The 106,883-nt window shown below is 40.3% G+C and overlaps 8 protein-coding genes across 9 annotated transcripts in view; 3 read left to right on the top strand and 5 right to left on the bottom strand.

Annotated features, from left to right (window-relative positions):
* Positions 1-3,734, bottom strand: part of slbp (stem-loop binding protein) — a 9,299-nt gene extending 5,565 nt beyond the window's left edge. Inside the window, exons 1-7 of the mRNA XM_053323412.1 lie at positions 3,505-3,734; positions 2,392-2,523; positions 1,832-1,945; positions 1,251-1,322; positions 960-1,082; positions 631-786; positions 414-522 (exon numbers count right to left, since the gene is read on the bottom strand). Of these exons, the coding sequence (XP_053179387.1) occupies positions 414-522; positions 631-786; positions 960-1,082; positions 1,251-1,322; positions 1,832-1,945; positions 2,392-2,523; positions 3,505-3,563 (765 nt within the window). The 5' untranslated portion in view covers positions 3,564-3,734. The remainder of the gene's footprint in view (positions 1-413; positions 523-630; positions 787-959; positions 1,083-1,250; positions 1,323-1,831; positions 1,946-2,391; positions 2,524-3,504) is intronic.
* Positions 3,735-10,126: 6,392 nt separating this feature from the next.
* On the top strand, positions 10,127-21,771 carry LOC128363486 (uncharacterized). Its single transcript, XM_053324489.1, has 8 exons — positions 10,127-10,145; positions 13,945-14,195; positions 15,192-15,383; positions 16,327-17,618; positions 19,002-19,303; positions 19,508-19,594; positions 19,889-20,083; positions 21,758-21,771. The coding sequence occupies exons 1-8, from the start codon at positions 10,127-10,129 to the stop codon at positions 21,769-21,771; spliced, it is 2,352 nt and encodes a 783-aa protein (XP_053180464.1).
* A 910-nt stretch (positions 21,772-22,681) lies between these two features.
* ccdc142 (coiled-coil domain containing 142) lies at positions 22,682-29,842 on the top strand. The gene is made up of 8 exons (XM_053324248.1): positions 22,682-22,829; positions 22,961-23,113; positions 24,600-24,714; positions 26,636-26,813; positions 27,638-27,748; positions 28,564-28,664; positions 29,327-29,495; positions 29,712-29,842. The coding sequence occupies exons 1-8, from the start codon at positions 22,755-22,757 to the stop codon at positions 29,818-29,820; spliced, it is 1,011 nt and encodes a 336-aa protein (XP_053180223.1). The 5' UTR covers positions 22,682-22,754; the 3' UTR covers positions 29,821-29,842.
* A 1,421-nt stretch (positions 29,843-31,263) lies between these two features.
* On the top strand, positions 31,264-41,668 carry tmem129 (transmembrane protein 129, E3 ubiquitin protein ligase). Of its 2 annotated transcripts, none has more exons than XM_053323772.1 (7): positions 31,264-31,526; positions 38,059-38,117; positions 38,797-39,054; positions 39,460-39,620; positions 40,039-40,198; positions 40,307-40,379; positions 40,484-41,668. In XM_053323772.1, exons 1-7 carry the CDS (start codon positions 31,322-31,324, stop codon positions 40,666-40,668), a joined length of 1,101 nt encoding a protein of 366 aa, XP_053179747.1. In that variant the 5' UTR covers positions 31,264-31,321; the 3' UTR covers positions 40,669-41,668. The 2 variants fall into 2 exon arrangements, with proteins under 2 accessions (XP_053179747.1, XP_053179748.1); XM_053323773.1 differs by lacking the exon at positions 31,264-31,526 and adding an exon at positions 31,568-31,625.
* A 756-nt stretch (positions 41,669-42,424) lies between these two features.
* atoh8 (atonal bHLH transcription factor 8) lies at positions 42,425-60,886 on the bottom strand. Its single transcript, XM_053323902.1, has 4 exons — positions 59,179-60,886; positions 58,028-58,183; positions 56,876-57,067; positions 42,425-43,478 (listed from the first exon to the last, which is right to left on the bottom strand). The coding sequence occupies exons 1-4, from the start codon at positions 59,812-59,814 to the stop codon at positions 43,452-43,454; spliced, it is 1,011 nt and encodes a 336-aa protein (XP_053179877.1). The 5' UTR covers positions 59,815-60,886; the 3' UTR covers positions 42,425-43,451.
* A 3,636-nt stretch (positions 60,887-64,522) lies between these two features.
* On the bottom strand, positions 64,523-79,840 carry rnf103 (ring finger protein 103). Its single transcript, XM_053324214.1, has 7 exons — positions 79,185-79,840; positions 78,632-78,780; positions 70,518-70,633; positions 68,524-68,946; positions 68,180-68,312; positions 67,425-67,511; positions 64,523-66,594 (listed from the first exon to the last, which is right to left on the bottom strand). The coding sequence occupies exons 1-7, from the start codon at positions 79,408-79,410 to the stop codon at positions 65,611-65,613; spliced, it is 2,118 nt and encodes a 705-aa protein (XP_053180189.1). The 5' UTR covers positions 79,411-79,840; the 3' UTR covers positions 64,523-65,610.
* A 3,584-nt stretch (positions 79,841-83,424) lies between these two features.
* abhd18 (abhydrolase domain containing 18) lies at positions 83,425-98,834 on the bottom strand. The gene is made up of 15 exons (XM_053323841.1): positions 98,732-98,834; positions 97,289-97,306; positions 96,780-96,890; positions 96,018-96,102; positions 95,833-95,933; positions 94,013-94,088; positions 92,288-92,372; positions 91,785-91,812; positions 89,696-89,834; positions 89,425-89,514; positions 89,088-89,186; positions 87,221-87,456; positions 86,221-86,354; positions 85,801-85,963; positions 83,425-85,382 (listed from the first exon to the last, which is right to left on the bottom strand). The coding sequence occupies exons 3-15, from the start codon at positions 96,869-96,871 to the stop codon at positions 85,325-85,327; spliced, it is 1,386 nt and encodes a 461-aa protein (XP_053179816.1). The 5' UTR covers positions 96,872-96,890; positions 97,289-97,306; positions 98,732-98,834; the 3' UTR covers positions 83,425-85,324.
* A 610-nt stretch (positions 98,835-99,444) lies between these two features.
* On the bottom strand, positions 99,445-105,558 carry igbp1 (immunoglobulin (CD79A) binding protein 1). Its single transcript, XM_053324488.1, has 3 exons — positions 105,100-105,558; positions 102,831-103,163; positions 99,445-99,991 (listed from the first exon to the last, which is right to left on the bottom strand). Exons 1-3 carry the CDS (start codon positions 105,556-105,558, stop codon positions 99,719-99,721), a joined length of 1,065 nt encoding a protein of 354 aa, XP_053180463.1. The 3' UTR covers positions 99,445-99,718.
* Between the last annotated feature and the right edge of the window lie 1,325 nt (positions 105,559-106,883).

Below are 106,883 nucleotides of genomic sequence, written 5' to 3'. Positions count from 1 at the left end.
GTTTTGTTACATCAAACCACACAAATTTGCAAATATCTTAATCTGTCTTAATACACATTTTCATTGGAACCAGTCAACTTTTATTTTTTGTGGCTAAGTGATTATTTGGTTATAAAAATTGTTGCAGTTAATCTTCTGTTGATTGAGGAATGAATGAATTTATGGATTTACTGTTGCAGCTTTCCACTTGTTTCATATTCAGCTGACCGCTGTGCACTGACAAAACACACACTAGCAAATCATTTGAATGAAGTCGTTCTTATTTTTTGAGACTTGAAAATGTGGAAAACTTAACGGAAATAGATTTAGCGAAGTTTGAATGGGATTCAGATTAAATCAAATGCTGCTGAACGTCAGCTGTGTGTTTCCCTTCCATCCGCATGAGCATGTGTGCGTTTGAGCTTTAAACTCACCTCCAGTGAAATGTTGCGTGTGGTGAGAGACACTGTGGCATTCTGAGAGTCTGACAAGGTTGGGAAGTCCAGCTCAATGTCCATCACATCATCGAGACCCAGCTCATCACTACAGGAACAACACATGAACATGACCAACAGCTGACAGAGACAGTACATAAATGTGTACAGGATGTGATCTTTATGAGCTTCAGCTAGTTGTATACTGTTTGCTTACATGTCATCCAGGACTTTGTCTTGGCCCTCCTCTCTTGGGGGGTCCCAGGCATGCAGTTTGACCTTCCACAGTTTGATCTGCTGGTCCCATGAGCGCCGACTGTACTTCCTGAACTTATTGGGAGTCTTTGGATGAACACCCGGCTGACGCATGTGTCTGGAAAGAACAAACAATGGAAACAGAAGGCTTCATGTTACTTCTTTGCTGAACATGTGGATGCAGATCTGTGAGCAGTTATTTCCTGCTGGGATGGTTTGTACTGTACTTGTAATAAATGCAGAGCTGTATTGAATGAGGATGTGTGTGTGTGTGTGTTTGTATAAACCTACTTAGGAACTTCCTTGGTGTATCGATCATAGGCCAGTGTATTTTTGCCATAGTTGATCTGTTTCTGTCGCCGTAACAACACAGCCTCATCAGTCTCCATGTTTTCTCCCTCTCTGGAGTCACAGCTGCAGCAGACACACACAATTATAAATGCTCTGCAATAATGGATGGTTCAGGAAATTGTTGAAGAGTTTACAATGGTGTATGATAAACGATAAATGACAGACAGCATGTATTACTGCATTCACAGGACTGTGTTTTATCAACAAAGAATATGAGAGAATGAGACATACCTCTCAGAAGAGCCAGAGGAGATCTTTCTCTCTCTCTGGGTGACCTCTGCACCCAGTATCCTCCTCCTGTAACTGAACACAGTGCACACACAGGCCCTCAATAAAGAGTGTGTTCTCAGTGGACCCAGCAGGGTTTCCACTGGATTCCCCAAGTCAAATTTAAAGACCACTGATATTAAGTATGAAACAATGACCAGTACGGATGGTATGGCCTACAATTATTTATTGTATCACATTTTCAGAACTTCCAAGCTGTGTATAACATAAATCCCCTATGATATTATCAACTGAATTAACTGGACTTCAATATGTGGCAGAAAAGGGACAGATGGATGAGCTACACGTCTGATTCAACTGTTTACTACAAGTAATGACACTATCCAAACAATCCCACTTTTAGTTTACAGATGTATGACATCTGCCAAAAGCCAACAGCCTGCAAAGCACATCCAAAATCATTTCTAACATGACTTCTGTAAGAATAGTAAATGGCCTGGTAACTTCTATGGCCTTAATTTAAGACCTGCGTCGACACCCTGATCAGAGATAAAGCCACTGAAATATGTGCAAAGTGTGGTTACCGCTGCATGTCTCTGTGTACATCTCTCCTCATCTCAGCATCCTCCACCTGGCTGCCCCAGTCACCCTGTCTGCCACACCGAGACACCGGCCCTCTGCTCTCTGGAGTGGTGAAACTAGAGAGAAAACACAAAGGGTACATAACAGCATAAACACAGTGAGGGGAAATGTTAGGTGTTGTTGCCACATAGTCAGAATATACATTCTTTCTTTTCCAAACAGTATATATTAGATGATTATCAATTCTTAGTCCGGCTCCTTCTAAAATGCCTTTACTTTAGAGTATTGTGTGTAGGTTTATGTCAGTTAAAAGTTTACATTGAAGCATAAGGGAGATTTAACACTATTTTGTGAGTTTGATGTGACAGAAAGAAATGACCCAACTGTCATGCTTCAGTGAGTGATGATGAACTGGGTTCTGCAGTGTTTTTCACAGCCAAAGCCAATGAGACACTCTGGCAATCTAAGCGAAACATAGCGAATGCAGCACTATGCAGGAAACAGACTTTTCATTTGCACATAAACATATGATTGAAATTCAGTTGTAGGTGTATACTCTTACCTGGCATGTCTGCTGTCAGAGTGTTTGTCTCTGCTGTCAGTGTTCGCCCCATCACCTCCATCTCTACTGGACCGCAGGCTTCCATCAATCCCTCTTTTCCTGCAATGGGACCATCGAGAAGGGCCTTCGCTCCTACACAGGAAACACACAATTACAGAGTATGTTCAGTTTCATTGTAATACCTGACAGTGTGTCAAACAAAGCAAAGCAACACACACCCAAACTGCAGAACTATCATGCAGACTAGCTGCCCCTTGTTGTTTTGAGGTGTAACTAAAGTTACAATAACAGATCAGCACAGACAAACAGAGCCCTAAATAGTTATCCAAACAATCTGAGAGCTCAGTGACAAGATGGCAGCACTCCTCATTTCCTTCCTCAGAGTAGAACAAAGACTTAAAATATTTTAATTCATTATAATAAAGTTCACATCTTTATTATGAACCATTACTGAAGTTGTATTAGTTTAAATAGTTATTTTGTTCGTTCAACAGAATAGAAAGCACTTGTTTAATGCTCCCGCCATTTACTTCACACTTCCGATTGTTCTGAACGCCGGCCCCGGGCAGGGTCGCCGCCGGTCGTTTACCAACACCACCGTGTATATCACTTGGGTTGTATCCCGCGTAAGTAGGGTTAGGGTCCCAGTGACTTTACTACTGATGTTTCCTGCAGTCCCTCTGTACACGCGGTTAAACAAGCTTTTAACTATCTGCACACACGATCAATGTGACTGATCACTGGTACGGTTTACCGCCTCTTTGTCTGCCATTCACATACCAACGCAGTAGTAGCGCTATGTATCCCAACATTCACTTATATACAAAACAACTAGTTACTACGACATTAAAGAGGCTGAAGCTTGTCAGATTAGCGCAGGAGAGAAGATAATGTTAACATTCCACAACAGTTTTTGACTTGGTAAGAGTATTCAGTGGAGCATGAACAGATGTAACCATTCATTCATGAAGTTACTAACAAACATGTTGTGTTCTGCTAGTAACATATCAACCAAACAATGCATCGAACAAGAATGTCAGCTAACAGTGCCTTCTATACACTGCAGCTTTATATTAACGCTAGATCAGTTAAAGTATAACATTTAAAACATACCTGTTTGCATTCTCGCTGCTGTGAGCATCACGTCGTCTGCTTCTGATCCAGTTCGACATTTTCTTGATAATTGCTGAGTTAAACTACGTTAGTGCTATCTGAGAATCAGCTAGGAGACTTTAAGCGAGTCTAGTAGCAGCTAACCGCCAACACTTCTTCTGGTGTGTTTCCTTCAGATTAACAATGACAGACACCCGCCAATAAGACGCGCGGCCTCACATCTGCAGGTAGCGCGCTACAAGCAGGAAGTGACGTAGAATGCAGGGGAAACTGTCACTGCCCGATTTGCTTCTTCTTCCGTGGTTCGTCTTCTTTTATTAGTTTTTATTGGCGCCTCCTACTGGACTGGAGTGTGGAAGATGTTTAGAACTATACATTTAAAAAAATAAATACACGAAGAAAAACAACCTATAGCCCATTTCTTATACACGAGTCCTTTAAATGTTTCATTAAAACCCTCAACCCTTTATGATGTAGCCTACACCCATAACAGATTCCCTAAAGTCAATTCTAGCTGTTCTTTTCCTCAGCAGGATCACCTCCCGTCGTTCCTCCCTGTATTTATTACACTCCAGCAATATATTGAACTGTTTCCGGTTGTGTACATTGTGAACAAAAACCTGTTGGATATTTCCCTATTTTCCTGAATGTTTGATTGAGTCCTGTGTGTCCTATCCTGAGTCGTGTTATGATCATTTCTTCACTCCTGTTCTTGCCCCGTATTTCACTATTTCGGACTTGTGATTGTATACTGTAAAGGTGTATGGAGTTAGATTTGTTTCATAATGTTGTGTGTGTGCAGATCGACAATCTGTGTGTAAATGTGTAATCTGTAAATATAAACACCTTCCACAAATACAAAAAAAAGATTTGTATACTCACAAAAATATTTTGCAAATATAAAACGGATCTGCAAATACACAAACAAATTCCACAAATATAAAAAATGCATTAAATTAATTTTGTGAACTCAGTTTTTATTTGTGAATCGAAAAAACATTTGTGGATCTCAGTTCTACGCTTGTGGATTTGCTTTTTACACACACGGAGTTTTGAAACAAACTTTCCGCCCGTCCGAACGAAAATCCACTCGTATCACTCGGCTATTTTCGGATAGCAAGTGATCGCCTACTGGTGACGTCATTTCCGCATATCAAAGTAAGAGCACGCAGTCTTTCTATGAGCTTTTTAAAATGTTTATCAGCGATAAGTGACGTGCATTCATGGTTTCATGTTAATGTCATACAGTGATTATTAGTGTGTTTATTTGTTCTATGTATATTATCTAGCACACACTTCATATACATTTCTGTTACTATTTACAGATTACACATTTACACACAGATTGTCGATCTGCACACACACAACATTATGAAACAAATCTAACTCCATAGAACCCAGAGGAAGGAAATAGTCACACATTTGTTATATATTCTGTATATTTGATGAGATATTTCCAGTAAAATTGAATACTTGTAAGTGCTGAGATAGCCTACTATCTGTTGCTATTGTTACATTATGTTGACTGTTATCTTCCACCCACTGTATCAATACTATCCCCATCATCTCTACTGTATATATATTTATATATACACTGTGAGATGATCCGATGTCCTCTTTTTGATGGCTATTCATATTTTGGGATGAAAACTGCTTTTTCTTGTGCGTCCTGTTTTTGGGTCTTTTGATCCATCTGTAAATCTACTGATTGATATAGTTTTGTACTACTGTCCATGCCGGTACTTTTTTGAGATTGTTTTTGTTTTTTTCCAGTAATTGGGGTATTTTTGCTGGAGTGTTGAATTTCCAGGGAGGTATGACTGACATTGGAACTATTTTACTAATGTTTAATCCAGATAACCTTAGTTCTGGCGCTTTTTCTTTGCCTATCCACCTAAAACTTCTGACTTTAATTTTCCTGTGTTCCCAGCACTCCATCCTGGCTTTTGCTGGATAAACTGATCCAATATGCCAACATGATCTTGCTTCTACTAATTTCCAGTGGCATTTCATCCACTTGTACCTGCAGTGCAGATAATGGGGTTGTCTTAAATGCTCCAGTACATGTGTAAATTGCGTTTGTTTGCTCTTTGTCCAATTTCTTTCAATTTGATTCTGATGCAGACATATCCATAATCCAAAACTGATCTGGCCCTATAAATGCTTAACAGAGATTTTGTACTTGCTCCCCAGTCTTGGCCTGTTATACATCTTAACAAAGTATTTACCTTTTTACATTTATTTCTTATTTTTCTGGTATAAGTGAGCTTTTCATCAAATATAACTCACAGAAATCTGACCTCTCTGACCTGCTCCAGTACCTGCCCATATAACTTCTATAAAAATTGCTTATGCCGCCTTGCAAAGCATATGACCTGAGATTTTGCCACTGACAGTTTAAATCCCCACTAAGTGTCAATTCCTCCACTTTCCCTATTGCCCTTTGCATTTAAAAAAAAAAAAAAATCTAAATTCCTTCCTCTTACTCCCCCCATCATCAGCATAATGTTCCACTAATTCAAATATATCATTAATCATTATGCAAAATAATGCTGGGCTGAACAGTCTCCCTTTTAGAGTTGCATTTAACAGCAGAGTGCTCTAAACCTTAACCAACCCTTGCCTGTATTTGTCACCTAATACCTACAAACAACACATCTAACCTGAGATGTAGCCCTTTCTTCCATAGCATGTCTTATCCCTTTTCTGTGTAAAAAAAAATAAATAAAAAAACAGTGACCAAAAAGTGTAATTTACATCAGTCTTTGTAAATGAAAGTTAGTTGGGTAGAAACTGAAGGACTTTTAAGGATACACTTCTTTGATTTTGTTAGTAATAAAGAACTTATGTGCTAATAGCCAGACACGTTTCCAAAAGAAGACCAATTAATATGTTGTTCCAAATCAAAGAGAGAAGTTATGCTTGTACATTAGATTCCAATCTAGGGGAGTGACCCCGCTACCTAGATACCAGCAGCCATTAAAACACAGGGAAGAAGAAGGAGGAGGAGGAGGAGGAGGAGGAGGCTGTGACTCTAATTCCCATAACAACCGGGAACGCTTTCTCCTGATTGGCTGCTGTTCCATCCTGTGTTTTCAGGCCATGCTAGCTCATCAAACGATGCTATTTTTAACACACTTCCTCTGCTAGCAGTGGATTAACTAGTGCATCTTAGTAGACTGACAGAGCAGTAATGGTGTTGTTATGTTCTGGCGGTCTTCCCAGTGAAGGAATGTGATCAACATGAAGAACAGACACGGATAAAGAAGCTACAGCTATGAATGATTAGCTGTTGCTGTTCGCTGATTTCGGCTCTGCCTCTTCATTCTACAATTAACACTAGTTAGGTTCATAGCAGCAGCATTAGCCTTGTTTGGATGCAACCTTTCTAATGGTGAGTAAGAATAATGACACAATTATGTTAATTTAGACAGACTTAAAGAGTAAATGATCTAGTTAAAGAGAAACAGTTTTCAGTCACAGAGATGAGAGCTCATGTTCTCACACTGATGCAATAAGTAATCACATACTTTAATTCAGCATTATAACTATGTAGAGATACACTATTTACTACAGTACTACACATAAGAGTCATGAGAAAAAAACTAAAAAAAAGGAAGGCCTCAAGTGATTGTTGTATTTAATATTTTATTGTAATTACTAATACAAACTTTCATTTAGCATTTTACTGTTAGCTCATGTGAAGTTAATTTGAACTAAAGTTGGGTAGTTTAATCTATGACAACACATCACATTCTATAAATTCACTTTATGTTTTGAATATGAAATCTGAATTTGCATTGTAACGATAGCTGTGAGGTAAAAGTTGGGACATTTCTCTCTGAAAGTGAAATAAAAGTATGAAGCAGCATAAAAAGGAAATACTGAAGTGAAGAATAAATAGCTCCAAGTTTTTTTTAAGTGCATCTCTAGAAATGAGCCAAACAACGAATACTGTTCACTGTCAACTGGCTGTCATTCGTTTAAATACCATATGAATAAAATGAAAGAATAGTTCCATTGTGGCAGTTCCCTTCCAGCAGCATAGTATACTAATGACGTCTGTCTGTAATCACAGCTGAGCTGCTTTCTCTGCGATGGATCATAACAACTCAGATATACTAAAAGATTGTGGTGGAAAGCCTGGTCTGACAGGAGGTGATGTACACACACACACACACACACACACACACACTCTATAACAATAGCTGTGAGGTGAAAGTGTTGTACACTTGTTGTACACATGTCTTAAGTCTCAGCAGTCTATAAATCCAGTGGTAAGTGCTGTGTTTTATATTGGGTATAATTCCATTTTGATGACTTTAAAAATGATCAATCATAGAAACTTGTTGGGTGCATACTAGCATTTGGCTTTGGCTCATGAGCATCATCCTTTTTTAATACATTGTTTACAGTTTTCAGTTTCCCCATGACAAAAATATTGAAAGACATTTAAAACACCACAGGGAAAATAAAACACAAAGTAGAAGCTGATGTGCAAAGCTGGATGGAGTGGTAGCACTCAAACATAGCCCAGTCATTGTGCTGAATGTCTGTGGAATAACACACTTCTTAATAGAGGTTTCTGGGGTGACTGATGCATGACTAGCACTGTATATACTGTTTACTCCTGGTCATTCCTCTCATTCTCTTCCATTTAATATTTCAGATTTAAACCTGGAGTTGCTCCTCTCACTTAGAATATATTTTACATTTTTCCTCTATTATAATATTATTTAAGCTGATGAACATGAACATGTTGATCCAGTGATGATGTGACAGTGTCATGTTTGATGAGCATTTTCTTTGTCTCTTTCTTTCAGACTGGGAGAATTCTGAGTCAGAAAAGGAGCAGGTTAGTTTGTTTATTATCCATATATTCTACAAAAGTCTGAAAGGGAGCAGGAAACATCAAGGTCACAGATGTGGTATCAGCTTGCTGTGATTGGTCACTTCATACATCAGCATTATGTTTTAGCACTGTTCACCTGTTGGCTCTAAATAAGTATTTTAATTTAAATCTTTACAGATTTCATTCAGAGATGAGTGAGAATTCTTTTCTGTAATCTGGGAGCATTGATAGATTCCATCGGTTGCCAACTTTAATTAAGGACAAGTCAAATCCTTCCTGCTTTAATCCAGAGACCAAACAACAGCTACTAGTACTACACAGAGACCAAACAACAGCTACTAGTACTACACAGAGACCAAACAACAGCTACTAGTACTACACAGAGACCAAACAACAGCTACTAGTACTACACAGAGACCAAACAACAGCTACTAGTACTACACAGAGACCAAACAACAGCTACTAGTACTACACAGAGACCAAACAACAGCTACTAGTACTACACAGAGACCAAACAACAGCTACTAGTACTACACAGAGACCAAACAACAGCTACTAGTACTACACAGAGACCAAACAACAGCTACTAGTACTACACAGAGACCAAACAACAGCTACTAGTACTACACACAGTTCCTGAACACAATCATCCGTCTTGTTTTTCATGTCCCTAAAAAACACTTCATCAATTGTTAGGACTACTGGTGCTTGTGTTGTGATATTTCTTCATGTTCTTCATTCACACACACACACACACACACACACACACACACACACACACACACACACACACACACACACACACCTTGAGTCTGAACAGGTTTTGTGTTTGTTATATCTATATATCAAAGAAACAGTCCTAGCATTTTTTATTTGATCACACATTATTTGAATTCACAATTCAAATTGGTGTTCACAGCCTCCAATCAATGATGTTTCACTTGTTTTATAGTGATAATTCATCCACTCCAACAATTGTGGTTCAAAAGAGAAGAAACATACAATAAAAAAGACTAATATTAATATTACAGATATGTTGTCAATAGAGATGACTGAAGGACAACATATGTAAGAAGTTTTCCCTCTTTGTCTTTCAGTGGAGGTGTAGTTCCTGCAATGTGACAGAGGATCTGACTACTAATGGTAGGTTGTTTAATACAGTGGTGCAGCAAGCTGCTGGAGGCAAACATAAAAACATAAAAACATACTCTCTTATCAGTATCTCTGCTGCTGCTGCTTTTACAAGCCATTTTTAAGTTGCAGTCAACAAACTTAGATTTTCTTTATGTACACCATACACTCTGGTTCCAATGGAGACTATATTCAATTCAGTGCTGGAATAACAACACATTACTTTGGTGTAAGTGTCCAAACTATTCCATAAACAGTCATTTCTTTTAGGGTGACTATTTAACATCAGTCCAGGGACAGCAGATGTAAAATAGCCTTTTGGCTAATTCTGGCATGTTTACATTTTGTTAAAATGTGCATTGTCCTTGATTTCTAAACCTTTAAATAAAATAAAAATGTGTCTGCAGGTTTTTATTCCAAACAAACAGCAGCACACCAAAGGTCTGTACTACGAAGCTGGATTTTGTCTTATCGAGGTAACTTCAGGGTTAACCCTGGGTTTTCCGTACTACGAAGCTGGTTCACTTCTTACCGTGGTAAATCACCATGGTAACTTATGCTGAATGGCTAACCTGCTCCGGAGCAGGTTATGTTCTGGATAAGAGTTTTTAGGGACATGCAATCCTTTAGATGTCCCCGATGACATTCTATACGAAAGGTACAAAATGATTTTCAAGCAACATTAAGTTAGTTTAATATTCAACATTCATTTGTCTTTCAAAATACAAACCTATTATGCGCTTCAGCCATTTGAGTGAATGATGTCAAACCAACTGTATGACATTCAGACTAATATACCTCATGTGCAACCAGGCTTATTTTTCAAATATATCTTTTCGTCAGTTTTTTACATATACAATAAATAAATAACCTCCAGTTTCAGAACTTGTGTCAGGAAACCTGACAAAAAGTCTCAATAAGAACATCTTGAGAGTAATCGCTGCAAAAGTGCAGAAAAGCAGAATTTTATTCATATTTTTTAATTTTAAAAATTGACCAAAATATATATTTTAAAAAAAATCCTTGTGGCACATGAGGTATATTAGTCTATATGTTATACAGTTGGTTTGACATCATTCACTGAAATGGCTGAAGCGCATAATAGGTTTGTATTTTGAATGTCAAATGAATGTTGAATATTAAACTAACTTAATGTCGGCAATTTTCTGCCAGCATTCCTTCCTGGCTTTTGCTGCAGCAACAGTGTTGCTTTTGGCCTGGATGATGTGTTTGAATTCTTCATATTTTTGAAGAAGAATTGTCTGCTCCTCCATGGTAAAGGCTGCTCTGCAGGGTTTCTCCATGTTTGTGATTGGTCAGACGCTGCAAACACCTCCCCTTTATGTGAGCGCGCAGAGATCCAGATTAAAAAACCCTGGGTTAAATTACCGAGTTGATAACCAGCTAGTACCGCTTATCAGGATTGCGAATGTCTGGGTAAGTCAACCCAGGTAACGGAGAGATATCCCGGGTATGTTAAACCTCTGAACTAAAAACATGATTTTAGTTCAGAGGTCTCCAAGCTCAGGGACTCCTTGGTACCCTACAGGGAAATATCGATATCTCAGGACCAGGTCAATATTTTATTTAAGAAAACTAACAAAAGGAAAGCTTTTGGCCCTAACGCCATTTGTGGTCGCACTCTGCACCACTGTGCTGACCGACTTAGTGTGATTTTTACCAAGCTTTTTCAAATGTGTGTTGACAGCTGTCAGCTGCCCACTGTGTGGAAATCTTCTATTTTAATCCCTATTCCCAAGACTAAGAATCCTAGTGATTTGAATGATTTTAGACCGGTAGCCCTCACTTCCCTCGTAATGAAAAATAGAATAAAGAGGAGGTGCTCTCCCTAGTGGAGGGCAAACTTGACCCGCTTCAGTTTGCCTACCACATAAACAAGGGAGTAGAAGATGCTAAACTTTTTATTTTAGACAAAGCTTTGAAACACTTGGAAAAACCCAAGGCTCATGTCAGACTTTTTTATTTGTTGATTTCTCTTCAGCTTTCAATAAGCTGCAACCTCACATCCTGATCGAGAGGCTGGCTTCTTATTTTAACTTACCCCACCAGCTCCTATCTCTGTCCTTAAACTTTTTAACAAATAGACCACAACAGGTTTTAGTTAATGGTGACAGATCAAACATACTGGTCTCAAATACAGGCTCTCCGCAGGGTTGTGTTCTTTCACCATTGCTTTTTATTCTGTACACCGACAGCTGTAGGTCTTGTAAAGATAGTAGCTTCCTTGTAAAGTTCTCAGATGACACTGCTCTTTTATCACTCCTCCAGGGAGTGGAATCGGACCATGGCTGCACTCTGTCTGATTTTATTAAATGGTGTGATGACAGTTTCCTTGATTTAAATGTCTCTAAAACCAAGGAACTCTTGATCGACTTTAGAAAAAACAAGACCGCTCCTATGGCTAGTGTTATTCATGGTGAAGATGTTGATATAGTGGATACTTACAAATGTCTGGGCACTATATTTGACTCCAGTCTCAGATTTGATATAAATGCTGAGGCTATTGTTAAAAAGGGTCAGCAAAGAACCCACTTATTGCGGAAGTTAAACCCTTTTAATGTGTCTAAACCTATCTTGTGTACTGTATACCTGTCATACATCGAGAACCTGTTAACTTTCTCTTTTGTCTGTTGGTTTGGCGCTTTGTCTGTAAAAGACAAAAATTCTCTTGGCAGTGTGGTCAAAGTCTGCTCAAAAATTACTGGAGTAAAGTTGATTGATCTAAACTCTCTCTGGAAGCGTCGGGTCCTCCAGAAAGCAGTAAGTATCATCAACAGTGAGCACGCTCTTTCTAATGAATTCACATTAATGACGTCAGGGCGGCGTTACCTGCCCCCTCACAGAAAGACAAACCGCTATTCCAGTTCATTCCTTCCTTCTGCCATTCAGCTGCCTAATGCAGAATAAGTTTTTTTTTCTTTTCCCGGGGCCGGGCACAGTCCTTTGTATTTTTTGTTTATGTGATAAAAGCCCTGGAACTTCATTTTGCACTTGCACTTTATTCAGCTGTTTCTTACTCAGCTGTATTTAATATCGTATTGTGTAGTATTGTATTTTATTTCCCCTCTGGTCATTTGTCACTCGCTCTGATGATGTTGTGTGGGAGCGAATGTTGTTGTTTACTGTCTGTCTATGTGAGGTTGGACCTGTAGAAACCGAATTGCCCCTCGGGGATAAATAAAGCTGAATCTGAATGAATCCAGCTTCGTAGTACAGGCCTCAGGTTTGACTCATTTTATCAACTGATCTCAGTCTTCAGACCATTGATTGGTCATATCGTGTTTTCTTGATTGGTTGGAACAAAAACCTGCAGGTACACAGCTCTTTATGAAATAGTAGCACTTCTTGATTGTTAAATGTTGTCTACACAAACAGTAACTCTGTCTAAATAAAATATAACCTAAATCTCCAAACACATGATTTAAATGGGCAAAAATCAGTACACTAGAGTTTGGAGCAGCTATTTAACTTTCAGTCCTCAGTGCCACAGAGACACATTTCAGTTCAGATATCCATATAAATGTACATTATTTTTATTGTTTTCACAACATAATAAATAAATACTATTACATATTGAACAAACATGTCAACCCCCTCCCACCCCACCATCCAAATTATTCCAATTCTTGGTTGGGGATCAAATTAGTTATAGTACATTTCAGTCCATTGTATAAGAAAAAATTAAAAAAAAACACTTCTGCCATTTTGAGTACCACAGAGAGCCATTGTTTACACATCTCCAGGCTCTTCCATCACATGTGACAAGACTGTTCTTAAAACATAGCAAACAAAGGGGTCCCAGATATGATGAAGATGATGTTGTTGATGTTTTAATGTGTAGGTCATTTTCTCTAAGGGGAGAGTGGTAGATAGCACAGACAGCCACCTGTTTACTCTTGGTCTTCTGGTGTTATTAGTCTTTGCAATTAATATGCTTAAATCTACAAACATTCCTTGATATTCTTTAGTCTTCAAATTATCTGGATACAACCCTAATATAAACAGCTGTGGGATTAAGGGTACTTGAATCTGTAAAATGCTTTGAATACATTGTTTCACTTCTTGCCAGAATTGTTGTATTTCTGTAGTTGTATTGCAGTAATTTCAGTCGGGTGTTAGTAGTTCTCGATTGTGCTTTAGTACATGCCTCTTCCCACATCCTCCCTCCATGCCCACAGCCGTCCTACACATGTTTCTGTACATCCATCTGCCAGGCATTTATACTTTTTGCTTTATTTTTAAATGCTGAAAAGGTCCATTGACAGGCTAAAGTCATGACATTCCCTTCTCTGTTTATCTTAATATCCTAAGCTATTTAACCTGTAAACCCTCCTAAATGAAGAACTGACCTGCTGACTTGCAGTTGTCTCTTGCAGCATCTCCAGTGTAATAACAAACCACCATACCTTCCTGATGTTGGATGTGTTTCTTTTCAGGTTCCCGCTCACAGAGTTCCATCTCCCGTTCCCTGCAGCGAGCAGAGATTTTATTCAGGAGCACTTTTAATCCCAGTCTTAAGTGGCTGTTCCATGGCCGCAGTCAGGATGAGGAAGAAGAAGGAAACTTTGTTGTTGCTCACAACCTTGTGTCCCGATCCTCTGCACGCCTCCTGCGTCTGCAACAAGCTCTTCTGGCTGTAGCACCACAGTGGCAGCCGGTCAGCAGGGCACAGATGGGGTCTCCTCAGGTGGGCTTCAGGGACTGCAGGGAAGCAATTCAATTAAGAAAACCACACAAGTGAAAGAAAATGCTAAAAAAGAAGGCCATTATTATCATGAGGAGGCATGCTAACACCATGATTACCTGGAGCCTTTAGTACTAGCTATGAAGTGGTAACCCTTCTGTTGTGTTTAATGTTCAAGCTAAGTATTGCAGTTGTTCTATAGAGGAGATAACTAGGATTTTTCTTTTTTCAATATTTCTGCAGTATTTCTATCAACATTATGTAACATGCTGTAGTGAAAAATACAGAACAGTAGATGATAGGGCTGTGCAATTAATGGGAAAAAAAATCGAAACCGACATTTAGAAAGTCTAATCGACTTAATCTTGCTCATGTCAATTAATGGTGGTGTTCACTGTTGCCATGACAGCAAAGGTTGCATATCTTTAAAGGGATTTGAAAACTTGTCTCCAGTAATGATTTGAACCCAAATCATGATCTTTACATAGTTGTAATCAAGTAAACTAGACATTAACCACAGCGTCACATCTTAAAACATGTTTATTTTCACTCCCTAAAGATCCTCATGTGTGAGGGCAGCAGTGGAAAATACTAAACTAAAGAAACTGTGAAAATACATCATTGTTCATCAAGAGTGGAGATAATCCTTCATTAATCCTAATCAAGGTTAAAAGGTCAATTAATGGTGATTTAGATTTTTGCCATAATCGCCCAGCCCTACTTGATGATTAGATGTAGCTGACCTGACACAACTTACAAACTAAGACTACAGAGAACAGTGTTACTCTAAGTATTGTAATAGATTAGAACTGACAGGAATTGCTGTATTGACGTGGATTGGACAGATGTGACAGTGTGGTGAGATGGATGTGTCAGTATGTGTTTGTAAAGAAAGTCATTAGAGAAGGAACAGTGTCATAATGTTAGCTGTTTTGACCACTAGGGGAAGATGCTCTGACTGGGTCCATACCTTCCTCTTCTCTCTTCTGTCTGCATCAGGTATGTGTTAAAGGCTTTCCAGCAGAGGGCGGTGTTCTCCTCCTGTCCTCCTCCTCCTTCCTGCAGGGCTACCACAGAGCTCTGTGTAGACTCCTGGAGGAGCACTCTCTCCTGCTCTTCATTCATGAGTACACCAGGAGGGCTCGCATAACAGCAGCCTACATATCCAGAGTGAGCCAGCTGCTCAACCAGGTGAGGTGGAGCTGCAGGAATGTCTCAAATGTTTCAAAAGTTTTGTGAGCTTTATCATTTATTCAGATTACTGTGTGAAATGTGAAACTCCTTGCAGCTTTTCATTTGCTCACCAGCCTCACCTGATACTAAGGTACTAACTGGGTCTGCTGTTTGGTGCTAGGCAGGTAGTATGCAGTGGGTTTATCACATCTTTTCTGATGGAGTCTGCCTGTGGAAGTTGATAAGAATGGCTTAAACTCAGCCACACAGTGTGTGGTGATAAGAACTGAAACAATCAACCAAAAGATGGTAAAAACAACTCCACCAGTTTGGCAGTTCACCAGGCATTAATAAAACATTTGTCTCCCTTTGACATTACATAGTAATTTGTTTCAGTATTAATAGTCCAAGGAACCAGATTTACAAACATATTTCTTTTCAAACATGTGAAACTAATGGTATGATATTGTAACTGTTTGGTAACAGCACTGAAGTTCAGGTATCATATCATATGGCAGCTTTATTTATATAGCACATTTCATACACAATGGCAACTCAATGTGCATAAAACAAGCATTTAACAGTAAGAATTGGAAATAAAAAAAACATAAAAACATGCAATTTGAGAAATAAAAATAACACCCAATAATAGTAAACACATGGAAACATTAAAACATACAATTAACCCCCTTCACACACTAATAATAAAAACAAAGTACAGAAAAATAGAAAGAGAGAGAAATAAAATGCTAGAATAGAGCATTAAATGTAAGATTGCGGCATAAAATAATGATTTGCTTTAAAATCATTAAAAGGACATAGAGTGCAAATGAAAGATTAAAATTTGAAGTGCTTTGAAAGAGCTCAATCATAAGCACAGGAGAAGAGAAATGTTTTTAACCTGGATTTAACCACTAATAACCCTGGTGCTTACTCACAGACATTCTCCTCTTCTTCTTAGAACATGTCCAGCTTCTCTTCATTCAGGGTGGGCTTTGGCTCACTGTGTCAGGAGCTGCGGGTGCATCTCAATCACTGGTCTTGCCTGTCTTCCAAAGTGCAGTCTGACCCCTATCTGAGACCTGCTCTGGTCCAGCAGACCAAGCTGCTGCTAGAAATCAGACAGACTCTGGACTTATTGAGCCTGCAGGCGCTGGTTGTGATGGAACATTATGTGCATATAGTTCTGTCTGCTATAGCCCAGACTGAACTAGACAGTGTACCAAGAGAAGTGCTGGAGGATATTTTAGCTGGTACAGACCTGTATAGCCAGGCAGTGGAGGAGCAGAGAGCACAGACCAGCACCACCCAGCTGAGGACTATGGTATTACAACATGCACATTCTTCACCACTGGATTGTAGTCTTACCAGCAGCAGAGGGTATCACCCCACTGCCTTCTCAGTCAAAGAGCTGATGAAGTTTTTAGCAGTGCATCATGCAGATATGGCAGCTAAGTATCTACACCGCTGGGCCTCTGAGCAGAGCTATCACATCTGTAAAGTCCACGCGTTCTCTGATAAGCCCATCAGTCAGGTGTCCAGGCTGAGCTGTGGGACCTTCACACTGAGATCTAAGTGGACCTGGGAGCAGCTTCAGCATTCCTCTCCTCTATCCTCTATTACTCCTCTCTCCCCTCTGCAGTCATCTGCTCATCACAATTACCATAAAACTCCTCCTGTGTACAACCCTGACCAGCATCCTTCGTTAGCCAAGTCCACCCTTGTCCTACAAAGACCAGAGTTCCCTCATAACGACCAAACCAGAAGTAACTTTCCCAACCAGTGCCAAATATGCGTATACCAGACCAATGTGGATGCTTTGAACTCTCATCTTAAAAACTCAAATCTAGAAAAACAGACCAGTTTAGAAATCTGTAATCTATTACAGACTGCGACACCCCCTTCAGCCTCCCTCCATCACCTCTCATCCCTGCCTTGGTTTTGCCAACAGGACCAGTCCTCTGTAGAGCTACTTTTTCAGGTGCTTGTTTCCTCCAATGACCTACTAGCTCCACTGGTATCATATACACCAACACCAGAAGCATCCGTCGAACAAATGCTCCCACATACAAAACCAACAGATGTGCCATCGCAAAATGGAAAGACTGACCCGCTGATTTCCAATTCTCCAATCACTGATTCAGTGGAGTTAAATGGACTGAGAACAGAACTGATTGAGGGTCAACATTTGGAGGGAAGTCAGCAGGCAGGGGCTGAGCTGGAAACAACAACCAGGCCTGAAGCCACTGCCAGGTAATGTTGTGTTGAAGGTAGAGCCTATGTTGTTAGAATAGCTTGTCAGATTGTCTAACCACGCTGGAGATCGACTTGATCACAGAATTCGACTCGTTTGTAACTTGAGAAAACACAAATTACGTCCAACTCAAGCAATGACCGGCCAGCTTTATGGAGATCTATGGAGGACCATTTATGCTTTCAAGGAGAGAATGTCTGAAAGTGTGTTCTGTGATCCTCACTTAAAGAATGTATTGTTTATCACACCCCAAATTATACTTTCCATGTCCCATTAGCCCAGATGGCCAGCACTGACTGTCCACACAGCCCAAATGTTATGACCACGCAGACTATATGCTCAACAAACTCATGAGAACATGTGTGCTTACAGACACACAGCATAGTACAGACTGAACACTGTCTGTTTTTTGGACTTTATCTGCTCCTAAAGATGTTAGCCTTGCCTTTGACAAGGACTTACCCAAATAACTTTGAGTAACTTTGTGCTACTTTGCGCTCTGTTTTAACCAGTGCAGTGCAAAGTCTTAACAGGTCTGTCTCTAGCACATCTTAAGGCCAGTAGTAGAATTAACAAAGATGAGCTGTACAGTTGGGTGAACACTGTGAAAATGGCATAAATGGTATAAAATGCTAGTATGAACAGCACAAAACCTAATATTTCTCTTCACTGAACAAGCCATAAAGAGAGAGCAGCTGTGGTCAAATGAGCTAGAGAGTGAATAAAGAGAGGGAGCTGTGGTAGTGAGAAAACCAGTAAACCAGTAAATGATCATTAAAATGCACATCCACACTCCCTGATATCTGTGCACAAACCTGTGGTAGCGTGGTGTACCTACCAGTCTGATTTGGTCTGAATACGACCTAAGAGCTTTGAATAAATAAGCATAAATAAACTAGCAAGGGGCTTGAGTGCCAGTGCCTGTTTTCTAACACAGTGCCATTTTTTCCTGAACATTTTATAATGCCAAAAAAGCCAAAACTTCAGTAACATTGGATGAGTTAACATTTCTGGCATTATAGTAGGGTCAGATAAACACATTCTCTGCATGTTTTTCAGTTAGCATGAAGAGATTAAAAAAATCATAAAATACAGTATATACAGAAGTTTGACAAAAAACATTGAACTCAAGGTCCACTCACTAGATTTATTCTGGAGCTTTCATAGAGAGCTTTTATGTATACTGTGCTCTTTACTTTAAAGAGACCCAATATTTTGCCCTATGAACAAGCACTTGACAACAGCAGCAAGGAAAAACTCCAAGCAGAGAGAGAGACACAGTAACAACACTCATAATACTAATATAATAACTAGTGATGATAATAAAGGCCTAGAGCAGTCTAGGCCTTGTGTGATGATTGCAGACTGTGTGTGCCCTTCAGCTCAGGCTTTGGGAAGGATGGAGACCCAAAGAAAGAGGAGAGTGTGGGAGCAGAGGGGACAACAGTGGAGCCAGACTGTGTTCGTCAGTCTCGTTCGGTCCAGTGGTTAGACATGGATCAGTCGCTGGTGTTTGATGATCTGTTTGGACAGTACCGCACCCTGCTGTGGAGTCTGTGCAGCAAAGCCCTGTGGCTGCAGCTGCATGTGCCACCGGCAGGAAACAATGCAGGAAGCATCAATCTCCATGACAACCACAGGAGGTTCCAGATCCTGAACATGATCAGTCAAGCTTCAAAGATGGGTAAGATGATCTTGTCCAGATAGTAATGATAAAATGATGTTGATACTATTCTTCATGTTGTTACTGTAACAAATGTAGAAGGATTGGTTGAATATCTATTTATTTCTTGTGATTAAAAGACAGAGATGTTTTGTTTCAGAGCTTTAAGGAGAGAAGTAACTACTGTGCTGTCTACATGATATCTGTGGGTTTGTTTTGTTGTAGATCTGATTCCAAATGAGTGCAGAACCATGCTGGAGGACTTCAGTCTGTGTTTTTTAGTCAACACAGCACATGCTCATTGGGACTATGGTTAGTACACACACACACACACACACACACACACACACACACACACACCTCACACTGCTTTGTGCAGCATTTTTATATGATGTTATTTTAGATTGGACAAGTGTTTATCACCAGATGCTCAGTATTATAAAACTTAATCAGAAAAAACTGATAATCAGAACATTGCACTGCACGTGTTGCATGTGTTATGCATAAATAAACTTTGATGAACCATTTTCACAAAATCTGTATATAGTGACTCTTTGTTGCATGATTTATTACGCTGTCTTTCTCTCCTTCTGTGTCTTTCTTCAGTAATGTGCAGAAGTTTAGGTTCAGCTCTGAAAGATAAGTGTCTCACAGATGTAAATCACAGTATCAGGTGTCTGACACTGTCATCTAAGCAAGATGGAAGTATGATGATGTCAGAGACCATGGAGCACCTCCTGCAGCTGTCCCCTCCTTTCCTGTCCTCCCTGTGCTGCCATCAGTCAAACAGCAGGGCTTCAGGTAAACAAGCAGAAACGTGTACAGGCCAAATACAAACGTACATTACATGCACAGCACAACTTACATCAACAACACACCACATACACAGTAATGATGCAAGCCATAATGTGAATATGGCTTGCCTCAATACTCAATACGTGCTTGTGTGATTGGAAAGCCATCCTTGTCTTTAACAAACTAAACAGTGGCTTTGTTTTGGTTGATAATAGTCAACTGACTTCTATTTTGATTGACTCTGAATAATCACAGTTCTTTCACTGAACACATGTTAGATCCCACTTTACCAGTCAGTACCAGTAAGTGATCAGTACCATACACTGACTAGGTGATATTATTAATGTATAATCAGGCAGGGTATAGTCAGTATCCCATGAATGTAGTGGAGTATAAAATACAAAGTCACATTAAAAAGGGAAATACTGAAGTGAAATACAAGTAACTTATAACTTTCCTCAAGTACATTACTTGAGTTAATGTTCCTAATTACTTTCCATCACTACCATTTTTCTGGAAATGTGCATTCAGTGTTAAAGTTGTTCCAAAGTGACAGAACTCATTGTGTTAAGAACGCATTTCTGCACAGCTGGCTAACTCACCACACTATTATTATTACAGGGTGCTGACTTCCATTCCAGCCTTGGAGCACATTATATATTGTAGGACGCTACACATAAGCAACCCTTACAAACCTTACAAACTACAGACTGACTGTATCTTATATTAGTTCCCTGCATTTGCATTATAGCCAGTATTTCAGTCAGCCATGCAGTTACTGGCATGGCTGGCAGAAACAAGAGCAACTATGATCTAAATGAAGGAATGATAGATGTACAGTACATGAGGAGTTAGGAAAAAACAAGGAGCAGATGAATGGAATACAAACTGATCTGGAGCAAGATCAAGGAATTATACCTCACCTTAATAAAGGTCACACGTTCCCTTTATTAAAGGTATACTATGCAGGATTGTCCTTAAAAATAATATATAGACTCATACAAAGGTATTCTTAGTTCTCTAGTTTGCTGTGAAGGAGATGCTTCTGGGCAGTGGGTGTGTAGCCAATCACAGCGCACAAGAGTTCGGGCCTTGTAGTGCAGAGAACATTACATTACTGTCTGTGTCTGTCCTCTGCTCTGCTCTCTGTCTCTGTGTAGAAAGAGCTGCAGGTCTGTGTTTCTGTTTAACTGAAAGCAGCTGTGTGAGCTACACACACACACACACACACACACACACACACACACACACACACACACACACACACACACACACACACACACACAGAGCAGAGAGACCTCAGCAGACAGGATGAAGCTCTGCATTCACACTAAATCAGCACCTTTCCGCGGGGTTATGCAGAGGTGTGAATGTGTTTATCAGTGCTTTTAGAATGTAGGCGCCATGAAACAATCAAAAAACAAAAAATAACAAATTGAAGTAAAGCAAGGATGTCTTGATCAACCCACAGGCTCCAGATCATGATTCATTTAAACATTTCAGCTACATGTTTGGTACTGGAATGACAGATGTCAAAAGGCTGAAGGCACAGTGATGTTTGTGAGACAAAAAATGTATAAACGCACTGATCAGTAGTTTCAGTTAGCCTGATTACAATATATATCAGTAGTAATGAACGTTGTGAGCAGAGTGTGTGTTTTGTGTCTGTGTCCTGCACAGATATCAGTAAGTAAATGTTAGTCACACAGGAATATGAATAACCATGTTTCTTTTTATAAACAACATTTGAATGGTTATGAACAGAAATTAAACATTTAGAAAATATAAATAATAAAGATAATATATATGTAATATTCACATCAATATTAACATTTCACAATACTGCACAGTGAGACATGAAGTAAAGTTAAGTTGCCTTAAAACACTAAACATAGCAGTATTTAAACAATGAGGTCAAAGAGAAATACTTATCTTACTTCCTCCAGTTCATCCTGGATGGGTGTGACTGTTGCTGGTAGTATTAGCCCTGTAGTGCTAACTGAGTACATTCCCCAGCTAAGTAGTATCAAACAAAGAGACCAAATGTCTCTACTGCTCAGAGCCACACTGATTCTTAGTTGAGGAAGGACCCTGAACATCTCCCTGGCTTATTATTGGTCCAGTTAATCACAGTACATTTTCATACTAACAGCAAGACGACATCTATTCCAAAACAATGGGATCCCAACTAACTCCCAATAGAAGTAATCTCAGAACACACCCCTACCACCCCCCCTCCCTCCCCAAACCCCCTCATCTCCTGGTGCAGATCATGAAAAAGTAGTGGGGTACATCAAACTGAGCAAAAACATCACTGATAGAAAGACAATTCAAATCATCTCCACTTATGCATCCATGAGTTAAGTTATTACAATCATCTAACTAAATGTAACTAAATGTAGATGTATATGTTAACAATTAGCTTGATTCAAGCCAATTAATCAGCCACAACATCATATTGAAACATTAAAAAAAATGAAATATCTTGTTTACCCACAAAGTATTATTCGTTTTTTAGCCAAGCAGAAACACTACAGCTTGAAGCTAATCAAAGCCTGTCTCTTTCTCTTCTCCTCTCTCCTCAGGTTGTTTTAGTCTCTTCCCCTCTAGACTCACTCTCCAGAGGCACACGGTTAGCTTAGCGCTTGGCACAGTGCAGCTGTCTACAGCCTGGGTCATGTCAAAGGCCTACCAGTTCCTTTCCTCATGGAGCCTCAACAAGTTCCTACTCATCACACAAGGAGACCTGAAAGTAGGTTACTCATGTGCAGTGGAATATTCACACCAGTCACAAGACTAGTTCAGCCTAATACATTTTTACCTTAGTCTGGACATTAAACCAACATCAGATGAATAAAGTGTGTTTTTTCTCTGTCTCTGCAGGTGCTGAGAGAGTCAGTAGACATGATGGTGCAGCAGACTAAGTCCCTGATAATGAATGCAGACAATGATCATCATTCCACTCTTCATAACCAGAGTCAACTTCTGCTGAGGCAGCAGATCGGAGTGCTTGACAAGGCTGTGTGTGAGCTGCAGGTGATGTGTTTGATTGATTCTATAAGTCTCAACAACATTAGACAGCTGACTTAGTTTTGTTGTGAAGATGCAATCTAAATATTTAGAATTATGTGTATCAGAGAACAAAAACAGAGATCAGCTGTGTTTGACAGTTTGCACACAGCTGATCAGAGGCAGAGATTGTGGATCACACCAAAACTTTCCCTGACAAAAAAAGAGATGTTGTGGTCCTCTGGTCAGGAATGAACTTAAACACTCTGCAGCAGTGGCATGGACTGGAGTCACATGACTTTGTCTCAAATCATCAATCTGATGACTTTGGACCTGACTAAATGAACTTGGACTTTAACACCAATGACTTGTGACTTCATTTGAACTTGTAATGACTTGATATTGTATGTATATTAAAATGTATGTTGTAGAAAAGTGTGCAGACTTAGAAGCTCATACAGCTGTGCATCTTGAACACTGTATCAGGTTCACAGTTTTAGCAAGGGTCAAAACAAACAGAACAGCAGCACTCATAGATCAATAGTCATCAGCATAATCAAATCTAGTAGAAATGACGAACGTATGAACGTATAGCAAGATAATATGTATTAAGAGCCATGCTTTCCTCTGTAACAGAGATTTGTCCCCATCACCACACTGTTAAGAGGGGAACTAGCTACTACAACTTCTATACATGGGATTCAAGAGAACATACATCACAACTACATGCATTCTGTGACTACAATTTGTATTTGAATTCTGCATTTAGACTACCTCCACTGGCACATACTCTTCACTTCACTGCTGTTTTTATTCTTCTATTATTTTGTACATTGCTGTGTTGTGTGTTGTACAAGCTACTAGATGGCTACATTCTCCTCGGGATCAATCTATCTCTCCATCCATCCATCCATCCATCTATCAATCCATATTGGAGTGTCTGGCCATTGGGGATTTTTCATCCTTATTCCTTTTGCTGCTTTTATGTTCAGAAATCTTGCTTTTCAACTCTTAACTTGACATAACATATATAAGCTAACCCACAAGGACATTTCTAAAGATAGACCACATATTTAGCTCTGCAAGAGATACTTTTTCCCAGTATAAGGGTGTAGACAAACATCTCCTCTAATCATAGTGCTGCACTGGACACAACCTAAACATGGGCAATGAGCAGCTGGCAGGTTAGACAGAATATGTGTAACAGTCCTTAGGTTCCTGGCACGCTGATTGGCAAAGATTGGCAAATCTCTGACATGATAGATAAATTCTGACAATGTTTAACAATACACCTGTTGATCTCCTTGGATAATAGAGAAAATGTGGTAGCCAATACAATTTCTGTAGTCTGTCTTGGAGGAAGGTTTATGTATACTCTGGAATAACACTTGTTCACACAATGCTCATAATAACAAGATGTTTTCCCTCTCTTCCACTCCAACAACATGAGTGTGGCATCATGTAAACCAAAGAATGCAGATCTGATCTGATGTTTTTACTGTGTGTCCATCAGACCTTCTCTTCTCTAGTGCTGAAGAGCTTTTCCAATGACTGCAAGAGGATGTCTGGGGAGATCTTTGAACAGACCATGCCTTCTGCTGCACACTGGAGACCTCACCACAGGACAGGTACACAAATATGACTGGTACAGCAGTCTGATTTGACTGACTGGTACAGACGTAAACTCATAAAATAACCCCTCATTCAGAAGATGAAACTTATAACTACTGTAAACTGACCTTTTCTGATGGCTTTGACACACTTCCTGATGACTTCATGATGGATTTATCAGGTCTTTTTAATATAAAAGGATGGAAAGTGGCAAACTCTGATAGACTCTGAAGAAATACATCATTTGGTTTAAGGTGGGGCTGGACAATATGGTCGAAATGTTTTTTTAGCTAGAGGTCAATTCACAATTTTAATAGATTTTTGTTTGCCTGCAAAATTCATGGCTGAAATCTCTTTTTTGGGGGGACCTGTACCACCTGCAGGGTAGTCATTATATTATATAAGATACAGGTTAGCCCAGATGTTTCACCTAGAGCACAGGCAGTGTACTGATTAGTGTCAGCACAGATAGAGGAGAAAGGTCTGCTCACTAAGTCATTATAGGGTTAAATTGGAGTCACACAAAATCATCTCAAGTCAAAGCACTGGTAACTCCTTTTGTCTCATTGACAGAGGGATGCAGTACATTATGTTATTCATTCTACATTGTAGCTATAATACAAATCAAAACTGGTATGTAGCTTAATACATAAAAATGTATTAAATGAACAGTTGTACAGATAGAGGTGCTGTTCTGTCCAGTAAAAACACGAAGCTTCACTTTACATTCCATCTAATGTTACAGCTACAACTGTTAGATTTCATCATCTTCCAAAAGAAATGACATCATTTATAAAAGAAAATGACAGAGCTGTTAGAGCTAGTGGTAAATGACTGACTCCTGATCACCTGGTCAACATCTGTCATCATCCTGGGGAGAACATTAGCTAATGAACTGAGCTGTGCAGCTCTTTGGTGATTTAACACTAGCTCTAATCTAATGTCTCCATAGCATTTTGATATGATATCATTCTTTTTGGTGGAGGAGTGAGAGCTGCCTTTCTGAAACATGATGCAAAACAAGCACAACAATCTTTCATGTTATCATGAGAACTATAAGTGAGGAAAAAGACATTGTTTCTCTCCAGGATGCATGTGAGCAACAGGTTGTTGAGTGCAGCTCACTGAATGGCTGCTGGTGTCTTAATGAGAAGGAATTTATGATTCTTACAAATAAGAAACCTAAAATGTGGGACTAAAATACTTTATTTGTACTCATATATATTTGATTTGAACCTGTAAACTTTAAACACATATCGTTGAGTCTCTTAGCTGGTCTTCCCAAATCCCTTATTGCCCCTGTTTGCTCCCAGGGCTGGTGTTTTATTGCAAAGACAGTGGAGGAAGCTGCAGCTGAATTCCAGGTGAAGCTGAGATGGCTGTGCATGAGATGGAAAACAGTATTGGTTGTTTCCAGCGAGCCTTAGCTTGGTGTATACTATTGCTGTACAGGATGATTTCTGATTGTCCATGGTTTGGAATGCTAGACATTCCTGCCTTTGTCTTTCCCAGTCTCCCTCCCTTCAGTGAATGGAGTCTGCCTGTGTGGTAAAGTGAGTCTGCACACCTTGTTTCCCCTGTTTTAAGGCCATACTCTGAACCTATGATAGCACTGTTAAATGCTCACTCTATACAAAACAAATCTTTTGTGTGTAATGATCTTGATCTGTTCCAAAATGTAGATTTAAACATTAAGCATCCCTAGGACTTTGGGCCATAGAGGATTTTACTGTCTACCTGACACACAGCTCCTCTCTAAATGCCTTCAGTGACTTTTTATGCTCTGTCTTCAAGCTATCCACACTACTGATTGTTGGGGGTTTTCTCATGTTGATGATTCTTAAAACTGTGCCTGTAATTTGAATAAAATGTGTTAATTTACAAAGGTATGTGTGTGTGGATACATTTGACTGACTTACTTTCACTGTTGGTACACAGGTTTTCCCAGCAGCCCCAGTGAGTATGCAGCTCTGGCAGCTCAGACTGTAATTGGTCAGGTTTTAGAGGGTGTGGCACCATTATCTGATGAAGCCCGTGCCCAAGCACTGAGTATAACAATGACAGCGTTCATGGAGGCATGGATGGAACACATTCTGAAACAGAAGATCAAGTTCAGGTACGTTTTTGGTCATAGCATCATATATTGATTTCTACCACTGTGTTATCCACAGAATGAAACTCCTCCCAATGTAGACATGACAGTGGCTGCAGCATCAATCCAGTGTCCATCATCAGGAGATAATAGGAGGGCATTAAAATGTCAAATAATGTTAAAATGATAGAGTGTGTCAATGTGCTGTCATGCTGAATGTGGTGTGTGTCTTTTTCATCAGCACAGGTACAGTGTGTGTGCGTGATTCTTCAAACATACATATAACATAATATTACACGCATGGACAGCACACATGTGAACAATGTTTCTGATCAGGAAGTCGTGAGCTGTTTCCTGCAAGTGAGATTCATTTATTTATTACAAAGAGCCTTATTTTTGTAAAACCAACGGCGCAGAAAGGCCGTACAGTTGGCACACTTGGATACAGGGTGGGATCAGAAAGATCATATTTGCTTATTTCATCCCCTTTAAACAATCATGATATACTGACAGTTTGGGGATCCTGTGGAGAGTTGCTGTCTGAGATGTCAAATGTTTCAGATATGCATACAGCAGCGGAAATCTACTGTCAAAGCAGATGACTTTTATATGAAATTCCCCTTTAAGCAGGTTGATGATCCATCAAACTCAAAATGTTAAAGTCTCTGTGTAGATCTGGTAGGAATATTATATAGGGCTTAAATAAATGTTTATACAATAACTTATTAAAAGAAAAACAGCTTCAGGAAACAGAACAGCTGATGTGTGAACATGTGAGTATGTAGCTGGGTTCTCTGATCACTGTTGTAATGTGATGTATTATATAATGTGATATTATATGCCTTCAGTGTGCAGGGAGCTCTCCAGCTGAAGCAGGACTTTGATTCTATCAAAGAGTTGATCCAGTCAGACAGATACGGTCTACCAGCTGAACTCCACCAGAGACTGCTCAGCCTCAGGTATCACACTGGAACCACTTGCATCACGGTCATTTAGATGTGGGATATTAAGGTATTTTATTTGATAAATGGCAGACTGTATTATTGATTATATAGGTGCATTTCTATATGTAAAGGTGGACTGTGAATGTTCATGATCAGCCACACAGTAGAAGTGTCTCCTCACAAACCCCTTGTTAAACACCCTTGTGTTTAACAAGTGTGTAAGAAAGATTCAAATCAGGTCCACATTTGATTTCACAGGTGAACCATGACACTTGCTTTATATTTAAGCACACATTGTTTTAGACCTGATCAGACTGTTTTCGTGATGACTATCAAATATCAAATGACCTACCTATACATTTCTCATGAGTCTAATGACCTACTGAAACTTTGAAAGAGCTAAAATACAGTGACATTATCCAGTATAGATTGGAAAATGGAAAAAGCAGTGTAAAAGCCTTGTTCTATATAATGTAAAGGTCAAAGTGAAGAGAACCTAATCAGGTATGTTTTTTTGTGATGATCATTTTCCATGCCAGTGTCGGGCGGCTGTGGCTCAGGGGGTAGAGCGGTCATTCGATTCCCACCTCCTCCAGTCCACATGTCAATGTGTCCTTGGGCAAGATACTTAACCCCAAATTGCTCCTGTTGCTGTGCCAACGGTGTATGAATGTGTATGAATGGCTAGCTTCCCTCTGATGAGCAGATTGGCACTATGTGGTAGCTCCTCCCATCAGTGTATGAATGTGTGTGAATGGGTGAATGAGATGTAATGTAAAAGCGCTATATAAGTACTGTCCATTTACCATTTACCATCTCTCTGTCTGTAGGGTTTTTCAGCAGGTGGACTCAGCAGTAGTATGTTTACTCCAGCAGACACAAGCCAAACCATACCTGCAGTCCAGAACCTGGGAGCCTTTCACACGCTGCTGTGAGTATCACCCTTATCAGTCAGTGTGTCATTCAATTTGAATAACATTTTATAACCATGATCATTTACTGTGGGCCAGATCTGTCCCATCAGTGATTTGACACATCACATTGTTGAGACTCATTGGGATTATTTATTCTGCAAGAGCTCCTTGAAAACCATTGAAACTGTGTTATGGTGAATGTCCTACTCTTTCACATGTCATTTTCTATGACTGTAGTATATGACATGCACTGACGCTAAGGCAGAACTATGATTGAACTGCAGTTTCCAAGTTCTGAAACTAAATAAAAGTCTGACATGGGTAAGAAAAGATGCTGTTTATTTGTTTCATTTTTCCATTAATTTGCCTTAACATAAGAAGTAGGGCTAAAATGAGTTAAAATAAAAGTTGTGTAATGTTTAATGGTCCCTGTGGAAATGGAAATGAAAGTGTGTAAATGGAACAGGAGGTTAGTGGGAAAAATTGCACTGGGCCATATTAACTGATTTTCTTTTAAAACTGTAGGTAATGTGATTGATCTTAAGTGTTTATGGTGAAAATGAAGCTATTTTGATGATAAAAACTTCAGTGGATGCAGTAATTCATTTAGATTAAAATAAAATCACATGTGTGTCATGAGAGGCTAGAGTGATAATAACCGAGGTGTATAACTCTTCAGGTCCATCTCATAGCAGCAGAAACAGCATTGATGCAGCAGTGGGCAGCAGTATCACCAACCTGAGGAGTATGGACGGTGAAGACATGACTCAGTCTGATCTCTCAGTCATGACCCCTGACCTTTCTCCAGTGGATCCATCCACACCCGGAGAGCCTTACCTTGCTCCAAGGTACTCTTTTACACCCTGCAGTGATTCATCAGTTATATGTTTTGGAATATGTATCATGGTAAGAGCTCTACCACCCCCACCCCTGCCTTTATTATGCCTCATAAGCTTCTGTGTTATCAAAGTGTTCTGTGTTTTTGTGGGGACAGAAGTAAATCCTGTTGTGCAGCGGTGATGATATTCAATAAAAAACGATACTGTGTTGTGTTGTGCTGCCAGTCTAGCTCTGGGTGCTGCTCAGCAGGAATGGTTGGACCTGAGGATCCACAACAGCACTCGACGCTGGCGGCTGCCGGGACTACACTGTCTCTCCAATGCTGAACCCTGAACCCACACACACTGCAAAGATCACACGCACCCACGCACACACACACACACACACACACACACACACACACACACACACACACACACACACACACACACACACACACACACACACACACACACACTGTATGTCACTTACACACAGGGACATTACATATACTAAAACCCAAAAGTTCACTTTTTCCCAGTTGAGCACATGACTTTTGTCACAAGTCATTCCCTGTCAACTAGTCTTAAGTCTGAAATTTGTCCTTGAAGGTAACCTCTCTCTCTCTCTCTCTCTCTCTCTCTCTCTCTCTCTCTCTCTCTCTCCTCTCTCTCTCTCTCTCTCTCTCTCCCTCTCTCTCCCTCTGTCTCTCTCACTCTCTCTCACACACACACACACACACACACACACACACACACACACACACACACACACACACACACACACACACAAGCATGAATTACTCTCTCTGGATGTTTGCTTTAGTGTGACAAAAGTAACAAACATGGTTGAAAGCAAATATAGGCCTACAGTAAGAATCATAAAAAATAAAATAATATATTCTAAAATAATAAATGTTATTCTTATTGTTGGTAAAGTATATATTTTTTCAATATATAAAATAAGAATTTGATGCCTCTTCAAGTTACTTTTGGATAGTATAAAACCTTTTTTTACCTAATGTCTAAAGACATTTTTTTATTCATTGAAAATATTTGTTTTACTACATATCAGCAAACATATTTTTATATTCTTGAATAAAATACATTTGTATTTATGGATTTTGTAAATGACTCTTTTTGATGAAATGTTTATTGTGCACACATGCAGTTTTTATGCACCTTCCATACTTAGCTGCATTGCAGGGGGTTAAACTATAAGGAGGAATCTATAAATGGTCTACATAAAATGCACCATGATTATACACAGACATTTATTATATCAACATATCAATTCAAGGAGAATGTTCTACTGCACTGTTGCCTAATCAGCTTTCATTAAAAGTAGAGCTGGAGTAGCCTTGTAGCTGAGTGGTTGAACACAAACCAGGGACGGTGCATGTCCCCGTTAAGTCCAGAATCAAGGGTGTAGGTTTGATTTTGACATTGGTGGGGAATACAGTTGGGCCACGCATCAGCTCATGTGGTACACACATAACCACAACCCAAAGCATATGTTTATGCTTTAAGTCCATTTTCTTCCATTATACGCATGGAACTACACTACAATGACTGTATGTTGGCTCTGAGTGCTACATTGAGGGGCATCACAGTGTCACATAACAGTGTGTGTGTTATGTTACTGTTAGGTTTGGTATGATGCTTTGTATTTATATACTTGGTAAATCAATGATCATTGACAGGATGTTCAATCTTTGACCGACAGTAGGCGGCAGCACGCGCCTTTACGTCTGGCTCGCGATTGGAAACGCGTAGAAGAAGAAACTAATGCGGAAGTAGTGCAACGTAAACATTAATCATGTAATGGTCGGAGTCAATCTTTAACCTAGTTAAACATGGAGAGTCCGGAGTTAACTTTTACTTTAGCCTACATAGTGTTCTCACTCTGCTTCGTGTTTACACCGAATGAGTTCCGTTCAGCCGGTTTAACCGTTCAGAATGTGTTCTCTTCATGGCTGGGCAGCGAAGACCTGGGCTTCATCCAGTACCACGTCAAGAGGAGCAGCATCACCCTGCTCATCCACTCTGCGCTGCCTCTAGGTACACACACAAACATACACACACACACACACTAACACACACAGTACCATGTCAAGAGGAGCAGCATCACCCTGCTCATCCACTCTGCGCTGCCTCTAGGTACACACACACACACACACACACACACACACACTAACACAGTAACACACACAGTACCACGTCAAGAGGAGCAGCATCACCCTGCTCATCTACTCTGCGCTGCCTCTAGGTACACACACACACACTAACACTATAACACACATCCACTCTGCGCTGCCTCTAGGTACACACACACTGTAACACAAACACACTAACACACACAGTACCACGTCAAGAGGAGCAGCATCACCCTGCTCATCTGCTCTGCACTGCCCCTAGGTACACACACACACACACTAACACAGTAACACACATCCACTCTGGACTGCCTCTAGGTATGCACATGCACACTAACACAGTACCACGTCAAGAGGAGCAGCATCACCCTGCTCATCCACTCTGTGCTGCCTCTAGGTACACACATACATACACACTAACACACATCCACTCTGCACTGCCTCCAGGTACATATACATACACACTAACACACACACATAGACACACACATACATACACTAACACAGTAACACACATATACACACACCTACACGCACACATGTAGACACACATACATACACACACACACACGCATGCACACACACACATAGACACATGCACACACATATACGCACACACATACACACGTACACATGCGCACACACACACACACACACACACACACACAGGGTCAGGGATATGACTTGTGCTCCTGTAGATACAGATACATACAGTGCTACTATGAACTCTGGGTAATAGAATCATGTTTAGCTGCTGTCTGTCTCTGTCTCTGTTATCTCTTCTTCATCATCCCCAACACATAGCTGCTAAACTGCTACAATGTCAAACATCACGAGACTCAACTGACAAATACTCAGTAAGTTATCTAAGCTAGTGCACACAGTTTATCAACACTTATTATATGGAGAGTCTAATATGAAGTCCCAGATTGTAATGAGGTAATGGAGCCAGTATGTTTTATATATCTGAGAACATCTGGTGTTCTGGTAAGGATCCTGTATGTGTAAATAGTGATCTGTCAGATGGCCAGTAGTACACCATCAGCCTGCAACAGATATGACACCTAGAACAGATGGGTACTGGACAGTGTTAGACTTTTCATACATAGATTTCTTTTTTTTTTTGGAATGTGCAGGAGGACATTTAAATGAGCACCCAGCAGGGATCTAAACACCCCCAAATAAAAGCTAATAAAAGCTCTCAGTAGCTGAATCCAGAGAACACCAACATCTGTGAATGTTCTAGTATTGACTTCCTGCTTTACTTGAGTGCAGACGCTTTGCTCTTGGATCTCCGCTTTACTTTCTTTTTTTCCATTGAAATCCTGTCCTTTTGCTACAAAATTTATGGAAAGCGGGTCCTGGATACTTCTATATCACTGGGAGCTTAATTTATGAAAGTATCTGAAGGCCACCACTATTATTTAACCTCTTTTACTTCGTGAGCGTGGCCCATCAGCAGCACAAGCCTGCACTATAGTGACTGTGATTGAGGAGCTCAGCTAAGCTAAGCTCATGAGCAGCAAGATGCCTCCCTTTTCCATGGATGATTACCACAAACTTCTCCAGAAGATAGCAGTACTGGAGACGAAAATTCAGCGACTTGAAGTCAATGTGGAGGTAAATGGACAATATGGGAATGAAACCACTCTACTGATGACCCAAATCAGTGGACAACCCAACAAGTGGAGCCCCAACAACCCAACAAGTGGAGTCTCCCCCAGCCCCAACAACCCAACAAGTGGAGTCTCCCCCAGCCCCAACAACCCGACAAGTGGAGTCTCCCCCACTTCTGGATTTCACAGACAGGATGAATGACCATGTCAATGCTGGAATCCAACTCACACCACGCCCAAATCCCATTTTTTCTCCCCTCAACCTCCCTCATCGTCGAGCCCCTCCTATTCCACCACGCTGGAAAACACCATCACCCAAAAGTCACAGAGCCCCCCCACCTCCTTTGACTCAGATCATCTGTGAGTCTGACTGATATGTGCCGGGTCCAGGCTGCAATACTGATACCAATAATGTTCTCCCCCAGGAAAAATCAGGGCCCTATGGAGTTCAGGTAGCTTTCTCAATCCCTGTGATGACAGGTAACAGAAGAATGGTTAAACTGGTGAGAAATAACAAGAGTTCAATTAAATCTGCTAATTTATTAAGTATGGCATGTCAACCTCGAAATATACCAGTGTCTCCTGTTATCTCCACAAGGTTAGCTCTACTCAATATCAGATCACTTGCCAACAAATCACTGCTAGTTAATGATGTCATTATGACCTATGATCTAGATGTTTTACTTCTTAGTGAAACATGGCTGACTGAATGTAGCTGTTGTGCTATTCTCAATGAGGCAGCACCAACAAATTTTAGTTTTATGAACAAGTGTCGAGCTGGTAAGAAAGGCGGGGGAGTTGCTGCCATCTTTAAATCTGTATTTCAGTGCAAGGAAATTACATTAGGTGATTTTAGCTCTTTTGAACATCTGTTTTTTATCAAAAGGTGATCCAAAAGTTCTTTTTTTAATCATTTATAGACCTCCAAGATACTCGGGAAAATTCATTGATGAGTTTGCTGAACAGCTGTCAGTTATCTGCACTGACTACAACTTTTTTTATCATAACAGGGGATTTTAATATTCATGTAGACAATAACATGGACAGTAATGCCAAAGAACTCTCTACTTGACACTTTTGGCCTCTTGCAACATGTGAAAGGGCCCACACACACTCGAGGCCACACTCTGGATCTGGTTATCTCTAAAGGTGTTGATATTTCTTCTGTTGATGTTAAGGACTTGGCTCTTTCTGATCATTTCTGTGTGTTCTTTGACTTACAGATCATTCCAAATGTTCAGTTAACCTCTGTGTCTGTTAGGAGAAGGTACATAAATGAGAATACCAGTGCAAAGTTTATGGAGGCTATAGCTATGTCACCAACTGTGAGTGCAGAGTCAGTTGATGAACTCCTGAATAAATTTAACTGGAAAATCTCAAATGTCATGGATGCTGTTGCACCTATTAAAACTAAGACGACCTTGATCAGAAAGAAAACACCATGGAGGAACACTATGATGATAAAGGCTTTAAAAACAGAATGCAGGAAAGTAGAGCGTAAGTGGAGAAAAACTAAACTTCAAATTCACCTTGACCTCTACAAACAAAGTCTTTGTAATTTTAACTATGAGTTACTCAAAGCTAGACAGCGACACTTTTCTGAAATTATTAATAAGAACATCAACAGCACTCGTACTCTGTTTGCTACGGTTGATAAGCTTACAAACCCCCCAGAACTCCTTTCCACAGAAAAATGCAATGAATTTGCTTTTTCAGTGAAAAAATCCAGTCCATAAGGTTAAATATCAACACAAATCAACAAAACAATAACATGATGCAATCCCTAAGACCTCCCAGGAATAACTCAACTGCAATGTCAGAATTTAAAACAGTTGACCAAAAAACCATAGAGGATACAGTTCAGCATCTAAAACCATCAACATGCTGTCTTGACACAATGCCATCAGATTTTTTTAAAACTATTGTGAACTCTGTCCAAACAGATTTGCGACAAGTAATAAATAGTTCACTTAAATCAGGTGTGTTTCCTAAACTCCTAAAAGTAGCTGCCATTAAGCCACTCTTAAAAAAGAGAACGCTCGGGCGCGCAGGTGGTCAAGTGGTTAGAGCGCATACCATATACACAGCCGACCCTGGTTCGAATCCCGATCGGAGGTCCTTTGCTGCATGTCACACCCCCCTCTCTCTCCCATGTTTCCTGTCTATCTACTGATAAATAAAGGCGTCTATGCCAACAAAATCTTAAAAAAAAAAAAAAAAGAGAACGCTGGATGCTTCCATGTTAACCAACTACAGACCTATCTCAAATCTTCCTTTTATAGCCAAGATCGTTGAGAAAGTGGTTTTTAATCAACTCAGCAATTCCTTGAACTCCAGTGGCCTTTTTGACAAATTTCAATCAGGCTTCCGACCTAACCACAGTACAGAAACAGCTCTTATTAGAGTGTTAAATGACATAAGGTTGAACACTGACTCAGGCAAGGTGTCAGTTCTGGTCCTGTTGGATCTCAGTGCTGCGTTTGACACTGTGGATCACAGTATACTGTTGAACAGGTTGGAAACTTGGGCAGGACTCAGCGGAACAGTCCTAGACTGGTTCAGGTCCTACTTGGAAGAGCGGAGTTATTTTGTGACCGTTGGAAGTTATGAATCTGATCGAGTGGCTATGACATGTGGAGTTCCTCAGGGGTCACTTCTTGGACCCCTTCTGTTCAGTCTATATATGCTGCCCTTGGGTCAAATTCTGCAGAACTCTAATGTAGACTATCACAGTTATGCAGATGACACACAGATATACCTAGCACTGTCCCCAGATGACTACAGTCCAATACAGTCATTGTGTCACTGTTTAGAGCAAGTAACTAATTGGATGAACCAAAATTTCCTTCAATTAAATCAGGACAAAACTGAAATCAATCACCAAAACAGCCTTCTATCAGCTTAAGAACATATCCAGAGTGAAGGGTTTTATGTCTCAAACAGACCAGGAGAAGTTGATTCATGCTTTCATCTCAAGTAGACTCGACTACTGTAATGGTCTTCTGACTGGACTCCCACAAAAAAGCATTAAACGCTGCAGCTCGAGTTTGAACCAGAACAAAGAGATCAGAGCACATTACTCCAGTTGTAAAGTCTTTACACTGGCTCCCAGTCAGCTATAGAATAGATTTTAAAGTTCTGCTACTGGTCTACAAATCACTGAATGGTTTAGGTCCAGAATACATGAATGACATGTTAGTAGAATATAAACCCAGTAGAGCTCTGAGATCTACTGACTCAGGTCAGATAGTTGAGCCCAGAGTTCAAACTAAACATGGTGAAGCAGCTTTTAGTTGTTATGCTGCACACAACTGGAACAAACTAACAGCAGAACTGAAATCAGCCCCAACTGTGAACACTTTTAAATCCAGGTTAAAAACATTTCTCTTCTCCTGTGCTTATAATTGAGCTCTTTTAAAGCACTTTACATTTTAATCTTTCATTTGCACTCTATGTCCTTTTAATGATTTTAAAGCAAATCATTATTTTATGCAGCAATCTTATATTTAATGCTCTATTCTAGCATTTTATTTATGTCTTTCTATTTTTCTGTACTTTGTTTTTATTATGGGTTAATTGTATGTTTTAATGTTTCTCAAATTATGTTATTATGTTTTTCTGTTTTATGTAAAGCACATTGAGTTGCCATTGTGTATGAAATGCGCTATATAAATAAAACTGCCTTGCCTTGCCTAGTATTTTGCAGTATACTGTTGCTCCATGTTTGTGTATGGGGAAGGTTGGTGTACGTTGATGTGTGTCTAACATGGGACTGTAGTGGGTGTTGTTGCTATGCTTCATCCAATCCAATCCAACTTTATTTGTTAAGCACTTTAAAACAACCACAGTGGACCAAAGTGCTGTACAGAAGAAAAGACATAGCTCACATGAGGCCTAGAGTTGCAAACAAATAAAATAAAATAAATGAAAAGACATAAAACATAAGTAAAAACAACAGCCATACAACAAAAACAACCAAATTAAATCAAATAAATAAAATCAATGTCTCACAAGTTGTCAAAGGCTAAGGAGAAGATATTTAAAAACAGAGAAGAGGCCTGTTTAATGTGCAAAGGCAGATCATTCAGATCATTCCATCACGCTCCCCTCTGAGCTTCTGCTTATAATAATAATTTATTTATTTCTCCACAGGAACAATGTACATCATTATACATTTTCAGAGAACTAAAAACGTAAACGCCAAGGTCTGATTTCCATTGGTAGTCCCCCCCCTGCCAGATTTTACCAGCACAATTCCTACAATAAAATAAAAATAAACTACATTACACATAATATGTACGAGGCAATTACAATAAATATTCACAACAGTCATAGCGTCACAGTCGTCCAGCGACACATTAAAATAGTATTACACACTTCATGTTGCTTTAAGTACAGTGTGCTTGTTTAAGCTTTATACCGTGTTTCTAAGTGCAGCTGAGTAGTGATCAGAGGGGAGAATGGACTGCTTGTGTGTAGATGGAGTGTGAGATTGCAGCAATGCAGAATCCAGTACATACTATAGGTGTTATTGTAGTTTTGATTGATCATAATGAATGACAGTGGTAGATATATGGACATTTAAGGGGTTAAAGTGCTATAGTGCTGATTTCCAAGTGCTGTCAGTTACATAGTAAAGTGCTTAGTTATAAGCACTCTCAGGAGCAGCTGATCAGCTGACCTGAGAGAGCAGGTGGGTGTATAAGGGTGTAGAAGCTCAGAGAGGTAGGGCGGTGCAAGACCATTCAGGGATTTAAAAGCAAATAAAAGAATTCTAAAATGGATATTAACTTCACTTCATGCTGCTGTTCATCTCTCTAGGTTACTATATGGGAATGTGTTTTGCTGCTCCAGAAAAACAGCTGGGATACATTCACCAGGTCAGTGTCTCTGCCTGTCAACATACTTAGCTGTGTCTCTATAAATACAGGACACATGAATGACACTCCATTATGCTAACTGTTTTATCCAGAATTCAGAGTAGGTAGTCAAATTGAAGGATGTGATTGATGAGATTAATTGTGTGTGCATACATCTCATTCATTATTTAAGACAGGTACAACATACCAGATTCAGGAACAAAAAGGTTGAGAGCATCCATGTGTATCTCACTTTACAGAGCAGGAGCTGGTCCTGTGATAATCCACATACTGGATTAACTCTTCCAAAACTTTATTGTATGGACAGAAAGGTGTGTGTGTGTGTGTGTGTGTGTGTGTGTGTGTGTGTGTGTGTGTGTGTGTGTGTGTGTGTGTGTGTGTGTGTGTGTGTGTGTGTGTGTGTGTGTGTGTGTGTGTGTGTGTGTGTGTGTGTACTGAGCATGCAGAGAGCAGGGGACAGAGAAGTAGCACAACCATAAATCATCAAATCATCAGTGGTGATATTTTGTCGGGCTACCACAAATAAATCAATGTATGGGAAACACTGGTTCATACTTTTATACGTTTCATAGATTTTTAATGCTACACTGATATTTCTTCAACGTGAAATGAACTGTAAGTTACCAAACGTTACACATGTGTTCTACGTATTTCCATGTTGTCATGTTGTGTTCACCAGGTGAGTGATGGCTGGAGAGTGTTTCTCCTCCTCTCTCTCTGCCTTCAGTTGGTCAGCTGGACACTCATCATCTACTGGTCCCAGTATCACTGGCACAACCATCCAATCAGCCGGGCTCTGCAGGCCCACGTACAGCCTCCTTACTCCAGCTGGGGCTCTGTGGCAACCAGCATCAACACTGAGTTCAGACGCATTGATAAATTTGCCACAGGAGCACCTGGAGCCAGAGTGATCATCACTGACAGCTGGGTGTTAAAGGTGTGTTCCAACTTACTATCTACTATACCACTGCTAAGTCACTTTATAAACAAGCAAGAAAAAAAAAGAGTTTTTCCATGTCCTTAATGAAAAGGTAAGTAACAGTGTGTCATTAAACACAAATTTCCTGTCAACTTTCAATAAATATAAACATTTATGTATATTGACAAGAGGATTTCTGGCTATGTCCTTTAATGAGGTCAATCAGAGACTGACAATGTTAGTCTCTGATTAAAAATCAGCTTTAGTTAACCACACATCATTTACCAAATATTAGTGACTATCTCATCTTCATCAGGGTTGTGTCTGAAGATGATGCGTCCAGTTTGCTATTTTCATTAGATATTGCAAATGAAATAAAAAAAGTCACCTAATTACATCCATCCCTGTGCCCTTTGTCTCCAGGTGACCACCTATCATGTCCACATGGCTTTACAGAATGACTGTCATGTGACAGTGACAAATTCCAGACAGCACGAGTTGAGTCCAGACTCAGCCTCCCCAATACAGCTCCTGACCCTGAGAGTGGAGAGCATCAACCCTGCTGTCAGACCATTTGATATCAGGTACCACTGTGTGTGTGTGTGTGTGTGTGTGTGTGTGTGTGTGTGTGTGTGTGTGTGTGTGTGTGTGTGTGTGTGTCTGTGTGTGTGTCTGTGTGTGTGTGTCTGTGTGTGTCTGTGTTAGTGAGTGAGTTAGTGAGTGAGTGTGTTAGTGAGTGAGTGAGTGAGTGAGTGAGTGAGTGAGTGAGTGAGTGTGTTAGTGAGTGTGTGAGTGAGTGAGTGAGTGAGTGAGTGTGTTAGTGAGTGAGTGTGTTAGTGAGTGAGTGAGTGAGTGAGTGAGTGAGTGAGTGAGTGTGTTAGTGAGTGAGTGAGTGAGTGAGTGAGTGAGTGTTTAGGAACTCAAGACCAAAAGCATCCACTGTCAGGACAACACTGGATGTATGATGTTCATGCCTTTAAAAAGTGTCTTCCTTGTTTCCAGGCTGAACTCTACAGAATATGCAGAGTTAAGAGAGAAGCTTCACGCTCCCATCAGAACCTCTGCCAATGTAGTGATCCACCAAACTATAAGTGATCTATTTCTGGACACATTCAGAGCTCAGGTGGACCTCAATCCACCTTATACACTCCCTGAGGGACAGGTACACTACTGTTTGTGTGTTTATGCAACTGCTGTTCTGAAAGCTCATAAAATTCTGTCTGATTACAATCAATGTGTCCAGTGAATCAGCACATCTGTCCATACACAGGAGGTGGAGCCCTGTATCGGCTGTATGCAGGTTCCAGCAGGAACCAAGCTGGTGAGACTCTGTCATGCAGAAGGTAAGAGTGTGTGTGTGTGTGTGTGTGTGTGTGTGCGCGCGTGCGCGTGCATGTGTGTGTTAATATGACACTGCTTCTGATTCTATAACTGTGGTTTGTTGTAGGAGCTGATAATGTGTTGGAGTGTCAGCAGTGTTTCTGCAGACCCATGTGGTGTCTGTCCTGTCTGGGTCGATGGTTCGCCAGCCGCCAGGACCAGCAAAGACCTGAGACCTGGTTGTCCAGCAGAGTCCCCTGTCCCACCTGCAGAGCCAAATTCTGCATACTGGACATCTGTGTGGTCCACTGACAACACTCACAGATCAATGGACCTTTTCCTGGAAATAATGTGGAGGTGTGCTTTTAACATTTAGCAACAAACCTCTGGAAGATCAGTGGACAGGACTTGGGAATGAAATGAATCATCTGCTTATTCTGTGCTCTCAGTAAAGAGTGATACTAAAGATTTTCTCCACATGTCTTAAGATTTATATAAAATGTTCTACTTTGAATAATTTTGTCTTTTTTTCTGCAAAAAAGTTATGCTGGTGGCCTGTAGGACAGAAGACGTCTCCTACTTCACTGAACAGTGATCATGCTGTTAGGCCCAACACTTACATCATTCTGCTCAATGAAGCTCAAACATTCAACAGTAGGAACAAAAAGAAAATCATATTTTTGAGTGGAGAGGGACTTTAAGAACAATGATTAGCATTGATTTGAACGTGCTGTAAAGCAGCAGGATCATTCATTGGAGTTTTTAATGCTGGAAACAAACAGAGTTTCTACATTTAGAGTTTAAATTTATGACTGTACAAAATCACAGTGGATCATTTCTAAAATATTTTTTTATTTAAACAAATATCAATGTTATATTTAACAGCAGGATTATCAACTAAGATGACAATATAACAATAAAAACTACTAAATGAATGAGCATGTTGAACTGCAGTTTGTTCTGAATATCTGCAGAATCAGGTGATTTTCCTGCTCAAATGTGAGTGTTGCCAGGAAATACATACTTAAATATGTTATTGACGAGGCAACAATGGGAAAATACAAGACTGGAGCACAGTAATGTGATTTTTGTGGCTGTATGGAGAGTTGAGTGGATTCAGCAGACTTTTGATCTGTTACATATTCTGTCATTTCTCTTTTTAGTCTCTGTCAGTTTGTGCCTGTATTTATGTCAGTTGTCCATCCGTGACATACAGAACACTCACATTTCCATCTGAGATAACTATTGATTTTATTGAATCTGCTGGTGTATGGTGAGAGAAATAAATGACAATTTAAATATAAATGGTATTTATCCACTCCCTCATCTCCTGTCCTTTGCTCTGGTCCTCATCTCTTCACTTGACCTCAGTGTTTTTGTGTTGGATCTGTCCACTGCTATCAGCTTCACTCCTGGAACACAAAGAGGAATGAGTCCATGTACCTGTACCTGCTTTGGAGTGTAAGGCCTCAGCTCTGTCCTTAGAAAAGTCCTGTTTCAAATCTGAGAAAAAGGTTATTGGGTTTATCAGCTCTCTCCTGTTCATACAGTGTAATGAGCTATCTCCTATTAGACTTCATTTTAATGTTTTGTACAGTCCCAATGCCTTTTATTCTCTATTGCTTTCCTCAGAAGATAGCTATTGTTGTGCTGTGGCCACACCCGCATGTTTCTTACAGATGATTGATGGGGGATTTTAGGATCTACATTGTCCACACACGAGTTAATGTCATACACTACTGTATCTGTTCTGACAAATGAAATTACTTGCTGCTTTCATTTGATTCACAGTATGTAAATGAACTGAAGGGTGGCAGGTTTTAATGTAGATGGGTGAAGACATTTAAGGTAGAGGTTTATAAACAAGTAGAAGGTGAAGACCTCTGTGATGGGATTGGGATATGGAGACACCTTGTGGTCAAATACAGAACAGTCTGCTGCTTACTGATTGTTGATCCAATTTGGATGAAAACACTTGAGTTTTATCTGACGATCTAAAACTTTCAAATCTATTTATTCTGTGTGAAATCAAGTGATCTGAGTGATGCAGATAGGTTCAGATTTTTGAGATGTGCATCATTGAAAACTTTCCAGCTTGATACAGTGAGGAAAAATTAATGTAATTTCATTTGAGTGGATGAAGAAATCTCAGAAGCAGATTAATACAATCTGAAATTAATTTGGTAAAGTGACCATTTGAAAACACATACAATGATACATATACATCTCACTTTTAGTGTTAAACATTGAAACAGAAACATTTGTGAAAGTATTTTTATTCATATTTGTCTGTTAGGATTTATGTACACTTATCATCAAACTATGTCAATTATTACATGAAAGCAAAAGATTGATGTATGCATTTTATTATCTGTTCTTCATTTTACTATATACTGTGTTATTTTTCCTGTTGCTGTGAGGGCACCTTTAGGATTGAATGGTTCACAGTTAATTCTGAATTAGCATCAGGAACAAAGACACTTCACAAAGTAATACACAACACTAAAACACAATGTTAACATTAACACCAAAACATTCAGTGAGGCCATAGAGAAGACTGTACAAAGTGTAGCTTTATGTAAACATTGTCAATTCTTATTTATTAACTGTAAAATAATATTCAGGAACAGAATGTTTAAGTAAGTCCAAATGTCAGTGAACTCATTCTGTACACTAAAGCTCTATTTCCAAAAATATGTTAGAAATTAATTTTTTCACTTGGTTTTAAAAATACAATGTCTACAATTAGTTACCATCATCATCATCATCATCATCATCATCATCATCACCACTAGCCTCCGGGCCGTCCAAGCATGTGATACAGGCATAGTAAAAACAACATACTAAATATAAGTGAAAGAACACCATTGGCCACGTGAGCCTGTTTGTCTGTATTGCTTTTGGCTGTTAACATAATGTGTCTCTCTCTCTCCATACCATTTGTTACTGTAGTGAACATTATTGTTTTTTCATGTAAACACATCCTGGGTTTTACCTCTTTTCAACCAAATACCACAGATGAGTTGAGCCTGATGATGGCTGTGCAGCTTCTAGTCTGCATGAGGCCACAGCAAGAAGAGAAGATTCTGAAAACATCACACATCTTCTGGCATCCTTCCAACCTGTCAACACAAAGAAAGCACTTTTTAAAAAACAAGAGAGAACATAATCACTCTGGACAGACCACACTCAAACATCATTTTTGTTATTTGAATCAATGAAAAGAATGAATATCGACCCCCTAGAACCAAGAACAGAGAAAAGTATAACGTCTTTTCATTCAAACGGTTCCATTAAATCCCAACACATAAATACACTCTACACAAACAGCAGTTTCGAACCCAGCAGAGCCAGCTGCCACTCATCCAGCCTGCTGGAACCCAGGGACTCTGCTTGTTGGCTCCATTTGAATAACTATCTGCCCAATAGCATCACATGAGGGGCAGACATGGAGGAATATTTTTCATCAGTCTTGGCTATCACACACTTCTGCACAGAGACTGTACTATCTACCAAAAACATTAAAGCAGTCTATTATGACTTTTCCATATTTTCAGTCATATATATATAATGCTGCAATGCCATATTAAATGTGGCCAAAGTCACTCAACAATGTGAGTAAAAAGCAACAGCCTCAGACTGTTTTGAAATCTCAGTTTCAAAAGTTATTTTCTCTTTTCAGCATGGATTTCTTTATGTGATAATCTGTTTACTGCTCAGCAAACATTATGGCATTTTCATTCCATTGTGTTATTGGTAGTCACGCTGAGTCATGACTCCAGTCAAGCTTACATACTGTGAGTGCTTTTCCCTGACACAGCAGGAAAAGTAAAATAAGTTGTTTACCTGTTGGAGGTGTGCTGGTTGTCTGCAGCTCTTTAAAGATCTCACTGTGACTTATAGTACCTTATGTACCTACTAGAACACTGCGCTCCCAGCATGCAGGTCTACCTGTGGTTCATAATATCTCTAAAAGTAGAACAGGGGGCAGAGCCTTCAGTTATCAGGCTCCTCTCCTGTGGAACCATCTTCCAGATTTGATCCGGGGGGCAGACACCCTCACTACATTTAAGAGTAGGCTTAAAACTTTCCTTTTTGATAAAGCTTATCGTTAGGGCTCTTAGAGCTTAGAGCTCTTAGCTTATGCTGCTATAGACTTAGACTGCTGGGGCACTGTTGCTCATGAAGGAATGTTGGGTCTCTTTAAAGTTAAAACCTGAAGAGTACGGTTTAGAACCTGCTCTAATGTGTAAAGTGCCTTGAGATAACTTTGTTGTGATTTGGTGCTATACAAATAAAGATTTATTGATTGATTGTTTCTGCTTGAACTGTTACTTCCTGCAGTATTTCTTTTATTGATGTTATTTATAGGGCATTTTTACCTTGCTGGACTCAAAACAGCACTTCTGCTGAACAAAGAGCTCCAAATATCTCAGTGTGTTGTTGTACAGACTGTGTTTGTAGTTCCACTGATTTGGTTTAGGAACACATTTAATTTCCTGAAAAGCCTCCCACTATTAAGTAATTTAAAAGCTTTTAATTTGAAGCAGTAAAGCAGGAAATGTAGGGTTTGCATCAGCAGTCATTTAACATAACTGATATGCGTTGCCCCTGGAAAGCTTCTGAAAAGCTGACAAATCACAAGAGTGTGAGCCCATCAGGAAAGGGGCCTTAAAGAGACAGGAACATAGACTACCTGTTTGAGACTGAGGCTGAACTCAGGGGCTGCATAAAGAGCCACTTTAAGATATATAAGGAGTTTTTAAAAACTGAATCACGGAAAGCTACTGCAGTGGAGTCCAAAATTCAAAATATAGAACTGGAAAAAAGCATAATAATTCCCATTTAAGATGTTCCCAAATCAGAAGCCATGGTTTGATGGAAAAATATGGTTTGCGCTCAGGAAAAAGAATGCTGCCTTTATATCAGGTGATCTGTTGCCCTACAGGAATGCTCAGAGGGAACTAAAGAAGCTGTTATGACCTATTTCCTCTTTGGCCACAACAAAATAGGACACAGTACAGTTACAGATCATTTATTAAATCCAATAAAACTATGTATTATTTACAATATGGTGTGTGGACGTCAGTATAATCATTAGTGTATGTGTATGAGTGGAAGATGTGTGGAGGTGTTGTACCCTGCATAAAAGCAAGATAACTGAATAATCAGCAGTAGCAGCAGCGAGGATAGAGAGAGAGAGAGAGAGAGAGAGAGAGAGAGAGAGAGAGAGAGAGAGAGAGAGAGAGAGAGAGAGAGAGAGAGAGAGAGAGAGAGAGAGAGAGAGAGAGAGAGAGACTGCTGCAGCAGCTGCAACCCACACTGTAACAATCTGGCAACCCTGTGGGACTTCAGTTGCCCTAATGAATACCAGAGACAGAACAAACTGGTAAATGACACAGCCAAACAAAGATGACACTGGGGGTCATCACCACCTCCACTCATCCCTTAACACAAAATCCCAACAGGAACACCGCAACCACTAAAGCAAGTATCCATACCACCTTCAACCTGCTTTTGGGCTGCCCTTACCCCACCCATCCTCAGCAAACCTGGTACCTGAGAAGCAAACGTGTTGTTGATATGATAAAGTTGGCCGGGCAGCTCATGAAACTGATCAAACTGTCAAACTATGCAGTGCTGATGAGATCTGGATTAAGATTCTTTTCCTGCATATATACGTGTACTGTTTAGCTGTAATTTGAGAACGTTTGTGACCCAGCTGCCAGCTTGGACATGAAATGGACGTGGAGGAGTGCATTAACATACACGTGCACATGCTCTAACATGCACACATGACTGGACCGGAAACAAAAACAAAGAACAGAGAAGTTGTGATAAAAACACACACAAAGGGATTGTGACTTCATTCACTGCTCAGGTCGCCATTACTCCACTATATATTTACATAGCAAATAGGTGTTTGATATTATCCAATGAGACTGAATGTCATTTATTGCACCTTAAAGAAAACAGGTGAGGCAAGAGCAATCCAAAAAGCAGGATGAAATGGCAAACTAAATCAAAACCCAGGCAAATTACAAAACAAAACAGAAGGCATTTACAAAAAAAACTATCCTATGTTTAAGCCACTGGGACCGACTACCCATCCCCTGCTGGAGCAAGAGTCTGGCGAACAACTGGAGGACCTGAGGCTTTGACAGCTAGTGACAGGCACAGATCCTGGCCAACAGATTTAGTGATAATTTGCTATCCTACTTCTTATCCTTATGTGACAGTAACATCAGGACAAGGAGTTTTTAGGTCCGTCTCAACAACCAAACTCGGTTCACAAGCAAGCTGGCATGTATGGCATGTCCAACATATTTGGATACATCACGCTTTTAACCAAGGCAGGAAAGGAAGCAGCGCAGGGCATGTTGATTTCTTTATCCCAAAATGTCCACAGTTATTATGTCTAGCTTATAATACCACATCATGGAGGTTACTTGGCACAACAGTCTAAAAGCACACTTCCCACTTTCTCACCAGCAAATCCTCTTGGACAAAGTACTCATGTGCAACATCTTACTATTTCAACCAGCAAAGCCTCATCCCACAAATCAGACAGATGAATCAGTCCATTGGCTCCTCACCCACTCCTCCCTCGAAACAGATGAGGAAGATCAGCCAGGGAAACCACATGTTCATCAAGCACCATACCATTACATCATCCAGAAATAGGTGGGTCTGGATCATACATGTGACAGTGCGCATCACAGCACAGGCTGGAAAAACACCTGGATCACTCTAACCACTCTCATCCAGCTCTCCAGATGCTAACAGCTTGGAAATAACCACAGACTGCAGCTCATTGGCCCACATAGCATTACCAGCCAGGTCGTTGCCTAAAAGTATAACCACATCATCAAGTGGCAATGTGGGGACATCATGACATCAAAAAAAGCAGCACCAACTCCATAAAAATTAGTGTTTAGCACCTATATTATGCAACAGCTTCACAGACGAACACCTCAAAACCAGAACCTTATCATCCAAATCATCCTCAGCAGAATAGCTGAGTAAGGCTAAGTACTGTTTTTTTTTTTTTTTTTTTTTTTTACATCTGCAACACATTTAAAATAGAGAAAAAAGTGTCAGGGTCTTGCTCAACTCGGTACCAAACACAACTTAACCACAACATCAATACCACCAGGTGAAGAGCCAAAAGAAGCAATCTTCTGTTCTTGACCTAACAGTGCCGAAAGCCTGCCCTCTGATTAACCTTAACTTGGACTGTTCTACCTCAGATTTCATTGTTTAAGTGCTCTGTCAGATTTTCCTCCATCTCAACTTGCTTTTCTAGCTTCTCCAACTCAATCTGCTTCTCCTTGTCCTTTCCAACAGCCACATTTTCTTCAACTCAAGCTTCTTTTCCAACTCAATTTGCATCTCAAATTTCACCAATTCAAGCTGCTTGTCCCCGTCTTCTTATAAGCCCAACTTCTATTGTTCTCTTCTCTTTTTCAAACTGCATAGCAAGCCACTCTTTGATGCTGAAAAGTCAAACCACCTGCTTGCACAACTGCTAACACACACCAGTGAAGGCTCTGATGCAACCAACACGACTCATATTATTCTAACACACACCATGTGCAAACAAATACACCAAAACCTCAATGCTGATCTCCTCCTTACATTTTCTTTCTGCCATAATGCAATCAGTCAGCTGTCTGCACTAGTTACTCCTTTTTACAGTCATTTACAAATGCCAGACACACATTTGGGAAAATGACACCCAACAGCCTAAACAAAACTTACTAGTAATTCTCCCGTGGTCTTCATGTAGACTTGTAAGCAGGCAAACCCACAAAATCACACAGATGTGCACCTGAGACAGCTGTTCGATAACAGGTGACACTAACTGTGTCACCACAGCACCACTACAAAAACAGATAAACGGACTCAACAACAAACCAGCCTAACAGGGAATCTCCGTCTGAAAGTATATAAAAATACTTATACTTACTTTCTGAACAGCACACAACAAAATGGCACTGGGTCAGAACCAAACACTTCTTGCAGAAAAATATGGAGTTTATTCCCTATCTTAATTCAAGAGATTGGGAGAAGGTTGGGAGAACCTTGCAGATATCAAGAAGTGCCTGGATAATATCGGCACAGAATCTGGATGGGACAGCGTTACCATTCATGAAGCATATGGTCTTGCCATGTACCTGGAGGATGAGTTTTTGCAGTTTTTCTATCAGCTTATGCCAGAAGTGGACATTCTGTACAACACACTGCAAAAACGAAGTGTCGATGCGGCCACAGTCAACCGTGCTATGGACAGCTTCAAAGACAGTGTGAGTCGACTGAGAGAAAAGGTGGATGACATCGCTCAAGAGAGAGAGGCATCGCCGAAGAAACGGAGGAAAAAAAACACTGCAGCAGTTATGAAGGAAGCTTGTGATACCGTGGTTGCTCAAGTGGAGGAGAGATTTTGCACAAGTGATCACCTTATAGCAGCACAGCTTGTGGACAGCACACTTTTCAGTAAGTTCAGCAAATCAAATTTGTGGATCAAAGCTGTCAACCAATAGAAGGCCGGCTAGTATTGACCAATCAGACTGTCCCTGTTTTTTTAAGGGTGCGTTCGCAGTTCTTCGAGGAGCGTTGCATACGGGCGGGCACTATACACCGTTAGACAAACATGTTCTTACTAGATGTCTGTCTGATGGCGTTGTCACTACATTTAATGAAACAATTCTAGCAGTACTGAACTTAATGCCATGTAACAATACAACAGAGATGACTTATTCTGACTTTAGATCCCCCCAGATTGACTGTGTTGTTGATAGTGCTGCAGATTTACTGAGAACAACTCTGAACTCCATCGCCCCTCTAAATAAGAAGGTAATTAAACAACAGAGAACAGCTCCATGGTATAATTCCCAAACTAGACAATTAAAGCAAACTTCACGAAAATTAGAAAGAATATGGCGTTCCACTACAGTAAATTAGAAGAATCTCACTTAGCCTGGCAAAACAGTCTTAAAGCATAAAAGAAGGCCCTCCGTAACGCCAGAGTCGCCTACTACTCATCACTGATAGAGGAGAATAAAAACAGTCCAAGGTTTCTTTTCAGTACTTTGGCTAAACTGACAAAGAGCCACAATACTACTGATCCATGTATTCCTTTAACTCTCAGTAGTGATGACTTCATGAGTTTCTTTAATGATACAATTTTAACTATTAGGGACAAAATCAATCACCTCCTGCCATCAATAAGCACTGATTTATCCTCACACAGGATACCTAGAAATCGCTGTTAAACCTAATACTTATTTAGACTGTTTTTCTACAGTCAACCTTATAGAATTAACTTCAATGATTACTTCATCCAAACCATCAACTTGTCTCTTAGACCCGATTCCAACTAGGCTGCTCAAGGAAGTATTCCCCTCAGTTAGCACTTCCTTATTAGATATGATTAATCTATCTTTGGTGACCACAGTCCTTTAAGGTAGCTGTAATTAAACCACTTCTTAAAAAGCCTACTCTTGGGGTAGAGCATAACTCAGTGGGTAGAGCACCCGCCCCATGTGTTGAGGCTATAGTCCTCGCTGCAGGCGACCCCGGTTCTGCACCGAGCAGTCCTGTCCTGCGTGTCATTCCCCCCTCTCTGTTTCCTGTCTCTCTCTACTAACCTGTACGTTAAAGGCAAAAAGCCCCAAAAATATACTTTAAAAGAAAAGAAAAAAAAAGCCTACTCTTGATTCAGAGGTTCTAGCCAACTATAGGCCAATATCGAACCTTCCCTTTCTCTCCAAGATCCTTGAGAACGCAGTTGCTAATCAGCTGTGTAACTTTCTACATAGTAACAGTTTATCTGAGAATTTTCAGTCTGGATTTAGAGCTCATCATAGCACAGAGACCACACTAGTAAAAGTTACAAATGACCTTTTAACTTCATCAGACAATGGACTTCTCTCTGTCCTTGTTCTGTTTGATCTTAGTGCTGCCTTTGACACTATTGATCATCAAATCCTGTTGCAGAGACTTGAACATTTAATTGGTATTAAAGGAACAGCATTAAAATAGTTTAAATCATATTTATCTGATAGATTTCAGTTTGTAAATGTTAATGATAAATCCTCCATGCAAACAAAAGTTAGACATGGTGTTCATCAAGGCTCAGTGCTTGGACCAATACTATTCTCCTTATATATGCTTCCTTTAGGAAACATTATCTGGAAACACTCAATACATTTTCATTGTTATGCAGATGATACTCAATTATATCTATCAATAAAGCCAAATGAAATTAACCAATTAACTAAACTACAAACATGCATTAAGGCCATAAAGGCCTGGATGAGCTGCAACTTCTGAGCTGCTTGGCCCTAAACACCTTAGAAACTCATTATCAAATGACATAACTACTCTGGATGACATTACTGTGGCCTCCAGCACCACTGTAAGGAACCTAGGAGTTATATTTGATCAGGATCTGTCCTTTAATTCCCACATAAACCACATTTCCACCTTCTTTCATCTGCATAATATTGCAAAAATTAGACATATCCTGTCTCAAAATGATGCTGAAAAACTAGTCCATGCATTTGTTACTTCTAGGCTGGACTACTGTAATTCATGATTGTCAGGCTGTCCTAACAAGTCTCTAAAGACTCTCCAGCTGGTCCAGAATGCAGCTGCTCGTGTTCTGAGAAAAACTAGAAAGAGAGATCATATTACTCCCATCTTGGCTTCACTGCATTGGCTTCCCGTAAAATTCAGAATAGAATTCAAAATCCTCCTCCTCACCTTCAAAGCTCTCAATGGTCAGGCTCCATCATATCTTAAAGAGCTTATAGAACCTTATGTACCTACTAGAACACCGCGCTCCCAGCATGCAGGTCTACTTGTGGTTCCTAGTATCTCTAAAAGTAGAATGGGAGGCAGAGCCTTCAGTTATCAGGCTCCTCTCGTGTGGAACCATCTTCCAGATTTGGTCCGGGGGGCAGACACCCTCCCTACATTTAAGAGTAGGCTTAAAACTTTCCTTTTTGATAAAGCTTATCGTTAGGGCTCCTAGAGCTCTTAGCTTATGCTGCTATAGGCTTAGACTGCCGGGGGACTCCCATGATGCACTGAGCTCCTCTCTCCTCCTCCCTCTCCCTCTCTATCCATCCATCTATATCCATTAACATTCATGTTCTATTAATGCATTCAATAACCTAAACTTCTTCCCCGGAGTTGTCTGTGCTTTCTCGTCTCACAGGTAATCTGGGCCTGTAGACGTCCGGATGACAGATTCCAGTCCCGGACCTTCTAGCTTCATTGTTGATTTTTATTGTGCTTCTCTCCTCTATCCTTCCTTTCTCTCCTTTCAACCCCAACCGGTCGAGGCAGATGGCCGCCCACTCTGAGTCTGGTTCTGCCTTAGGTTTCTTCCTGTTTTCTTGCCACTGTTGCTCATGTGGGAATGTTGGGTCTCTTTAAAGTTAAAACCTGAAGAGTTCGGATTTGGCGCTATACAAATAAAGATTGATTGATAAAGATAAAGATTGATAACTACCAGAGGTTTTCAAACTCCTGCTCCAACAGGCTGCTGTCACCATTGTCCCTATGCCTAAAAAATCAGCAGTGCCTGAATGATTACAACCCAGTTGCCTTAACCCACTTGCAGCATCCAAACAATTATGTTAGGATGTTAGTCATTGATTTCAGCTCCCCCTCCAATATCATAATCACTCGAAAACTGGTAGACAAACTCAGCAACCTGGGCTAGGGTACCAATTTCTGCTCATGGACTATGGATGCAACAGAGCACAAATCATCAGAATAGGCAATCACACCGTCACACAGGTGCACCACAGGGCTGTGTGCTTAGTCCAGCCCTCCTCACCCATGATTGCATCCCCATTCCCTCTTCTAACACAGCAGTGAAGTTCAGTGATGACACCACTACAGTATATTTGGGCTCATATCTGACAATGAGGAGAGTGATCCAACATCTGTTTGAGAGGTGCATGGACAGCAACCTGATCCTGAACACCACAAAAACCGAGGAGGTCATTGTGGAATACAGGAGATCTAGGAAGACCACCCATCAACAGCTGTAAAATCCTATGGTGAATAACTGGAGACATTTGTAGTAGAATTAGTGAATGCATTTAGAGTCCCAGATTATGATTGAATTTACAGAGTGTGAAGAAACACTCCGCTTTTACTCCACTACAGGCCCTGTCTATAAATCTCGGTTGTTGTGTAACTGACTGCAGATGGAAAATAATTCCCACTCGCACAATTGTCTATAAATTGATGAAAATGGCTTAACCAGCCATCAAACAGGGAAAAAGAAGTGCAGTTTCACAGAGTGTTGCAGTGGTGAGGTTCTCCGACAGCCAGACCAGCTTTCATTACACATGACCATCACGTACGACTGCAGCTCTGTATAGCATCCATATCATTAATTCATCACATGGGCCGGTAAAACCATCATTAGCAGTGACAGCTCAGAAATGTAATCAATGACTAGTTTATAGCTCTAATATCCAATTTATAGTGTGTCACACCTGCTCTGAAGTCAGTGTGAGTTCTTGTTGCACACTCTAGACTCACAGTCTATGGTGTTTGCATGGGTTATGTGTGTGCACCAGGTTGATAGAAACCAGGTTAGTGAGGCATGAAAACACCTTCTTCAGTTTCTGATCACTGTCAGTGCGGTGTGTATATGGTAACTTTCCAGTATCACAAATGATGATGATGAATGATGTCATGTTAGCATGTAGATGGTCTACACGCTGAAACGAAAGGTCAAGTCACACCCTGGTGATAAGGAGGACAAACTATATTGTTGCTGTCTTGATTAGATTAGGTTAGATTAGATGGAGAAGCTAAATCCAGCAGAGTGGTAACTACAACAGACTCCAGGCAGCCAGAAACCAAAACCATGTTGGAATCATGCACAAAGGGAAATTTCTCATGTTCCAGGTAAACATCTGAATATGATCAAAACCAGCTATAAAAAGTCAATACCAGGATGCTTATGGACATGTAAACATACTTATCATCTTACACTTTCCATCATCCACACAGCATGCAATCAATGTGTTTAGTCTTATTGAACAGGGGAGGGATGAATAATTATTCCATCACTCAACTATTTGGTTGTTGTTTACTGTGGTGTGATCAGCAGATGGAGTGAGACTTATGTCTCTTGTTATACATAGACTAAATAATGTACCCACAGCAAGAAGGTTACTGTTCATTAGAGAACAGTAACCTTATTTTGGATACATAATTTTCAGGCTTGTGCACAAAAATGGGCTGCCTGGTAAGATGTTGATGATGAAATGAATCAAAATCTTTTTGATGGTGCATCCACCTTTGTAAGCAGCCATTCTGTACATCACTATATTTTGATACATTTGATGCTTAAACTGCAAGAAAGCTTAAGCCGCATTAATTGTTTTTGGCCCCTGGGGTCAGTAAGACAAGCCACATACACAACAGTGATAAGTAAATGTGTCAAACATACATAGAGTAACATTATCATGCAACTGGAGTGGTGTTTGTGTGCCTCTGATGAATAATGTAAGTCCAACAGTAACTTTTCTTTTAACTGTGATTTCATCTGCAGTAAATTCAGAGAAGAAGTATTTGCTCTTTAGCTGTTAAATCCATTATGTTCACCAGCTAGTGTCTAACTTTGGGTCTGTGGTTTGGTGCTGAGCAGTGTACAGTTTATCACTGCTGCTGGAAATGAAGTTGATGAGCTTTGAGAATGTAGAGAGCAGAAGTGCAGAGTTAGCCATAATTCTCCCTATGAGCCACATATACAGTCATTTGATTCAGTATTAATATAACTATTTATTAAAGCAGTTTGAAATGCATATGATAATACTTCAGTGCTTGTATTTAAGTAACATTTTAATTCCTTGTAGTATCAGTATTTATCCACTGTGGTATTGGTGCTTTGATTTAAGCTAAATGAAGTGATGGAAATGCAGATTAAAACTTCAGTATTGTTATAATTGGTACATTATTGAGACAAAAAACGTTTCTACCCGTTGAGTTCAGAGATTTTTCACCTAACTGTGTGACACAGTCAGGCTGTGATATTTGTCCTGCTGTTTGTATGACCTCATGTCTATGGTGGTGCAGTATCATAACAAAGCAAAAAAATTATTTTTTCCTGCTGACTGTGCGCACAGACTCCATAGCTCTGAGAGAAAAAAAAAGGCATTTCATTCTTCTTCCAGACCCCACCCCCACCCTTCCATAATACACACACACACACACACACACACACACACACACACACACACACACACACACAAACACAAGTCTCTCTCCTTGTCTTTCCACCAGCTGCTGCTGTCTGACAGACTGATGATGACTGTTTTTTCCCCTCCTTGTTTCAAAGTATGTTGGAGCAGATGGCCTGGAGAGGCAGAGTGGGGGAATGTGTTGGAGAGGCTGCTGGGGAATGTGCCAAGTGTGTGTGTGTGTGTGTGTGTGTGTGTGTGTGAGTGCACATGTGTGTGTATGAGTGTGTGTGTTTGTGGTTTCAGTTCGCGTGTCTTCTCACTGCCCTCTGCCCTTCATGGCGCCAGCTCCACTTCCCCTCCACTCTAAACATCTGGTGTCTGGGACTTTGAGAGAACACACACACACACACACACACACACACACACACACACACACACACACACACACACACACACACACAAATGCTGGCATGCACACAGAGAGACAGCCAGCAAGCAGGGAATAAGCCCTCAGCTAGTTTCCATCTAAAAGAGCAACATGAGTGTATTAGTGTGAAGCTGGATGTGAGAGCTGTACACTGTGACTGTGCCTCATAAATAATAACCTTTTCATCCAAGCTTACTCACATTGACATATATATATTTCATAACCACATGGATGTTGTCCCTTCAGAGGGCCCTTTGGGTCACAATCCTATTTTATTATAACATTCAACCCAGTATGTCTTGTGAAAAATATGAAATATGCTGTATTTTGCTATTAATTCTGAACATTTGAAATGACATGAATTCCTTTTTACAATTGTTAGTGTTTACTTTTTGTGTGTATGTGTGTGTTATGTGGGGTGGTGGGATGGAAAAAGGAGAACATGTATGATGCATAATGCTTCTATTTTGTACTTTTCTCAATAAACAGTCGATTAAAAAAAAAAAATTTGATATAGTTATTGAGACAGTGAACAATTGTAAACACACACGCAAGCACGCACGCACACACACACTCACACACGTAGCAGCAGTCTCTGCCTGTGTCACTCACCACTTCCTCCTGAAAAAAGCAGGAAAAAAAGAAGATGGAAGGTAGTGTGCTGATGTCATGTAGCAGTTTTACCATAAGGTACTACACAGGATGAGGTAGAGGGACCAGTTGACTCAAATAGCTTACAATAAACAATCATAAACACCAACACAAAGTGTTAAATCAGGGATGAAGCCTTTGCTGTAAATCATTGCCTCACAGAATGGATGTGTTGGACTGCATCTCATTGGTCAGGTGATCCATGTAGTATCAGTATTTATCCACTGTGGTATTGGTGCTTCGAGTTAAGCTAAATAAAGTGATGGAACTGCAGATTAAAACCTTAGTATTGTTATAATTGGTACATTATTGAGACAAAAAACGTTTCTACCCGTTGAGTTGAGAGATTTTTCATCATTCATTGAAAAAACACCTCAATTCAGGTTTTTTCATGCATGCACACGTCAAGTAAAGTACAGAGACAAGGACTGCAGATTAGATTCAGTTCAGTTTGTTTCTTACAGTACAGTCATTCAGAGCCAGTGATTTATCACACATCAGTCAGTTTTTAGGCTTGTAGTGCCGAGACAGTTCATGCACATCAGAGACTTCCTCTGGCCAAGTCACTCACTTGAATGGGGATCAAATCATTTTAACATATGGTTTTTTAAAACTTTCTAAATGTCATTGCCTTTTCTGCTATGCATTAATATGCTACATACTCACTCGTCTGCAAACGATATTGATCGTAATACAGAGCAGGTTAGTTGGTACTGATGGTACTGATGGTTGTGCATACTGAATAATCTCTTTGATGGTACATATGTTACATTCAGTGTAAGGTACAAATACCACACTCACCACTCTGCCTTTTTAACACTAATGTAGTTCAGATTTACTGATTCATTCCAATCACTTTGTTCTTTTATGCTCTGGTAGATTCTGTCATTTTTTCATATTGCCTCAAAGGAAAGGAAATGATAATTTTTTTCTATAACCTAAAGAAGGCTTTTAGTGTGACATCTGTACAGGAAGTGCTAAGTCTCATTGAGAGTAGTTCAACAGCAAACAAAAGGACAACAAAGTGAGTGAGTAAAAAACGTTATATAACAGCAGTACGTGATGACTTTTACTTATCAAACCTGTGCTGTGACATAATACATTATAGTGAATTTAACAGCTTGAGTTTGTATTAACAACTCATTAAAACAGAATACAGGGAATAGGATCAAATAGAAATGATAAGGTGAATGCTGGGACCGTTACAAAGATGCAACCTCACCTTCCTCTTCTTGCTCCGGCCCTCAGCCTGCAGGGTCCTGGTGCACTGCTCCACACACTGAGAGAAGCTCAGACTTCTGTGGTCTGGACTGTAGTCCAGCTCAGCCAACTGAGCCAGAGACAAGATGTAGTTGCAGGCTATGCGTAGTATAGCCAGCTTGGATAGCTTCTGTCCATAGGAATAGCATGGTACCTGGAGAGAGGAGGAAACAGAGGGAGAGGGGCAGAGGAAGATATTTACATGTTTGATTGGCATAATGCCAGTTAACTGTGATGGGACTCATTAAAGCCTATAGCTGTGTTATAAAGTTTGGTTTAATTTTTGTTCTTGGATTTATAAACATAACAATTCATTTCATCTTTTCTATCTTGAAGATGCTAAAAGCAACAATAAATATATTCTTCTATAAACAACATGAAAAGGTCAGACGGTTGAACAAAGAGATAAACCCTTTTACATCATCAGTATGGTTAGTAGGGTTGGCTGATATGTCATTTTATACTGATATGTCATGACTTAGTAACTGAGCTTATCAAATAAAGAGATTTTATTTTATTTTTAGATGTTCTAATTAAATACCTGACAAATCAAAGTTCTTCAGTACACACTGATGCAAAATCACTGTCAATACAATATTGTCATGAAACAGGATTGCTTAGTCTAGTATAATACATTCAGAGATATTACAGTGAGCGTTACCTCACTATATAGAATATTTTAAAATCTCTGTAGTAGATTTCTCAGTCTATGAATCAAATGCTAACTAGCTTGGTTCACTAGCTTCTGTAACTTAGTTGCCTTTAGCTTCACAGCAGTAAACACTGCAGTGTTATATTTTCAATCTGATCTGTGTACAGTGCTTGACAATGAGAAACTAAGTGTTGAAAATAAAATGTGCATCACTCTGATTACAAACTGCAACATGGTGAGAATAAAACTACATTTTTCTGTGAATAAATGTGTCAACTTGTTGAGACCATAGTATAATGAAAGTGAAATAGACTTCCTGCAGTGTACACAGCATATGCATACCATCAACACATTTATTGTTATACAAAGCCAAAAACACTTTGAATGGTTCTCTACAATATGCACAGTGTGTATGTGTTTGAAATTGGTTTTACATTGTTAAGTGTTTACTATCAGTCTGACCTGCTTCCTTAGGGCTTCGAACGCAGCACTGATGGTGTGAACACGGGTCCTCTCCCTGGCATTGGCTAGAAGCCTCCTGGTCTGCTGGATGGCTTTGACCTCAGGAAGGCGCCCAGGCTCTTCAGCACTCATCCCAACCCGCTTCCTGGGAGACTCCTGGCAGCAAAGCACCAGAGAGGTTCAGAACATCACAGAACTGATCCAAAGTAAAGCTTCACTGAATTACACTGAAGAACACTGCTATAGACCTGCCACTCACATCTAGACAGCAGCAGTTCATCATTGTAATCAAACCCTGGTTCACTATAATCAGCCATTGGATAATGTGGACTGAGCTGCAGTAAATGATGTGTTTCAGGGTGAGAAACATTGACTCACATCTCTCATTGTTTGGAGCAGAAAATAAGAAGAGCACTGCAAGCACATCTGTTGAAACCATCTGTTTTAGAGCTTTTATTACACCTACTAGACATTTTTCCTTGATACTGTTAAATGTCCCAGTGCACTCTCCCTTGTTTCAGGAATTTTCTATAGAGGCATGTCATATGAAAAGAGACAGTATACTGTATACAGACTACAATAGTATAAAAAAATACACATCATCTACAGCATATTTCTTGAAACTCAGTCAGCTCAGTTTTTGTTAGGAATGTGTAATCTCACTGGGTTGGCAGATCATTTTTAGTCAGAGAAAGTACGATTTTTGGCCTTGGTAGAAGGGGAAATGACTGGTTTAGTTTTTTAATTCATGGAAGCTAGGATAAAAGGAGGAATTGGACTGCTTGAGGCAAGAAAAGAGACGTTTTGATAAATTAAAAACAAAGAATGAATGGCAGAGCGATTTCAGCCCACTAGAAGCAGGATTTAAGAGATGAAAACAGATGTAGCAGTAAACATGGAAACAAAGTCTGTCGCTTTTTTGTTTTGTCCGGACAAAAGTTCAAGATATTCAGATTACAATAATATGAAACAGAGAAAACAGCACATCATCACATTGGAGGAACTGCAACATGATGTTTGGGATTTAATAAATTGCTTAAACCGTTATTGCTGATTCACTTTCTATTGACTGACTTAATGAACTCTAATTTGGATTGTTCTCCTAGGTAAGTCTCAGAGCAGGTTTTTCTTCTTCCTGACATTCCACGTACCTTAGGTGAATGGACCTGAAGCTCTACGTGTTCGTGGCACTGGGGGGTTTGGGAGCTTCTGGGGACAGGTAGAGATGCTGCTTGGCCTGACAGAGAGGGCTCCAGAGAGAAGGTCTGGTGACTGTGGCTACTGCTGCTTGATGTTGACAGGGGGAAAGTGGAGCGGGGGCCCAGTTTGAGTCTGTTGGACAAAGGCTGGGAGATCGCTGCAGGCCAGTGGGCAATCTCTACGTTAGAGAAGGGTGAGCTAGGTAACTTGCACAGTTTGGAAGTCATGGCAGGCATGTTACTGCCAATTCTCATGTCTATGGGTCCACCACTCTGAGATGGAGCCACTTTGCCGTCTGGTACTCCTGACAGAATCCCTGCAGTATGGGCCTCCTGTGACATTAGCTTCCTCTGTTGTGGAGCCAATCTGTTGACATTACTCAACTCTGTCTGGATGTCATCTATTGAGTCCATATCTGACATGTCTGTAGAGAAGGTGTTCATCCTGTCAGGCTCAGGGCTGAAAAGCCTTTTAGGCTCACGTGATTTTCTCTTGAACTTCTTGTTAGTGTCTGGGACAGGGATCAGTACTGGCTCTTTGTTATTTGATGTATTCCAGGTATTATCCAGTGGATGAGGGTTCTTCATTTTCCAACAGTTAGTGTAACAAGCTAAGTGAAATCAATTCAAACAATAAACTTCAACTAAACTAAACAAAAACAAGTATTGACAGCAAAGCAAAATGCTTTAATCCCAGCAAAATGCTTTAAATGTCACTCATATGAACTTCCTCCTGTCATCTTTCTAAACTTCCTCCTGCTAGAAGCACTTGCTTCATTACTGTAAAAAGTACAAGTGGACTTTTGTGTTTCAGTTTTCACTTTCACTTTTCACCCAAAGCTATGTGAAACTTTCCAATTTATAAAGTACACATACTAATCCAGTATGAATTGTGTTTCATTCTTCATAATACAAGACATCCTCCCAAAAAGACCCTACCTTCCTGATGAACCTTCAGCTGCAAACTGTGTAACACACAAACTGTTCAGCTGCACTGACAGAAGCTGCACAGTCATATGTGTTGCTTTAACTTCACCAGCAGGTTTTCTGTGGCTCCATTCTGTCTGCACAGCAGCATCCTGAATAATCCACATTAAAACAGAAAGCTGTGTAACATCTATTCCGCACAAGTTGTCCCTCTGGATCACGACGTACACACAGCTTTTCCTCAGATGTAAATGCTTCTTTCTGTGTGAGCAGTATTCAGGCCTGTGTCAGACTCAGTGTTACAGTCGGGCTGTCTGAGCGTGGCTCCAGTAAGTCTGCATAGCAGCACTGTGAATAACCCACACTGACACACACACTGAACACAGAGCGGCTGCAGTGGAGCTGCAGCTGCTGGACAAAATAGTGGGAAAAGCACATGAACAGTACGACTACTCTGCACGAGCTAAATCACCACTCCAAATCGGACAGCTTTCCAAACAACAAGGGGGACATAGTCTTATTGGATTAGCTACAGAACGAAACAAAACACGACTTGTCATGAGGAACAGTCACAAGTGTCAACATATTCCAAACAGACAGCTGAGTAACAATTGTAAGTTTCCACACTCCACCAAACCTCTGTTGACAGTGTCACAGCTGCAGGTCAGGGTTCAGGAGACAGTATTAAAGGTGGGACTGGACCTCGTCTTCTTCGAGGATGTTAATGGTCCTCACATGCAGTAAAGCTCTGGGTCCACTCTTGAAGAAAGCCAGTTCTCGATGCACAGCAGGATAAGCACAGGTTATCTACACACTGACAACTTTCCCTTCATTAGTCTACTCGCTGTATATTTTGAGTAGACTCATGTAGACCGGGTCCGGGTCTCGGATCTTGCCAGTCTGTAAGCAACTGGCGCGTGCAGCAGTCACGGAGAACCGTTGAAGACAGACACAGGGGGCTCGCGCTCCTCTGACTCTGCTGGCGTCTGACTGGCTGGGACTGTTTTATAGCCTGACACACACACACACACACACACACACACACACACACACACACACACACACACACACACACACACACACACACACACACTTACAAGAATAAAGTCCTCAAGTCAGAGAGAGTTTAGTTTACTCGTTTATTTGTTTGTTTATTTGTTTGCTTGTTTGTTTGAGAGCAGCAGTGATTCACGAACAAAAAACTAAACTTAAACTCTGATGATTTTCTATTCAAAGGTGAAAACACGGGTGAACACTGCCACCTGCTGGTGTTTTACTGGAACTGACCTTAGCGCTCATACTGCAAACTACAGGATGAAGTTTGATGTCCTGTTGTAGCCTGAGTTTTAAGTTCTAGTCTTATCTGTACACACAACATCTAGTAGCTACAGCATGTGTGTCCTGTAAGAAGGATCCCTGTACTGTTGCTCTTCCTGAGGTTTCCATTTTTTCGACATTAAAGGTTTTTTTGGGGGGAGTTTGTCCTCTTTTGGGTCTAAGGACAGAGCATGTCGCTGTATAGTTTGTAAAACCTCTTGAGGTAAACTTGGGATTAGCGATATTAGGCTAGGCCTAAATAAAAATGGTCTTGACCTTGTCTGCATTTCATTTTCCCCAATCAGAGTAAATGACTCACTTACAATACCATTCATAAAACCACTAAATGATTTCAACTCCTTTATACAGTACCCTTTGATGATTTGTCATATGTCTGCTGCTTTATTGAGCAATGGCCACTTGCTATCATATTTAACTGTAACGTTAATCCAATGAATTCTTTCCTTCTATTTTTAAACATAGTATGGTGCAACCTCTTTTAAAGAAACTTAACCTTGATCTTTGAGAAACTTGCATGGCACAAAAACTGCCCTCCTCAAGGTAACCAGCAGGGGGGAGAGCACAATTTTAATTCTTTTAGATCTCGACCTATTTTGTCACGAGACTTACATGTGACTTACAAAACAGCAACTTTGTCCCACCTCAGCTCAGCTCTAGAATATATTTTGTCAAACAGACTAATCCTAAAACCTACTTTCAGCTTTATGTGTAGATTGCCATCATTCTCTTAGCGCCTGATCACAGGTCAGTTTCTTGTTGACAGTTGATCATATTAACACAAATCAAAGCCAATCAAAAGGCTTCAAAATTGGCTGAGTCATAGCAGGAAATGATGCAGAGCTATAGCCAACGTGTCCACCAACACACAAACCTGATATTTTCGTAATTATGTGGATGTTCTCTTATTTAATTGATGTAGTTAAATACTCTCTGAGGAGCCCTGATAGCCTAGCCCACCATGAACTGTAATACAGGAAGGTCTAATGGTGCTTTCAGTAACCTGCCAGGAATGCACTTAAGGCAGAGAAAAGTTGCAGCATAGCATTTGAACTTCCTAAGGTCGCCAAAAAACACAAAATTCATGAAAACCCCCAAAAAACACTTTTAATAGGCTCTCAAATAAATCCTGATGACATAAGCAGCAGTGAGGTACAGCCACGCTCTTCAGTGTATACGTATCTGACAGCTCACTGTGACAAAACAAGTCCCAACACAAAGTTCTGAAACATAGATTTTATTCTACAGATTTTTTCTTCTTCCCTTCACACACACAAAAAGAGGACAGGAATGAGCTGAAGGATTATGATAAAGCACCCTTTAAAGTTGATGGGTTACAGTTAGTTTTGGATATTTTAAATCAGGATTTTGAAACAATGAGGGGTAGTGTCATGCTTCTAGGATCTCTCACCCTTTACATAATGAGATCCTGAGGTAAAGCATGTGTGATGTTCACTGCAAAGTAAACCTCAGGTGATACAATACAGAGGAAACGCTTGCTGGAGTTTTCTGGATTTGCAAAAGTTCGACAGGACAATAGTCATATCAGCACATCATTTCTACTATGCAGGAGCTGAAAGCCTTACTCAGAGTTTCATCCAAAACTGAAAGAAATCCTTCAATATGTCAAGAAAATAAGTTAGTTGTTTAATGAGAGGATTGTTTATTTATATTGACATTTAGGGTTAAAAGGATTAATGGACTTAAAAAATCAAGTGTAGATTTTTCTCTTTTCTATCCTGCACTGCTGAGCATTAGTACTGGAGCCTAATGATGACAAACTGTCCATGAGCAAGGCATCATACCTCTGGCAGGTGTGTACAACAACAGGAGACTTGTTGTGCAGCTCAGCTCCTGGCTGTCAACTAGGAGAACACTGAAGGACAAATAAAAACATACATGCTGAGCCAAGCCCTTTTTGTTCCCCTGCTGACATGAAATTGAAGGTTGTTTTTTGGGGGGTAATGACAGGAATGAATGTAATGACACACCTGGGACCCTGTTGTACCTCCATACATGATAGCAACCATGTTCAATTCAGTCGTCTCACTAACAAATGTCCATTCTTGGTAAAGGCAAGGGTTGAGTAATAACAGCCACCACAACATGCATTGTATCCATGTACTGTTACCTTACAGAGACTAGAACATCAGACTTTTAAAATAGACACATTAATATACACATTCATTTAGGCTGGTGACAGACAGCTGTATTATCCGTCATCAGAAGCTGTAGAGTCCAAAACGGGACATTTTTGCCAATTCACCTGCAGCATGATGGGAAGCCAGTCATGATACAGACTTGATTCAATAATGCAACTGTGCAATTAGTGATTTTATGGCAAGGTGAATAAAACATTGGACATTTTATCATCTTATAAAGTTGATAGGGTGAAAGCGTTAGCAAACAGTTGCTTATTTACACATGTAGCAGACACCGAGCAGCGTGATCTTCCTATTGGAGCAGTGTTTATGTTCACCTGAGCAAATCCTGGCTCATTAGCTGCTAAATGCTCCACTATGTTCTCTAGCTAGGCTAGGTTTGTGCGTGCTGTTTGGCAGGTAGTGTACAGAGAACTGCTGCCTGTTGCTGCTGGAAACCTGGTTGATGACAGAAGAATATAAAGGGAAGGAAAATGTTAAAGACACACTAAAAGAGGTGAAAAGAGCAACTTATTTCCCATTATACAGTCATCTGACCTATAGTTCATATATAGTATTGACTAATGCAGCTTCAGCTTTGTTCTGGTTCTGCACTGATGGCTGCTGTACGTAGCTTGTGACACTAGCTGTGATCACAGTCTCATACAGAGGAATCACTCTGCCAGGAATATGACCACATGTGTCTCCTCACTGACAAACTGCTGAGGTCACTAATCTAAACTAAATTGCACTATATTATATTTGAACTTTTAAAACATGTGATTAGTGTCAAGATGTGGCACAGACATATATGTGCATGTGTGTGTGTGTGTCTGCAGCTGATCTTCAACAGATGGCAACCCATTTTAGTGAAGGCAAACACAAGTGTTGACATGGTTTACTATTCTGGTCACACATTAAATACTAATGTGATGAAGGCAGTCTGGGCATTGCTGGGTTAGGATGAGGGATGATCACTACTCTGCATCAGCCTCTCAACTCTAGAGGCCCAATATTTATTAATACATACAATTCCAGCAGCATATCAGTGTGTGCAAGCAGCCTCTAATGTGAGAGGTGGTGTGCATGTTTCTAAAGTACAAGTGTGGGCATCCTGACTGAAGCCTGTAGAGCTCTGTGGTTCAGCGTACATCACTCCTGTTGGTTAGAACCTGGAGGCTGTGGTGAGAAACATCAGAATTCAGGACAGAAAAAGTGTGATATAATGTGATTTGGCAGAATTCAGGTAGAAACTGTTGACAAGACTGTTTTAAGCAAATTCTCTTTGAAGTCATGCAGAAATGAAGATTCTGAAGAGTTATCAGTGTGTCAGAAGTAAAATGTATACCACCATATTACACACCCAGCTCATTCATTTGAACTGTACTGTTGTACTGGCAGAAACAGCTTTCATGTGTTGACCAGTTAAGAAGTTTCCAAAAAGCAGCTATCCAGAAATGTTCTACTTCTACTCTAACAAAATGCAAACACATATAGCATGGAGATCAGTCATGATAGAGAGTAGATAAGAGTTCATGTATGTTTGGTGTAGTTATCTTCAGTAGCCTACAGCCTTGCCAAGTGAAATAAGTCACACTGATGGTTTCTGGGATGATTGGGGCTTTAAACAGACTCCACTTTACTCTCAGTGTCAGTCATCCCCTTCAAACAGCTGATCTCTGGTAAATGTGGCCAAAAAGCACAACTAGAAATATGTTTTTATTGCACTACAAAGTTTACTGTGACTAAACCTACGTGTACTGTGTAAATGAGAAGCCATGGTGGCTTAGCTCTCATAGTGTCATCTGTCTGCCATGATGGCCAGCACATTGCCTTCAACAGGAATGGAAACAAGCTGATTGATGGGTCATGACAACAGCAACCGTGACCACACTAACAAACAATGTTTTCTTCTTAATTCCTCCCCAGTCCCAACTTCACCCCATGCAAGCAGTGATGATAACACAGTTCCACCTGTTCATCAGTCCAGTAGTGTGTTCTTAGCAGGGCTGCTCTGTGGAGCTCGCTGCTGTTTCTTTTTGTAGCTGGGCCAGCGACACACTGGGCAGCAGTTTCTGCCTGCTGCCAGCCAAACCACAATGCACTGCTGGTGGAAGGCGTGACCACAGGGCAGACCCATCAGCAGCTCCTCACTCACAAAGTTCTCCAGACACACCACACACTCTGAGCACCGCAGCATGTCACACGGCCACACTGACCAATCGCAGTGCTGATGATTGGAGATACCTTCTGGTGGTCTGTCAGCTGATGGTAAGCCTACGTTCCCATGACAACAGCAGAGGGATGATGCACAGTGACAGCTGCTGTCAATGCTGGGGTCCATGTTGCACACAGAGAGTGTGTTGCTGTCCTGACTGGATGATGATTGCTTGTGGTTTCTGCTGCTATGTGGAGGTTTGCTGGGACTCACAGGGGGGCCACCACTCTGCTCCATGCTCTCTGTGTCTGAGTGTGAACTATCTGTTTCTTCCAGCTCCCCACCGGACCCCTCCCCTCTGTGCTGACCAACAGCTCTGAACCTCCAGGTGGGCAAGTCTTTAATGTAGTCCATGTTTACTAAAGGACGAAGCCAGAGATCAGGAAAAGCCAAGCGCTCAAAGAAAAAGTTGGGATCATCCTCCCAGTCTGATTGGTCAGACGGGACCTGCTGCAATGATGCGATTGGATGAAGCAGATAGGAAGTGTACCAGTCCCATAGACTGGCCAGCCACTCCAGGTTGGTGGTGCTGTCTTCTTGGCTTCTGATGCCACAGCGGCGTTTCTTCTCAAAATAGTCGATCAGCAGGCCGTGAGCCAGGTAGGTAGACAGGAAGAGAGCCGGGTGGGACGAGTAGAAGGTCCAGTCAGCTCTCACCAGGCTGGCTAGTGTGGTGGTGTCAGCATAGCGAAGCAGCTTCAGACTGTAACCGTACAGACTGTCCAGATAGGGTAGCTGGAGGAGAGCCTGGGGGGATGAGGGGATGAGGGGATGGGAGGAAGGGTCATTTATTATCTATTTCCTGACTCTCCCCTCAGTTAAATAGTAATAGTAGGGACTAGACTATGAGAGAATAGAATATGTCTATGAATATATGAAACTCTACATGCTCGCTAATTATTATGAGTTCATTATTAGTGTTTGCTCCAGACCTGAGGGATCATTAGAGTATAACTCCACTACATCATCATCGTCCAAAGCATCCTGACCACCGAAATGGTGAAAAACAGTTTAACAGTCTAATTCCTCAGTTCAGTACAGTTCAGTCTTTTCATGTTTTCAGCAATGATTTTTTGATTCACATTTCTCTTTACACAGACTTTACATATATATGTGTATATATATATATATATATATATATATATACACACATATATATACACATACATACATATATATATATATATATGTATGTATATATATATATATATATATATATATATATATATATATATATATATATATATATATATATATATATATATATATATACATACTGTATATATATATATGTATGTATATTATGCATTTAGAAACATCTAGAAGCATTTGTGTGACACATCCATTATCAGAAAATACACACAATTCATGAATGGTTATTATCATGTGACTGATGACATATAAGGATAAATATGTGGGTCATAACACACTTATAAACTGCTTGAACGCTGACCCACCAATTCGTCATGGTGCAATGTAATTAATGCTTTATAAAAACAGTGTAAATGTGTATGTCCACATATAAATAGCTTATTTATAATGAATAAAATAACTGTGTGGAGTAGATGATTTCCTACCAGAACAGGAAGCCAGGACACCAGCAGTATGGAGTTGTAGGTTCCAAGTGTTCGGATCAGAACTACAAATCGTTTGACTGTTGCCCCCTGTGCATGAAAATGAACACATGTTAAAAACACTGTGGATGAGGAGTCTAATCACACTCTTTACTTAAAGTCTCCCTCCATTCAAAACAGGTTTTTCTGTAGTTTGTTTTCATTCATCTGCTGAAGGAGGAACGTTTGTCTGAGCTCACTTTGAATCTCACTTTAAAAAGGTGCGTACCTACAAGCAGGATTGATTACATCAAAAGTGAAACTTCACAGTGAAAGATGAGTCATGAAAAATAATTACATATTCATAGCTTTTGGATTTTTCATCGAGGGATAAGAAGCAGATGTCATTTTAAGATGTCTAACAGACACAAATTATTATTATTCTAAGATGAAGCTAAAAACATGTGGGGGATCTTTATATCAAAGTAGTAATTATACAGTGTAGAAAAACTATTACTTATAAGATCTGTTACTTTTATGTTTTTACTGAAGTCAAAAGGCAAAATTATCAGCTAAATGTGCTTAAAGTACTAGTTATGCAGAATGGCCCCTTACTGAGTAATCTATTATAATCTATTATAATATATGTTATACTGTGGGAATATTATTATTAATGCATATGTGTAAGCAGTACGATGTAGCTGCACATGGTGGAGCTAAATACTTTTTATATATTATAATACTCAATAATATTAACTAATGAGAAAACAGGAAGTGACCTGTGTTATGAAGAGGTCCATCCAGGCCAGCAGGTTGATCAGGACCAGACTGAGGACAAACAGGTCATTAACCTCTGGCTGGACTGACCGCAGGAAGGTATCCATGGCAGCCAGGGACAGGAACTCCCCCGTACTACACACAGATGAGAAGAAGAAGAAGAAGGAGAAGGAGAAGGAGAAGGAGAAGAAGAAGAAGAAGAAGAAGAAGAAGAAGAAGAAGAAGAAGAAGAAGAAGAAGAAGAAGAAGAAGAAGAAGAAGAAGAAGAAGAAGAAGAAGAAGAAATCAGTTTTGTATGTATGAACAATCAATAAAATCATTATTATTTCCACATTTCATTCATCACCTGTTGCCATAGTGATAAATGCCTTCAGGCATCTTGAGGATGTAAGCGGGGCTCTGTGTCACACCGATTTCTGCCAGGCTGCTGTGGTTGTCCCAGTGCCGTATATCGACAAAGATGAACTCGATCCTGCCCGTGAATTTGACGGAGAGTGAGGAGAAGAAGGCAGGCGGCTGGGACAGACGGGCGAACAGAAACATCTTGACTGGGTGGGATGGATCAGAGCGCCACTCCTCCACCAGCTGCTCAGAGTGATGCAGAGTTTTGATGCGATGAGCCACGTGTGAAGTCATCCAGCGGAAGATGTGCTCCGTTTCGATGCGACGGCCATTGTATTCTTTGAGCATGACTTTGCCCTTTGACGCTGAAGTCTGAGGAACAGACATGATGAGAGTGGAGCGCTGCCAGCCACGCTTGATACATGACCTGGTAAAAAGAACAGAACAACCATTAGTAGTATTCTAGACGTACATGATTCTGGAGCAGGGAGACCTGCTGTGACCTGCTGAGACATGGTGTGATGTTAAGTAATGGTACTTAACTTTCTGTCAGTCTCATCACTGATTAGTTACATTACTGTTCTATGATGAGGTATCAGATTTCAGATTCAGCTTTATTCATCCCCGAGGGGCAATTCATTTTCTACAAGCCCAACCTCACATAAACAAACAGCAATCAACAACATTCATTCCTACACAACAATATCAGAGGAGGCGATAAAGGACCAGCGGGGAAATAAAATACAATACTACACAATACTATATTCTAATGTTCATTATTAATTAATTGCATCATTCATCCCATCCTCTGTCTCCCTCCCTCATTTGCTGATGTGGACTGTTTCACTGCCTGCAGGTACACTGGTAGAGGGATCTAGTTTGGGAATCAGTTATATGACTGATTACCAGGTAAACTGGTTATATAGAGTCAGTTTTTTGTTCTTAGCCTAACAAGCATGCAGTAACAGTGCAACACAACACCAGACCTGGGGAAGCCCCCCAGTGAGGATTCGGCGTATAGAGGGTCATCAGAGATACTGAAGCTACCACTGATTAAAGACCAAACACAATGTGATGTGTATATTGTGGAGCTGAGAGTACTGTGTCAGGGTGCAATAGAACAGACATTTGGAGGCAGATATACAGTGTCTACTGCAGAGGAGTGTATGGTCCATCCTGTACATGTTAACTGTTCTGCCAGTTTAGCCCTCGTTAACTAAACTGTATCAGACACTGAGTGTACAACTATGATATAATACAGAAGTGTATGTTGTAGAGACTGAAAATGTTCTTCACACACTCTTAGGAAATGTGAGTGTTATTATTATTATTTTTATTACAGCAGGCATATTGGCAAAAACGTGGTACATAAAAAAATATTAAATTATTAAATAAAAAAGTGTCTTTGGAATGTTTTCAATGAACAGGTGTGCCTTGTCAAAAGTTAATTGATAAATGATTTCTTCCTTCTTAATGCATTAGAGACCATTAGGTCTATTATGCCATGACAGTAATTACCACATCATTCTGCAGTGACATCATCACATCTGTTTTGCACTTAGTGGGACCTTTATTAGTTTTTCAACATGACAATGACCCAAAACACACCTGCACCATGCGTCACGGCTTATGGAGTGCTGCACCATATGACCAGACCTCCACTAAAACCCAGCCTACACCCAATGGTTTGAGATTGGGGTGGCGGGGGGGTCAGCATATGTGGGAACTAATTCAAGACTGTTGGAAAAGCGTCTCAGGTTACTACCTCTTGAAGCTGTCATCAAAGCAAAAAGTGACAACTGAAGAATCTAACATTTAAAACATATTTAGATTTTTTTAACCCTTGATGTTTACTGCATAATTCCAAATATGTTATTTCATAGTTTTGATGTCTTCAGTATTGTTCTACAATGTAGAAAATAATAACCATAAATAAGCCTTACACGAGTATGTGTGACTGGTGCTGTATATATAAAAGCAGCAGGCTCTGGTTCCCACCTGTAGTCATTAGAGCAGTTAAACGTTCCTGTTCTGATTCCAAACTGAGACACTTTCTGCACCATCTTCCCCCAGTTGGACTGACTGAGCAGAGCTTCTCGGTCCTGAGCAATGACCTGCAGGTACACAGAGAGACATGATGAAGACAACACAAGACATGACACAGTGTAAATGAAGGTTCTAACCTTTACTTCTCACTGATTTATTCCTGTTTCAATCAACGACAAAAAACAGCTAAAAATCATCAATGATCCATTTTATTGTGAGATCATCTTAGTTTGTCATATTCCTTTTTATAGAGGATCATAGAGGATATTACAGACGGGTTCTTATTTGGTTATGTTTGTGTTCCATGTTGACATAGTGTTGATCTTTCACTTCTTTACAGCCAGCATCAGCTCATAAAGCACTAGTAGTTGACAATATATTGATAATAATATTGCTGAATTTTGGGGAAGTGTATCTAAAATGAAAGTCATTAAGGTGAAATGTGAGGGTCATTTCAGGGTTTATAATGTTATAACTATTGACAGCTGAGCTGGTGGCAAACATGACTGAAGTTACAGTGACTAGTGTGAATCTGGGAAACATAGTGATCATAGCTCTGGTTTATGCGTCAATGTCTTCTGTTACATGGTGACACCATGCAATTGAATGAGCATGTTTACAGGTAAACTAGACAGCTGCGGGTGGGGGTGGGGTTGGGCTTAGGGGTAGGGGTGGGGGCGTCACAGTGGCTGTTAACTGGCTGGTAGCCAGCTGGCATCCGGCTGGGAGCAGCAGCTGTGAGTGGCTGCTACTGTCTGCAGCTGCTGAACAATCATTTTACAATGTGTATTTACACAGTGGATCATTTTTACAGTGTAAGAATACATCATGACGTGTCAGTGTCTGTATGAACACACACTTGAAGATGGTGACACACCTAAAAACACAGACTGAACAGAACATAAAGTGTGACAGCTCCAGACAGGAAGGAAGGAAGGACTTCCTCTCAACTTAAAAGAACCAGTACTAGATTGGTAATGGTTCCTGATTGGTCAATACTGAAATGTTGCTAAGCTCCTGGACAAGCGGTGCTATCAGTGTTTATGTAAATTTATCCTAACACCAGCCAAGTGTCCTCAGTGCAGTCTCTTCCAGCTGCAATATGTTATGAGTCAAACTAAAACAAACATCATTATGAAAATAAGACCTCAGCACACAGTTAGCATCAGTTTCAAATACTTCTAATTTATGTTTCTAATGATGGTGTAGATGAGCCAGCTTCACACATCACCTTAATTGATTTCTGCAAAACAGTAATAATAAATAACCGTTATAATATATTATTGGTTAATATACAGTGCAGTTTGCCCTGAAAAGGCTAAACAAGACTAGTATTGGCTGGACAGTATCTGGTCAGTGATAGTCAGTGGATGTTCATTTCTGAATATTAGTTTTCTGTCATGGTCTCAGTAATATTTGTTGTTAAAGTGGACTGAAGTATCACATGACATGGTTGAGCTGTGTTTGAGTCAAAAAAGGCTATAAATATTGTTTTAACAATACTTTGCACTCATTTGTTGGGATGTTTGATTTGAAAGAGAATTTATCTGAATATAAATTTGATATATTCTAATGATGAACCCAGCTGCTCTTTCATGTCATTTTGTTTTTCACTCTGTATTGAGTGTTTTATCATTGATGGTTATTAGTGCTACTGTAACTGTGTGCTGTCTGCCTCTTCCTCTATCCATGATCATGAGACTTCTTACTGTAGTTGCATCAAGCACACATGCAGAGCAGCTGTCCTCCACTACACTGATATAACGACAGCATGAGTCACATGTCTGACCTGCAAGACTCCTGTTTTAATGCTGTTGTTCATAGTTTGTGATGTTAGAACATCAGAGAAATAAAAGGTTTGCTACATGATATAGAAAATCCAAATGCACCGTAGAGCATCTCTCCTGTCAGCTGAGTGGACAGAGTGGGTCACACTGACTGAGTATACAGAGTGGGTCACACTAGCTGAGGGGACAGAGTGGGTCACATTAGCTGAGTGGACAGAGTGGGTCACACTAGCTGAGGGGACAGAGTGGGTCACATTAGCTGAGTGGACAGAGTGGGTCACATTAGCTGACTGGACAGAGTGGGTCACACTGACTGAGTGGACAGAGTGGGTCACACTGACTGAGTATACAGAGTGGGTCACATTAGCTGAGTGGACAGAGTGGGTCACACTGACTGAGTGGACAGAGTGGGTCACACTGACTGAGTGGACAGAGTGGGTCACATTAGCTGAGTGGACAGAGTGGGTCACATTAGCTGAGTGGACAGAGTGGGTCACACTGACTGAGTGGACAGAGTGGGTCACACTGACTGAGTATACAGAGTGGGTCACACTGACTGAGTGGACAGAGTGGGTCACATTAGCTAAGTGAACAGAGTGGGTCACACTGACTGAGTGGACAGAGTGGGTCACATTAGCTGAGTGGACAGAGTGGGTCACACTGACTGAGTGGACAGAGTGGGTCACATTAGCTGAGTGAACAGAGTGGGTCACACTGACTGAGTATACAGAGTGGATCACACTAGCTGAGGGGACAGAGTGGGTCACATTAGCTGAGTGGACAGAGTGGGTCACACTGACTGAGTGGACAGAGTGGGTCACACTAGCTGAGTGGACAGAGTGGGTCACACTGACTGAGTATACAGAGTGGGTCACACTGACTGAGTGGACAGAGTGGGTCACACTGACTGAGTGGACAGAGTGGGTCACATTAGCTGAGTGGACAGAGTGGGTCACATTAGCTGAGTGGACAGAGTGGGTCACACTGACTGAGTGGACAGAGTGGGTCACACTGACTGAGTATACAGAGTGGGTCACACTGACTGAGTGGACAGAGTGGGTCACATTAGCTAAGTGAACAGAGTGGGTCACACTGACTGAGTGGACAGAGTGGGTCACATTAGCTGAGTGGACAGAGTGGGTCACACTGACTGAGTGGACAGAGTGGGTCACATTAGCTGAGTGAACAGAGTGGGTCACACTGACTGAGTGGACAGAGTGGGTCACATTAGCTGAGTGGACAGAGTGGGTCACACTGACTGAGTGGACAGAGTGGGTCACACTGACTGAGTGGACAGAGTGGGTCACACTGACTGAGTGGACAGAGTGGGTCACACTGACTGAGTGGACAGAGTGGGTCATACTGACTGAGTATACAGAGTGGATCACACTAGCTGAGGGGACAGAGTGGGTCACATTAGCTGAGTGGACAGAGTGGGTCACACTGACTGAGTGGACAGAGTGGGTCACACTAGCTGAGTGGACAGAGTGGGTCACACTGACTGAGTATACAGAGTGGGTCACACTGACTGAGTGGACAGAGTGGGTCACATTAGCTGAGTGAACAGAGTGGGTCACTGACTGAGTGGACAGAGTGGGTCACATTAGCTGAGTGGACAGAGTGGGTCACACTGACTGAGTGGACAGAGTGGGTCACACTAGCTGAGTGGACAGAGTGGGTCACACTGACTGAGTATACAGAGTGGGTCACACTGACTGAGTGGACAGAGTGGGTCACACTGACTGAGTGGACAGAGTGGGTCACATTAGCTGAGTGGACAGAGTGGGTCACATTAGCTGAGTGGACAGAGTGGGTCACACTGACTGAGTGGACAGAGTGGGTCACACTGACTGAGTATACAGAGTGGGTCACACTGACTGAGTGGACAGAGTGGGTCACATTAGCTAAGTGAACAGAGTGGGTCACACTGACTGAGTGGACAGAGTGGGTCACATTAGCTGAGTGGACAGAGTGGGTCACACTGACTGAGTGGACAGAGTGGGTCACATTAGCTGAGTGAACAGAGTGGGTCACACTGACTGAGTGGACAGAGTGGGTCACATTAGCTGAGTGGACAGAGTGGGTCACACTGACTGAGTGGACAGAGTGGGTCACACTGACTGAGTGGACAGAGTGGGTCACACTGACTGAGTGGACAGAGTGGGTCACACTGACTGAGTGGACAGAGTGGGTCATACTGACTGAGTATACAGAGTGGATCACACTAGCTGAGGGGACAGAGTGGGTCACATTAGCTGAGTGGACAGAGTGGGTCACACTGACTGAGTGGACAGAGTGGGTCACACTAGCTGAGTGGACAGAGTGGGTCACACTGACTGAGTATACAGAGTGGGTCACACTGACTGAGTGGACAGAGTGGGTCACATTAGCTGAGTGAACAGAGTGGGTCACTGACTGAGTGGACAGAGTGGGTCACATTAGCTGAGTGGACAGAGTGGGTCACACTGACTGAGTGGACAGAGTGGGTCACACTGACTGAGTGGACAGAGTGGGTCACATTAGCTGAGTGGACAGAGTGGGTCACACTGACTGAGTGGACAGAGTGGGTCACACTGACTGAGTATACAGAGTGGGTCACACTGACTGAGTGGACAGAGTGGGTCACATTAGCTGAGTGAACAGAGTGGGTCACACTGACTGAGTGGACAGAGTGGGTCACATTAGCTGAGTGGACAGAGTGGGTCACACTGACTGAGTGGACAGAGTGGGTCACATTAGCTGAGTGAACAGAGTGGGTCACACTGACTGAGTGGACAGAGTGGGTCACATTAGCTGAGTGGACAGAGTGGGTCACACTGACTGAGTGGACAGAGTGGGTCACACTGACTGAGTGGACAGAGTGGGTCACACTGACTGAGTATACAGAGTGGGTCACACTGACTGAGTGGACAGAGTGGGTCATACTGACTGAGTATACAGAGTGGATCACACTAGCTGAGGGGACAGAGTGGGTCACATTAGCTGAGTGGACAGAGTGGGTCACACTGACTGAGTGGACAGAGTGGGTCACACTAGCTGAGTGGACAGAGTGGGTCACACTGACTGAGTATACAGAGTGGGTCACACTAGCTGAGTGGACAGAGTGTGTCACATTAGCTGAGTGGACAGAGTGGGTCACACTGACTGAGTATACAGAGTGGGTCACACTAGCTGAGTGGACAGAGTGGGTCACACTAGCTGAGTGGACAGAGTGGGTCACACTAGCTGGTGGAAGAGGACACAGCACAGACAGAGTTGATGTGACTTTACTAAATGTAACACTGAAAGCTGAGAGCATCAGAGCAGAGACACAGTCACTCTGTCATGTTCATGGATGTATACAGAGAAGTGGATACAGCATTGAAGGTGGGGCACTGTTCATTCCTATGATGGTTGATCAGTGGCGCATGAAGCCAAAAATTGTGTCTATGCGCCCCTGGAGCATGCTCACTAGAAACTTTTGTTGGCCAAGATGGCTAACTTCCAGTTCAACCCTCCACAAGGAGGATAAAACCATTCAATCATGTGACTCATCTAAACATTCACAATGTGATCAAATCCTAACAGTGACATGAGTCATCTGAAAGCCTTTACTGTCACTGCATGTTCATATACAGTGTTTCCATTCACTTCACATACACACACAGAGCATAGAATAAGGTACAATATGATAACAAAGTGTTAAAAAAAGGAAAAAAAGAGGATAAGTTAAAGTGAATATGCAATTATTGCACATCAGCCAGTGGTGCAGCATTTCAGTTGTGACACTCAAAATAAATGTATATAGTGATTAGGGCTGGGCACATTTAGAAAGTCATTGTTCTTTATCTTTTTCTTTTGTTCTTTTATCTTTAAAGGGATTAGAAAACTTATCTCCAGTGATGATTTGAACCCAAACCATGATCTTTACATAGTTCTAATCAAGTAAACTAGACATTAACCACATCATTGTTCATCAAGAGGGGAGATAATCCTTCATTAATCCTAATCAAGGTTAAAAGGTCAATTCATGATTTAGATTTTTGCCATAATCGCCCAGCCCTACTAGTGATTTACAGAAGTCTCATTCATAATGCAAGTCTGAAGTAAACAGTCTGTTTGAGCCCAAGAGCATCACATGCTGCTGTGATTATCTGATCTCTGTCAGATCAACTTCAAAGCTAACAGCTAATGGTGCTTTCCTGTATCCACTTCTCTGCATACATTCAGGCTCACGCTGCTGTTCTCTGCTTCCCTCATGTCACATCAATTCATTTTGAAAGAGCAACAGCCAATGAGGAAACACAAACACCAAGCCTGTTGACCAATGGTGTAAGTTCATCTCTCACTGCAGTCTGTGTCCGTCCAGCATCATGTAACTAACCATACAAACCTTTCTGCTCATGCATTTTCTCCCTGCTATGTCTCCTCACACTGACACACAGTGACATCATTGGTCACTGGTGGCAAGTCTCTTTACGTCTGACACACTGTATGATTCTATCTGCTAACTGAGCCAGACTGGTACTAACCCTCCAAATCACACTGTATGATTCTATCTGCTAACTGAGCCAGACTGGTACTAACCCTCCAAATCAGCTTAAATCATATGAGTAATCTCACCAGTGTCCCTGCCTTCAGAGAGCTGAAGTCATAATAATCTGTGTATTTTGCCAACTAGGGCTCACAAAAATATTTTGACACATTGACACATGCAGAGAAATACTCAGTGTTGAGTAGAGCAGAGACATCTCCATCTACTGCGTAAAATACAGTGTGTGATATGTGTGTGAGCAGCAGAAGAAAGTACATGCCTAAAATATGTTGAGTATGTTTCATGAAAGCAGGTTTTGAGAAAACTCTAAGGAAACTGTTTTTTCAGTTTCACAAAGCCAGTTCGACTTAACTCTGAGTCAACATAGTCAGTGAAACTAACCTGAGTTTCTCTTCCTTTTTAACTGAAGCCTGCAGACTGAAGGAGCTGTCACACATACTGTGTCTAACCCTCTCTCTCTCTCTCTCTCTCTCTCTCTCTCTCTCTCTCTCTCTCTCTCCCTCCCTCTCTCTCTCTCTCTCCCTCTCCCTCTCCCTCTCCCTCTCATAAAAGTGCTCAAACATAAATCTTTAAATGAATAAAAATGTGACTCTAGCACTGAAACGTTTACACTTTAGTAGTGTTGTATGTATGTATTGCTTTCAAATTCACATGTTGAATGTAGCACTGAATGCTGTTTAATGAGGTAGTGCAGGATAAACAACATCACAGCTGCTTGTAATGAAATTACACCTTACTAGTCTGAGATTTGTTTCATATTCAGTTGCTGCCAAGTAGGCCTACGTTTAGTACCTGTTGGGGTCTATATGAATATTAAATGTGCTCCACACACGCACGCACGCACGCACACACGCACACACGCACACACTGAATATAAATGTTGAATAAGTGGAATACTCGAGACAAAACGTTTCTTTTTATTTATTAATACTCACATATTGACTGCCAGTAATTTTCTGCCACATCAGCTCATGTTCTTTTGCTGCTGCTACTGTATTGCTTTTTCTTAAATATATACTCATCATCTGCATGTATTCATTAATATTTCTAATATTACATAATATGCATGCATTCTATAATATTTCTAACTCCACTGGGGAGAAGTAGGAGGACTGAGTCTTTTGTTTCTCCTGTTGTCATGGTGAATCATGTTATCTGTGCTCCATTGATGAAGGTTCGGTATCTCCTCATGCAGGAGCTTCACTCAGAGTTACTTTTACTCAGAGCTGTTATCAGCTGTTCTGAAACCCAAAACTCAGAGTTTGACAGCTCAGAGTTGGTCAACCTAGAGTTAAGGGTTTAACTCAGAGTTGGTTAAACCTGCTTCCTGAAACAGGCTCCAGGAATGAATCTCCTGGGAGATAACTGATTGTCTCTTAGAAGAAGGAGGAGGAGGCTGGAGCTCTGAGGACTTTTGTCAGTTGTCCTATCAGAGTTTAGCCAGTGTGGAGAGATGCAGTTAGTTATTTCTTCTGTTTTTTCAGAATTGTTTTTTCTGCAGTTATTTTCATTCGTACTGTTTGTCAGACCTGCACTGTTTTACTGATAAGTACATAGTCCTGGACTGCACAACTGGATGTTTGCCTTAGCCATTCAAACAACCTTACAGGGTTATCTTGTGATGGGTGAATGTGGAAAAATACAGTATGTTTGAATAGAAATGATGATGTGATTTAAACGCAGCAGAATCACTGTCATACTAACATCTTTGACCCTGACTGCAGGTTTGTTACTGAGTGTTTTACCTGAACCAACCAGATCCCATCTTTAGTATCCTCCACTAATTCATAGAAGTGCATCTCTGCACTGAAGTGTGTGGTGCTGCCGTCTCCTGCCTCTGTCTGTTCCTTCTCCTTCTTGATGGCTGAGTACAGCTCCCCCTGTGTCAGCTCTCCTGTGGGAGCAGAAGAAAGAGCCTTGAGACTTATGACTTATTCACCCAAACTCCAATCCTAAAGTCAGAAATTGAATCACATATTTCTTTCAGATCTAAAAGTATTGCTTACATTTCTTCTTCATTTTGTACATCACAAATATCACACATAGTCCAGGATGGGACATTTATTTTGTGTTGAATAGTTTACATAGTGAGAAGCATCATTACAAAGTATAGTAGAGGTGTTCACCAAAACAACAGGAAGTCATGTCAAATAACAAATAACTGCTCTTTTATCAGTAGAGAAAATCAACAGTGTCATCTCAGAAAAAGTCCAGCACCATGAAAACAGGAGAAGAGGCTCTCCAGATGCTTTAACACTACATTCACAAAAGCTTGAATATATATATATATATCTTTACCTGATTTCTCTACCAGCTCGCTCACATCCTTCTTCTGAGCCAGTCCAGAGTATCCCAGCCCCCGACACTCCAGGATGGTCTTCAACTTCTTATAACTGAGAGTAACTGGATCCACAAGCTGAGTAGCAAACATACCAGTCTCATACCAAACCACCGCTTCAAAGATCCTGGCTACCATGAATAACAGTATGAAATACAGCAGCAAGAAGAACAGTTTCAACCACATCTTGTAAGTGGAGTAAAGCGCTGCTGGCTGAAGGCTTGTCTCTCAGGCGGTGGATGTGATGAGTGGACAGACTGACAGACTGACTGACAGACAGACAGTGTAAAGCATGGAGGATATCAGCTTCATACACTCACTGTACATACGTCACTGCTTCATCGTTTGTTCTGTGACCCGCAGTCTCTAAAGCATCAACCCTGCTAGCTGTGACAGCTAGCTGTTAGCTTAGCAGCAGGTAGGCCTTAGTGATGTATAAACCAAAACAAACAGGCCTCCAAAAAGCTCACGTGTCAGCTGCACGCGCTGCAGTTTCCCCGCGAAGCCAGTAGCGCGTTCTGGTCCTGAGGTGAGCCGGACTGCTGCCGAGCTTCCAGATCCTCACAATACTAGAAAAACGACAAGACGACTTTGTTTCCCGATCAGCTGGTGTACACAGAAGATGACCACGTCACTTCCGGCTCCACCATCAACGTAAACAAGCTACAAAATAAAATCCTAAAAGTGAAAGTAAACAGAGTAAATGGTTGCCCAGTAAATACCTCTCTATCCGTGTAAAGCATTTATTTCTACTTTAATCCCAATTGTTCAAATAAGAGAAAATATTCTGTGTAACCGACTTTAGTTCAGTGATTACAGATGTGTTACATATACAACTGTATTCTGGTGTTTGCTTTAACGGTTTATTTTTGTATATATAGAAACTTTTGCATTGATGATCTTTTGTTTTTTTCAGTGATGGTTGAAACACTTAGTAAAGTGCTTTTATTGGCCTGTAATAACTGAGTATTCCACTATTTCTATACAAGACATACATAATGAACGGTTGACTATGTCAGCAGTGGCTCTGCCTTGCCCAGCTGATTTGAAACATGACAGATTGAGCCATTTTCAACCCATGAAATGCCGATTTTCATAAATGTGGCGTCAATGTCAATATTAACACCAGCATGGAATCAAATGATTTAGTTAACACGTTTTAGTGTGTGATACCTCTTTACTAGGTAACAATTAATACAATTAATAATACAAGACATGAAACAGGATTATTTGATTCATTTTTAATTCAAAGTTGAAAAGTAACACAGTGAGGTTTTAACAAACAGGAAAATGTATTCATTGGGAATTGAAAAGAGCAGTAGAGAGTTAACAGTCAGTGTTGGGTAGAGTGCTGAGGCAGCACTGCTTCTGTTGTCTACAAGTGTTATCAAGCTCTTCACTTGTTTCCTGAGCACTTTAAATCTATGACCACTTTGTTTTCTATCAAAACAACGTGTGTTTCCCTTTGTTCTGTTCAATAACTGCATTTAAAACATATCATCTGGAGCAGAAAAATCATTCACCACAGCACTGTGAGTGGAAAACATGAGTACTGAGGCACAATGTCAACTGACAGAATGAACATATGCATTTCTGCATATCAAGAGTCAATTAGCCAGGAAGCATTTGGAAGATGCTGTTAGAAATGATTTGCTTTCTTTGACCCTGTGAAACTGTTTCAGAGAGATGATGCAGTAATGAAAGTCAACATTTGCTCTGGAAACCGACTTCACAGGGTTTTGGACAAAAAGTGTGTAGGTCATGTAGGTAATAAAACTTTAATTTAGGGGTTTTTGTTCATTTAAAAGGAATACAAGAGACAGATTATCTCCATGTGTCTTTAAAGTGAGAGTGATGACCACACCTGCACTCACCTGCCCCACCACCACCAGAAGCATCATGCCCCCTCCCCAAAGCTTCATCACATACCTGCAGCTCCAAACACTTGTTTTAACTATGAAAAAAGGCAGTCTGTGGTCTATAGTATTGTTAAGTATAAGAATAAATACTATTTTAGTTGAATGAATTTGTGCTTTGAAAAGACTATTTTTAAATCACATTAAAAGTGTATAGATAAGTGTCAACCCTTAATCAGTCATCATAGACAATATTTAACAGAGAAGACAGGTGTGTATTTTGAAAATCCATTCAAACTGTGCACATTGGACAACAGATGTCTACCACACACAGATACAGATACATCAGGCTTTGGCTACACACACCATGTAGATGTGTATGTCAATCAACTCTTTGTTTGGCTGTGCATGAAATGTGTTTATAGTATGAAAAATAAAGAAAATGGCCAGACTCTTCCTTTAAAGCTGCTGCTGAATTACAACTGAAAAAAAGCTGCATGAGACAGAAATATATAGTCTGTGATGGATAGAAAAAAGAAGGAAACCAAGACTGTTCTGAAAGCGGATGATAGTTTCATAGCTGTGTTGGTAGTAGTCACTGTTCACAATAACATTAGGCGTTATAATGAGTGCTGGTGGCAGCAGGATGTTGCTGTGTGAGATTGAGTTAAAATGAACAGAAACAAACTCCAGTGTGTGTTGGTGGTAATGAAGGGACAGTCTCATGTGTCTGCAGTCTGTAATGTTAGCAGCATCAATCTATGGAAATGTTGGTCGGTCATTCCATGGATTGGCTATTTCTTTTTCTTTTCACTGGGTGAATCCAAATGACTGCAGGGTTCCTTCCTTCACCTGCAGATGTACACTTGTGTGTTTTTGTTAGATATCTAACAAAAACAGCTTTTAGATGTGTGAACTCTGGTACTCATTATCTACACATGAACCTGTTAGCATAGGTCAGTATGAGCATGTTATGCCTCAGTACAACCTCACAGAGCTGCAGTGCAAAACAGGTATAATGACTTTGCACAAGATTACAAGATGGAAAGCACACACTTTTACCAGAGTATCTGGAGTTGAGCTTTTAAAATCCTTTTACACCCATACAAATCAGAGCACTTCATGTAAAAAAGTCTGCTTTTAGGTTCTAATAACAACAGATTTGAAATGGAGCAGGGATACAGTGGGGGAGGCAGTGGTCCATGGTCATGGTTCAATCTCCCACACCTCCAGTCCTCCAAGTGTCCATGAGCAACACAATGAAGCCCACACTGCTCCTGATGGTCAGGCCAGCACCTTGCATGGCAGTACGTGTAGACATGGGTGAGGGAGAGGCACTATAAAGTCTAACAGTATAAAAGTGCTGCTCAATTTCAGCCATTTATCAATAATCTCATTAGAAAACGTCTACACATGTACAGATGTTACTAATCAAGCTGCTGAAAGGTGACTTCTTATTTCATGGAACTGAAACTGTTTAGCTGGGACAAAGAAGGCGGAACTGTGGCACACAAACAACATAAGTACTAAGATAAATGGAACAACAGCAATATGGCACAGGAACTGAAGCAAATACATAAAAAGAAATCCAACACAAAGAAACACAATGATTGGCAAATAGATTCCATATAAAAGGGAGCAGTATACTCTACTTTGTAGCAGAAACTAGCATCAGCAAGTTCTTAAAGGACCATTCCTCTGGTTCTACATGTTTAATCACTGACAGTTTACATCACAGCTAAATGGTGTGGTCCTTTAATGACAGTACACATGTCTGACTCACAACTCAATCCTTCTAGAAAGGAAATTCACTGGTGAGTAGTGTAAAATATACACCACTTTGTTTCCATGGCAGCTGCCACTGTGTGATCACATGATCTACAATACTGTTTGTTGGTGGAAAGGTGTGTCTGTTCCTGCCCAGTTCATTTCCTTAAAGAACATGGCAGTGTATGCAACATATTGATGAGGATTGTGCACGTGGTCTCTGGTTAGTTTTAGAGGACAAACATTATCTACATGTTGTCTTCATGTTGCTGTTTCTTAACTTCTTATTGAACTAAATCCTGACCTACAGTCGGTGATTAACAGTGAGAACAGCTGAAACAACCTGAACTGAAACATTACAGTAACTATTATTATTTATCAATAAAGTTCAAAGTAAAACAATAATAAAACAATCAACTTGCTCATTAATAAGTCTAATGTCTTGTTCTGAATTTCAACGAGCAATTAAGAATTAAATATTAAAATAAAACTGCAAAAGTAATTTTAAAATGATTTTCATTTAATTTATCAATATGTATTATATCATATTCCATCTCACAATTCATTTGTTTACAGCTGAACAGTTTTCATTGGATGACATTGTTATTTTATAGAGCAGAGCCAACTAGAAACTCTAATCTAGCAGTAATAATGTGACTAGCTGGTACACTGCTTATACACGGCTCAATTCAAAAGAACCATGTTTAAATGAAAAATGATGACATGTGACAGGACTGTGAACATTACAGCAGGAAGCACATTAGTAAGATGGAATATGAGAGGCAAAGACATTACAACATGGAAAACACAAGTGCATGTTTGAAGGCAGCTTTACATACAGTTTACTACTTCAATGATTCATTCAGAATTTAAAAATAAAATAAGGAAATGGAATTATTAATTAAGTAACTAATTCAATGATATTATTTTAATGATAGTTTTACTTCTAGTTTAATAATGAATCAGTTAAATGCAAATTTAATTTATTCATTTTCATGTAAAATGTGTTAAATGATGGTAATTAAACACTGTAAACTGGAGTCTGTCTTTAGGATTATTGGGAGTATTAAACACTACTACTACATGTCACACATTTTAGAACAAAAACAAAAGTCAATTCAGTCTCTGCCTCTTTCTGTTGTCAGTAGATTTTATACACTTGTTTAAATGAACTTTATTGGAATGTATTTCTTCATGTTTACAATGAACACTATTGTGTTTTGGGTTAGACAATGTATATTTGATATAATGCCCTCCACTAGTCCACATCATGTGTTTACTTACACACCACTGGGGGAGGTTAGCTTTATTCTTACAATCTGATTTGCTTTTTGGGTTCTACATTATGTACCTATACCAAACACTACAGTGAACAACAGAAGGAAGTTCAGTGAATGGTCTGACTGAACTCTTTTTAAGCTAAAATGTGTGTCCAGTGAAACTTTTATCACAGTTCCATCAGTTCCATATACTGCTCACTTAACTGATGTGTGACTACAGATCAGCATCAGTACCAGCTATGTGCAGCATGTCATAGAAATGTAGCACATGATATGACATCTGGACCAAATAAACCAAACAGTTACCATTCTTTACTGTCCTGTTATGGAGGTTCACAAAGCTCTCTGTCAAGGACACTGGAGCCTCTAGTTCACAGCTGTGCAGAGTGACTGTGATCTGATTTATACTGACATGGTGGCAGTAGTTCTCCACATGACAACAGGACACAGTAAAGTTGGTTGCTTTACTGAGGAGTTGGAGGTAAGCAGTCTGTCAGACTTTGAATGTGAAGTAGTAGCAGTATGATGGTGGGTTTGCTCTATCAATGTGGAATTGGGTCAATTTTAACCCCACATGGGAATGGAGTCATATTTTAAAATGTTGACATTTCTGACATTTCTCTGATACAGTTTTGTGTTTAGAGATTGTACCTTTGTTAAATTTATAGTAAGCTATGTTTGTCATGGACACACATAAGGGAGTATATATTTTCTGACATAATATCAGTATTATATTACAGGGACTATGTGTATTGTATCCAGGGTCACTGGAGGTAAAAGGGGGAGTGGGTGGAATATTCCTAACAGTGTACCACAGTGCAACTAGAGGCCTGAGCTTCCTTTGACAACCAGATACTGGTGGGAAGATTCCACAACAACTTTAATCTGCTATCTGACAATAATATCTTAGGACACAGAATGTGGGCTCACATTTTTCATTCGGTTACAGCTTCAATCACTTATTTTTGTTTTGCACACATTGTCCCCTTTACAGAAGAAGGCAATGTAAAGAATGACAAAGGGACTGTGCTCTAGTGATCTTTATCTAAGAATAGCCTGTCAAATTCAGACTCCTCAGGTCTCAATAGAAAGAATTTAACTGCCATACTTCATGCTGTTTACACTGTCCAGCTGATGCAGTGTGTTTCAGCCTACTCACACACAGGTGTTCAACATGCAGTCCTGGTGCAGTCAGAGCTAGTGCAGGTTGGGATACTTCATGCAGAATCTGTTGAATGCATCATATATGGCCTGTCTGGAGATAAATCACATGTCAGATAGCAGTTCTACAACAACAGCACAGCAAAGGAAGAATTACAAAGAAAACAATCATGTACAAAAATGTTTCAGTGTGTTCTATTTACCCTGCACCATTTTAACTAAGTGTCTAAATTCCATGTGTGTTTATTTATCCATAGAAATAGTGCCCTCCTAAATGCCACAATGGAACAAAAACAGTAGCATCCATAGCATGTACATGTTTTTCTGATAACAAACCCATCATGTAATAAACATTTTTATGGATGAATACAATATAATACAACTCCACAACTGACAGGCGTGATGCAAAATAATGATTAGTGAGTGTCCTAAATCTCAAATGATCACTCACTATTAAGTTAACTGTTTAGCTGACCATTCACATCAGATGATATTATTTGAGCCAGTGTTACCTGAAGACATTCTGCTTAAACAGATAGGCACTTATGTGTCCTCCATTCAGATATCTGACTTCACACCCTGGCCAGATCTCTTGCAAACTGCGGACCCCTGCACGAGGGACGTAGGCATCTTCTTTAGCCTGGACCACAATGATGAGACTGGTGTCTACAGGAACTAGGACACAAGGAAGGACCCATACCATTTAGCAGCAGTGGGAATCAGTACATACTGTATGTGTATGTGTATGTGTGTGTGTGTGTCTGTCAGAAGCACTGATCATTTACTTGTTCTTTTCTTTTCCAGTGATACAGAAGGTAAAAGCTGGAGTAATACTGTGTGTATGTACTCTAGACTTTTAATGTAGTTTGACTGATGAAGCTCTCAGTGTGACTGAAACATTGGTTTTGTTTTGTTTGCACCATAACACTAACCAGAGAAGTTGGCCATGTGTGTGCATTCATCCATCACTCCCTTCATGAAGCTTATAGACTCCTTGTGTAATGACTGCCGACAGTATTTGGATGAATCCGTCTTCTTCTCATTCAGTGTGTTCTTTGCATGAAAGCTTCAACAGAAAGAAAAAAGAATCATTCAGATGAAACATGATAATGAAATAGTGTCAAGTAACAGTACAGATATCACCATAAGAATTATGATACCTGTAAATCACCACCATCAAAAAAAGAAAACTAAATATAAAATTGAACAAAAATAAATATAATCTGTTGTTGGTCAACAGTTGTTGAGTCATTTATCTGTTACATAGACTTTCTACAGACAAATGTCTTCATGTGAGATTCATGTCTGATGTCTGATATAGAGGTCTGTGAAAACTGTAAAAACTATAAAACTTGTATTCAGTAACTGATGCTTAAAGTTGATTGGCTGATCACAAACATGTTTTCTAGAGTGAGAAAAAAACTAAATACTGTCAGGTGATTGTGTGAACATCAAGTGGTAAAAAATGTGACCATACTGGGCATCAGTGAGTCACAGCTGTAACTCAGAACTGTCATGTTTGTTTAGGGCTGTTATTTGTACAAGGTTTTCTTTAAATGTATCAACTATTTTCATTTCATTAATTAATACATTTATTTGTTAAGGGACCATGTACAATATTAAATATATTATGTATTGTGCCAGAGTTAGCTTAAAGCTAATTTACATCTGCAGTCCATTGGCAGGTCACAAGTAAAACATCAACTTCACTGGATGCTTTGTATCACTCAGCCCTAAGGTTCATGACCAATTATCCCTACGGTCCTCACCACTGTACTCTACCAAACAGTTGGCTGGCCTTCCCTGGCAGTGAGGAGAGATCAGCAGCATTGGTTTTTATTCACATGTAAAATGTTGTTATAGTTACTGCCTCTAATATATTTTAAATGAATCAAAGAATCAGAGCCAAAATAGAGTCCTTAAATTGATTACCTTGGTAGAGTGTCGAAGTTCACTCCACAGCTGTTCACTGATGATAATAACTGGTCTACTTTGTCTCCAGAGCCTCTGATCAGCAGGCCTCTACCAGCCTCAGCTTCCCCTCCAGCTTTAGAGTACTGTGCTTGTGATGTCTTGTCATCTGTAGACAGGCCCAGCAGCTGCTCTAAAGAGTCCATGCCACCTGGAGACTTCTTCAACAGTCCTTGACCCATCTTAAAGGAGTCAGCCTGATAAATGTGGACACATGGACCAAAAAGTAGACACATTTTATTTTTGATGCTCATATGTGTTCGTGTATCTGTTTGTTAAAAGGTGCAGAATCCTTTTACTGTACTTTTATGTATGCTTTTAAGCGGCAGCTAAAGCAGAGGTCAATGGATGGGTGGATGCACCTTCCACACTTATCACCCTTTCTGAGCATGATCTTAGAAAGGCTTTTAAGTGTGTGAACACCAAGAAAGCAGCAGGACCAGGTGGGATCAGTGGGGCAGGGCCTCAAATTATGTGCTGATCAACTAGCACCAGTGTTCACAATGATATTCATCCTGTCCATTGCTTAGTCTGTCATATCCACATGCTTCAACAAGTCCACCATCATTCCTGTCCCAAACAAAGCAAGAGCAGCCTGAATGAATGAACAGCTGCCGAATGGTACTAACATTTGTAATGAAGAGATGCTTTGAACAGCTCACTGGGTCCACTACAGTTTGCCTACTGTCCCGACTGATCAATAGAAGTTGCCATAGCACACATCCTCCACACTACTCTATCTCACCTGGACAATAAATAGGGAGCTGTGTAAGATTACGGTTCACTGTTAACACTACGGTTCAGCATTTTACACCATAGTTCCTCCAGACTGGCCACAAAGCTCAAGGTCCTGCTATTAAACACCTCACTGTGCATTTGGACCCTTGACTACCTGCATTTTTTTTTTCAGGCACAGACACCTTTATTGACAGTGGATATACAGGAAATCATGGGAGAGAGAGGGGGATGTGACTACCCTCATACTCAACACCAGAGTACTTCAGGGCTGTATTTGAGCCTTCTGCTGTACTCCCATTTTCAGCTCCAACACCATCATCAGGTTTGCAGACAACATAGCTGTAGTTGGCCTGATCACAGATAAGGAGGCAGAGGACTGGCTGGTGTCAGAACGTCAGCAAGACTAAAGAGCTGATTAGTGGACTTTGGGAAGAAGCAGGGAAGGAACTATGCTTCCCTTTAATATCGTCAGGACCTCAGTGGAGAGAGTGGATAGTTTCAAGTCCCTTGATGTCCACATTACCTATCTGACCTGGACACTGCATACTGAGGTACTTCTACTCCTGCACTAGCAAGAGACCATACACTATAAAAAAGAAAAAAAGAAAAAAGGATGTAGTCACCCACTGGTTGGTGGACTACCATTCTGAAGCCTCAAGTTTGCCATTTTGACCATGGCCATTTTGGATTTTTAAAGCCAAAAGTGATGAGAAGTGACCATTTTGTGATAAAGGGCAGAGCTGAGTCGAATACTAGCTGCTAGCTTGGTTAGCATGATGCATTTACAGTATATGGTTAACTGTGACAATGCTAGTGCTAATTTTCGCTAGTGAACAACAGGCTTAAAACTGCTAAAACAAAATGTACTTACCAGAAAAATTTTACATCCGACTCCTTAGAGGGTCTTTTAGTAAAACCAAACACTGAACGAGACTTTTTTAGTATACAATAATGTTACAAATGGCGATGGCTACAGCTACACCTATACTCTGAATCTGGGCTAAAGCCAAGACACATGTTAATACCAGGTGTAAACAGGGCCAAAGAGAAAGAGTAAGTGATTTTCATGAGAAGTTGAAATATAACATACCCCACAGTACTCCAACAGCTTAATGATATCTTCATACACTGAATTAATAGCATACTGCTTCTCCAGCTCTGTCCAGTTCACTGCTTTACTCAGCACACCCTAAAAACACAAAGACACAGTGTGAGAGGGTCATACTGGGATACAGCTGAAGCTAACATGGTGATTCAGCAGTCTGACACAGTTACACTGTTGTTAGTATGGTCCACTCTGTTTTTCTAAAGGAGTAGCCCAATACTGAAAAGGGTTTGGAAGATCACGTTCACATTAGCTTCAGCACAGAACAATAATAAGTGATTGTCTCTTGAATTATTCATGTCAAGTAGAAAAAGTGTGTTACCGTGGTGAAGACACTGGAGGCAGTGGACCAGGACAGACAGGGAATCAGAGGGATGGGCTTAGGCCAGTTAGTCACTGCCAAGGACGCCATCTGGACACACACACACACACAACACACAACACACACACACACACACACTCTGTATCAATATAATCACACAGCTATTTATTGCAATACTGGGAGAATATATGTATTTGATAAGAGGAAATGAAGGTGAAAACTGCATTAATACATGAAATGACAATGAATATGTGCTGTTTTGATGACTCACATATCCTCCCATGGAGATACCAGTCATTCCTAGAGGCCAGTATCCCTCTCTTTCCAGCCAACGGAGAAGCACTGTGGACTCCAGGATCAAAGCCCCACCCATCACAAACAGGTCTGACACATTCTTTAGACAGGACCTCCTAAAATACCCACAAATAATGGCCCTGTTTAATTAACATTGAATTGATCCCAGATCATCACCTCCTGTAATCTTGTCAGGTGGCTCTGAGCAGTTTGTAGCTTGTTCCTTCACAGAGGATGTCAGCTATAGTTAGCCTGAATTCACATCAGTTAGAATGGATTCTTAAAATCGACCCCGAGTCATGTGAGAAAAAAAACCCATCCAAAGTCCACTTCTCTGCTGCTCCCCATTATCACTGCATTTCAAACAACTGTTTGGCAAATAAATAAGTAGCTAAATAAAACACAGATGTATTGTAATTAGAGAATCAGTTAGGAACACACTGAACAGCTGTAGATCAACATTGGAGAGGTTAGCTATGCTTCAGGAGTGCTTTGATGTTTTTTGTTTTTTTTTACTGTTTTAATACTTTTTATTAGCATCTCCATTGGAGTTCCATCCAGTGGAGATGCTTCATATATTCACAGACTGCTGTCCTTTGTGAAGGCACAAGCTACTAATGCCAATGGTGTCATCACCTAAATAGTGTTTAGTGGCATTGGGTGCTTGGGTCTAATATTGAACTCATTAGTTCAGTGCTTGTTCAGAACAGGTTGCTTTCTCAATACCTAGAGAGAACAGGGCCGTCCCCTAAACACCTCTCATGCAGACTATGGATAGAAACTACAATAAACCGACGCTCCCTAAACGCCTCAAATGCATGCTCTCCGCAGACACTATCATTTATTGAGGTATTGTATTTGTATGTATTACGAGGTATTTCTATATATTTCTGACCATGCCTGAGACATCCAGCACTAGTCTTGAACATACATGCCAACTTCTGTTCACAGTTATGTTTCACAGTTCAGTAGAGCTTAAGTCTCTTAAACTCTCCAAATCACTAACACTATGGTTGTAATCCCACCTCCGACCACAAAGTGGGTTGCAATGGCAGATTGGTGCTGTCCATATTTCTGCATGTTGACTCCACGGGCAGAAGAAGACGGAAATAATTTTTAGATATTTCTCGAGAACCGCTCACCCAAATAACTTCAGACATTGACATTGCACTTCCTTGATTCCCCAGCAATCCACCTGCTGGGTATGAAGTAGATCAGATGAACGGTTCTCGAGACATGCCAAAACAAACAGACATACATTTATATATACACACAGAGATTCCTTGCTTCCTTTAGAGAGATTTTCTCCCGGATGTTCCACTCAAAACAGGGTATTACCTCTAAATACATTTAACTAGCACGCACTAAAAGCTGAATGTCTGGTCAGATTAATTATCTGGTTTACTCTCTTTTAATGAAGAGTTTTCAAACTTTAAGAATTTAGCCATTATATTTGGACATTGCTCTTGTATGGCTGCTTGTGTTTAGATGACATTTGAGAACTTTGGTTTCTTTTGTTGAATGACAAAAAGCGCTTTCAGAAAAAAAAACGTTTCTATTCCTCAGCATGAGAGGTCTTAAGAAGTAGTTTTAATATGTGTATTCAGTTCGTGTACCAGGCCCTACCTGCCCTACTCTCACTAGTATCAAGCCTGCAGTGATCACACACCGATTATGTGCTTGATAAAGTGAAGTTAAGGCAAAATGGGAAATCTCATTCTACCCAAGATCCCAAATACCCAAGTAGTTGTGATGTGATTTGTGTGTATGTGTGATGCTGAAGTGTCAAACAAATGCAGCAAGTTCAAATATAAATGACAAACCTTAAGCAAGGTGTAATTCTGCTGCACACAATTATGACAAACTGAGGACTGTTCAGATTTCTTCATTTCAGATTTTAAAACCATTTAGCTTGTTGGTAGCATTCTGACCCTCTGTCAGGCATCTCACTTTTGAAAAAGTCTCATTTTTCTTCTCATAGTTAAATCTGAAAAGCCCTCTCTGGTCTACTTCTGTCTGAAATCAAAACACAAACCAGACTAGTGTGTGAAGTGGTGTTAACTTACAGTTGGTCTTTGGGTTTACGGTAGCCATGTAAAAGCTGAGTCAAGGAAGAGAAAAAATGTTCACAGGTAGCAAAGCAATGTTCATAAGATCAGATAAAGACAGAATTATGATACAGGTCAGAACAGATGTCTTATTGTAAGCAGACTAATATTCTATTTAATATTTATTGATTCATGTGCTTTCACACCTACTAGATGTTTAAGGTATTAGATTAGCACTGAGAATACAGACTTTAAGGAACACCACACTCATTTTACATAGAAAAGTCTAATTGTTTCTATTCATGTAACAGAACAATGCACAAAGCACACACATGTTTCAGAGAACAACAGAACCCAATGGAGATTCATTATCATTGTATTCTACCAAAAACAAAGTTATACACTAAAACTGCCTTAGTATAAGTAGAAGCACAGTAGGATGCAGACAATATGGAGTGTCAGCATCTATCTATCAGATATTCAAAGTAAAAAGCAGATGTGAAAAGACAATAGAAGGATATAATAAGGGTTCTCCAGAAGCAGTGAAGCCATTCCTGTCTCTTTGATCATGGGCCTAGCCATCAGGGTCCTCCTCCGCCAGAAAAACTACACACACACACACACACACACACACACACACACACACACACACACACACACACACACACACACACACACACACTCACTCAGAATATGTAGCAATCCTCCAGTCCATCATATTCATCAGTGAGTCACAAATATAATCACACAGCCTTTTTGCCTCTATATAAAACAAGACTGATTTTCATTATTTGTACAGACAGGCTCAGTGTGCTTGTTTATTAATTAGGCAGTACAGGTATTAACTAACATAATAAATCATCTTAATTATACAGAATGAAAATGTATTTTTATCTATATGCAGTACCAGGAAATAATACAGTAGCAGCAAATCATTTGTCACCAAACAATGTTAAAAAGCAAAGTCCCCATCCATTCAAAAATGTTCCTCTTATTGTTCCTACAGTTGGATGTTGCAGAGTTTAACACTGGAAGGCATTTATCTGCTGAAGCTCTGTGCTCATCGAAAATCTGGGAGTGGCCCTATGATCATGATTTGTATAGTTGTATATAGTTTAGAGTCCAATCTTGATCCAACATTCAACTTACACAAGAGTGATGTTGAAACTTAAAGCCTCAGCTCACATTTAGGTTTTGAAAGATCTTGGGATAAGCCAGATTTGTTCAGGGAGTGATATGACTTGATCTAAGAGAGTAAACTGTTTGATCTAAGAGAGTAAATATTTTTTGGGCAGAGCTGTTAGAAAGGTGTTTCTGTGGAACAAAGAATTTCACCTCCATGAAGAACTAACCTCCAAGTCCCAAAACACAATAATACCACTTGTTGTCTGTAGACCTATTTGTCCAATCAGACAACACGATTATAGTAAAATAAAAAGTAAAACTGAAACAGTACAGGAGAAACTCTGCAGAGGAGTCAGAGTTTGAACTTTTAGCTACTTGAACTAAAGAAGAGTTCAGGATTCATACTGAGCAGGTTCATGTGTGATCTGACATGTGGGGGGAATTTAAATGATTAAACCAATGACTGCTGCTGTATCACATGCTTAATATGGAGATGTACATATGACTTTCAGCTGCTGTGTGATCACTGTATATATTTCATTAACCATAAGGAAATAATTCTACACCCAGCCAGCTGTGAGCAGCAATCAGAACATCTGCATTGATTCTTAACATAGGCATTAATAATTAAGATTCAGACATTAACCTGTCTAAATCACATTAACAGCTGCATTTTGAACAAGGAGAAATACTATAAGAGAAGTACAAGAGGCTAAACTCAAGCTGGTTAGTGATGTAGGAGCAGAAATGTGCAGCAGCAGCTCTTTGGAACTTTCCTGACTGCCTGTATTCATCTTGTATTAGCCCCATCCCACCAACACCCATTTTCCACTCCATTAAATGAAAATACCAAAGGCAAATATATTGGTCACTTCCACAGGGGCAGATTCTTGTTAAAAGCTTATTAGATACATCAGTATAGTTATAAATATGCTGTAGAGTTATTTAAATGACAAATACTATACCTTCATATAAACCTGAAGTTCATATAAAAACACATGCTGAAATTGCTGAAGAGAAATAAGGCCAATATCAGCAACTGAAGAGCAGTACTAGTGGCCATTTCTGCTTTGTGGCGGCTTCCTGGGTAAATGTGGAGGGTCAAAGGTTAGGAAACTTACATGATCTCCAGTCCCAGCCAATTGGATACATACTGGTCTGTTCTTCTGCCATCTCTTAGGAACTATAAACTGGAACCTGAAATAATCACACACAGTGAGGACTCACACCAAAGCACACTAACACACCATCAGATATCACTTGGACCTTATTTGACTTGGTGAAACTCATTAGAAGGCAGATATGGCTGCAGACAGTTCATTTATGTTTCTATTCATGTAACAGAAAAATACACTATGCATACTTTAGAAATATACAGTAGTGTGCAAAAGTTTTAGGCACTAACAGTAAAGTGAGGATGCTTAAACAATAATAACTAGTTTTTATTTATTAATGAACTCCATGCATACAGCATAGAACATGCATACAACCTAAATACAATCATATCAAACAGGACTAGGTGTCCTGCATACAGTTTAAATACAGGATACGTTTGGGACCAAGTAGATGCATCCATGATGATGTATTGTGTCTAAAGTGCCTCCAGCTTTTGCATAGTACTGTGATATGTGATAAAAGCAACATTATGCAATTCAACAGGAAAAACTGTAAAATGAAAAGACAAAAACAGTTGGAGTGAATATATGAGCATGTCATCATATTGAGCTGTGTATTTCACAATTTACATATTTTATTTGTGTGTCATACGTTTATTAATTCCATCACATCTTCTTCTATATTTATTTAATAGTGAATCATTTGGGTGTTGATACTGCTCTACCAAGCTTTGTGGACTGATGTCATCTCTTGCACTCCTACATGGCACCTTATGGAACGATGTGAAGACTTCACACTATATTCAGTGTTTTTATTCCCTCCTGCTCTATGTGTAAAGTGCCTTGAGATAACACTGTGATTTGGCGCTATACAAATAAAGATTGATTGATTGATTGTTTGATTGATTGCATTTATAGTGTTTGAATTTTCTTTTTGCTGCATTTCCTACATTAGTAGTATAATCCTATTTTTTATTCAAATCTCACTGTTAATACTGTAAAAATGTTGGGTCTCTTTAAAGTTAAAACCTGAAGAGTTCGGTTTAGAACCTGCTCTATGTGTAAAGTGCCTTGAGATAACTGTGATTTGGCGCTATACAAATAAAGATTGATTGATTGATTGAAAATGGACCCGTTAATGCTGTATGTGGTACGGAAAGATGATTGTGTGTTGATCAGAACACACAATCAGACACTAGTAGCTGTGACGTTTCAGTATTTACAGACCGAACTGATGTTGAAGCGTGATGTGCAAAAGCGTGACTCGGGTGCAGTAGTATATTTGTACACAGTGTCAGTTCTGATGGAGAGTTTATGGGACTCAGTAAGCACACAGCTACACACTGTATTAAATATGTAAAGTTATTGTGTTCTTTTAAAAGGTTGAATTGAAACTCATAACCTAACCCGAACCCAGTCTGAGTTAATATACCGGTCCAGTTCAGTTAAGCAAATCATTACAGGACCATTAACCATTAACCTGACACACTGTTTCAGGGGTTATACCGGTATTTGTGTTTTAATTGTGTATTGAGTATAAACATATGTGTTTATAAATGAATCACTACTGGTGCATTCAAATAAACCAGTCTTTAATAGAAAAGTGTTTTCCCAGCATGACACCCCCCAAAATAAACAGACTTACGGGATGTATATTACTAACCACACCTTCCTGCTCAGGTTTAGTAATGGCTATTTTCTTACGCTGCTGTTCACCTACAAACTATTCCTCAACAGCTTCCAGTGATCACAAGACTCCCATCTGCTGCTGTGACATCATCACATTAGCAGTAGATGAAGCAACAGAAGAGCATCAGGTTCTGTACCTGGCTTTCACTGATTCTGGAGGCAGGATCCCAGGAACCAACTGCTCCAGAGGAGAGATGAAGAAGCCATTGTGGATCTGACAGTCACTGTGTTCCTCTGTCTGCACATAAAGGAACAAACCAACATATCTGTGAGAATCCAATAATAGTTACACAAGTGAGCAATGAAGACAGAGCAGATGTACCTTGTCTATGTAAACTGGATAGTCCTCTGGCACCAGAGTCTTACACCTCTCTCTGTCTCCAATGAGCTTACGGAACTCAAAGATCCTGCAAAACACAAACATATCAGTTGAGCATCAGTACAGATCCATTCTGTCACATCAGGTTGATATTTAATAATGGAACAATATTTGTAGGACATAAGTGCATCATATTTCATTTGTGCTGACTCACTACTGATTTGTTAGATTAATACAGACATAGAAGATTGTGAACATACACTCTAACTGCAAACAGGAACACCCAAATAAGAAAATGCACTGTTTTAACAGATGATGACAAGTTGCAGCATAAGTTTGACTTTGCCATGCTAACTCTGTCCAGAGAAATAGAAGTAAAGTTCATTAAATGTGACCTTAAGGCAGCATTCACACTGATTTGAGCCACATTAAAAAAACACAGGCCTGTCATTCACTGTGTCACTGTGGGCACCAAGAAAATATCATAAACGTTTATTCTCCAGTTTGTGAGAAAGAGTAAAAGTTAAAGATTCGACTTTTTACTTTTCACTTATGTCCAGTTTCTTTTACTCTGAACAGTCTGATAGAGACAACAGAGCAGACCCAGGACATGCTGTACAGACTACATTTCCCAGCAGGCCAAAGCACTGCAGAGATCTTGGAGGAGACTGCTCTGTTAGCTCCAGTCTTCTCATGTTCTGTTGGACTAATAAAGGAATCTGTTGTTTCTAACTGCTTTCATGTCAGTATCTCTATATTCAGTACCTCTTGAGGTCTTCAGGCTTCCCCCAACCCCCAATGAAGAGTTTGGTGAGGAGCAGTCTTCTGTAAAATACATCTAGCCGGCTGACACCCATGGACCAGCACCTGGCATCTACACAATGCAACACATGCTTCATTCATCATGTACAAGACACATTTTATTTCATTAATAATATTTCACTTCCAATTCAGTTGAACACAGAGACTTATACTTGTTCAGATTCATATGACTAGTAATACAGCTGTTGAACGTGTTCACTGTAACCACATAATACAACAGTGTTACTACATGCTGCAAAAAAGCTGGGTTATTATAATATCACCAGACACATTGTGACCATGCTGGATTTCTTTCTCTAGTGTGGAGCACATGCCACGTCTTATTACTAAAACACTCTTCACATGTTTCAAATTAATCTGTGACATTTAGAGCACAATAAGCTGCATCTCATCAGCTCAGCACAGTTTCTCATCTGGCAGTGAAACACATGGAGAAGGTTGTAGCTAACCCTGAGAGATGAAACTCAAACCTAACAAAGGAAAAAACAAGACAAGCCATTAACACTAGATCCCACAGGGTGACACACAGGGTGACACACAGGGTGACACACAGGGTGACACACAGACTGTGGTAATGTCAGCTATAGGTGTCTCATTCTGTCTACTGACATATCTTCAATCAGCCCCATCTTAATGTAAAAGCACTGTAGACATTCAGGTAGAACCATGTTTGGAAATGTTTTGATATTGAATAAGAAAAGTTAAAATACATAATTACACATTAAATACAATACCAGCAGTCCAAACTTAAAAGACTGTCACTGTACAGTTGTTTTTAAAAACATGGCTGAATGAAGTAAAAGGGAAATGTTTTGGGGAAGTGAGTAAAAAGCTTTTCTAGAGAAAGCACACTTTTCTTTTGATTTTAAAGTAGTTTTATTTACTTATGAAAGGATGAATTAACATGATTTATGTTTGGTGAAAGTGGAATCACATTTCTCCGCTTTAGTTTTAATGTGAGCCTTTCCGACGCCTTATTTTGAAAGCCGGATGTAATCAGTGTTTCTCCTTGTGCTAACAAAGTGTTATGCTATTGGATAAGCGTGCTGTATATGGCCAGAGACATTATAATAAGAGCCTTAGAAGGACTTTGATATGGCGTAGTAGGTTACAGCCTCTATTCAGGTGCAACTCTCATTCTTCAGAATAAAGTGTGTAACTGTCCCTCTGCGTCATTTTCAATGCATTTATCATAAAGGTCAGTATAAGCGTGCACTCCAATTTCAGGGGCAGCTGTGTTCATTGCAGTAACGCGAGGACAGCGACTTCATTTGGTTTGTGGACAGTCAAGGACATTCTGAATCCAAACCCACTACAAGTTTCCAAACATTATGCCGTTTTAGATTTTCAGTGTTCTGTGGCAACAAGTGATCACATTTTAAACATATTACAACATGTATACACTTATCACAGAGCTGTCTAGTAACTATGCATGTAACGCACGTAAAGTAATGATAATAACTATGTAAACGACAGCTTGCTTGGTCGTCTCAGCAGCTGTGAGCAGAATGTAACACCGACACTAAGGGGTCTATAGGACTGTGGGAACGTGAAAATACCATAAAGACTATTTATTAACTATGCAAAGCTATGTGTAGATACGGAAGAAATGCATTTAAGCAGTTAACGCTAATATTATATTTCATGGCTTAGTTGAAAAGTGTTAAAGTGGATGATAAAGAACGACACTGCGGCTACCAGCTCTGAGCGAGGATATAAAACTATGGTTTGCCTGCTGTCCGAAGTTCAACTTTTAGCTAGCTGTAAGTTCACAGATAACTTGGCCTTGTTCATTCATTCCAGTTGGTTTCAGACGTCGCACAGACAGACAGTGAGGCGGGAAGTGAGACAGATAGAGACACAGTTGACAGAAACAGTGAACAACGTTACACTACCTCACACTCAAGAGGGACGTGTGTTGTCCTTGTGGATTGTTCGCACGGCTAGCCAGCAGCTAACGTTACCGTCCTCACAGAGAGAATGACATACTCACACTGGGCTATGTGTCAAGCACGCGACCGGACTTCAACCTTTCTACCTATGAAAACATTTCCGATTACAAATTTCAAAATAAAGTCTGTATCATAGCATCATAAAGCTTCCGTATAGACGTTGGAAATATAGTATCTAAATATGTAGCTAGAAGAAAAGGAGCATTTATGAGCAGTAAAGGTAAGGGTAAACTTTATGGATGCCCTAGGGGAAAATTCAAAATTGACTCAACAGTATTCTTGTAATGATAAAAACTACATACAATAAATAACTCTACATACGCTATATAATAAACAATCTCTAATAATATGCAATGTTCCTTTGGGGAACAGCGATCAACATTTTTCACTATTTTATACACCAAAAGCTGAAGACATTGATTGTTTTTATTTACTTTTTGTATTAGTAGCAGCCACATATCACCAGCAAAGTTGATTAAAAGATGTATACACTGATTTTTAAAAAGAAAACCAGGTAGTTGTTCATTTTAAGAGAGCCTACCTGCATTCCAGCTGTAGCATTCCAAGCTATACCTTGTGCACTCTGGTGTTCTTGTAGCTAGTTCAGTGTTCAGAGAATACACACAACAAAGCACAAACATTTCCACCATTCAGTTCAATCAACAAGTAGATGTTTATTAAGACTCATTCAAAAACTTGACAACACAGACAACTGTTGTTTACAACCTTGTAAATGAAGTATGATGTTACACATGTGTACCTGCAGATGAATTAATGGATGAAGTGAATATCAGGTTTATTTGGTGTGTGTTGTGGTGTGTTTGGTGACCGTCTCATACCAGTTCATACCATAACAGTTTTAAAGGTTGTGTGAAGAGCGTGACGACAGACAAGGCATGAGACAGAGCTGGTTTGCTCTGTTAGGATTATTTAACCCATGTTGTGGCGGTTTCCATAACCTCTGTGATGAGTGTCCTTCCAGTCATCCCAGTTCCTGGCTTTCTGCAGAGACTCCTCGTCGTCATTTTCAGCCTTTTTCTCTTTTTCTTCTTCTTCCCTCTCTTTTAGATCAGAGTCCTCCTCCCCATCGACCCTCCTGGGTATCACCTGGTCAGGCAGGCCACCATGGCTCCTGCGCTGTTCATACCAGTCATCTACTGTCATGGTGGCAAGGCTGGGGTAACCAGCCCCAAACACCTTGGCCTGTGGATCAAACAAACACATTGTGTCACACACTGCTGCAGCATGCTGCTCTGCTGGTGGCTAACAACACCAATTATTGCTCTACAATCATCTACAATTATAGAATTAGGTGAGTGGAAACAAAACAGCTTGACAAACATGACAACAGCATGCTGACGTTTCTAAAAAGAGAAGCTAATGTAACAGAATCCAGAGCTGCTGATGTTACTTTCAGTCAGCTGTCATCACACACAATGATCATTCAACCAATCTTTATTTATATAGCGCTAAATCACAACAAAGGTCATCTCAAGGCACTTTACACATAGAGCAGGTCTAAACCGTACTCTAATTTCATTTAAAGAGAACCAACATTCCCACATGAGCAGCACTTGGTGACAGTGGCAAGAAAAACTCCCTTTTAACAGGAAGAAAATGTAGTATTGACTTATGAATGAAAAATACACCATCACCTAAAAGGCAAATAGTAAATAAGAAAAACGTAGCTTCATTAACAACATTGTACCATATACTGTGTAGTAGCCATCTTGGATTTTATCTAACTCTAACTCTTCTGCTTATCAGTGTTTTCATCACAACAGTGCTGCCTTGTGGTATAAAGTAGCAAAGCTATAAATGATGAACACAATGGAAACCTCTGGCAGAACCGGGCTCTAAGTGGGCCGCCGGTTGGAGTTTTGGGGGGGGGTTAAGTTAGTGAATGCATTAATGGCACATGAATGTAAATGGATATAGATGGATAGAGACAGGGATGAGATGAGAGGAGCCCAGTGCATCATGGGAGTCCCCCAACAGTCTAAGCCTATAGCAGCATAAACTAGGAGCTGGTCCAGGACAAGCCTGGCTGGCCCTAATTATAAGCTTTATCAAAAAGGAAATATTTGAGCCTACTCTTAAATGTAGAGAGGGTGTCTGCCCCCCGGACCAAATCTGGAAGATGGTTCCACAGGAGAGGAACCTGATAACTGAAGGTTCTGCCTCCCATTCTACTTTTAGAGATACTAGGAACCACACGAAGACCTGCATGCTGGGAGCGCAGTGTTCTAGTAGGTACATAAGGTTCTATAAGCTCTTTAAGATATGATGGAGCCTGATAATTAAGAGCTTTGAAGGTGAGGAGAAGGATTTTAAATTAAATTCTAGATTATACGGGAAGCCAATGCAGTGAAGCCAAGATGGGAGTAATATGATCTCTCTTTCTAGTTTTTGTCAGAACACGAGCAGCTGCATTCTGGACCAGCTGGAGAGTCTTTAGAGACTTGTTAGGACAGCCTGATAATAATGAATTACAGTAGTCCAGCCTAGAAGTAACAAATGTGTGGACTCGTTTTTCTGCATCATTTTGAGACAGGATCAAATTCAAGGATTAATGTTGGAGTCAAACATCCAACCAAAACTCTGCGTGTTACACACACACACACACACACACACACACACACACACTCACACTCAATCATATAACCTTCATTTTGATTATACCTCAGTGAAGACTTCAAATAATACACAGGTCTCTATGATGGAAACATGGTTTAAGTTTACAATCATTATGGAAAGCAGGATTTAGTCTTGACACTCGTTTCCACAGGATGTTAAAACCAAATAACACAAGTCCTTGTTCTGATGGGATGATCTCCATACAGGGCTCGAAATTAGCACTCGCGACCCAAATTCCTCAAGTGGCGAGACAGATTTTTGGCTGTCTCGCCACTTGGCTAGAAGACTGAATAGTAGGGGTGAGACGAGATCTCGTGCCGCGCGAGACGGCCCACGCGAGACGAAAACGCGACGATATTTGTAGTTGAAGTGAATATTGTCTCGCAAAGCTATAATTAAGTGGCGCACCAAAAAAAAAAAAAAAAAAAAAAAAAAGACGATCGCCTTTTTTATCGCTCATTCGCTCGTCATATCTTCTTTTTATAATGTCACATGTGGATCATAAACCTTGTTACAGTTTCTACCTGCTGACAAGATCTCAGTCGCAGTATGAGATGAGGAGAGGAGCAGCAGCAGGTTAACCTCAGGTCTCTACACTGAGCCTGAGGTAGGAGCAGCGGAGGAATCTAGCGCATCTATGGAAGCCTAATGATGCCAAAAGTAAAATTAGTCACACTACCAAATTATAACACTATTTATATTTTGTTCTACTTGTATATTTATGTGATACAGGATTTGAGCAATTTACTTTTATTTCTGTGTTATTTTATTTATTTTATTTTATGTTATAATTTGTGAGAATTAGATTCTTTATTTAATTTATATTTATATATTAGAATTGTTTCTACTCTTTATAATTTACTTTTTAGTATTTGTGATTGTATCTAACTTTTGTATTTATGGTTGTTATTTCCATTAATATCAAAATGATCCATCTATAAAATATCTATATGGGGAAACCTTTTACAGTGCTGCATGCTGCATAGGATAATTATATATTTAGAAAGTAGAACTGAAGAGATTCATTATAAGATGATTAGTTAAAATATTTCAATTCCATTTTGTGAATTTCAAATAAAAGAACAGTCATTTATTTCCTCATTGAAGTTTTTTTAAAAATATAGTTAAAGTATTGTCTTGATCTTGTGAACCCAATATCGTGTCTCGTCTCGTGAGCTGAGTGTATCGTCACACCCCTACACACTATACACACCCCTGTGAAATACAAATACAATAGTAAAGCAACGTTTTGGTTTTGGCTAGTAAAAAATCTGGTTGGCTAGTAACATTTTTGATCTACTAGCCACTTGGCTAGTAGATCAAAAAGTTAATTTCAAGCCCTGTCTCCATATGTTCTATCTTCCTGCTACTTTATTTCATGAATGTGTGTCTCAAACAGTCTCACCTGCATGGAGTCCTTGGTGAGGATGAAGGGTTTCATGGGAGGCCTGGCAGGCTGTGCCGGGGCCTCGGCAGCACCCTGCTTCAGAACATCCATCTTCTTCAGTATCTCCAGCTCCTGGTCGATACTCTCCACTTCCTCCAGAGACACAGTGATCCACCTCCGGATGTTCAGCAGGTAAAAATCTCTGCTCACTTCATCGTCAGCTTCTCCACTGTCCACCAGTTTCCGTACTTCTGACAGTCTGCCTTCCAGTTGCTTCTTCTGACGGTATCGCTCGATTTTAGCTTGTCTCTGTGCTGCCATGGCGACCAGGTCTGACGGGCCGTGGGCAGGCTGGAACAAGAAGCATTTATTTGTCATTTATTTATCAGTCACTCTACATCATCATGAAGGACAGAACACATTTACTCCAGAGTACAGCCCAACACCTGACACTGACCTGGCTGCTTTCCATTCCTCCCAGTATATTCAACACCCACTCCCTCCCTCGCTCTAATTTTGATGGGTTAAGGTTAGATAAACCCCAAATTGACTCACATACCATCAGTCCAATAACTGCATTTGTTCTATGTGTCATACATGGAGTACAGCCATGTTCAGGTATCAGTCCTCCCATTCATTTAAATGGGGGTCATGTGTTTAGGCTGGGGGGGTTTCCTGTCTGTCTACTGCTGAATAAAAGGTGTCTATGCTGAAAAAAACCCTGAAATAAAAATCTTTGACTGCAGCACAACCCCACATGCACAGAGGTGTGAGGGCCCCATCAACACTAAAGCCTAAGCTCTAATTACTATCTATTATTGTTCTCATTATTATTAGAACAGTTCAAACCCAGAAGAGGATTTCTACGTTTTTGCTGATTTATTAGGTTAATTTCTTTCTTTCTGTGTCAGCATGTTAATAAGCTAGGTGGTCCTAGACTGCTTAGGTGGTCCTAGGCTGCTTATCTGGTCTGCTGTATCACCCTGTCACCATACTGTCTCTGGGTTCAGGTCAGTCTCAGGCTGCGGCCTTTTCAACAGTGTTTCTTAAACTAATTGATAGTAACACACTGAGATGCAGGTGCAGACGTGTTAAATGGTAAATTATGTCCATTTATATAATGTCTTTCTATTCTTATACATCACATTCCATGTATCCATTCACGCACATTCATGTACAGAAGCTGACATACAAAGTGTCAGTGTGCTCACCAGAGCTCCCCACTACGCTTCTATGCTCACACATGCACACACTGATGGCTGCCATTAGGAGTCATTCAGGACACTTCAACGTGATCAGTAATGAGTACTGTCAGTGATTATAATTTTAAAGTCGATTCAAAGTCTTTCACTTTTTCAGCATGCTGCTGTTTGCTGGGATGAATGGAGGGTTGATATCAGTGTGTTCAGACCTCTGCAGTGCTGTGTGCACCACTGAGGCTACACTAACACACACTGTTAGATGATGAGTAAATCCTTCCAAACTGTTTCCTGTCTGATTGTTAAACCACAGTCGTCTCATAAGTAATATCATTACTTTTACAAAGAGTAATGTTTAATCAGTAATTAATTGCAATTTTCATGTCACTCACCTAACCTGGTGAGCTCCCTCCGTCTGACAAAGCATACAGAGCTAAACTGTCCTTCCAGCTGCTCACACTGCTAGAATGGAGTATGTGGTAGACTCTAACTGAGACACATAATCTCAACCTCACTGGATAAGTAGATATGTCTTTGTGTCACTGGATCTAAAGAAGGAGAGCACTGGACTGACCTAACCAACCCACCTGCTCACTGCCTTAAACAGTCCAAGTAAGAGGCTGAGGTCTGGGCAGGGATGTGTTACTAAACTATGTGTTATGTCCAGCTGTAATACAGTGTAAGTATTACTGTGGTTGTGTTGATCCAGCTGCTTGGACTGTGTTAGCATAGCATCATGTCATCATCTTTTCCCTGCTAACCTCACTTGCATTTGCACAAACTCTATTCTGTCAGTCATGTGTTGCTAAGCAACAGAGATGCTCAGCTTTATCCAACACAATTTTGGTAATCAGAGGTGTTTGCCATCTGATCACAGCCTCTGATTAACTCTCACAGTCAGGAGAACTGAGGGTCATGTTCACAGAGCTGTCAACTTTTCAGAAAACCTTAGGGGGGGTCCAAATTATAGTTCAGTATTATTTATGGCAGCGTGGCGTGAACGCGTGTGAAAACTGTCAATTTCAGGAAATTAATAAATAGATACTGATACTAATAACTCCATCAGTGTGGAGCAGTGGTAAACATACCTTAGCAGCACAGTGTGTGTTCTCTGCTTCTTCTTCAGGACATGATTGAGGCAGTTCAAACTGTGAAATATTATAATCTTTACATCTCCTCAGATAATCCATGAAGTAGGCCCGGGCAGTCTGGACTATCTCCAGACGTTTGTCTCTGCTGGTCTGCTTCATGGTCAGAGCTCCTAGCAACGCAGGCAGCAGCAGGTACTTCAGGTGAGCTGTGGCCGTCTCTTCAAGCTCTTCATTACGGCTGAACAGGTCTAGCTGAGCCGCCATCCTGGACGCCTCTTCTAACATACTGATACCACGTTTAACTCGGACCTGGATACTGGTAGAACCAAGAGATTCATTTGTTCTATCTACGTCTTCAAATATCTTCCATCCACGGTCCAGCAGCTCGGCTAAATTAGGAGCTTCTGCGTCTGATTGTGTTTGTTGTCGCACATCGCTGTTTTCACATTCCGCCATCTTCTCATATTTCCGGGTTCCGTCTTCTTCGTCTATTTTTTAACCGGTGCAGCGCTTCTCGGAACAATGCTGCCCTCCACAGGAGGAGGAAGGGAAGCAGTCATGGTGGAGAAACCAGTCTTAAATGGGAGAAACACTGGTTCATACGCATAACATCAGTTAAATGTTCACAACATCCACAGGAATGTGCAACATTTAAGGAACGTTCCCTGAACATTACCAATTTACTGGAAAGTCATCAAATAGCTGCTAGTGGAACGGGCGCCGCTAGGGATTTTGGGCCCCATGAAAAGAACTTTTTCAGGGCCCCCTAACACAGTGGCGAAATTTTTTGATGCTATTTTACATACAATTATGCATTTTAATGGTATTTCTGACTATCATTACCAGAAGAGGGTCCTGGACCTGGCTCTGTAGAGTGTACATGACATACGTTAATTATATAGTATTTCCTATAATATAACTATTTGTAATAGCAGTCACCAACATGTAAACTTCTCTGATTGGACTGAGAGCAGTCACCCCAGTCTGCTGCACACACCACAGATGTTCTCCTCTGTTCTTACTGCACGTCTTCTATTTCATTTTTAAAAAGGGTTTATGCTTTTTAAACTATTAAACTTGCTCAAAATGACTTTTATTTCATTCATTTTAATTAATCTTTCCCATAACAGATTCACCTTTGTATTGTTTTGAAACTGTAGTAAAATTTATTATTATTATTGTTATTATTATTATTGTTGTTATTATTTCAACACACACAGCTGCTCACCTCCTTCCTCATGTGGGGGCACTGGGGCTGGTTCAGGGGCAGGGGAAGTTGGGGGCTGACAGACAGCTGCTGGTGCACTTGACTATTCAGAATGAGGCATCATTTTGACAGAGGGGAGATCAACTATTATTGAATAATAACAGTTTGATAAATGTTTGACTGGATTGATTATTTAACTAATATAGCAGTAAAATGTAAAAATCCAGAGTTTTCTTGAGCTAACATGGCGAGAAAAGTGAGCTAGCTTATAGACCACAGACAGGGACAGGTTAATATTCCATAACTTTCCGCCACAACTAACAAACCCACCTTTTTTTTGAAATACTGGGTGACATATTGTCGACCCTTCAACTCCTTCTCCTCTCTTAATTCATTTTCTTTTTTAGCTGCCTGATTTCTGAGGCATAGGCTACTGCCGTCTCCTCCTCCTTGCCCGCTGTGGCTGTGTGACAAACCGCCGGTGCGCTACCTGCAGCGGATCCAGTCGGACTGAACCATTTTACATTAATAGAGGGGGGGAAAGGGGGGGAAAGGGGGGGCCCTGCCGGCGTTG

The sequence above is a fragment of the Scomber japonicus genome, chromosome 8, assembly GCF_027409825.1.
Source record: "Scomber japonicus isolate fScoJap1 chromosome 8, fScoJap1.pri, whole genome shotgun sequence".
In the NCBI taxonomy this organism is placed as follows: Eukaryota; Metazoa; Chordata; class Actinopteri; order Scombriformes; family Scombridae; genus Scomber; species Scomber japonicus.
This window is presented reverse-complemented; position numbering and strand designations above follow the sequence as displayed.

Coding starts and splice junctions, on each gene's coding strand:
- LOC128363486 (XM_053324489.1), top strand. Junction 15,384..16,326: donor TGAGCCAGCTGCTCAACCAG/GTGAGGTGGAGC, acceptor TCTTCTTCTTAG/AACATGTCCAGCTTCTCTTC. Junction 19,304..19,507: donor CAGTCAAGCTTCAAAGATGG/GTAAGATGATCT, acceptor GTTTTGTTGTAG/ATCTGATTCCAAATGAGTGC.
- abhd18 (XM_053323841.1), bottom strand. CDS start 96,871: ATGGGTGTCAGCCGGCTAGATGTATTTTACAGAAGACTGCTCCTCACC. Junction 87,457..89,087: donor AGCTGTTGGAGTACTGTGGG/GTATGTTATATT, acceptor CACATTTATCAG/GCTGACTCCTTTAAGATGGG. Junction 85,964..86,220: donor ACACATGGCCAACTTCTCTG/GTTAGTGTTATG, acceptor CTTGTGTCCTAG/TTCCTGTAGACACCAGTCTC.
- atoh8 (XM_053323902.1), bottom strand. CDS start 59,814: ATGAAGAACCCTCATCCACTGGATAATACCTGGAATACATCAAATAAC. Junction 57,068..58,027: donor TCGAAGCCCTAAGGAAGCAG/GTCAGACTGATA, acceptor TCCTCTCTCCAG/GTACCATGCTATTCCTATGG. Junction 43,479..56,875: donor GCCGGAGCAAGAAGAGGAAG/GTGAGGTTGCAT, acceptor TTGTGTTGACAG/GTTGGAAGGATGCCAGAAGA.
- rnf103 (XM_053324214.1), bottom strand. CDS start 79,410: ATGTGGTTGAAACTGTTCTTCTTGCTGCTGTATTTCATACTGTTATTC. Junction 78,781..79,184: donor CGAGCTGGTAGAGAAATCAG/GTAAAGATATAT, acceptor CTGCTCCCACAG/GAGAGCTGACACAGGGGGAG. Junction 66,595..67,424: donor TGTCCTGGCTTCCTGTTCTG/GTAGGAAATCAT, acceptor TCATCCCCCCAG/GCTCTCCTCCAGCTACCCTA.
- ccdc142 (XM_053324248.1), top strand. CDS start 22,755: ATGTCAAAGGCCTACCAGTTCCTTTCCTCATGGAGCCTCAACAAGTTC. Junction 23,114..24,599: donor AGGCTGTGTGTGAGCTGCAG/GTGATGTGTTTG, acceptor TGTGTCCATCAG/ACCTTCTCTTCTCTAGTGCT. Junction 26,814..27,637: donor AAACAGAAGATCAAGTTCAG/GTACGTTTTTGG, acceptor ATATGCCTTCAG/TGTGCAGGGAGCTCTCCAGC.
- igbp1 (XM_053324488.1), bottom strand. CDS start 105,558: ATGGCGGAATGTGAAAACAGCGATGTGCGACAACAAACACAATCAGAC. Junction 103,164..105,099: donor ACACACACTGTGCTGCTAAG/GTATGTTTACCA, acceptor TTCTTGTTCCAG/CCTGCCCACGGCCCGTCAGA. Junction 99,992..102,830: donor TCACCAAGGACTCCATGCAG/GTGAGACTGTTT, acceptor TTTGATCCACAG/GCCAAGGTGTTTGGGGCTGG.
- tmem129 (XM_053323772.1), top strand. CDS start 31,322: ATGGAGAGTCCGGAGTTAACTTTTACTTTAGCCTACATAGTGTTCTCA. Junction 31,527..38,058: donor CCACTCTGCGCTGCCTCTAG/GTACACACACAA, acceptor TCATCTCTCTAG/GTTACTATATGGGAATGTGT. Junction 39,055..39,459: donor CTGACAGCTGGGTGTTAAAG/GTGTGTTCCAAC, acceptor CTTTGTCTCCAG/GTGACCACCTATCATGTCCA.